Here is a 144179-nt window from a genome sequence, read left to right as displayed (position 1 = left end):
ATGCTGTGGCGTTCAGTGATGCTGTGGTAGCGCATAGTGATGTTGTGGTGCCCCTAAGTGATGCTGTGGTAACCCTGAGTGATGCTGTGGTGGTGCGATAGAGTGAGGGCGATAGATATATAAATAGAGTGAGGGCGATAGATAAATAGACGGCGATAGATAAATAGAGTGAGGGTGATAGATAAATAGACAAATAGACTGAGGGCGATTGATAGATAGATTGATGGCGATAGATAAATAGAGTGAGGGCGATAGATAGAGTGAGGGCGATAGATAGAGTGAGGGCGATAGATAGATAGATAGACTGAGGGTGATAGATAGAGTGAGGGCGATAGATGTGTTAGCCGTGCAACATTGTGTGGCCTGCAGCAGTGTGTGGCCTGCAGCATGCAGCAGTGAGTGGCGTGCAGCAGTGTGTGGCGTGCAGCAGTGTGTGGCATGCAGCTGTGTGTGGCGTGCAGCAGTGTGTGGCGTGCAGCAGCGTGTGGCATGCAGAAGTGTGTGGCATGCAGCAGTGTGCAGTGTGCAGCGGTGTGCGGGGTGCAGCGGTGTGCGGCGTGCAGCAGTGTGAGGTGTGCAGCAGTGTGTGGCATGCAGCAGCGAGCAGCAGTGTGAGGCGTGCAGCAGTGTGTGGGGTGCAGCAGTGTGTGGCGTGCAGCAGTGTGTGGCCTGCAGCGTGCAGCAGTGTGAGGGGTGCAGCTGTTGTGAGGCATGCAGCAGTGTGTGGCATGCAGCAGTGTGTGGTGTGCAGCAGTGTGTGGCATGCAGCAGTGTGTGGCATGCAGCAATGTGTGGCGTGCAGCAGTGTGTGGCATGCAGCGGTGTGAGGCGTGCAGCAGTGTGAGGCGTGCAGCAGTGTGTGGCATGCAGCAGTGTGAGGTGTGCAGCAGTGTGAGGTGTGTGGTGTGCAGCAGTGTGAGGCGTGCAGCAGTGTGAGGTGTGCAGCAGTGTGAGGCGTGCAGCAGTGTGAGGCGTGCAGCAGTGTGTGGCGTGCAGCAGTGTGTGGAATGCATGGATCCTAATACCCATGAACTTGAAAGAGAGGAGGTAAACAACCCAAATGCTAGAGCTCGACTATTGGCACCACTAACTTTAGAAAGAGTGAATGCCTTTCATACCGGAAATACATAGCTCATGTTTTATAGAGGGAGGGAAATTGGAGGATTGCTTGCCTGGCTGGTACAGAGCAGGGATAGTCCACCTATGCACATACGATATGGAACTGGCATCATCATACACACACACACAGCCGCGCATACATGAGGTATTCACACAAGACTATAGTGATCTGTGGTGGTGCTCAGTGAAGCTGGGGTTGCGCTGAGTGATGCTGGGGTGGTGCTGAGTGATGCTGTGGTGGTGCTAAGTGGTGCTGTGGTGGTGCTCAGTTATGCTGTGGTGGTGCTGAGTGATGCTGTGGTGGTGCTGAGTGGTGCTGAGTGATAATGTGGTGGTGCTGAGTGATAATGTGGTGGTGCTGAGTGGTGCTGTGGTGGTGCTGAGTTTTGCTGTGGTAACGCAGAGTGATGATGCGGTGATGCTGGGGTGGCGCTGAGTGGTGCTCTTGTGGTGCTGAATGATGCAGTAGTGGTGCTGAGTGGTGCTGTGGTGGCGCTGGGTTGTACTTTAACCTAATGAAAGGGCTACTGGAATTATGCAGCCGGTGAGGACAAAATTATGCAGCCGGTGAGGACAAAATTATCCAGCAAGGTTAGGCAAATTATGTTGGATAAGGCAGCTCTTTTTGTGTTGGTATTATTTCATTATTTTGCAACTTTTACTCATCGTAACACTGTATGGGAAAAGATTTCACCTCAATAGTACCTGCTTAGTAACCAAATGGAGCAATTAGCAACTGAGAAATTATCTGTTAACTTTTGCGAAGGAACACGCTGCAACGTTTTAAGTAACTTTTGATCTGTTTGAACTAGAAACGCTTTTTTTTGTTAAAACATGCCGATTATGCATCATTTGATGGATTATGTGGTAGATGCACCAAATCCACAGTTATGAGGAAAACGGTGCAGGCACAGAATTGCATAATTCTAATGGCCCGGACTAATTCATTCTGTCACACAGGCACTCCTTCTTCCGCACTCTCTTCGCTAATCATTTCATACTTTTAAAGGCATCGGTGTGAATAAAAACTTTAGCATGATGGAGGGGCAGAACGTGTATGCACATTGCTTTAATGGTTGATATTACCTGCCTTTCGAACATTTAGGGCCCGATGTAGGTAAAAGTCATTTACCGATTTTAAAATACCGATTTTTACCGAATCGGTATTCTGAAATCGGAAAATGAGATGTAGAGAAAACAAATCGGTAAAATACAGATTCGGTAAAAATCAGTATCGTGTTTCGATACTTACCGAATCGGTAATGGCAATACAACCCTATGGGCCAAAAGGCCCATAGGAATGCATTGGAAAAAATGAATCGGTATTTACCGATTCGGCAAATACCGATTAGGAAAATACCGAATCGGTAAATACCGAATCGGTAAATACGGAATCGGCAAGCAAGTTAAAGTGAAACCAATGAAAACAGCCAATGAGGTGGAACCACCCTCCCCCACCCTAGCAGGGAGTGGCTACCCAGGCAGGTGCAACTCATTAGAACTTTCTGGAAAGGCAGCCAGAGCTGAGCAGTGAGAGTGAGCAGCAGAGAGAGTGGTAGCTGAGCTTGGAACACAGTGGAAATGGCAAGCAGCTCAGAGAGCCAGAAGGCTGAGAGAATGCGCAAGGTGAAGTTTAGCAGCATTGAGCTGCAAGTACTGGTGAAGGAGGTGGTGAGGGTCCACAGGCAGCTCTTTGAGAGGCTGTCCCTCACAGTCCCTGAGTCTACCAAGAGGAAACTGTGGAGTGCCATCAGTGAGAGGGTCAATGCTGTTTGTGTGACCCCCAGGAACCAGGAGGACCTCAAGAAGAGGTTTTATGATATCCGGAGCCTCACCAAGAGGAAATTGTCAGAGCTCCACAAGCAGGCAGGTCTGACCGGTGGAGGCAGGAACCCCGTGCCCCCCCTGACTGACCTAGGAGGAACTGGTGGCCACAACGATCGAGACGGAGAGTGTGGTGGGAGTAGGGGACATGAACAGCTCAGCCAGAGCTATAGCAAAAGGTAAGAAGCATGCACAGCATGACATGCCCAACCAGACACCTCCCCTTTAGCCTCAATGTACAAGCAAACCCCAGTCCAGTACTGCTAGCACCATACATGAGCAATGCATTATGGGAAATGTAGTCAGCTAATGTAGGAACAAATGTCAGTGCACATTAATCTGCAATGCACTTTAAAAAATAATCAGAGTAATGAAAGTGACATGTGCAATGCTTTTATTGTAGTGACTGTAAGACATTTGCTCTCAGTTCACAAATGCTTCTTTATACCTAGGGGCGCCATCAGGCAGAGGAGTATCAGCTGCACAATCGACAGCTCCAGCAACAGCGGACAGTGTGGTGGCAGGGCCAAGCACCGTGGATGCCTCGCAGAAGGAGAAGGACAGCAGTGCCATGGCCAATGAGGACGACCCAGGACATGCCCTCTTATTTCCCCACTCCCCCCAACTGTCACAATCCCCCCCATTGCAGTTCTCACCAGATAACTCACCCACACGGTCCCAGCCAGTACCTGCCACATCTCCAGCCAGGAGGAGTATTGTGGCCCCAATTAACATCATGGAGGGAGCTGCGGGTCAGGCACCAGCACCCAAACCTGCGACACCTGTGGCACAGCAGTCCACCCAGCAGGCCAGCACCAATCGCCGCCGCCCACGCACTCCCAGCAGTGCATGTCCATCACGAGAGGGCACCGTCTTCCAAGGGCTTGAGGGGAGCATGGTGCGAATCCAGCGGATGCAGGCCAAATCCATCCTGGCTTTCCACCGCCAATTGCGTGAACATAACCTGCAGATGGTGGAAAGGGCAAAGGGATTTGGTGAGTTTGTGGCAAGTAACAAGGAGGAGGCACAAACAAACAGGGAAATTGCCACAGGACTGGGTTGCATGACAACTGCCATTACACAGCTGTGTGCCAAGATGGAACATAATGAGCACACAAGGCGCATGGATGCCCATGTACAAAACCGGGCAATTAACCAGCTTGCCGCTGCGACGTCCCTGCTAAGCCGCCGAGGGGCAAATATGGAAGAGTGCCTCACTCAAAACACTGCGGAGGTGACCAGGGGCATGGCCCGGATCACCAGTGCCATGGAGGCCCTCATCATTTCCAACACAGTGGTGAATCCTGCCCTGGACGTGGCCGAGGCTGGTGACAGCAGCAGCCACAGCAGCCCGGCCAGCGCTGTGTCAGAGCCGCGCTGGAGCACAAGGCGCTCCGCAGAGGCAGCCGGCCATGCAGAAGGGGGGAGCAGCATCCTAGTGGTTCTGCTAAGCGCAGCAGGAAATGACTCTGCCAGTGTGGGTGAGGCAACCCGGCCCATTTCCAGCCCCCACCTTTAATTTCATTATTTCATTTGTTGCGCATCAGTGCTGTAACGTTGTGCCAACATTATTAAAAAAAATGTCACATCCATAACCTGTCTGTGCATCTATACTCACTCAGAAATAGTTTTCTGTTATCTCCTCACGTCTGTATCTGCCATCACTTGGTGTAGACACCCCAGCAGGTTGTGTTTGTGGCACAGCAACGTCGTCGTCATGGTCCTCGTAGTCTGACAACTCCACCTCAGTGCCCTTCTTCACCGCAAGGTTGTGCAACATTGCACAGACAGCTATTATCTTACAGCAGGTGATGAGGGTATACTGCCTTGCACCTCCGCTCTTGTGCAAGCATCTGAACCTGCTTTTCCAGATGCCAAAGGTCCGTTCTACTACATTCCTTGTGCTTTTGTGGGCCCGGTTATACCTCCTTTGGCTGGGTGTAGAGGGGTTGAGGTAGGGGGTGAGTATGAATGAGCGGAGGACATATGCGCTGTCGCCTAGAAGGAAAAGGGAATACATCACTCACATGCATACATGTACTTCACAGTGCTATTTTTGTAATGGGGGTCTGATGATGTGTCTCACCTAGGAGGTATCCTTCACCAAATTCCCCTGCCGTCAGCCGTGCATAGATGCCGCTGTTTTGGAAAAGGTAGGAGTCGTGGGTACTCCCTGGGAATTTTGCAACCAGGTCTGTGGTGGGGCACTTAGCATTGCAAATCACCTGCACATTGATGGTGTGCGTAGACTTCCTATTGCGGTATATGTATTCTGTGTTAGCAGGGGGGCAAATCGGAATGTGCGTGCCATCAATGCAGCCAATGATGTGGGGAAATCGTGCCATCTGGTAAAAGTCTGCTTTTGTTTGTACCAGTTCCACATGGGTTGCAGGGAAAGAAATGTATTGGTCCATCCTCTGTATCATGGCGTCAAGGAATTTGTGGAAAAACCTTGACAGGCTGCTCTGGGTCACCCCTCCTACCGCAGCAACTGCACTTTGATAGCTGCCAGACGCAAGCAGGTGTAGGCTGCATAGCACCAGCACGTGCGCTGGGATGGCGTGTGCCCTTGGGGTGGGGTGGTCCAACAGTGGTTTTAGGTCCCTGATGAGCTCCAGAATGGTGTCTGAGTCCAGCCTGTACCTCTGTAGGATCTCTGACTCTGTGAGCATGAACAGGGTGATCCTCTGTCTGTAGACCTGCTCCTCTCTTTGCCATTCCCTCTCTCCTTCCTGCTGTAGCCGTAGCCGCCTTGCAATGACATAAAATGCCGCCATCCTGCAAGTCGCATTGTATTTTGGGTCTCATTTTATAGGTTGCAGTTGGTTACCACCTGATTCCAATCCATGGTAAATACCGATTTTGAAATACCGATTTTGAGCCAAAATCGGTATTTTTGTGCTTCCCTACATCTCTATCTGAGTTTTAGCCTGTCCGATTCGATAATTTACCAATTCGGTAACTCTACCGATTCGGTAGATGGTCCGATTCAGAATATTTACCGAATCGGTAACTCTACCGAATCGGTAAATGGTCCGATTCGGTATATTTACCGATTCGGTATGTTAGCGATTCGTTAATTTACCGATTCGGTATCTATACTGATTCGGTAAAAATACTGATTCGGCCGGATTTCTGGCTCCTACATCCCGATGGCGCAATACCTCTCGGTAAGGGCCGAAAATTGGTATTTTCGGCCTTTACCGATTGGTATTGGGCCACCTACATCGAGCCCTTAGTACCTAATATAACTAAGTGCCAGGAAAGGGCTCCATATACTGGCACTATGTGGTAGCCGTCGCAGAGTGGCTACCTCAAGCACTATACGAACACTTCTGTACCTGCTGTTACACTGTTGTGATATTTGTGAGAGCTCTGAAACAGACTTCAACTACGTGGAGAAATAAATAAAATTACTTAGTAAAGCAGTACATTTGGTTACCAATACTGCTTTATTCCTGGAGCATAGTTGCTGATTAGTGAAAATCCTTCCTGTTCTGAATGAGGCAACGACTCGGAGGGCATTGTACCAGGGTTGCATTATATTTTCAGTCCAGTAAGTAAGACATGAAATGTAGCGGAGTTTTAGTTTCCAGATGGGTGAAAATAACTCAAGGCTTATACAATGGATTTGACTCCTAAAAGGACGAATATAAGAATTACGTACATGATGGCATACCTTTCACAAGATCCTTAAAGTCCTCCACAGACAGCACTACTATGCTAGATGATTTATGCTCCTTTTAACTACCCTATGGCACGAACAGCGTTGGTAGGATGTATTGTATTGTAATGTATTGTATTTTAAATTTATAGTGCACGCAGCTACCCGCATGGGGTCTCCCGGCGCAAGACTGAAGGCAGTGGTCATGAGGTGAGAGGGTTATCACTGAGGGAAGAGCAGGGTTTTAAGCTTTTTTCGGAATTTGGTCAGGGAAGGCGCAAGTTTTAGTGGAGCTGGAAGAGCATTCCATAGCTTAGGGGCAAGGCAGGCGAAAGATCGTCCGGCAATTCTTGCCAATTTGAAGCGAGGGGTTTGGAAATTACCTTGAGAAGAGGATCTAAGAGGGCGGGAGGGAGTGTAAGGTTGGACAATGGACTGGAGATAAGCAGGGGCAAGCCCCTGCTTGATCTTATGCATAAAGCAGAGGGCTTTGAATTTGATTCTGTTTTCAATGCGGAGCCAATGTAGGTCTTTGAGGTAGGGGGAGATGGAAGATCTCCAGGGAACTTTGCAGAGTAGGCGGGCAGCAGAGTTTTGAACCAGCTGGAGTTTCCTCTGTGTCTCCGCGGTGACTCTGAGATAAAGTACAATGCCGTAGTCCAGGCGCGCGATGACTAAAGCCTGGACTACCGTACGCCTTGTTGAGTCAGGGAGCATCCAAAGGATTTTGCAGAGCCACCCAAGAATGGAAAAACAGGTGGCTGCCACCTTGACAACATGGTGTTGCATGGTTAGTGAGTCATCTAGGACAAAGCCAAGGTTACGAACCTGTGTAACAGGCAGGGGTAGAGGCCCCATTTCTGGAGGCCAATGTTGGGGGCCCCAGAGGTGTTTCTGTTTGCCTAGGATGACTACCTCCGTCTTGTCCCCGTTTAATTTCAGTAGATTGGCTCTCATCCATTCAGCAACTCTGCTGAGCCCTAGTTTGAGAGCAGATGGGGCGGACGTTTTGGCAGAGGAAAGAGAAAAAATGATTTGGGTATCGTCTGCGTATGAGTAAAGGAAAGGCCAGAGTCTTCCACGATGGTGGCCAGGGGTCTCACGTAGATGTTAAATAGCATTGGGCTAAGTGAAGACCCCTGGGGCACCCCATGCGCAGAAGAATGCACAGAAGAAGCAGAGTTAGAAGAAAAAACTTGGAAAGAGCGATCACTACGTTAGGAGGAGAGCCAGGCCAGTGCTGGTCCGGTGACTCCGGCCGCCTCCAATGCCTTCAGTAGGACAGGGTGCGAAACTGTGTCGAATGCGGCGCTTAAGTCTAAAAGAATAAGCGCCGAGGTTTCACCCTGATTGAGGCGGAGAAGTAAGTTCTCTGTGACTCCTAGAAGAGTGGTTTCTGTAGAAAAATGGGTCGGGAACCCAGATTGGGATGAGTGTAGGAAACCTATTGCCTCGATATGGGAGGTAAGTTGGGTGTTGGCATGTCTTTCCAACATTTTTGAAAATATAGGCAGCAGGGAAATGGGACGGCAGTTAGACTAAGTTTCAGGGTCGGCGCCAGGTTTTTTTAAAAGAGGAATCATCATAGCTCTTTTCCATTCCTCCGGGACTATGGATTCTCGTAAAGAAGAGTTAAGGAGTTCTTGAATAACTAGAAGTAGGTCAGGGGAGAGCTGACGGAGAGTGTGGATGGGAATTGGGTCGAGGGGAGAGCCTGAGTTGACCTTGGCCATACAATCACGGAGCGAGTTTTGCTGAAGCTGGGGTCATTCTGAAATTTGTGGCATTAGAGGAGGGGAATCAGGTGTGTCCAGAATGGTTAGGTCAGGGGATAAGTTGCAAAGGGCTGTAGAGCGTGAATTGTAGATCTTGTCTACTTTGGAAATAAAGAGTTCTGCGATGTCATTGCATTGGGTCTCTCCCAGTACCGGAGGAGTAGGGGAAGTGTTTGAGCCTGCTAGCTTTTTCACCGTGGAGAATAGAACTTTCGGCCGATTGGAGGCGTTGTTTATAGACTCCAGAACATAGGAGGCTTTCGTCTTTCTGCAGGCTAGATGGTATTGCCTAAGAGCAGAACGATAGGTTTGTTTATCGTTTAAGGAATATGTCTTTCTCCAAGATCTTTCAAGTTGTTTGCATTTCGATTTCATGGTTTTCAGGTCATTTGTGAACCAGGGCGCTGGGGGAAGATGAGCAATGGGACGTTTGGAGCTTAGCGGCAAATGCCGGTTGATGTTGGAGGTCAGCCAAAGGTGGACTTCCTGATTTAGTGAAGTGCAGGTTTGTTTGGAAGAGGGGCGGCTAGCTAGTAGCGTGGCATTAAGTGCATGAATATTTAATTTAGACCAGGCTCTATATCTGCTTGTAGTGGCAGGGAGGTGCATATTGTAGGTGCTCTCTGCAGTCAAGCTAAAAAAGATGGCAAAATGGTCTGACCAGTCGAGGGGAAGGGCAGGGGTACTACAGTCAAGCGGTAAGTTGGAAATAATTGGGTCAAGTAAATGGCCAGCTTGATGAGTTGGGCCCTGATTCCTAAGTATCAAGTTAATGGCCTCACAGTCCGATAAAAAAGTGCTGCCGAGGCTGTTGTAAGTATCTTCTAGATGGAGGTTTAAGTCCCCCAGGATTGTGAAATTCGCTGATTTTAATACAAGCGGGGCTATTAGTTCAGCGAAAGATGTGAGCCACCGGGTGGATTTATCAGGGGGTCGGTAGATAAGTATTCCCGATATTGTAAGTTGAGGGGAGACTGAGATTTTGAATGAAGCAGCTTCGCAGTCAGGGAAAGGAAAAGTTTCTAACGGGCAGGCGTGGGTGGACTTAAAGATAATCGCCATCCCTCCGCCTTTCCCAGTGACTCTGTCCTGTCTGACTATAACGTAGCCTGGGGGAAGAGCACTGGCCACATTGGGGCCGGAGCTGGCATGAAGCCAGGTTTCAGTCAGGAACCGCGCATCTGGTTGGGACGAAGCGAGGAGGTCTAAGATGTGATTTTTGTTTTTTGGAAGGGATCGACAGTTTATATTCCAAAACTTGTAAGATGAGATCCAAGAGGTTGCAGGCAGAGTGTCCTGGTTAAAGGAGAAATTGCATTGAGGGCAATTGATTAAGTTGTTGGCTGAAGGGTCAAGGGGAAGACAAGTAGAGGAGTGACTATTTAGCCGGTGTAGCTCCTCAGATGAGTAGGCGACCTTATATGAGGGATTGGCACCGTTTGGGCAGGGATTGTGGCCGCTGGACGCTCCCGGGCGTGGACGGGTGCAGACGGGCTTGCCTTTGGCAAGTCTTCGGCACGCCGCCGGCGCGCCCGCTGCGCTAGTCTGCTGCGCCTCCGAGAGGGGGATTCCATTTTATGCAGTGCAGGGTGGGAGGGACGAGCAAGTAATCTGCTCGCCCTCTGACTGACCCAAGATGGCGCCGCCAAGGAGTTACTCGGGCTGATGCAGCACCTGATCGGCTGCTGTTGGCTGAGAGTAGGGGTGCGCGAGGGTCGCTATGTCAAAGGGTGAGTGCCCAGATAATTGTGCTTTTAAAATATAGTCCAAGGTTTTTTTAAAAATATAGTGCAAAATAGCAATTCTTAAAATAGCATCCGAACACACACCGTTCCCGGCTTCCGCCTCAGGAACCACAGACACCCTTCCTTCAAGCAGCGGCGCTTGAAAAATAATGAGCTTTTATGCAGTGCAGGGTGGGAAGGACGAGCAAGTAATCTGCTCGCCCTCTGACTGACCCAAGATGGCGCCGCCAAGGAGTTACTCAGGCCGATGCAGCACCTGATCGGCTGCTGTTGGCTGAGAGTAAGGGTGCGCGAGGGTCGCTATGTCAAAGGGTGAGTGCCCAGATAATTGTGCTTTTAAAATATAGTCCAAGGTTTTTTAAAAAATATAGTGCAAAATAGCAATTCTTAAAATAGCATCCGAACACACACCGTTCCCGGCTTCCGCCTCAGGAACCACAGACACACTTCCTTCAAGCAGCGGCGCTTGAAAAATGATGAGCTTTTATGCAGTGCAGGGTGGGAGGGACGAGCAAGTAATCTGCTCGCCCTCTGACTGACCCAAGATGGCGCCGCCAAGGAGTTACTCGGGCCGATGCAGCACCTGATCGGCTGCTGTTGCCTGAGAGTAGGGGTGCGCGAGGGTCGCTATGTCAAAGGGTGAGTGCCCAGATTATTGTGCTTTTAAAATATAGTCCAAGGGTTTTTTTTTAAACATAGTGCAAAATAGCAATTCTTAATATAGCATCCAAACACACACCATTCCCGGCTTCCGCCTCAGGAACCACAGACACACTTCCTTCAAGCTGGCCAATGTGATTATTCTAGTATTAAAGTCTGTGACACCAAGGCTACACAGACTTCACCTTTAAGATGTACAGCTATAGCCAAAACATATGAAAGTGACTAAAGAAACCAACTAGAGAAAACGCTTTGCTCACTTATATACATCTACCTGCAAATCATCCAGATTTAGCATAAAACCTGCATGATCAGTTGCCTCTTTACATAAAATGGCATTCATAAAAAAAAAAAAAATTGAATGTTAAATGATAAAGGGCTCTCTGTACGTCTAAATCTAATCAAATGTACCTGTCCTAAATAAAAAACTAGGACAGACCATCTTGGACCATCTTGGAATGAATATTTAATAAGTTAGTATCTCTTCGAACATCTTGAACTTGAATTAAGATAGGTGGCATGTTAACTGGAGAACAAACAACTAAGCAGTGGGAAGGATCATGTGCGTTTTTTAATGAAATGCCAACTGGTCTTCTCGACGCATAGAACCCTACAGATTTAAAGATGCCGCAGGCTACCTCTCGTTCCAGGAATATGTACGCTTCAGGCAAGTGTCATGGACACTAAAGCCTGTTTTGAGCACACGTTTTTCCACTGAACTGCTATGTTTACTAACAGGGGAAAGGATATATTGCCCAGACTGCAGTGAACACGAGCTAAAAGAAAAGTGACTGCTAAACACTAACCTAGTGGATAATTTATGCTCCTGACATTTTAGCTCCTGTTTGTTTAAACGAGGGTTATTTATAAGCATGTTCTAGCAACAGTACTTCTCGACACATGCATCAACATTGTTTCAGCAGCCCCCCCTTCACCAACGTGCTTAATCTACCGTATAATACGTATGAAAGTGAATCACACACGTTACACGTCAATTAATGTTATTAACAGAAATAAGGGAACCCGTCGGAAGAATACAAAACTGGGCTTTTTTTTTTTAACAAACTCACTCAGTTTCTTCCGAAAAGCTATGCGGACATCATTATATAACTGTGTGAGGCACTTTCTATTTTTTTTGTTTTGCCATTAAAGCATTGCTGTTAGCATTTCTGAATGGCTCGATGCATGCACACATGGGAAGAACAGGGACGGTATAGTTAAGAAAGGGTCCTTTCAACTGCAATTGCAGTGTCACGCACGCTGTAAAAAACAAGGCATGTGGCATAGAAGGATGCTGGTAAAAACAACTAGCCCTCAGCATTGCGCGCTGGGGAAAATTCACGCTTGAATGCCTTTAGTCGGAAGGGTGGGGGGGAACCTTTGAAGTGCTCTCTCGCCATTGCTGTGGCGGGTCTGAAGCGCGTGCACAGGCACATGAACTGCATGTATTCCGAATCTGCGCTTGGTTTGGTTCAGCTACAATAGATTGACATCTGCAATGCGCAAGCGCATTGGCAGAGGTCGACCTAAAAATGGAAACCTCAGGCATACGTTCGAGATTCTGTTAGTGGAAACCGTAATATTATTCTGCCTCACTCTTGCCTTCCGGTGGATAAATAGTGTTGTCCAGGACATATATCCAAAGATTAAAGAATCATTTCATGAAATGAACCGTCCATTAAATAACAGGAAGAAAAGAGTTTACATTTTAAGCTCTTTAGGAGTAGTAGGAGGCAATATAACAGAACTGCAAGAGTCACATATTTCAAGACTGAAAGCTTTTTTTTACTGTAAATCAGGTTGGCCTCCCTGGTCCTTGTGTCAGCGGAACAAACCACTGTTAGGAGAACAGCAATATAAATCAGGAATTCGTGGAAGATATTGAAACTGGACACAGACAATACTACATACTGAGCAGCAAAATAAGTTCCCAATAACCAGTATATATGTCCCTAATTTGATGACCCTCATAGTTTGTTTAATACTGAAATTAGCCTGGCCAATTTACCAGTCCCCTTGTATTTTTAGGGGTAGGGTGGGGTCGGAATCTCTTGCTCTGCAAGATAGATCTACTGAAACAGCAGCCTCACACAAACAAAAATATCTTGCATACATTTGTGATATTATGAAAAATGTACGTCCAACAGATGTGGGCAAATCAGACATAAAGATGATCTGGGACTTGGGCTATTCTCAGGGTGCATTCACTCTTCTCGTCTTGCTTTGATTATTTTCTAACTTCATGCTCTATCCACAATATGAACAAGGAAGTAATAAAAGAGATTAAGCATTATTCGATCAATCAATGTTAATGCTCATGGATGGAGAATTTTAAGATGATATTCGTAACTGTCTATGTTGGCCCTTTGATCATTCACCTCTGTCAGGACTAGGCTTTATTCAATATATCCAGATTCACAGACACATATTTTCACAATAATCTAGATTGGGCCAATATCTTCAGTGTATGGGATGCTTATATAGTGGTGTCACTGAGTTTATTCATGGGGCCTCATTTATGAGGCCTTGCGTCAGTTTTGCGCTGCGGATGCGTCACTTTTTGTGACGCATCTGCGGCGTAAAACATGCGCCTTGTTGCGCCATATTTAAAAAGTGACGCATCTAGGTAGATGCGTCACTTTTTAAACCTCTGCGCCACATTATACCTGCGTCAGGTATAATGTATGCAGAGGGGGCATTCCCCCGCAAAAAGCCTCGTAATAGTGACGCAGTGAAATCTATGAGATTTCACTGCGTCACTTTTAGGATGCGGTTGCGTCAAAATCTTGCGCCTGCCTCACAGCAGGCGTAAGACTGACGCAAGCCCTTTCACATGAGGCTCTCCCCATGTGAAAGGACGCATTGCTGGAGATGCGTCACTTTTGTGACACACTCCAGCAATGCGTCACTTTTGCGCTTACAGATGCATCAGAAATACTGACGTATCTGTAAGTCCTTGCGACATGATGCGTCATACATTAAATATGACGCATCATTGGTGTCGCAAGGAGTGCGCACTGAAAAGTGACGCATCGCTGTTTTCACGCAGCGATGCGTCACTTTTCATAAATGAGGCCCATGGAGTATAAATCTTATTTATCAAGAGGAAAAACAAGATCTGCTTAAGCTTCTTCAAGGACAGGAAAATTATATGGGTAGATGCCAAGGCTTTAAGTTAAGTTGAAAAATCTTGTTAGACATTAAAGAAAAAACCGTTAAATATCATGAGTTGCTACAAATAAAACCAATTAACAAGTTAGTAGGTTGAGCGAAAGAGTTATCCACATTCTCAGAGCAGTGCAGTCAAATCCTTGCCTGGCAGGTGGGGAATTGTGACAACAGCAATCATATTACAGACTTTATGTATAACAGTAGGATGTCCTGGATGAGACTTGTATGAACAAGGATTTTGTCAATTATGTGGTTAGAAGTATCTATAGAACACAAAAAAGATGACTGCAAAATATCTTAACACTGGAAATAGCTTGGGGAAGCACTGTAACTTATCGTTATTTTGCTCACCATGCCACCTCAGTTTGGACCTAGCCATATGCAAATCAAGTAGACCGTGCTCTTCATGGGAACGATCCAGCCCTAACTGCCAAGCCAGGTCATCACTGAACCAGAACACAAGGACGTTTTGGCCTAGTTATGGGCTCATCAGCCAGGGCCACAGCTGAGTTTCGGTGACACAGTGAGCATGGGACCCACGTCTGGACATACCCACGCCACTTAGGGCAGCGCATGAAACACACAAAATGTAATGGCTTGCTGCTTGCAAGAAGTCTAACCACTGGCAATAGCTCGGGTAGCACTCCGACCCATCATTCTTTTGCTCACTATGGCAACTCAGTTTGGACCTAGCCTTATGCAAGTCAGTCTTGAACGTGTTCCTCATGGAAACTATCCAGCCCGAACTGACAAGCCAGGTCCTCCCTGAAACAAACTCTAGCAACCCAGGACTGGTTTTGATTTAGTTATGGGCTCATCAGCCAGGTAATAGGTAATAGTGTTATTATTAGTTGAAAACGAAATATTAATTCATTGAAATTAATTAACTTCTCACCCTTTAACACTATAAACCCCACAACCCACACCGAAAATTAAACTTAAAAAAATGTATTACACAATTAAAATAAGTAATCGTATTTAAAAACAAATTAATAATTAATTTAAATTAATTGATTCCTACCCATTAACCCTATATACTCCACAACTCCACAACCTGCAACAAAAAAAAAAGTATTCCACAATTGACATAATTAATTATTAATAATACATATTAATTAACAACTAATTATTAATTAATCAAAAAAAATTACTTCCCACCCTTTACCCCATAACGCTCACAACCTGCAGATAAAGGGGTCGATTTCGATTTGTTAAAATCAACTACAAATCGCCGTACGGAGCATTTTTCCTCTACGAAACGTACACCTTCTACTTCCCCTTACATACCATGAAGATCTCCGTACGAATCATACCAAACACCGTACAACAAAAAAATACGTGCAAATTGTATCCGGAGCACGCATTACGCGACGTCCGTACTTAAACAAGCAGCAGTTTCCTGCCAGCAAGTAGGATTCGTCTCTGCGACACTCCGTACGACCCTTTTTCTACGGGAGTTCAAAACATCCGTAAAAGCAAAGTCCGACTCGAACCGCATCCCCGGTACACGACATACACGCCATGAACCCCATCGTCTGTGTCATCCCAGTCCTGTACGCCTATGAGAACAAAGTACCGCAACAACGGAAGTGTAATTGTACGGTGCATCTTATACGCTTGCGTATAGCACCATTGCAATAGTAGTATGAGCCACACACACGCCATGAACGTTGGGGTACGGTGCGTTTCACGCGCTCGCGCATGGCACCATTGCAATAGTGATACGATGCGCACACACGCCATGAATGTTGGGGTAAGGTGCGTTTCACACGCTCGCGTACGGCACCCTCACAATAGTTATACGAGGCACACACACGCCATCAACCCCAAGTGGCCAACAGTATGAGGGTGGGTGGATATGACTCCTAGCAGAGGCCAACAGTATGGGGTGGGTGCATAGGACTCCCAGCAGAGGCCTGCCATATGAGGGGTGGGTGCATAGGACTCCCAGCAGAGGCCAACAGTATGGGGGTGGGTGCATAGGACTCCCAGCAGAGGCCTGCCATATGAGGGGTGGGTGCATAGGACTCCCAGCAGAGGCCAACAGTATGGGGGTGGGTGCAGAGGACTCCCAGCAGAGGCCAGACATATGAGGGGTACATCATCATCAGCATACCACAACTACATGGGGGGATGTGTACATCCCTAACTTGTTACTATAATGATAGTGCCATAGCAACACATCACTTACAGCAGTGTCCCACTCCCTGGAGGATGGATTACTTTCACACACTGCGTGACACACCACATGTGGGAGTGAAGTCAAATTCCACATGCATACCCACCCATGGAGGTTGCTGGCGAAATACACACCCTACCATCATGACACAATAGTGTATAGTGATGTAACAGCCTACCAAAAAGAGAGAGCGAAAGGGAACTCACACTGTCACGCACATCCCAGGACTGATATGAATGTCCAGGTGGTGGTCAGACCACCAAGATGTAGTCTATCATAGAAGGAAAAGAGTTGAAACGCCTTAGATACAATGCACAAAATTTAGAGGCATGTGCCAAAATACCCTGCATAACATTCCCCAACATCGGGGTAGGCTGTGATTATACACATGCATAGTGGTGAAAAGGTTGAATGTGTCCATGAAGGCATTTGTACATACTCAAAACACAAGTACAGTGATTGGCAAGGATGGCACAGATGAATGAGCAGTAGACATCTGTGAGCAGGCATGGCCATTGTTGAAGGGAACCGTCACCAAAAAATTAAATGTGCACACATGTCAGCAGTGAAGATGTCAGGTGCCACAAGGGAAGGAACACTCGTTGGGACAATGTATCTAGACAAACTAAACACACACAACCAATGATTAATTGCAGAGACATTGTGATTACATGGTCCACCTCATGACCATCAACAAAAAACATCTTTCAGAACCCCAAAACATTACCATGACACCAACTCCAGGTCCCTCATCACCAACATCAAGTATCTGAAATGCAATAGTGTTGAAAGTAAAATAAAAGGCTTTATTCAACACAAACAAAAAAGATGTCCAAAAATGAGTCTATGCTCAAATAAGGCCAAAGGCCAATGGCCAGTCCAGAAATTAGTCCTTGTAGGGGGATGCTGGGTAGGCCGTCTACCCCAACATGCCTGCACATGGTGTACTCAATGTGATGTGGACCCTTGGGGGACATCATCGGGGGCAGGACTAGGCACTGCAGGGACAGGAGTGGTAAGGGTAGGTGTGGTGGGTGCAGGGGTGGACGTATCCTCCTCAGTGCAGTGTACAGCGCCGAAGGTGGACTCATACTCAGCTCTGCACACTGCAGCCAGTTCGGCCAGCCCAACCCCTACACCCGAGGACACAATTGGAGTGGAGGGAGAGGGCTGTGAGGGTTGCGCACTGTGACTCTGGCTGCGTGTATGCGGTCTGAGCCCAGTCCCTGTGGGTGTGCCTGCAGCCCCCTGAGTGTGCGTGCCAGGAGGCGTGCGCTTCGCCACATGTGGGGGTGTGCTGCCTGTGTCTTTTGGGTTACATGATGGTGTCTTCCTGCGTGTGTGTTGGACAGGTATGGGAGAGGGGAGTGTGGATGGGTCTAACTCGGAAGTAGGGGGGACGGACCGCTGCAGGAGGGAAACTGCTGCCGCCAGTGATGAGTCCATGGACTGCATAATCCGATGTTGGTCAGACATCTTTGCTGACATGCCCGCCATGAAAGAAAGACAACAACTGGGTCAGTATTTGAGTGTGGCCATGTAGGACACTCAGCATTGGTGTCTGACCAACATGCAACTGGTGGAGTAAGTCCACAGACTCCGCATTGAGGGCAGCAGGGGTGACAGAAGCAGGGGTGACAGGGGCAGGGGCTGCGGTGCCGGGGCTGAAGGAGACATGGGGGGGCTGCATGGACAGAAGGGACGGGAGAAACTGGGAGGCTGGAGATGGTGCTGGAGGGGGCGGGTACAGACTCTGTGAAGCTGCCCGCTGTTGCTGCATATTCCCCCTCCTCCAGGGAGCCTGAAATAGATCCGTTGGCGTGGTCAGATGTTTCGCCTTCCAACAGGTCTGCAGACTGACTCCCACACCCTCCATGCCACTGGCTCCCTCTGACTCCTCCACGCTGGTGGCACTTTGTCTGGGTCCCTCCTCTTGGTCCCTGCAGCTGTCTCCTCCTATTTCTGGTGATGATGCTGTGGGCAAGGACAAGAAACAGAAATGCATCAGTCACCTTTACACGCAAATCATGCCATGCATCATGAGTAACAGCCAGATAACTCTGCACATATTTGAGCCTTGTACTGCCCAGTTGGTATAGACACAATGCTACTTGGACACAATGACCTAAAGAACACACCAGGCCCCAACTTGAATGAAAAATACACAGAGAAGCTAGTGTTTGTTTACAGGAGAGCGGATCAATACAATGAAGTGATGCCACCTGAAGTTCACAAAGAAATAAACAGTAGTGGTGCCCCTCAGGGCAAACTAACCCACCTCACTCCCCAAGGTGACACCACACTCAGAGCCCTGTAAGTACATTGGACAAAAAAGAAATGATAAAAAAAATGTTGGTATCGTGGGACTCACCATACTTTACACAATCGACATGTATTGAATGTGGTAATTTGCCATCTTGTGAAGAGAACACGTATGTGCCTACATGAAAGATGTCTCACAATGAAATGCTCAATAAAAAACATTTACACATTCATTGAAAAAGCTGGCCCCTTTAACAGAAAACACTGTTAGAAACAAATGGCGTTGCAGATTGTCCATATACATAGTCCAAAGGAGGTCTTGATGACTTGACACTCACTATTTTGTAAAATTGACAACAAAGGAGTTTCAAGACCTCAAGACCACTGTGGGGACATGTATATGGAGATCAAGGCACACCATTAATCGCTAACACTGGCCTCTTTGAATAGGTACCAACTTCTGTCAAGAAAGTGGAAATGTCGTTTTGCGTGCACTACCTTGTGAGACATCTATCATGCAGGCACATAAGTGTCATTTACACAATTCGACATATTATCACATTCTAAACATGAACAACTTTTAACAAGTGTTGTGAGTGCCAAGGTACAATCATTCATGTGACACAACTTGAAATATATTAGTCCTCACATGGGCATCCAATCCCTGATGACCCAGTTGCTTGCACATAAAACCTACTGACTATCATGTGGAGTGGCACACATGTCCAAACTCTGGACAATGCTTAAGCTATTGGGCCAGCAATTGTGATGAACAAAATCATTGCTGCATTGTGGACACACCGTTATCCCCAGGCAAAATGTCAACACAAAAATGTGTACACCAAGACAAAACAGCGTTGCATCTGAACTACATACATGTGGAAACAATGTATGAGCCTGAATCATGTCAGGAACAAAATGACATAGGCTGCCAAGCCCCAACTGCAATCATTGGCCACCATCACATGGGCAGTGCATGGTGAATCATTGTTCAGCCAATTCTCACCCACAGGTCAGACCCGGCAAGGCTAAATCAGGCAGGCACATCTAGACCTCTCCTGCACAGCACCCCCATCCCTCAGTCAATGTGATTGATACAGCTCAAGAAGTGAGACCTCCGAATCAGGGTAATAAATACTGTGCAGTAACAATTCCAAAAGTAACCCAAGCTCACCCGTGGGGCTGGCAATACATATTTGTGACAAACAACCATCAACAGATTGTTGGGAATAGGCACACAGGCACTGCCCAGTGTGAGTACGCACAAGTCAAATGTTGTATCCCTGTCCAGTAGACACATGTAGCAGACACAGGAAAAATACAAACTATGCCAGGGACCAATGCCACAGAGGCAGACCCATGCTGAACCCACATAGAATGGGCACAGTGTTGGATGACACACATGATTAGGAGGCCAGAGTGTCTCAGGGGACTGTAGTTGGCATACTGATCCATGGGTCTGGAATGAGCTGACCGTACCATGAGTAACGGTCATGGCACTATGCATATCTCCCACTGATGTACATCATGTCTGAGGACACAACATAGGTAATGCATGCTGCAAGGGTGTGCAGTTGAAACCTCATACTCCTATGTTGAGACTCATCATTAGTGCAAACAAATATGAAGGCCAAACCCAGTGCACAGGTCATGGCACATGCAAGGTCCCAACACATGTCACAGACTACCCTCCCACATGATGCAGAAATCAATGTTCAGTGTTATTTTCTTGCACCCTAGATGAACATGTGCAAATGTGATTACACACAGACCAGGGGACACATGTTAAGGAGAGGAAGGGATGAAAATGAGCACCATGTGACTATGGGGAACCGAAAAGACACTGCACATATAACCTGTCTGAGCAGACACCCCAACTGTGGGAGTGTAGCTAGGCTTTAGAGCACTTCAAAAAGCAGGTGACACACAACACAACAAACAGCGATGTACCTACCCCCTCCTTGCTGCTGTCTCTCCTGCAACTGCCCATCGAGGTCTGGGAACACCACCGCCAGAACAAGGAGCATGTGGGTGGGTCAGATGACGGCGTCCACCATGCCGGTGTGGAGGTGATAGCTTCTGCTGGACCAGGGCGATACGCCGGGTCCAGCATCAGATGTACTGCCACCTCTTCTACACGTTGCGCAGCTGCCGGCGAGGGCCCCCCGCAGACCTGACAGCCCTGATGATGTCCCGCCAGATTTCCCCCTTCTTGTAGGCAGTTACCTGTCAGGAAGACACAGTGAAACAACAAAACTACACCTGATCCATGTCCCAGGGACCCACACTTGCACACCTTTGATAATGTGAACAGGGCATAGGATGCTGACAGGACTTGCATCATTGCCATGTGAATTTGGCCTGTGTGCAAGCCATAATGCACTACATGGCATTGAAAGCCAACAGATGGCGTAACGGGTGCAACACACTCACTGATCATGGCACACACTGGGCAGCACATGCAACTGCACGTTGTGGGACAGCACGTGCCAAGCAGTCACATATCCCACTCCACTGAAGAACCCTGAGCAGACCAGACAGACACCCTGGCACAGATCACTCACCTGTCACTGACAACAGCGGATACAACCCTCACTTTGCACATGTGACACTTGCCACTGGAGTGTCACAGGTGTCTTGCTAGCCTTGCAAGTCAGGCACACAGCACTGCTTACTTGTCACATCAGATGGTTAGAGCTGCTGCATACGCCATGCAGCAGTGGTGCAACACATCACATACACACAAGACAAGGCACATTCACACACATCAATGTCCATGAGGTTATACACATCATTTGGACAATCTCATCACAGGTCCCCTCAAGTCGTAAACATCGGTGAGTACAGTCACCTGTCACTCCAGGGCGACCACTTTTCCACCTCAGTACATTTGAAAATAAATCCACCAAGGTCTGGCACGACTGCATGTGTCATTCACTATGCAGTCACTGTCAGAGTAAGCACAATGCAAGTGAGGAGTGAACACACATGAACTATATCAAGCTCTGCATGAGAGACACTACCATGTACATCCCCTAGGACTCACTCCAAAACACATTGCATGTCTGTCCCACCAATACACAATGCCTGTTGTGATACTCACACAACAGGTGCACAGTCAAAGGTAGTGGAGTCAGCACTCACCTGCTCCTCTGATCACCCATACAGCTTGCTGTACTGTGGTAGGAGGCTGTCCAGGAGGGCCTGGTTCTCCTCCTCAGTGAAGGCAGGGGCCCTCTCCATGGGCCATGTACGAGGCATGAATTGCCAGAGGATGCAGAGACAGCAGCAGTGTGGTCCACTCCAATGTTGTGCAGGCAACTGCCCTCTCAGTGGTTCATGCTGCCTTAAATCAGTGCTGCTGAGGGGCTTTCAGTTCGAAGAGTACAGAGTGATAGGTCAGATTCATTCGCATCGTACGTTTCCTCCAATCCCTTTAAACATACAGCTCTGACAGCATTCGCATCGTTTAAAATTTGTGCTTCAGCTCAACAATCAATTTGCAACATTATATTTTTTTGGCCAACTGACTTTTGCAGGACACCTGTTGGACACATAGCTACTCTAAACTCAGTATCCATGACACCCAGGATGCATACAGGGCCTACTACTCATCCCCTGTGTGTCCCCTAAGTAATTTTGAGATCTACACACGTGTACGGTGCGTTTCACGCGCTCGCGTATGGCACCATTGCAATAGTGATACGATGCCCACACATGCCATGAATGTTGGAGTACAGTGCGTTTCACATGCTCGCGTATGGCACCATTGCAATAGAGATACGAGCCGCACTCACACGCCATGAATGTTGGGGTATGGTGCATTTCTCGTGCTCACGTATGGCACCATGGCAATAGTGATACAAGCCGCAGACACACGCCATGAATGTTGGGATACGGTGTGTTTAACATGCTGATGCCAATGCAGGGGTACGGTGCCTTCCACACAGTGCTTTTCACACGCAGGGGTATGATGCGTTTAACATGCTGATGCCAATGCAGGGGTATGGTGCCTTCCACACAGTGCTTTTCACACGCAGGGGTATGGTGCGTTTCACATGGTGCATTTCAGAGGCAGGGATAGGGTGCGTTTCACATGGTGCTTTTCACATGCAAGGGGTACAGTGCATTTCACATGGTGCGTTTCAGACGCAGGGGTGCGGTGCGTTTCACATGGTGCGTTTCACATGCAGGGGTACGGTGCATTTCACATGGTGATGCGAATGCAGGGGTACGGTGCGTTTCACATAGTGATGCGAATGCAGGGGTACGGTGCGCTTAACACGCTGATGCCAATGCAGGGGTACGGTGCGATTAACACGCTGATGCGAATGCAGGTGTACGGTGCGGTTCACACACTCTCGTATGGCACCATTACAATAGTGATACGAGGAACACACACGGCAGGGATGTAGGGGTACGGTTCGCACAAGGATGTCTATCAAGTACTTGTCATTGTATACTTTCATGTGCAGGCCCTAGGTGTGGCAGCCAGTGATATAGCACAGGGCATCTTATCTTGTTGCTCAATTGATGTGTGATTACCTGTGGACACATGTCATGTGTGATGAGGCACTATGTGGCACACAACACCTTGACACTTGCCCCATGTGTATCATTAGGCAGATTTTGTAATTTACAGCAACACTGGGATGGCACAGTCTTCACTATCGGCACCTGTCTCCTGATGCCAGGGACTGGGGAACTTTGTCAACTGACATGTCATGCTCAGCATGACCCTATGTGACCATGTCAGGTGTGTGTCATGTGTGACTATGAGCTTGCTGTTTGTGTTCCGTAAACTGCATCTGCTGTTGGTGCATCTAACATGGGTCTGTGTTGAGATGGGAATGGTTTCACATCTACACACACCATGCCACATATGCATTCCCACGGCTGTTGGGTCTGATGGCATCAGACATCATATTTCCCCAGGCATACATGTCTGCATCGTGACATTGGCTGTGTTGTTTTGTTGTCACTTGTACACCTTAATCGCAATGTGTTTGATATGTACATTTGACATTCCATGTGACCTGTGCATGTGCCTTGCAGTCATCTGTCTGGATGGGATGACAACCTTCCACTGCAGATATGTTGACGTGTGTCACTCCAGTGATATCTCGGGCTGTTCAACCAGACCAGCCCAGCAGCTCATTTCAGGGCATGTCATGTTTATTTGTCAATCAACAGGTGTATCTGGCTCTTTTGTAGGAGTGCCAGCAAGCTGGCATATGTGTCCTGGATGTATTGCACACGCCAGACTCCATAGTGACATGATGTCTAGTAGCAGTTTTGCATGTGCTATGTACATTGCCATTGATGTTGGCTGACTGTTAATCTCCATTCTTCCCAAATATGTCCTGCAAGGCACCGCCTCTACCAAGGCCATTCTCAGACTTGGCTACCATGAGAGAACGTGCCTGCATCCGATGTTATAGATTCACTCAACAGTTGATTCAGGAGTTGATGAACAAGATGGCACAACATCTCCAACCGCAAAACAGGTATCCTACTGTGCTGACCCCCAAGATAAAGAAGATGGCAGCAGTCCATTTTTTTGCTACAGATACGTTTCAATTAACCATAGCTGATGTTGGTGGAATGTCACAGACAATGTTCAGCCGTGTCCTGTGTGATGTTTCCGCAGCCATGTTGGAGCACATTGATGAATTCATCAAATGTCCTACTCCTGAAGAGTTGAGAGATGTCAAGGGTGATTTCTATGCCCTGGGAGGGATGCCACATGTCATTCGATCCATTGATGGGACACATGTGGCTTTGGTGCCACCACAGGCAGAGGAGCAGGCTTCCCGCAACCGTAAACATTATCATTCAATAAATGCCCTTGTGGTGTGTCTTGCTAACATGCTGATTTCCCACGTTTGTGCACGTTTTCCAGGATAGGGACACAATGCATACATCATGAGGCATAGCAGGGTGCCACAAATGATGCTACAGCTGTGCAACGAGCGGGCATGTCTTGTTGGTGGGTAAACTCTGTTTGTCCTGTGTGTTTCAGTATCTTTTGCTCTGACGCCATCTCCTGACACACTTATTTACATGATGTATCTATGTAGGGGACTCGGGATATCCCAACATGCCATGGCTAATGACTACTCTCATCAACCCAAGAACAGCTGCAGATCAACGGTACAATAATGCACACGAGCAGACCAGGCGAGTGATTGAGAGGATGTTTGACCTCCTGAAGAGCCAATTCCGGTGCCTTGATAAGACCGGCAGATCCCTCCCATATGCACTGGACAAGGTCTGTAAGATCTTCATTGCTGCACAACATGGCAGTTGAGAAGGCAATGCCACTCATCCTGATCCTGAGGAGCAGGAACATCCACCCTTGCTTGGTCACAATGCAAGTGATGAGGAGGAGGAGGATGATATCTGGAGTCAGCTCATACGCAACTTCTTCTCATAATTGTGAGTCACTGGGAATGAGTAATCGTAAATCGTAAATCATACGTTCTTATATAGCGCCTTTCACAGTAAGGTCTCAAGGCGCTTGCTTTGGGAACCCGTCCTGGCTTTTCCCTGCGAGATAACCCCTACTGGGCATCTCCAAGGTGAAAGCCAGGCATCCCTTCGTGGTGGGGCTGTAGTGGAGATTAAGAGAGCTATTGCCCAGAGTTGGAACCTATGATTCGAGTAGGCACCGAAGCGAGAATTATCGAGTCCGTGGACAATTTGAGCTCAAAACCCTGCCACGTCGGGGATCGAACCCTGGTCCCGGGTCTGACCTCTGCATCTGGGTCTGCCTCCTCTACCCAGTGAGCCACACTTCTCCACTGAGTGAGCAAGCTTGTAGCATTGAGTGGCATGTGTTGCTATGTGTGTGTCCAGCTGACTGTAAGCAAAGTGACTTTGATGTGTGTTCTGATGTGTCACGCAAGTGCTGATGTCATGCCACACAGTAATGCGCAATGACTTTCATTGAAATTTGCATGTGTCCTACAAAGTTCCTGTTTCGTAACTGCCCATGTCTTTTGCAAAGATTTTTACTGGTGAACTCTTGTGTGTCTGTCATTCCCATGTTGCTGTGCCTGTTGTCTGTTCGTGTCATCTATGTCCTCCTGTTATTCCTCATGATGATTGCAATGTGGGCTGAATCAGCGTTCCATGCACAGAAATGTGTAAATGTCAGTTTGGGTAAGAGATCCAATTAGGCTTTTTTGTGTTGGTATAGTTTGGGAACGTGTGGGAACTATTTCTGTGCATGTTGTAGTACCATGCATACATGTCTCATCACCATGGACCAAATTACATGTTGCACCACTCCCATGACATGACAGTCACCCTTCTTGACAGTCATCTGTAGTGGAGTGTGGACTCTGGTGAAGGCATCAATGTGTGTAAACCTTGTCCCTGACACATTGCGGATACCACGTGTTGAGGTTGCGTGGGACATCATAATAACAGGCCCTATGGGGAATTGCAGTCTCGCTGTGCAGCAGAATGTGTTTGGCTCATCCACTTGATCGTGTGTGCCAGTACATTTCGATTTCCTACAAACATGTTGTGAAGGTGTGGGCCAGCGTATGTCCCACATGTTCTGTCAACTGTCCTGTGAGTCTGTTCGTATGGATGCATTGCCCTTTGTGCCATTATGTCATGTCACTGTCACGTCGCTTCCTCAGGGCCGGTGGAGAATGCTGCTTTGCAAGCCTTCTCAGTAAATTGATAAGAAATTTCTATTCCCATGAAGCCAAGAACATTGCGCTGATGAAGTCACAACGTTGCGCTGTAGCAAATGTAAACGCTTCCGTGGCACCAGTCAGGTGCCGTAAATTCCAGGATTCTCATGTGGTGTGCTGCATATCCTGGTGACTGTAGGGGTGCTTTTGTGCCATTGTTCCTCATTACTCTCTCTGTTGCGTTCCCCCCCAGCAGCTTGTTCTGTTAGGCATTTGAAAGCCCAGTTGGACGAGCCGATGACTGGCTCTTGCAGGGCTTCCTTGAGTTTACGTAATTCCCTCCCTTGTTGGACGAGCTTCTTAAGGCTCTTGCGGGGGATGCGTTATTTCCATTCTTGACCCGCACTGATTCCCTGGGGTAACTATTGGACCTTATTCATACACTGTGATTTTCAGGATTACCACATGGCTTAACTTGCCTTGAAGCAGCCTGCAGAGCGTCATACCCCCTTCATATCGCTGCAATATTCTGCTACCTTTTATGTGTCCACTGTGAGCCCTGTGCTACTTGCAAAATCCTTGGAACAGGATCATAATATTGGCCAGTTCGTACAACATGATCTTTGGTGTGTTATGGTGTTTCGTCACCTTTCCATGTGCTATGAATTCATGTGCATTGTTCATCTCTGTTTTCACAGCAGGGGCTTGTAGAGCTCGTCCAGAAGTAAGCTCAAATTTTGCAGTTACGTGGCTGTTAAGACTTTTTTGGGTATGTTGATAACTGCTGGATATATACATGTAAACGTATGGAACATCCTTCTTGGTAAGTGTGTAGTAATGTCCTTGTTTGATCCTCAGATCTAGTAGCACTTTCATTACTGTGATCCCACCAAGGATACAGTTGCTGTTGTTTTCCTTTACAGGTGTCACGGTTACAGTATATGTCCTGAGGTATTCTGTGATTCAGTGATAAGAACTGTTGAATCCTTATGCTTGTTTACCTTTGTTTCAGATCTCCCTCCCTGCTGTTTCCTTCCTTTCCTTCCCTCGCCTGATCACCCTTTTGAGTCTGTCATTTCTACTCAGACCAAGGGGCTATCAGGAGATGGACCACTTTGAGCAACGCACGTTTCAGAGGATTCAAAGCCCTGGCAGTCACAGGCAGTCCTGTGCACATTGGTTCACCAGCAGTACAGTTAAACTCATTACATGACTGTTAATTTATTCAGAGCAATGGCACTAGCCATGAGCATTGGCTCATGCAGCATGGCCTCAACACATACTTGATCCATTTGTGTAGTAAATGTGTTCAACACAGTAAGATGTGCCTCATCACTGACACAGCAGATCTCTTGCCACTTTGCATGCGTCATCTATGGAATAATTGACAAAGATTGTGCATATGGTAGTATGTGTATTTTGCCAACATGCATGCAGTTCTTCATGGCTAATGATCCCTATTGTGCATGAAGTACTTGGTTGTGTATGTATTTGTACAGGTTGCTACCCACAACAGGAAGGCAACACCTGCTAATGCCCTGTGTCCTGGGCGCAGTTTGGCCTTTTGGTGCCTGATCCTGTGCCCGTCATTTTTGGTGATTGTTCATCCATTTTCTTTGAGTGACCCATGAGTAACCAGACTCTCCTTCCTTTCCATACACCTGTTACACTGTGCCTTTCTAACCTCCTTGTCTTTTTGTGCTACTTTTTGCCTAGTGTCTCACCCCTTCCGCCGTCAGGTGTTCACTCATTCATGCTGCTGCCTCCCCTGCGGCACCGCACCACCGAGTGCCCTGAATCTGCAACCCACATGCCTCCCATATGCTCCTCCTTCCACCCATTCTTAATGCAGGCAGCAGTTTGTCTGTGCCACTGTTGTACCACCTTCATGCCAAAGGCAGGACCGTCAGAGCCCGTCAGTGCCTGCAACGTGCACAGTGCAAGACCCTCTGGTCTTTGCATGACCCACGTAACACAACAGACTCATGCTCCAGCCACCCTCCAAACAATGAACACCAGACAATCAATCACCTGCTATCAGGCAACCCCTAAGCACACACACAACAGCTTTATATGCTGTGTGTGCAACTCCTACTGCCTACACCGTGCTGCCCCCCCTCACAGACCATGTCCGTACAACCAGGTCATGTGCCTCCTACTGCACACCCGCTCCATCTACCAGCACGCCATCGGACTCTGTTACCTTCTCAACACAACAGCCCCACACATCGCCTTCATTACAGTATCCTAGTTGAAAGCATCCTCAGCACACAACTTCAACATTGCCATCACAGACTGATACAAGTTCCCCTGCAGGGACCGCGCCAACAATCCAGGAGGATGAATTGCAATTCATTCTAAAGTACACCCTCAGAGTAACATACAACAACAGGGACACACTGAGCATTGTGAAGCACCTGCACTTCAGGTTTCACACCAACCCCCTGCCCACCCACCGTCTAACACTCATCTACAGATCTCCAGGCCTACACCCAAAATTCCGCTAAGCCATCAACAACTACATCAGCACGCAGGCCCTCACCTACACGGACTACAAGTGGCAGGGGGACAGCAACTTCTGGCTGGAGGACAACCACACCACCATCCTTCATTGGTACATAAAGATTTGCATCCAGTTCTCCGACAAGCAACACACTGCCCCACACTCCGCTACAGATGCGCCAGAGATGCTTGACCTAAGTCACCACAGACAAGCTGTGTGGCACCCTCGCCCCGGACAATCCAACCAACGCCACTGCCACACCCTGCAACCTCACACACTGGATCAGCAACTGATCCAACACTCTTGCCACATTGGGGGACTTTTCTGTTAAGTACAACAACAGTTAAGACACCTGGGACAAGGCAGACCTACTGGACTCCTACAGGTCTAGCCGGACTCTCGTGCTAACCTTGCGAAACAAACAACCATCAGTTACTTTTCAGCCCTGAAACCCGCCACACATATACATCACCATATCATCAGCACGGACCAGAGGACATCCTTCAGGTAGGGCATAGGCACCAACACACACAACATCAAGGAGTTCATAAGCATTGTGTGTGAACTATCTAACCCCAGCTCTCCATCCAAAAGATATCCCACCATTGCACGGCCAAGGGGATCCCTCGCAACATTCTACCACTGCAAGCTCATGGACGTACACAACAGCCTCGCCACACAGAGGCAGACAGAACTATTATCCAAAGGACATACCCACCTCCGTTCCTGGACTCCCGTCAGCAGCAAAAACACCACCCGGCTCATGTACACAATCCACTCCAGCTCTTCTTCAGGACCCTTCCCACACAACATCTCAATCAAAGCGTACCCCATCCTTGGAGCCCAACTCCGGCACGTCATGAATATCTCCTTTGAGTACCCCACATTCCATGGGAGCTGCAGGCATGCAGAGACCCAGGCCCTTCTTTAACAATGGACGGCAGTACCTCAGGATCGCCAGGCACATCACCCTGCATCCCTACCCGGCAAATGTAATGAATAAGTCAACAAGCAACTGACCATCTCCCTCCAAGCAAACACCTCCAGGCAACCCGCCCCAGTCTATCTTCCACAGTCATCACCCCACTGCAACAGCCCTCATTGCCACCACCAATGACATCTTGGACCCTGCTCAACAATGGTGAGACCACCACCCTCCCCCCCTCGACCTCTCAACGGCATGCTACACCATGTGCTACTACACTGTCAGATCACACATCTCCAACACTGGGATCCAGAGGAGGGCCCAGGATGAAATCGCCAAGTACCTCACCAGCAAGGCCCAGGGAGTCCGCCTCCCACTTCAGCACGTAGTACACTGGGGTCATCGGGTCTATGCCCCAGGGCTCATCTCTCAGCGTCATAATCTTCAATGTCTCCATAACCCCCCTCTCCACCATCACATGCGCGCACGACCTCATCATCATATCCTATGCCATTTACACCCAGCTGCTCCTCACCCTCACCAGAGACCCAGCCACTCCCAGATCCAACCTTCAAGAGGGCATGAGGTGCGTTGACGAATGTACGAACATCAGCCACCTGGGGCTGGACTTGAACAAGACTGAGGTCATCATCTGAGGATTGTCCCCTTACAGCTGGGACAACTCCTTGTGTCACACCGGCCTGGGCAGCACACCAGCACACAGAGCCCACGCACGCAAGCAGGTATTTATCTTACACTCCTCTCTCACAATAATTATGCAACTCAACACAATCAGTACCTCATGCTTCAACTCCCCCAGCATGCAGCAAATGATCTTCGGATAGATCCACTCCTAGGCAAGACAGACATTCACCCAGGTCCACGACACCAGCCGACTCAACTACGGCAACGCCCTCTACGCAGGAACAACAGACAGACTCCAGGAGGACTTGTGCACATCTAGGGTGCATCAGCACACCTCATCCTCAAAATCCCCTGCCACAGCCACATGACCGTCCACCTGAGATACCTACAATAGGCTCACTGTCAACTGCAGGATCACCTTCAGACTCCTCAGCCACACTCAGGAGGCACTCCACAACCCCAGCCCCAAAGACAACCATGGACGTCTCCCATCCAACACCCTATTGCCCCAACTCCGTCCAGCCAACCTTGCCCTGGGCATCATTCATCACATACACAGTACAACTGCATGCGGGAGATAGTTCTCCCACCTCACCAAACAGACCTGGTACTCCCTCCCTGGGCACCTCCACATGACCCATGACCTCTACACCTTCATAAAACTCTTCCAAAACTGTCTGTCCGAGTAGTATGGCAAGCCCACCCCCCTCAGCAGCTTGAAACCATCACGGGTGAGTATTGTGCTCCATGGATGTATTTGATGACACATTGTGACCTATGTGTGTCCTCGACCAGACTCAAATCCCAGTGTAGGGATGGCTTGAGTTTGTTCCACACTCTGGCATACTTTGACATATCCCCACACCTATGTTGTTGACTCATGCTAAATGACTGCAACACCAATTTTACTTGTGATTGTGTTGTTTATTTTTCTGTCTTGTGCGTGAAACATGACTAAGTGATAGGTGTTGGCCAAAAATCCAGGGAATCCAAAGTTCACAGAGGGAGATGTGATGCCTTGCAGTTTGAGTCAACTGAGTCCAAACCACAGTGCTTGGCATCATTGTTAAGACTGCAACCAGCAAGTCCATGTGGGCGAGTAGGACAGCCAATGAGGTGATGATGTTGCACACAACACAACGTCAAGGTGCCAGACCAGGTGACCTGGGAGATGCGAATGACCCACTGCCTCTCACTTTCTTTTCCGTGGACGACCCACCTTCCTTGGGGAACCCTCATATGCAGGCCTTGATGATGCATGGGACGCTCCGTCGGGTGATTCCTCCTCCTCCTCCCTCCCTGTGCCTGGTGGCCGTCTTCACCTAGATGTTTCTTGCATGATGACACAGGGAGGGAGCTCCATGTTGCCTGCGATCCGACAGAGTGAATGGCTTATGTCCCTTTGCACCGCCAGGAGCTCAGCCAGTCTTGCCTCCATCCGTCCTTGGTGTTCTTGTTGACTGGTGTGTTGCTCGGCCTGCAGATTTTTGATCTCTGTGAGGGTCCCCACTACCTGGCTGAACTCCCTGGTGTCCCGCCGGTATGCCTCCATGATGTTGCGTAGTTGAGACATACCGGGCCCTACAGCTGGCTGGTCAGGTTCTCGCCTCCGCCTGCCGCCACTCCCACAACCCCTGCCCACACGAGCCTGGCCTGCCGTTGTGGGCACATCGGGTCGATGAGACCCCTGAGGGATGGCAGTGGTGGGGTTGTCTGCCACCTCCTGGGTGCCCGGAGAACCTTGTCCCTCATTGTCAGACTGGCTCAGTTGTTGACTGTGGGCAGGGCTCCGAAATGTCTGCTGGGATGTGGTAGGAATGATGGTGGTGGTTGGCGCAGATGTTCCTGATCCAGGTACTGCACGGGTTTGGGCACCAGAGGTGCCAGGTTGGTCGGGGTCATCCGTGGAGTGGTGAGAGGCATCGCTGTCAGTGGGATGAGGGTCCTGCGGAGCCTGGGACTGTGATTAATCTCCCCCATTGTTGAGGGTAGATTCCGCACGTTGCCCTGTGGGTCTGAGAGACAAACAATGTTAATGTCATTTAATACAACATCCATTTTTCATACACATTGTAGTTGGCACTGTTCCACCTGGTAGTTGTCTATGCTTTGGATTGTCCTCAATGTTCACTTGTGGATGGGTATGTTGTGGGGGCCGATTGATCTGTGCTTAGGAGTCTTTGACATGTGGGGGCATATTTACAATAACTGGCACTGCCCTGCATACCAGCAGGGATTGGCCAGTCATTGTGCACCACAGCTATGCCAGCATGGATGCAACACATTTACAATGCGGAGCAACATGGGGGAAAAACGGCACAGCTGCGTCCTGCATCTGTGCCGTAGAAGTGGCGCATTGCTGGAGTTGTGTCACCAGCCCAACCCAGATCCAGCAATGCTCTGTGGGGCCCTACATGCACAAAGCTGCATCAATCCTTACGCCTGCTTCAAGCATGCACTGGGTTTTGATGCAGCATGTGCTTAAAATTGGCTGTGTGAAATCTTGTAGGTTTCACTCAGCTACTTTTGTGAGGCGTTGCTGCACAGGAATGCCCACACACCCCCCGCGCCAGAACACTTACTTCTGGCGCAGGGCTTTAGAACGTGACACACCTCCCAGATGCTTCACCTTGTAAATACACAGCACCATGGTGCCACTTTTGTGCGGCCTCTGCGTCACAAAGGTGACGCTAGGGCGGCATGGAAGAAGCGCAAGGGGCTTGTGAATCTGCACCTTGCATTTTTTGCTTGGATGCTTCTGCAAATCTGTATTGATTTTGATTTTGTTGTGTTACATGACCATTGTGACAGTGGGTAATTCCATTGCCTGTCCTAGGAGGGTATGTTTATGTAAGGGGTGTGTGACAGGCCGTGCTGGTAGTTGCAGTCTTATTTGGAACTGGGCCTCCCTCGTGGTGTGGCTGTCCCCCCATGGAGCATGCTGCCATGACAGTGGTTGTGAGTTCCTATCAAAGATATCTGACCTTGTTGTCCTGGTGTTTGTGTTTGCACTGGTCTCAGGGGGCCCTGTGCTGCCTACACCAGTGCCCAGTGTCAGCTATCTTGTCAGTGCTTTCCCACTCTCTGTGCATTGAGCATGGTGCATGGGTGTGTACCTGGGCCACATGGGATTAGGGTAATTTGGCATGGGCATCCACAGAAATGTTTCTAGGGGTGGGCAATTTTTTAACTTCATCTTCATCCCCCTTGCACCCTTCTCACCACTGCCTTGCACCCTTCTCCCCCTCCCCCTTGAACCCTTATCCCCCTCCCCCTCTCCCTTGCACCCTTCTACCCCTCCCCCTTGTACCCTGCTCCACCTCCGTCTTGCACCCTTTTCTACCTTGCACCATTCTCCCCTCTGCCTTGCACACTTCTCCCTCCCCTTGCACCCTTCTCACCGTCTGCCTTGCACCCATCTCGGACATCCTTCCCACCCACTGAAGGAGGCTGCCACCTGGAACAATATCACCATTTCAAAAGCATGATAGACTATGTCCGGCCCTGACTGGGCCCACACCAGATGCACTGGCGATCCGGGGGGGGCAAGAGCCCCCCTTGCCCCCCTGCAGACGCCCATGCAATTGGGTCTGCTTTGGAGTCCCACAATGCATTTTGTGACACCCACCTTCCCAGCACACCGGACGTCCATTTTTGGGTCCGTCTGTGCTTCCTGTAGCATGGGACATGGCATGGCCTTGCTTTCTCAATGAGGCATACACATGTTAGTGGCATTAGCGTTGTTTTTGGATGTAGTTGTTAGTCGGTGGGCGCTTGGGGGTTGGTGCAGGAATTTTTTGTACTTGGGGTGTGGATGCCATTACCCCCATGTTACATGAGTTGTTTGTGTACTCACCCGGCTCTATGACTCCTTCAATTTAATGTACTCCCACCAGCGGTAGCAGGGCCATCGGCTTTTCCTCCCAGGGCTGGTACTGTACTGGTCTGCGGGGACCACCACCTCCATTGTGCTGATTCTGTTGGTACTCCTCGCCCATCTTCCGCTTGATCATCCTCCGCAGATCGTATCACCTGGCCTGGCAATCCTTATTTGTGCGTCTGATGGGTGCAACAGCATTCTTCCTATTGACTATCCTCTCCCACAGCTGTGTTTTCTCCGCTATGCTGGTCCATCTAACCAATGCGCCAAACAGCTGGGCTCGACTCTGATGACTTCATCTACAAGGATCTCCATCTCCTCCTTTGCGAACTTTGGATTCTTCTGTGCGGACATGGTGTAGGGTGACGGTGTGTGTGGATGTGGGTGTGTGGGTCTGAATGTGAAGGGGGTGTGTGTTTCAGAATGTGATTGGGGGCGTATGTACCAAGGTGGATGTATGCAGTTTGTGGTGTGTTGTCAGTGTGTCTTGTTAATTGTGTCTGTTGCAAAGGATCATGGTTTGTGGTTGTGGGCCCTTTTTATTGGTCCATTTGTGGATGGGGCTTAGTTTGAATTTTTGGTGGGTGTGTTATAAAGGGTGTTTCTGAGTTAGCCCCTCTGTTTGCCTGTTTGGATCTGGCCAGGACATTCATTTCCATGGTTTGTACACTGGAAACGTGTTTTGTGGTGTGCGAATCATTTTCACCCTCCTTGTGCTGTTTTACAGTGTCCGCTTGGTTCAGTACGGCTTGTTTACTTGTATTTGCTTCTGTTTATTTGTTGTCGCGGTACAAGTCGTTTTCTACATCCTTGTGCTGTGTTTAGAGGTTTGCGTGCGCTTTTTTCTGGGGGGTTTGTATCGTATTGAATTTTGTGGGTCGCTCATACGCAATGTTTTTACAGGGTTCGCGTGTGCTTCATTCAGGGGGGTTTGTAACATATTGGATTTTGTAGGTCGCTCAAATGCGATGTTTTTACGGGGTTCGCATGAGCTTCGTTCAGGGGGGTTTGTCTCATATTTGATTTTGTTGCTCGCTCATACACGAAGTTTTCCGTACGAATAGCAGCTCATACGCGACGTTTTCTGTACAAAACGCATTCTTATTACCGGGTCTGGATCGTACTTGTCGGGTCGTACAGCATGTTTATAATTCGTACGGTTCACTTTCAGGGTCCGTTTCGTACGGTTTTCCCCTTGTTTTTTGTATGGTTCGCAAAGATTCGGACGTATTTTTTACCTACGGATCGTACTACGCAATTCGGACGGATTCGTACGATTCGTACGGAAACGGCTACAAATTCGAATCGTCGTACGGATTTGTTTCCCAAATCGGAATCGACCCCAAAATGTACATAAAAAAATATTAGCACAATAAACATAACTAAATATCAATTAAATAAATAATATTAAATAAAAAATAATTCATTACTGTCTTATATTTAAATCACTTCCCACCTTATACCCCTATGAACTCATAACCCACTAGACTGATTTGCATATGGCTGGGTCCAAACTGGGTTGGCGTACTGGGCGAGAGAATGATGGATTTAACTCAGATCTTTTGATTGGGGGAGAATGTTTGCATTGTCAGCATTCCGTCCATCATTTGTTTGCTGCAACACTTTTTGCCCTAAGTAGGATGGGTATGGCCAGACGTGGGTCCCTTGCTCATTGTGTCACTGGATTCAAGCTAGCATGGCTGACATACCCTGAAACCGGTGCCAGGATGCTTGTTTCCGGTCCAAGGAGGACCTGGCCTGGCAGTTCGGTCTGGAATGTTCCAATGAGGCACAGGATCAAGACTGATTTGCATATGGATGAGTCCAAACTGGGGTGGCGTAGTAGGCAAAAAAACAATGGATTTAACCAAGATCTTTTTACTGGGGGAGAATGTTTGCATTGTCAGCATTCCGTCCATCATTTCTTTGCTGTAACCCATACCCACTATGGCACTAAAAATCACAAAAAATAATGAAATTTAAATCAATAACTACAAAAAATGTAACAAATGTATTAAAAAACATAAACAATGATTTTGCAAAAAGTACATCATATACATTTAAAATATAGACTAAAATACATAGCAATAATTAAAAAATGATATATTAAACAGCTATATTTTTGTAAACGATATTGATGACTTTTATTTTTTAATAATCAATATTACTTACCTTAAAATCGATATTCTAGACAATGATATTCTTGCTGATGATAAACATTTTTGAGCCAATTTTTCGGTATGGCAAGATTTTTTAAAAATATTTTGTCTGAATACATTCTCACTTGTCGAAATGTTAACTTCCTTGGTGTTCGACAATCTTTTTGATGCCTTAATAATCAAAATGAAATAAATCTTGAGTACAATGACATGCTACCGCTGTCCAATCTTCTCTAAAAGTAGAATCTTCCAGAAAACTTTGTGAAGCATTGGTTACTAACAGGTCTCATGGTGCTGCATTGACTCTCGAATACTCAAGAAAGGTCTAAATGTTTCAGCTATCCACAGATCTCTATATATGAGGAAATGCCTCATATGGTTTTGTATGAATTGTATGCTTTTCTAGCTGATTAGTGCATGTGGGAATCTTGCCTATCAAAAAGTTTTATGCACTTTTTGTATTTGTCCTGATGAAAGCCGTTTGACCATGCTTAGGCACTAGAATGTGGCTGAAACATGTAGGCATTTCTAGATGTTGGTATCTACTAATTACTTCTCAAGCATCAGCAGTTCTGTTTTTAATCTTACCACAAAATATCATAATGAATACAGTTTTGAATTCTCTTGGAGGCAGTTTTATCTCACTAACCTATCTTACCCTCCCTATCATAAAAGATCACCCTTGGGGTTCAAGGTTGATCCCAATTGATACAGTAAGTATCTGGTTGAGGACTCGAGATGAAGCATGCCACTCTAATTTACAGTAGGTAAGAGTCCTTTTTAAAAAAAAGAAAAAGCAACTGGGGAATTGTGTAAATTAAGAGAATTATTCCAGGAAAAAATTGAAAAAAGAGTGGTCAGATGGTACATATTCAAGCAAATTGGAAAAAGCAAGAATGTTAATAAAGCAATTGTTGTTGGGACATCATTAGGGCACAAAAGAATTTACGACTGTAACACGTGAAACTGGCTGAAACTACTTTGCATGTTATGGAGCCTCTGGTGGTCTTTTAATAAAAACAAAACACCTCTGTAGTCCGAGAGCTTCCACTGTCCTTTCGTACAGCAAATTACAAAACAAATGTTATTGTAGGTATTACAGGACGGCAATAACTTTATAACAGTTAAAATGCTCTTCCTGATGTCCGAACATCAGCTCACTGAGCCACCATTTTAGTCACCACCCTACTGTATATTTTCACTTTATACTTAGGTAACAATGTATTTAGACGCGGCACAAGTCGAAATCCAGAAACAAAATATGACAACATTAAAAAAAATCAAATATTAAAGCTGCAAGATGAATCTTGAGTTTCACTGTGCAGCAAGTACTGCAAGTGTAGCAGCCTGTGCTAACATGCTAATTTCACATCAAAAATCATGCATGTGGGGGTACAGGTGTGTAGCCACCTCTTGGCAAAAGAGGGTCCCCACTCCCACTGAGGCAGCTCCCAGGTGCCTACAGGTACTAGTTTCCGGGATGCGCTTTTCAGTTTGAGTTTTGACTCATGCTACTGTACCACTTATCCGGTGGTGTAGCCAGGTCTTAGGCCGCTCGGGGTAGCCCCTGCGTTTGCCGCCCTCGGTGGCCTAATCGAAGAGCAGGGGCTGTTGCGAATTCTTGCGGCCACGACAGCCGCAGTTTAGAGAGGCGGGACCAGCCGCAACTCCCTAAACTCGTGCTGCCTGGGGCGGTCCGCCCCTACCCCAGCTACGCCACTGCACTTATCAAGTCATTTGCGCCAACATATACTAGGCTGTGCCTCTTCCCAAAACATATTTGTTAGTATATTTTTTGTGTGCAGTGCCAACGCTGCCCTTAGGCTATCTCAAAGCACACAGAACACAACTTGTCTTCACTACATGAGTGGCTTTGCCTAATTCACAAGTGTGGCTACATGGAGCGCAGAATGATAGGAGTCGGTTAAAAAATTAGGTCCAAACCAGAAAAGGGTTCGAGCAAGCTACAAATTCACAAAAAGTAGTGAAGCGAATGGGAAGGAGGTTCCTGGTGCTCACAATGGTGGTGGATTAGAATGATGCTCTCCGTGTACTCCACCTCGCGGGTGCATATGGGTGTGGGGGGAGTTTGAGCAACACATTCAGTTGCAAGGCAAAATTCATGTTTTATGGTTGGTGCGCAGTCACCTTTATGCTCTGATACTGTCACATGATTTGCTGCACATTTCATCTCACCAGGCTTCAAACTGAAACTACCTCTGTTTTGGCCTTAACCCACAGAGTTATCTTGCATTTTATCAGTTCCATTTGCAGTGGTGACTGGTAGACAAATATTTGGTGGGCAACCAAACATGCGGACGCAGTACTGTAAATCCTGCTTAATGGAGAGGCCGCCGCTTGAGTGATCTATTGAATTCTGCCCTGAATTCAGAAGCATTCATTTGTGGTACCTCTAATGGTAGGTAATGACTGCGAATGAAACCCATGGTTGACATAGAATGGAGAGGACCGAAATGTATCATGAGCTACATTATTTATGTGAATTCTGCAAGCTGAAGAGCATCACTTAAGAAGAAATGTCAATAATTTTTTTTAAACTTTTGTTCACCATTTCAGTTTTTGCATCACTTTGTGGCTAGACATTTGTGGATTAAACTATTTTGACGCTAAAGACTTAACACCAAGCTTTCCAAACCTGTGACATGAATTGCATACCTCTACTTAACATAATGTTGTGATGTAACCCATGTAGGATCTGTTATAAGACTAGATGAGCTAATTCTGAAACTGTAAGAAGACCCTTAAATAAGAAATAAGCAGTCTTTGAAAGGCAGCCTACTCCCAAAAAAATTTATGAAACCCCTGTTGCATGGAATTCTGAAAAGGCCTCTTTTTGCATGATCACCCCTATTTTTGTGGACTGATGCTATTGTTTTTTTGGCTCTTTGCACTGGCACTTTACTAAACAGGTCTCAGGGTATGTGCTCTAAACCCTAAAACATAATGCAATTGGCTATACTTCTAATCAGCAAACAACTTACCTGTAAGTCCCTAGTGTATGGTACAAAGTTTACCCAAGGCCTGTAAGTTAAATGTCACTAGTCGACTGCAGCACCCATTGAGCCACCCACTACAGCGACAGTGCAAACATGACTGCAGACATACCATTGCAGACTGGGTGTGCAGCATGAAAACTGCACATTCGACCTGTTAAATAACACCTTTTGACAGGCCTAAACTATTCTTTTAAATATTAATAAGTCACCCCCTAAGTCGGCCTTAGTTTTTAGAAGAAGAACATGTAAATGTTTATGTTAAACATGCCCATTCAGTGAAAAGGTCCCAAAACTCCTTTCACTGTAGCAGGGATGGCTGTTCCATAAGAAAGCAGCTGGATACAATATTATATTTAATAATGTTATCTCTGACTAGGAAGTAGCTACAGATTTAATTGCTGGTCTTTGTGAAGTAATTATTTTAAGCACAATTCATGGGCAAAGTCAGATTTGTTATAAATATTCTGGAAAATGTACTTTTAAAAAGTTGCCTTTTCCCTGCATAAAGCCTCTTGAGGCTAATTTACATACACTCCAACTATCACTTGACAGGAGAGCACTTCCCTTGAAGAGGTGTGAAAACTGCTCAAAGAGCAGGACAAATGCTTGGGTGCAGGGTTTTTTGTTCTGCTCCTCTGGCATGATGACCATCTGGGCTGTGCCCAAAACGCGATTAACTTCAAAGATGCCTCCCTGTCACAGGCAAATGCTAGCTGTCACCTCCCCAGGGCCCTTCTTTCTTCCCCCAGTCAGGCAGGCACCAACTCCAATGGGAGAGGAGCTGCCCCTAGAACTAGCTTGAAGTGAATACAGAGGAGGGGTTTTTAGAAACGAGGTTTATTGTTTGCTAGGGTATGCACCTAAGCCAGAGAGAACCCATCCCTCTAATCAGGGTAAGTCAGATACACACCTAACTCAAATTGTGCTCACCCTCTGGTACCTAGATGCACAGCAGACAGGCCTATTAAAAGAGGCAATGTGTAAAACATTTGTTCAAAACACACACACACACACACACAGTAACACAATACATACCCCACAAAAAGACTCCACACAGGGTTATATAAAGAAATAGCTTTCCATATTTTACACATATTAGGACCAAAATGATAACAATGATAGTGCTTGTTATCCTGATCACAACAAGACCAAAAGGATACACATGAAAAAAGACTATGCAAGTAATGCAGGTTGTTAGTATGAATCATAATTGATTGCATTCAGAAAGCATAGGAACACCAGCTCGCCTACCAGACTGTACACAGTAATTTCTGTGGCACAGGCAACAAAAGAACATTCTCTCTGCTGGAAAATACAGATCGAACTTCCTATGTATGGCCTCTGGGGACTAGAACAGCAGGCGATAACTCATGATCTTCAGCATTGATTAACCGTGGTAAAGTGCCAAAAATCCTACAGCCAACACAAAAAAGGTCAGAAATATAGGTGGTGGAAGGCAATATTTTTGTGGATAACCCTGCAGAAAGTACCAGGTCCAACAAGGGGGTTGCATTTTTCCCTTTCACACATCTGGGGTGGGCACATGGGGCTGCACAAGGAGTGAAGGCTGTCACCATTGTGGATTTCTGCAGAGAGGGGAACTGTGTGATTGGTTGCCATAGGGAACACCAGATATACTGCAAAAGTGGGCAGAGTTACATGTGCAAACTTCTTTTCTAATGATTATATATGAGCCAGGGGTCACCCCAACCCACAAATTAGTGCTACTCATGTTTGTGGCACCCTTAGGCACCCTTTTTCGAATACTACGGAACCTATGAAAGACAGAAAGACTGCACCTGCTGTTGAGAACTGTGAAGACAGCTGAAGGCCTGGTTATGCTCCTGACTATACCCAGGACAAAGAAGTTGATTCCAAGGGCCATATGGCTAAACTCCTATTAAGCTACAGGGTACAAAAAGCTGCAAGATGCCCAATTATCTAAATAACTCATGTGACCAGTCCCAACTGGATGTCCCCTCGACCCTGATTGTCGTTTCTAATGCAGTGAGTCTTGGGCCCCAATTGTTCCTGAGGTCCTGTGATCCTTAGCTGTGTTAAAGTGTACTATTTCTAATGTCCTGAAAACCTGGGACTTAAAAGCTTTTTGGCTTCAGAGACCTAGGGAACTGGAACAAGGCCTTTAAGTTGTTCTGATGATGGTGAGTTACCGCTGGGCCAAAGATTTAGGTTGCTCCCACACAGAGCTTATCCACAGCAGCAAATCCACTCCAGTCGAATGCTGTGGAGATGGCATGTGGCCATGTGGAGCCCTGTTTGACTAGAGCTTGCAGTTTTGCCGCACTGCACGAATCCAAGCTTAAAAAAAAAACGAACATAGAAATCATCACCAGGTGAAGGCATTAAAATATGCAGCCAATGAGGGACTCCAACCAAAGAGGAACTTTCAGGTGCCACTTAGTGGATTTTTGTTGTTTCGGTGTCATTTTGTTAATTAAATTATTCTCTATATGTGTGAAATTTTTATTGTGTTGTGGTTTTGACTTTTTAACTTTCTTGGTACTTCGAAATGCCGCTCCAGAGAATGAATGAGAAGAGCTTCCTTGTTGAAGTGTTTGCAGCCAATCAGATCTCTGCACAAGATCGTTAATATTAGCAGAGTCTTCATGCCTCTAGATATACACATTTGTTTTTCCTTTAATATCTCAAAAACGACTGAACAGATTTGCACCAAATCACAAAAAGTATCTTTCTGGACCAAGAGCCCTCTTTACCAAATTTGCTTTGATTCCGTTCTGTGGTTCATGCTGTAGTCGTTTTTCAAATCTCTGAGGGAATTAAAATGGGAAAAGAATTTATTCTGACCATCCCTTTTTCTCGGCCCCCCACTTGACATATCATCCTAATACTTTACATGCACAATGAGACAAATGAGCACACTATTTTGGAAAGGTTTGTGAAGATTCATCACATAGCAAAAAAGTTATAGGCAAGTCCAAAAATGCTTTTCCTATGGAAGCTACGTCCTAACTATAACTACCTACTGGCAACTGCCAGAAAAACACAAAGGTTACAGAGATGTTATAGATAGGCTCAGGTTTCACTCAAGCAAAACCAGAGAAATTCAGCAGTTATAGTTAGCTAAGCTAGTTATAACTCTCGCCCTGGCAATGCACTACTTATGACCTCATATATTACATCACTCATGACATGGTCAGTGACATCACTCAGGACATCTCAAATGACATCACTGATGACATCATCCAGGGACTGAGTGTTTTTCAAAAGTTTATGAGTGTTAAATATATAAACCAAAGTGTATTGATGAATTAGTTGTTGCATGAGTGCCTGTATGGGTGATTCAGTGGGTGCGTACTGACTGTATAAGTGAGTGATTAGGTGTCATAGTGAATGTATGGGTGTGTGACTAGGTTGTGTAAATGTCTGTATCAGTCTGTCTGTTGGTGTCTAAGTGGCTATAAGGGTTGTTGAGTGGGTACATGAGGGGCTGTATAGGTGATTGTTTGGTTGTCTGAGTACCTGTATGGATGTATGAGTGTCTGTGCCGGTGGGTGCAGGGGTGTGTGACTGCCTGCTTTGATGAGTGAGCGGGTGAGTTAGTGGGTGTATGGGTTAGTGAGTGCATATGTGAGAGGCTGTATGGGTGACTGAGTATGTATATGGCTGTTTTGGTGATTAGATGTGTCCTTGGTATATGGGTGAGTAACCGCATATATAAAAGTCAGTATAGATGAGTGTTGGAGTATATGAGTGACTGTATGTGTGAATGAGTCATTGTGAGAGTAGGTGGATGGATGAGTTTGTGCTTAGGTCAGTGATTGTATAAGTGAGTGAGTATGTATTAGTATCTGTAAGAATACGTGAGTGTATTTGTGTCACTGTATAGGTGAGTAAGTGGCTCTGTGATTCACCCTATGGGTGTAGTGAGTAGGTGTATGAGTAGCTCTATTGGTGACTGACAGTGTGTGAGTGGCTGCACAGTGTATAAATGGATAAATCCATGGCTGTATTGGTGAGTGGGGTGGTGTATGAGTGACTGTATGGGTGATTGAGTGGATGTGTTTGTAGACCTATGAATCAGTGAGTGTGTGTGCAAGTACTCGTATGGGTCTGTCAATGGTTTTTGGGAATAGTAGTATGGAAGTTGGAATGGGTGTATGAAAGGTTATATTGGGGTTTGAGTCAGTGCATCAAAGATTCTGTGGATGATGTCATTAGTGATGTCATTTGAGATATCATCAGTGATGTCACTGACCTTGTTATGAGTGATGTCATATGTGAGGTCATAAGCAGTGCATTATGGGGGTGCAAGTTATATTTAGCCCAGAAAACTACAACTGCTGAATTTCCCTTGTTTTGCACAAGTGAAACCTGAGCCTAACTATAATGTCTCTGTAACCATTGTTTTTTTCAGTGAATTCTAAGCTTTTTAAATTCCATTCCCTAACTATAATATCCCTGTAACCTTTGTTTTTAGTGCATTTCTAATGATTTTTAAATGCTAATTCCTAAGTATAATGTTCCTGTTACCTTATTTTTTTTGTGAATTCCTATGTTGTTTTAACTGGTAGTCGTGTTTGCAGAGTTGTGGAGAAAGGAGACTGGGCCTCTGATCAGCTCTCCGGAATCCCTCCGTGTAGGACTTACAGAAGGTATCAGGAGGGCTTCTAGGCCCCCAAGGTCCCTTAGGAATAATGTGGACGTCATCCCCCAATGAGTAGTGCACCACGAGCCTTGTTTTTGGAGTGGTGGAGAAAGGGGGTTTGGCCTCCGAAGATAACTTAGCAATCTCTCTGCGGGGGACCTATTGGAGATAACAGAAGGGTAGTTGGCCCCAAGGATGTCCTTGGGGCCAACTAATCCTCCTATTACATTCACTAAGTCCCACACAGCAGGATTTCTGAGACCTGATAAGAGGCCACGCTCCCTTTCTCCACCACTCTGCAAACACGCTTTCTGGTGCCTACTAGTAGGAAAATGAAGTTCCCTTGGCTATTGAGGGTCCCTGGGGTCAACTACCCCTCCTGTTACCTCCAGTAAGCATGGGCGGAAAATCCGTTCCGCTCGCGGATTTTGCGGATTTTCGGTAAATACGCAATCCGCGAACGCTCGCGAATTTACCAAAAATCCGCAAATTCGCACGCAGCGGATTTTTTTTCTTGGTGATACAATTTTGCGGCGTGCAGTGTAAGTTCGCAATTGCGAACATGTAGGTGCGGCGGGCAGCAACAATCTCGCACTCGCGAAATTACAAAAATTGAAATTCCGCACAAGAAATCGACTAGCAAGCAGCATAGACCTTCTGAAAATGAGGATTTTTATGAGAATAACTCCTCAGGTTGACATTTGCCTGCACTTTTTTGGATTTGAGGCCTTTTGACTTTCTTTGGATCACTTTTGGATTAGAAATCAACTTTCACAAGTAAGCTTGTTTGGGGCATTACAGTTGCTGTAATGCTGTTCTGCAGAAAAACGAGTTTTGCTAAACTGAAAGCACTCAGCAGCAGGTGCAAAAGTTCAAATTCATCATTAGTAACCATTCCCTGTAGTGCTTCCTGACTGGGGCCCCTCCAGAGTTCAGTTGCTAGTTGCAACAATTGTATGACCCTGCTCTGACCCTCACAGCCGGATCATAGAATAGCTACAAGTAGGCCACAAAGGTTCTGGAAAAAAAAATTGCACTGCAACAGAAAGCAAATTACAGATAAGGAAGCAGGTGCAGACTGGAATTTTAAAACAGTGACACATTAATAAATCAACCCCAAATTAATTCATGTCAGTTGAAGCAGGGCAGGTGTGCTTGCTTTTTCCCCTCATAATCTACAGTCATGATGAACCAGAGGGTGGCATTGCTTTACCAGAGGCTGGCATGGGTGAACCAGAGGGTGGCAGGGGTGAAACAGAGTGTGCTGGGAACCTGTGATGATGAACCAGACGTAGAAACAACATAATCGCGACTCTTGCGAGCCGACATGTAAGTTCGCAATTGCGAACTGGTACAAAACCCTCGCAAACTGGCAGAAATCCTTGCGAACACACAAAAAAAAAATCCTCAAATTCGCGAGAATTCGCGGATTTTGCGGATTGCGAGTTCGCAAATTCGCAAAATTCGTGAACGCCAGATTCGCAAAATTCGCCCATGCTTAACCTCCAGCAAGTCCCACTCTGTGGGTTTGCCTAGAGGATCTTGGTAGCCAAACCCCTTTCTCCACCACTCTGCAAACACACCTCCTGGCACACTACTAGTTGGGGGATGAAGTCCACTTTTGACAAGAGGACCTCAGGAGGCAAGGGGACCTCATCCCGTCACTAGCAATGCGCTGAGGGACACGTTTGCAGAGTGGTGGAAAAAAGGGTCATGGTGTCCGACCACCTCTCAGCAATCCCACTTTGTGGGGATCACCGGAGGTAACAGGAAGTCTTATTGGCCCCTAAGGACCCTCAGCAGCGAAGGGGGCTTAATCCCCCAATCAGGAGTGTGCCAGGAGGTGCGTTTGCAGAGTAGCGGTGAAAGGGGGCGTGGCCTCCAAAGACCACTTAGCAATCACTCAGAGTGGGATTTATTGAAAATAACAAGAGGGTGCAGAGAAAGAATATTGAGGTAAAATATCGAATTGCACGAATATCATGGTAAAAATATCTCGGGTCAGGAATATCAACAGGAAAAATCCTTGTGGTCAGGAATATCGATTTTAGGTAAGTAATATTGATTTAAAAAATAGTGAAGTGTTTAATATAATTTGAAAAAAATATAGTTGTTAATAATATCGATTTTTTTATTAATGTTATGTTTATAGTATATATTTTATATGTGTGTGAGGTTTGTTTTTTTGTACAAGAATTGTTTGTATTTTTATTATATGTGTTAAAAGTTTAGTAGTTAATAAAAACAACTGTATTGAATTTTAGTTCTGTAGTGGGTTGTGGGTTTATAGGGTAATAGGGTGGGAAGTAATTTAGTTATATACATTTTATTGATTATTTATTGCTGTTATTAAACTATTTTTAATTGAATTTAGCATTTCTAGTTCCGTAGCGGGTTGTGGATTTGTAGGGGAATAGGGTGTGAAGTGATTTAATCATATAAAATGTATTGAAAAAGGTTTATTTATTAATATTTGTTTAATTGTGATGTTTGGGTGTTAAATGTGTAAAATAATTTATTAACAAGTGTTTAATAATTAGTTATTAATTAATTTAAATTAATTATTAGTAATTAATTATGGTAATTGTGTAATTAATTTTAGGTGTATTTTGTGGTGTTTATAGGTGTAAATGGTGTGAAGGAAGGGAAGTAATTTATTTTTTATTGATGACATTAATTTGTTGTTAATTAATTTAAATGAGTTCATTAGTAATTAATTATGGTAATTTTGTAATCAATTTTAGATGTATGTTGTGGTATTTATAGGTGTACATGGGAAGTAATTTATTTTTTATTGATGAATTAATAATTATTTGTTAATTAATTTAAATGAATTCATTAATAATTAGTAAGTGTAACTGTGTTATTAATTTTAGGTATGTATTGTGGATATTATAAAATTGAAGAATGTGCACTTAAGGAATTTTTATTTTATTTTTTTATTTAAATTCTTTATTAATTATGTTAATTATCGAAATAAATTTCAATAAAAATGTTGGTCTTTTTTTTATTGATGTGGTGTTTTAGGGAAGCTTGTTTCTGAATATTTGTTCCTTTTAAATAAATATTGTTTGTAATATATTTTTATATCATATTTGTAGGTTTTTATCATATGTAATTAACATTATAATATATGTTCTTTTTATATGTTTAATATATTTAATTGTATATTTTTCAAATATTGTTTTTAAGATTATTTACTTATTTTTTAACTGTTATTAGTAATTTTTGTTTTTCTGCTATCCAATACTTTCTCTGCTGTTGCAGTCACTGGAGTGGGAATAGTAATTTTTACCCCTCCGCTATCCAATACTTTCTCTACTATTGCATTCACTGGAATGGGAATAGTAATGTTTAACCCTTTGCTATCCAATACTTTCCCTACTGTTGCACTCACTGGAGTGGGAATAGTAATTTTTACCCCTCCGCTATCCAATACTTTCTCTACTATTGCATTCACTGGAGTGGGAATAGTAATGTTTACCCCTTTGCTATCCAATACTTTCCCTACTGTTGCACTCACTGGAGCGGGAATAGTAATTGGTACCCCTCTGCTATCCAATACTTTCCTACTGTTGCACTCACTGGAGTAGGAATAGTAATTTGTACCCCTCAGTTTTCCAGTACTTTCCCTACTGTTGCAGTAACTGGAGTGGGAATAGTAATGTTTACCCCTCCGCTATCCAGTACTTTCCCTACTGTTGCAATCACTGGAGTGGGAATAGTAATTTGTATCTGCTATCCAATACTTTCCCTACTGTTGCACTCACTGGAGTGAGAATAGTAAATTTTACCCCTTCGCTATCCAGCACTTTCCCTACTGTTGCAGTCACTGAAGTGGGAATAGTAATGCTTACCCCTCCACCATCCAACATTTCCCCTACTGTTTCAATCACTGGAGTTGGAATAGTAAAATTAATTCTTCTACTATCCAACATTTAACCTACTTTTGCAGTCAATGGAGTGGGAATAGTAAATGTAACCCGTCGCTATCCACTACGCTCCCTGCTGTTGCACTCTTTGGAGTGGGAATAGTAATTTTTTACCCCTCCGCTATCCAAGACTTTCCCTACTGTTACACTTATTGCAGTTGGAAAAGTAAATTAAATTGTTTCCCTATTCAACATTTTCCCTACTGTTGTATTTATTTTGTGGCGAAATGTACTTTTTAATTTTGTTTTAATAGTTCAATGTTTTAATTAATTATAGTATGTTTTTTAACATTTTAAATTATTGATAAATGTATATATTTTATATCATTTAAAAGTTTAAAAAATAAATAAAGATAATAGATAATAAATGCTGTAAAAGTAAATACATGTATATTCATTAATTATTATGTTGGTGTGTTTATTTTTTTAATGAAGTTTAATTTGTATATTTAGTTAAATTGTATATTAAATGTAATTTAAAGTGCATTAAAAGATAACATTCAGATTTTATATTTTTAATATATATTATTGTATATTATCTATATATTTAAAACAGTATTTCTTAAATCTATATTTTTAACTTCGATATTTTTGATTCAATAGTTTTGTACTGTTTAAGTATAGGGAGTCGATATTTTTTTTATTTATATTTTTTTGATATTTTTACCATCGATGTTTATACCATCAATATTCTATTAGTGGAGTAACAAGAGAATAGTTGGCCTCCAAGGACATCCTTAGGGGCAACTACCCCTCCTATTACCTCCCGTAAGCTCCACACAACAGGATTGCTGAGACCTGATAGGAGGCCACACGCCAATCATGGCGCACTATTGGTAGGGGGATGAAGTACCCTTAGCTATTTTGGGTACTTGAGGGCCAACTACCTCTCTCTTTGCCTCCAGTCAGTCTCACACAGTGGGTTTGCTGAGAGGTTTTTGGTGGCCGTTTCTCCACCACTCTGCAAACGCACCTCTGGCCACTCTACTAGTTGCGGGATGAAGTGCCTTTGGCTCTTGAGGGCCCTTGGGGGCCAACTAGTCCTCCTGTTACCTTCAGTAAGACGCACACTGGTAGACTGCTTAGAGGCCACACCCCCTTTCTCCAACACTCTGCAGACATTCCTCCATGGGACTCACGTCTGTGCACCCCGAGTGGGATGGGTATGCTCAGAAGTGAGTCCCATGCTCTCCACACCACTGGATTCAAGCAAGCCGGGCTGAAGACGGCTGGAATGCCAGAAACCGGTCCTCGGAAGCTTGTTTCCGGTCCAGGGAAGGCATGGCTTGGCAGTTCGGGCTGGACTGTTCCCATGAGGCACAGGGTCAGACTGATTTGCATATGGCCATGTCTGAACTGGGGTGGTATGGAGTGCAAAAAAACGATGGATTTAGGCCCAGGTCTCTGTACTGGGGTGAACGTATGACATTGTTCTGCATTCTGTCCATCATCTGAGGTTTTTGCTAATAGTGAATTACAGCCATTTTCATTTTTCACTATTGCAAGGCTACCTGTTCTCCATAGGCCAGAATGGGCTATAGAATTATTACATTTTATAATCCTAACTGGAACATGGTAGAAATTCGAGTTTAGTATGCCTGAACTCAGAATGATAAAATACATCTTTTAGTGAAGTTGGTTTTAACATTTAGTGTTTGCAAATACCACTTTTAGAAAGCAGGTATTTGCTTGCCTAACCTTTCAAGCCTGCCTCTGCTAGGTTGTGTATTTCTTTGTCTGGTTTTGTGAGTGACAGGGCTGGGGGATCCCAAGAGACAGGATGAGTCAACCCAGTGGTGAATCCAGAGATCTGCATCTAGATGGGAGGGAGGAGTTGCACCTGAACCTTGAATAGGGCTGCGCTTGCCTTCCACCATGCTTGCTCCACCTCCTGTGGAGCGGCTGATGTCTCTGCCCTGCACACTGAAAGAAGAGAAGGAGTCCTGTAAACAAAGTGCTCCAGGACTATTCTTGCCTTCCACAATGCTGGCTCCACCTCCTGTGGGGCGTCTGATGTTTCTGCCCTGCACTGTGAAAGGAAAGGAGAAGTCTGGTAAACAGATTGCTTCAGAACTGGTTTGGACTGGGCAAAGGCCCATCTCCCCTCAGAGTGACACAACGACGAGGAAGCGTCTCGCTGCTGCTGCCGTCGCACTTCTGAACAAGGGTGTCGCTGCTGGAGTTGTCACACTGCACCGCATCGAGAGAAGCGTCTCGAAATGAAGAGGAAGCTTGTCGCCATCGTTGTGCCTGCCATCACAACTCCGAAGGGGGGTGTCGCCGTTGGAACTGTCGCACTGCACCGCATCGAGAGAAGCGTGTCGCTGCTGCTGCCGTCACAACTCCGAAGTAGGGTGTCGCCTCTGGAACTGTTGCACTGCACTGCATCGAAGAAAAGCGCCCCGCATCCCCGAGAAGCGCGCCGCCATCAGAGCTGCTTCTGTTGCATCGTGGATGTCGCCACTGTAGTTGTCGCATCGTGCAGAAGCTTCACACATCATGGGGGAAGAGTGTCGCAGGTGGAGCTGCTGCTGTCGCATCGCAGAACAAGGGTGTCGCAGCTGCAGTTCATGCATCAGATCGAGAACTTCTCGCAGCCCCAGAGAAGCGTGCCACATCTGGAAGATGTTCACGTCTTTATTTCTTTGTACTTGAACTTTGCCGCATTTCCCTCACTGCAACATTGCTTGTCGTGGAAGCACAACGCAACCTAAGGTACATTGACTCAAAGGGTTGCATCTTAGGAACTGAACTTAACTAAGCTAAATCTACCATCTTAAAGTAACAGTATTGTGTATTTTTGTTGTTTATGGTCTTGTGGTAACTCTATTTAAAGTATATTTATTTGTTATATTAAAACCTTGTGTGGTGTCCATCTGTAGTTTTGTCACTGGGTTACTGTATGTGGTCACAAATGCTTTACACACTGCCTCTGATATAAGCCTGTCTGCTCGTGCCAAGCTACCAAGGGGTGAGCAGGGGTTATTTAGGAGTGTAATCCCCTTATTCTGACTAAAGGCAAGGGTCCCTATTTGTCACAAGTACCTACTTGTGCCAACTAGAGACCCCCAAATCTAACAGGAACTCCCAGCAAAAGTCCTTGAATATGATTCTTTGGGTACAAAATGGAAGCTTCACTCACAATATAGACTCCCTAACATTTCTTCATCTTTCATTTTTTATGTATTTCACTTGGTGCTCCGCTGGACAAGAGGAGAGATGTTTTGTAGCAGGGAGGGGAAATGGGCAGGAGCAAGATGAGCAGATCACCGGAAACGTTATCCATATTAAAATTAATGGTGTCTCACATGAAAATGAGGCATAACTACTTCACAGAATTATTTACATTTGAAAGCAACATAGCAAATGTATTTCATGTGTATCATCAAGTGCATGCATCATTAGAGCCATTCATTTAAAAAAAATAATTGTCACCCAATATTTACACATTTGCACAATTTTAAAAAGCTACTAAATAAGTGTGGGATTAAACACATCGGAATAGTAGTATTCCATTCTCAGTCAAACAGTCATGTAAAGAGAGTTGTAAAACATTTATTCTACTTGAGAATAAAAGTAGGAATTAGAAGAAAACATTGTGAGCCATATTGCTCTCTAATAGGACAACTTCTAATGTGGTGCCAATGGTCTCTTCATTTGAACTTTTGAGAGGATGTAGACAGAGGTTTAAGTTGATACCAGGGTGGCTAAAAAACAAGATTAAGGAGGATACTGAGATTGAATATCAGAAAATTAGGAAAGCAACTGATGCAAACACATGCAATATCAAGAAGCGAGAGATTCTGAGAATAAAACTGTCATTTGAGTCATGAAGGGGTCTTCAATTTGGTCAGACAAGATAGGAGTAAAGAAAGTGTATAAAATACAGTGAGAAATTAAGAAGGAATAGCATGGAATCTGGATGAGTTTTCAGTATATAAAGGTTGAGTAGAAGGTCCAGATGTGGGGAAAGGAACGAGAATCTGTTTCTAGATTTGTCAGAATATGAAGTTGAAGCGGGTGGTAATGAAAGACTAAGGGCCTGATTCTGATGCGGTTTGGAAAGCTTACTGACTGCATGGGTTTGGGAATGGTTTCTGACCGAATTGGATCGGAAGAGTCCAACCGACCCAGTACGATACATCCGGATGCTTCCAGGTACAATTTGGTTGGACTCCCATTGACTTCAATGGGAGCCTTTGACCTGACTAAATGCATAGGCTCCCATTGAAGAAATGGGTGGCTATGGAAAATCTGGCACCCTGTAGTGGGCCCGCCCTGGTGTCTGCCACACTGCGCATGGCTGGTAGGGGGGGACCCATAGGCACCCCCATGGACCCAATTGGGAAGGCTATGGTTGCAGGGGGGGCCCACTACAGGCCCTCAAAGTCTGATTCCGACTGCTGATTCGAGTCGGACGGCATGATTCGGAAAGGCTGTCCGAATCCAGCATTGTTCTCGTCATTGGGAAACGTGACCCGTAGAGACGTACGATTCTGCTCCGTACGGCTCGGTCATACCAAATGTCGTCAGGTTCAGATTGGGATATTCTTAAAGCCTAACTCACATTGTACTTAGTCTATCGATAACCTTTCTGAGTCAGATCTAATTTGGACGGAGTAAATGCCATTAGGAGGCCTTCCTAAGCACATCAGAATCAAGCCCTAAATCATGAGAAGAATATGACACTATGGTGAGTTCCCATCTTTGATTAGTGTGTGAGCTCATCACTATTCTGGTTAAAAGATTAGGCAAATGATGTAGAACATTTCCTATTTAGGTTAATGACTATGTTTTGGAATAGTTTTGTTACACAGCCACTGTTTTTAGGGTGTCTTTTTCTTTTGTGTGTTTGTGTGTTTGATTTTACATGCTACCATTTAGAGACTCCTTTGACATTGTGTTTAAGACTATCTTTCTTTTCTCACTCTAGTAGGTAGACTTTTAATGTGTTTTTTAACAAGTATGTGCTATTTGGCTTTAGTTGCTCCATTTTGTTGACTCACCCATGGCTTCTGCTTAAACTAGTTCTCCATCTCCCACGCAAATGGCCAGATAATTCATCCAAGAAACCTAGTGAGATTTGACTCTCATTTTCAGAGAGATTGCCAGGTTGTTTAGATTATTCTGGTAACCTCCTTCATCTCGACTATTAACTTTGCAGCGGGAACTATATATGTTTTCGATTCCATGAAAACACTTCTGCCATATATTGTGAGAACCACCTTAGAAAGACTTCCTCTTCCTTGACTAGAATTTTTAACACAACCCTGAGGCACCCTCTGTACTCTACATGTGTTGTAGCTTGTTCCATTCAAAATGCCCAGGTCCTGAATGGCCAGCAGAGTACCATATTTTTGTAAGACCGGCTTCAGCAGCTCATTGGGTAGAGATTTTCCATTGAGCCTTCCTGCTGTGATCAAAGTCTTTTACTTTGCATTGACTGTAGCTGCTCTTCAAAGTACTGTCTTCTTGGCATTTTAATTATTGACTCAGCAGCCCTTTTCTCAAGTCTGGCCATTGCTACTCAGATACTGCAGACTGCCTCTGTTGTAACTCAGCAGGCAGTCTCAGACCTTTGGGTGCAAATAACCACCCCAGCCGTGCACACTGTGCAGAGCACCTGTTGGTCTGATTTCTCCTGCCCATGAGTCATAGCTAAACTTGGTGTCACTGCATGCATGGATCACTATTGACTGGCAGAGCCCTGTGTTCTCCACTTCCCAATTCTGGCACTTTTTCATTCTTCTTTGTTTTCTTCAGCAAACATTGTTAGTATCCAGCACATATGTAGTCCATGTCTTCAATATGTCTCTTAGCTCTTGTAATGTGCTATCCTCTCTGGTCACCCTAGTGAGAAGTCATCTATATCTTAAATGTGGCATCCGAATTCTGTCTTTCAGCTGTTTTGTGGACAGACAAATCCCAGGTCTCATTGACAGTGCAAACATGATGAACCGAGGGTAAATCATTGAACCTTTGCTTTTTTATTTACTTCGGCACAACCACCACAGTCGTGCATCTCCCCGTAGATGTCTTTGTGGGAGGGAAAATGTGAGGAGAAATCGGTCTCTCACCTCATTGCACTAGGAGAATCTCTTAAAACCTATCTGCAAAGAAATGTGTCCAAACATTATTTCACAGCTTTTTTAGCAACTTTTTATTTACTGTCCTCTCCCAATGTTAGCTATAATTCTGAAAAGAATTGAATTGAATTGGCTATTTTTTAGGACTAAAAACTCAATTGATAGTGACTAAGAACTAACATAAGGTAATGCCAAGGTTTAAAAAACAGGAACCTGTTAAAGTCTGTTCCAGAACAGAATTATGGCTTGATTACAAGTTTTTCGGTCTTCCCGTTGGACTGCTGACGTGGTGGTCTTAGGAAGACTGAGAGGTCCGCATTCTCTCGCCTGCTGGATTACGAGTGTAATCTTGGGCTGTTGGTGAGGCGGCGGAGGTGTCCCGGCAGCAATATCTTTGGCCCATAGGAGAGCCGTACAAGCATACTGCCACCATGACAGCACCTCCAGGTCCTCTGTGCATGGTGTGGCATGCACCATGTTGTGCATGCCACACAGTGCATGCACAAACGTGTACTTTTGGGGAGGCACAGCATATGCCCCCCACGCACCCACTTGGGAAGATTTGGTCAGGTGTCCTGTTGGGAGGCCCTTTACATGCATTTCTGCCAAGCATTGTCGTGGTGTTACCGCCATGAAATGCTTGGAGGAGATGCAGGTCATAATCTGCATGGCGGGATCAGCAACTCCACAGAAGACTGCTGCCTTCCCAACCGCCGCACTGTCGAATACAGGATCCTGGGGGAGGTCTTCTGTCGGTCCCACCTCCCCCATTGCAATATGGCGGTCAGACTGTCGGGGTGGTCTCTGTCGTTCTGCCACGACAAGTACAGCGGTCCCAGGACTGCTGTACTCGTAATTAGGCCCTTAAATGTTGAATGTTTCTAATTTCCTCGGGTAACGTTTTTAGATGGCATACAAAGTGCACTTGTCTCCCACCACCATTCACCCTCTCATACAAACACCTGAGTCAGTTTTGGTCTTCCCAGTGTAAATGTTTATTAACTTACAGATCCGGCCGATTACTCCATTGGCCTCTCTTTACTTATTTGTGACCATCCTTTAATATAGCGATACAAAAGGGGATGATGGACGGAGCGTTTGTCCAAATCAAACACTCACCCGAAGCCATGTCTTCCCTGGACCGGAAACAAGCATCCTGGGACCGGTTTCGGAATCATAATCCTCATCAGCCAAGCTATCTTGAATCCAGTGGCCAAGTGAGCAAGGGACTCACGTCTGAGCATACACTGCCAATTTAGGGCGAACAAAGCGATACAAAAGGGGATGATGGACGGAGCGTTTGAGCAAATCAAACACTCACCCCCAGTCAACTGATCTGGGTTTAATCCATCACCATTCTTTAGCTCACTCAGCCACCCCAGTTCAGACATGGCCATATGCAAATCAGTCTGACCCTGTGCCTCATGGGAACAGTCCAGCCCGAACTGCCAAGCCATGTCTTCCCTGGACCGGAAACAAGCATCCTGGGACCGGTTTCGGATTCATAATCCTCATCAGCCAGGCTATCTTGAATCCAGTGGCCAAGTGAGCAATGGTGCTGCGGTGTTCACTGATGCGTTGTTTTAGCTTACGTAAGGTAAAACAATGCATCAGTGAACACCGCAGCACCATACGCTGCAAAATGAATGCAACTAAACTAACAGAACATTTCCTGGCAGTTCACCATACTCCCAACGACATGAGATGGACAATAATTGAGCAGGTCCAAGCGGGACCCAATCTGCAGAACCGTCTCTATGAAAAAGAGCAACGCTGGATCTACAGATTATCCACCCATAAAATTGGATTAAATGACAATATACCTTGGGCCTCAGTATTAAAATGACCTCCCTTTTTCATAGAACTTTTTCCTAAGTATGCAAATAATGTGCTATTGATTCGGTGGACCCCCCGCTCTTTCGAGGTTCACCCTGCACTTACTGGCTTCAGTTTTGCCACCAGCAATCTCTGGTCTTCCAGCCTCAGGCACCTACCCTAACCTAGTCAAGTCGAATTTCCTGAATCATGCAGAGACAATTTTCACTTGCATGATCCCCTAAATGCAGTGGAGCAGAATGAGTTAATCCCCGTGCTCCCATTGCCACCTTACTTTTAGGTGGTGATTCGTGCACGTAGCGCTGTAGCGCAGCAGAGTGACACAATCCCTGTGCGCTATTAGGCGCTCCCTCCCTAGTGGCCTTTTAAGCACTTCAGGACACCGTGTTCCCGTTCCCCCCCATTTAACTTCAAATGGTGAACTGTGCACTAAGTGCCGTTACACGTTCTCACCATAGGGGCCACTCTTCATAATCAGTCCACTGCTAAACTGAGATATGTATTTATCCCACTTTGAACTTCATTAATAACAATTCCAGACAGTCTCCTTGATAGCACTGTAGGATAAGATGCTCGCTCTTTCAACTCAGACTCTGAACTTTATTTACAACGCTTGCAGGCAATCCCATTCAGGCGCTCCCTCCCTAGTGGCCTTTTGAGCACTTCGGAACACTGTAGCCCATTCAGACAGCGATCACCATGACAACTGTCATGTGATCACTACCTAGCCACGCCCACCCCGGAAACCAACTCTGGTCTTAACAGACGCGGTAAACACGGGCCATTGTAGCGGGGCAGCTAGCACGGCTTATAGGTAAATCGCCGTCCTAAGCACAGCGGAACTGTAAGTACTTCCAACCCCCCTTTGTTTACAGCTCCGACGCCCTCCGGCAATATGGAGCGCAGATCCAGCGACGCCACTGCTCCACGCGGTCCAAAAAAGCGCTAAACTCCCTGTTTTACCTTTGTCATTACCCACAGACTATGCTCTAGCTGAGGACAATTCCCCCTCTGCCCTCCGATGCCTTACGACATCCAATAGGAGTTAGACAGGCCGAATTAATCTCTACATGTTACTTGTTTGTTGGTCTTTCTGTGAGTTGGTCTGTGTGTCTTTGAAACACTGGTATATTTGCACATCTTTAACCCCGTCCTCACGCATAGTCATGAGAGGATGGATTACCACGCCACTACAGTTTGGATGCGCGTGCGACTGTAAGATTTCCAATATCCGCCACCTTGCACGCACATATTGATCAGTGTGTAAGTTGTTGGCCACCCCCCCCCTACTTGGGGTTCCCTAGCACTCGAATAGCTGCACCTAGAGCTGGATATAAGAACAAGCTAGCCCCCGGGAGTTACGGGGGCTAGCACTGGAACATAATGGGATTGGCATGTTGCATGTGAGCACGAGAGAACCATCACAACGTTACAGGCACGTAATTTAAAATATTTACGTCCGTCTTTCTGTTTTTCCTTCCACAGGTCTCTCTTTTTTTTTTCTTTAGCCCGCCCATTTTGGCAGGTGCTCACGCCACAAGCAGAAACCTTTTTTGCTTCTTTTCACACAAGATTCTAGGATTGGGTACGCCTTTTAGGGGGTGTAGACCGTCCATTTTCTTGCTTTTTGGTCCTGAAGAAAACCTTGTCATTTCCACTATAAGGTTGAAAAATGTAGACCAGACCACCTACAGAGATACTCTTGGTCATAACTACCCTCAAAGTATCTCCACATCTCTTTTAACATTGTCCAGTTACTTACCAATAACATTTATTTTTTTAGTCTAACCAGGACAATGTTTAACATTCTTTTTGCACTCAAACATTCACAAACCAGCTCCACTGTAATTCAGGTGTTGCAGCACACCCTGATGGCATTTGGTCATCAGGGTGGACCCCAATGATGAAGCACAACCAAGATAGCCTGCTCTCCTAAGGCTGACCGCCCCCGGTCAACAGAGCCACAGGTAAATCATCTGCCACCACTTGTGACAACCACTGGCTTCCTGGGTAGAGCCAGAGAGTCCAGAGCCACCAGCAGGTCAGCCCCCTCTATCGCCAGCCCGGAGCCCTGAGAGACTTCAAGACCTGTTCTGGGGCCAAAGCGCCACCGACAAATGGAGTCCCTGTCATTTCTCTTGCCCAGGATTCCGCCGACCCCGCCTAACCAAAACTCTGCCTTCAGGGATGGGTGGGTGGGTAACTCCGATGCGACCTCCGACCCTCGCGCAGGCAAGTGGACAAAGAGGGCGCAACTACCGCCCCTCTGCCTTTTAAACCCCCCTCCAATAGTTGATTGCTTCTGGGTCATTCTATTCTGTGACGCGCGTCCAGTCTGCTTGGTTGTGCCCTCCTCCGGGTCTCCCGACCTGGAAGGGATTCCTACACTGCTCGGGCCCTTTGCTGCCACTAAAGGCACCACGCCCCTTAGGTGGGGTGGCGCCCCTCAGTTACCTCATTGGTCATTAGCTGACTTAGTTGAATTTTAAAGCTAAATGGGTATATTAAGCTGTTGTGCAAGCCACACAGTGCACGCACAACCGTGTACTTTTGGGGAGGCACATCATGTGCCCCCCACGCACCCACATGGGTAGATTTGGTCAGGTGTCCTGTTGGGGGCCCCTTTACACGCATTTCTGCTAAGCATTGTGGTGGGGTTACCGCTATGAAATGCTTGGAGGAAATGCAGGTCATAATCTGCACTGCCGGATCGGCACCGCCGCAGCAGACTTCTGCCTTCCCAACCGCCGCCCTGTCGGGATACAGGATCCTGGGGGAGGTCTTCTGTCAGTCCCACCACCCCCATTGTAATACGGCAGCCGGACTGTCGGGGTGGTGGCGGTAGTAATGCCCCCACAAGTGCGGCGGTCCCAGGACTGTCGTACTCATAATTAGGCCCTCAATTGTTGAATGTTTCTAATTCCCTCAGGTAATGTTTTGTTACCTCATTGGTCATTAGCTGACTGAGTTGAATTTTAAGGGTATATGGGTATAGTACGCTGTTTAACACCTCAAAATCATACTAAATGTTTCAAAACATAAGTATACCATACAATAACATTTCCATTCAGTGGGAGGAGCATGCCAAAAGTACCGCATATAAGTTAATTAAGCCTTGCCCTTCTCTTTTGGGAATCCCCATTTAATGAAAACATATAGATACGTTTTTTTAGTGGCAAGCGTGTGTTCATATTTGGAGTAAGACTGCCGAAGTCATGGACAAAAACGTAAACAAAATTGTTTGAAAATGCTTGGATGAATATGACCCATGGAGAAATACCTTCCGTAGTCCTACATTTCGATATTTCAATTCTTAGTGTCATCCATTCACAATCTGTTATGGCTTCCTACATGCAATCACTTCAGTCATTTAATCGTTTAAAGTCCCAAGCCTTTTTGATTGCGTGGCGGCAGAGGCATTATTATTAGGTCAAGGTTTGGGGAAGTAGTTTAGAGATAAAGGTGATTTCAGTACATTAGCCCCCCAGAAGCCGGCTGCTTACGCATATTTATGTAGTTATTTGTATTTCTGTTTCAGATTCCAGGCCCTAGAAACGTTCACTTCAATCTCGTATTCGTCACCTACATGCAGCTCAGACGCTGTTAAGATGCAGAAATGCAGCATTTGAGCTACCGCTGTCAGTGCGGCTCTGTAACTGGAGATTGAATATTCCGGCCAGAATCCTTAATGGCCCGTCTGCGCTACAGCCAAGAGTTAGTTCGTGAGAGCAGGCCTCCTTCGGGATATTTGCTTTGACGTCTGCCATGATGTCTTTACACTCAGCCAACAATTGTTTTTATTAAGATTTTGCCTGAAGCATACTAAATACGAGACAATTACTGCAGAGAATTAATTCCGCCATATTACAAATGTGCAGTGTATATTCTAAATTTACGACCAGAACGTGCTAAATCACGCCTAAATATGTATACTTTCGTTTTCATTACTTGAATGCACCACGGATTTGCTAATGGGTCTTGCAAAACTTGCTTTTGTGAAACACTGTCGAAGGATGAGTCTTCATTTGTGTTGCACGTTTGTTAATTCCCTCTTTAAATAAGACATTAACAAACACACATATCATACGAAAGTGAGACAACCACCCCGCTTCATGGCCCGCGATTGCCTTTTGTGGCGTTATGGGACCAGGGAAGGGAAAAAAGATAAAAGCCGTTCTTTCCTCCTGTCGCTAAAATGTGGCAGAAAGAGAAATTGCCTTGCCAGGAGCTTGCTGGCCCTACCAGGAGTGCACTGATGATCTCCCCAGCGTCCTATCTGTGCCAAGCCTCGTCTACTGGACTGCAGTATGAGGCAGAAAAGCGTGTAGAACAACAGCCTTTCTTTGTACAGTGTTTAGAGCGTCTGTAACTATACCTTGGTGTGTGTGGTTATCTACACTAATATTAGAGAGAGCACAAACTTTGAGCCGGGTAATCTCAGGAACCACAGCACCAATCACAACACCCAATACAGCATTGGAAAGGACAGTTGCAGCAGATGGACATAGGCTATACAGCTGCCCACCATATACATTAGAAACGTAAAAGAACCTTACCGACAAAGTAGTCCCTAGTGGGCGTGGGCGGGGCACAGCATGACGACAAAAAAAGCGTTCCTTAAACGTGTGCGTTGTGCTGGGGGCGTGTGCTGGGGGCGTGAACAAGGCCAATGGGCGCGGCAATTGCACAGCACCAAGGGGTGTGGCCAATGTGCGTGACAAATAGCAACAATCGCGCGGCACATCCCCCCAAAAAAAACATGCCTTGAGGGTGTGTGGAAAACAAACGTGGGCGTTGGGCCGGGGGCGTGGCCAAGTCCAATGGGTGCGGGAAATGGCGTGGGAGAAGGGGGCATGGCCAATGGGCACGGCAATTACTGGGGCTTAGGCGGGGGCAGACGCGACTGATCGTGCCTGCGGGGACAATAACTACACAGTATCCTGCACGCTGTCACACAGTCAACTCTCTGCATAAAGGACCGTGCATGCAGGGACACTAACTGCAGCGTCTCCTGCGCGCTATCACACACTGAACTCTCTGCATAAACGAATTGACACCAGGCGCACAACATCAACCAGGGCTGGAGCCGGGCTCAGGCGGCGGATGACGCCACTAAGCGCGCCTGCTGGGACACTAACCTTTGAACTGACTGCACTTTCCCACACACGCAGCGTCTCCAGCGCCCGCTGTCACCCACTCAACTCTCTGCATCAACGACTTACACCACAAGCACAACATCAAACAAAACTGGACCCGGGCCTCAAGTGGGAGATGACGCGATTCAGCGTCCCTGCGGGGACACAACATTTACAACTCAATGCACTTTCACACACGCTTACCTACGGAAGTGGAGTACATACACACTAGAGACATCTGCTAATACTTTTTACTCCGAGGTACACACAGTATCTGCACACACATGCCTAACTATTGTGACACTTCATGCTAAAAATGTTGTCTACCGCGAGATTTCAAAATAAATTTCACTTGCCTATTACACACATTGACCAATACAAAAGGGGCCCTTTCTGTTGAAACTCACTGGCTACCTTTGAGGGCTCGGTACGAGAGGAGAGCCCTATCCGCATTATTTGACATTAGAACGCTGAGTATCTGCAGCCACCCGCGGAAATCCCAGCTGACTTCCCCGACCGAGTACCTGGAATTTTGTTAACACACCGTTTTCTGTTTTAACGGCAAGCACGTTTCTTGCCGTCCAGCGTAGGGAGTTGCTGCACTCCCGACACAAATAAGATATCCATTGTAAAAGAATATTGCAGCGGAAACATATACGAACTGGATGAGTGCGTGCTACTGCTCCACTTCGATTGGGCCCCTGACTACGATCCCTGAGGAATCTGTGTTTAACTCCGACACATAGACCCGGGACATAGATTGGCTACGGGTGTGTTTAAATTGTGCTGTGTTTTCCCCACTCCCTCGGCGTGAGAGCCCTGATGAAGGTGCGGCCGTAGATCAGGCCTAGCACCGAAACGCGCGTTGGCGTTACTTTTTGGGGTCCTGCCACATCGATCTGGACTCTCTGGCATTTTACTGAGAAGACTCCGCAGGATCCTATTCATGTGTCATTCTGGGGATTACGTTGAGGAATGTGTATAAAGTGTCTTATGCTGAAGTGGATGCTTGTGTGTGATTGGATGAGGGTATGAGTTTGTATGATGAGAGGTTGATGTGGGGTTTTTTAAAATGTATTTATTGACTTATGTATCACTTAAATGAACTGATGAACCTATGGATCACTTTATCAATCACTTTGGATAAAATGTGTGCGAAGAAACTATAAAAAAGAAAATAAAGATTTTGTACACTTATTACTTGAAGTTGAATCTATCCTGTGGCCTGCTCGTCGCTTGTTGGTGAGCTCAATGTTGCGTATCTAAATCCGTGGACTCTTTGTGGGCCATTTTCCTATATGGGTAGGGTGGACCTGTTCTTATGTAGTACTATTACACACATTGCACACATTCTATTTCATACCCAGACAACGTCGGGACGGGCTGCTAGTGCCTGGATAAATGCAGACTTGTATCTGCGTGTGAGAAGGTAACTAGGCATATGAGGCTGCAATTGGGTGAATGAGGTTCTGATTCAACATACAATCATGTCAAGGGCAGATGGCTTTGATGTCTGTCAGTGCTTGTACTCGGGAATTTGCATAGGAGGCTAGTCATCTAATTTTAGACTATCTCTGGCCATGGTAGCCTTTCAGGGTCGGACTGGGGCAAAAAATCGACCCAGGCACCAAAACAAAAACGGCCCACATTTGTAAATTGAACAACTCTCAACTTTTTAATACATCCTGCCTGTATGGTGTATGTGCGGTGGACAAATATGTGTTTGAGTTTCCTACGGGCAGTACCAGGGCGGGACTGGGATCCCAATCCAGCCCAGGCAAATATATCTGACTGGCCCGAGGGGTTGCGGGGGTGGGTCGCACGTAATTGCTAGGGCTGCTGCACTGCTGCTCAACTGCTGCTGCGCTTTTGTTACTAGGGGCCGATTTTGCAGCACTGCTGCAAAACCAGCCCCCAGCAACAAAAACACCCCCCACGGGTACAAAACTCCCCCTCTTTTGGCCCACGGGGGAAATTCCCGGTGTCCCCTATGTCCATTTCGGCCCTGGGCAGTGTCTGTGTTGATATTCAAGAAAAGCTAAGGTGAAATTCGCCATGTTCTGTATCAAAAACCTGAAAACAGATGGGGTGTGACACTTACGCTGCAGTTGCCTGCGGGATCTTTCTTTGGCATGCCTGGACCTTGGCAGGGGGGAGAGACTACATCTCCAAAGCTGCCCCTGCTGTGGCTGCATCAGCCGTAGGCGCCGGAGTGCCTTAAAACAAACAGAGGCAGCCTACTACACGGGAGACACGCTGAACGCGCCAGATGAGGCTGGGCTGGGCCACCCCTTCTGGCTCCTGTATTGAACAAAGAAAACGCTCGTTCTGCAAGATTGAGTCCCACTACTTCATCTTCTGAGAGATTTGCCGAATCCGTACTATAGGAAAACATAAATGTGCTTGTAGGGATACTGCTGCCAAGCCACCTGCCAAGGTAACTACTATTGATAAAATGCGCCAGAGGGCCATAGGAGCTATAGCCACTGAAACAGAGCTTCAGGAGGGGAGCCTCTCTCTTAGTGGTGGTGTAGAATCTCTACCTAGTACATCAAGTACAGTACCTCCTTTACCTACCCCGCAAGAGGTCCTTGCAGGACGAGTAGCTGCCACCTTATCTATGAATCCCAGTATCCAAGACCTCATGCCAACTAGGTCCCCCTTACCGCCTCTACAGTAAAGGGGAAGAAACAAAATAAGCCTCTCCCCCAGGAGTCTAAGGCTCAATGAGCTGGTTCCAACAATCACCCTTTGGCAAGTGACCCAATACCTGCTTTGCCCGTCAAACCCAAAGCCAAATCCTGCAGAACCTTTCAACACAATGGATGTGGAAATCCTGACATAACCAAACCGGAATATATAGACATCTGTGAGGATGTTGTGATGGACCAACTCAAGGGAATGATCAATTCGGAACTTACTTCTCGCCTGGACAAATTGACTGTTTTCAAATCCACTGTACTTCCATTGTCAAAAGTTGACCCACAGCTTGAACACCATCAGCCAGAAGTTTCTTTCCCTCACTTAGAAATGACTGTAGGTGCTGGCCCCCACAGACTCTTAAAACCCTTGTTCAAAGGAAGCTATGCAGGCATGCCCTAGGATCTGAAGAGTGCAGGGGATGCTGGATCAAAGAACATCAACCATATGGATGTATGACGTTACAACGCATACTTTTACCACGCATACCATTACAACGCGGTATTTACAACGCATACCGTTACAACGCATAGCGCTTAGAGGTGCTGGATAGTGGTAAGTATAATTTTATATTCCAACTCCAGTCCCCGTGGACACTAGGGAAGGTGTTGGATATAAAATTATACTTATTCCCTATCCTAGAGCGCCCCCCAGCGCAATGCGTTGTAATGGTATGCGTGGTAATGCCTGCGTTGTAATGGTAGTGCGTGGTAAAAACTTCGTTGTAACAGTTGTATACCCAACCATATGTCCAATAACACCCTTCAAAATCATAGAGGTACTCTGGAAAGCAAGAGAGTGTAGACACACATTCTTGTGAAACCAAGGATCTTGCCACTATTGATCTTGTTCCAGAAGCATGTCTCTATGTGGTTGTGATTTCTGGGGGCCCTGGACTTTTGGATGGGCTAGGAGAAATCTATACACAATTAAGAAATAAGTGCCTTAACTGGCTGGGGAAACATCAAGATGGCCAATGATATTCTGTACACACAGAGTGTGGGCTGGCTTGGGATAGTCCCTAAAGACTGTATTGACGATTGTGTGGTTATCAATTTTAGAGATCCTTCCATTGTCCATAGGTTGCTATGAAAGGGTGGTTTCGGACTTATGAGGGTCAAGGTGTGAGTTTATTTCCCCAGGGTTACCTCAATAGACCCCTCTTACAACCCTTTCTAGGTTGCCCGAAGCCAGCACTAATTCTCCACTTTTGTGCCTTATGTAATTGAAATTCAACCAGCCACAGTTAGGGGAATTACATAATATCCCAGTCCACAATAGGTATGGCCTTCTGGACCTTGTTGATTGGCTCGATGAAGAAAACAGACCTATTCATGTCTAGAGTGTTAAACCATCTATTAGGGCAACTCATGGGAAGAAGATGTATGCTTGTTTTCATGACACTCAAAGAGGGGAAATCTGGGGCGATATTGGTCCAGGACATGAGCCCCAAGATATGAACTGTAAATAGTGAGGTGTGCTCCTACTAAAAGAAGACAAGGGTGGAATAGGTCCTGTAAGAAGCACATGCCGTCACACACCGTGAAGAGTGTCATGCTTCATCATAGGGCAGCTTCTCGTTGGGCCGGCCCTGTACTGCCCAATGGGCCCTGCAGGGGGGCTCTTTGCCAGAGATCTTTTTACCTGTATTCCTGGCCCTGGATGAAGTGGGTGTGTGTAGGGTATGTGGTGTATATACAAGTCTGAGTAGTGTGTGGGAGGCATGAGAGTTTAAAAATAACTATGGGAACCAGCTGGACTAACTTTAATTAGCAGGTTCCATTGGTAGTGCACTTTACAAATCCATACCAACTAAAACTTAATGAAATCACAGTTTTAAAATATTCAGTTACCCCAATGCATTCAGGGCATGGGAGGGATAAAGATGACTTTCCCTTGCTAAATTGTGAGGAGGTAAAAGTGGTTATTAGAAAGATAGCACCACATAAAGCCCCTGATATTGACAAGATCCTCAGTCACTTATTGTCATCAGAAATAGATATTTGGATACTCTTTATTACTGTGGTTTAATGCTATTTTAAATGTGGCCTGCATTCTCAAAACATGGGTGAAGGCTGAGTTGCTCCCCCTTTATAAGAAAGGTTGCCCCATGGATCCTGCCAATGATAGGCCAATTAGCCTTTTAGACACAACACAAAAACTTTTTAGTAGGGTGATATTAGGCAGGCATCAGCATTGGCTTGAGGAGAGTATTACACAATGTTCCCTCCAAGCTGGCTTTCGAGCAAATAACTCCATGGTTGATCAGGTCTTTAGATTGCAGTTGATTTATTTGAAGGTTGTAAGCTTTGAGAAAGGGAGGTTCTATGCAGTCTTCGTTCACCTTAGATCTAACCCTGGGCGTAGTTTGCATAGGAGCGCTACGCATAGCTACGCGAAGTGCACTTCGCACTACATGAGCTGCGTGTAGCTACTTGAACTGCGTCGTGCAATGTGCATAATGCTTTTCACACTGATTGCACAGTACCGGATGCTTGTACGCACAGTGCAATCAGTGCAAACCACATCGAGAGGCAGCTTTCCCAACGCGGACTGGTAGTTTCTCATCGCGAGCAGTCGTGAGCATATGCGACCACTCGCAATTAGAAACCTGACCTCCCCGCATTGAGAATCTCGCCAGGAAGTTTATTTTCCACACTTGCGATCGGAAACTTGATGTTGCTGATCGCGAATGAAGAAAAAGTCTCACCGGGATGTCATTTTGCTCGCTCCCGGTCGCCAACTTGACATTGAGGACCTCGAGCAAGCAAATGATGACCGCTAAACCACGCTTGTTTGCACTGAGCTACGTGCAATTTGCATATTGCGAAGTAGTGCAAACTTCGCAAACTACGCGAGCGTAGCGTAGTGCTTCACCCAGGGTTACTTAGATCTGCATTTGACCTGGTCCTCAGAAGTCAGCTGTGGAAATGCCTTGCTGAATTGGGCATCCCAGCTTACCTGCACAATATAATAGAGATTGCACCAGAACAATTTCATGCAAATTAGATGTGGAAGCTTGGCGAAGTTACCGAGCCCATTCCTGTTTTGTGTGGTGTTAGACAGAGTTATGTTCTGGCACCCATATTTTTTACTTTGTTTTTAAAGAGTCTAGTGTTTTTTTTAAATAGAAGTGATAATGGTGCCCCACATCTAGCTGGCATGGGGGTTTTGGCCCTCATGTTTGCTGACGATACACATTTACTGTCCAAAACACGCATGGGGCTGCAGAAATTGCTTGATGGTTTTAGCTGATTCTGTGAGATGAGGGGTTTTGAAATGATTATCAGTAAAAACAAATTCATGTTTTTTAACACTTGTTCCTCCACATGCTCTGGCCCCAACTTCGAAGTCTTTTCCTTGGAGCAGGTGCACCCATTTGACTATCTGCAGATAACATTACATGAGAAGTTATATTGGCCATCGAAAGTTGCTAAAAGACTAAAATGGGAGCAGCTAACTATACAAGGGGTCCCTTTGTAAGTTTGTATTACCTGCTATTTACCTGTACACGCATCAGGCCCTTGCGGTAGCCCTTTACGGGACAAAGATTTGGGGACACAAACTTCAAAAACCCTTTAAAATGGCAGAAAATAGATTTATAAGGCAGATTTTTTGTCTACCAATCAGCGCTCCCCTATTACTATTCTGGCTTGATTTGGGACTTAGGCCAATTACTCAGAAGACAGAACTCCACCCACTTATTTATTGGTGTCACATCTGGGTTCCCCTGAACTCTCGTTATATCAAAATGGATTGGAGGAAATTCTCAGCCACCCGAACACAACCAAATTCTCTTGAAAGAAAGTTTCAAAGACTCCCGTAAGGAGATTGTCTTGTCTAATCTCTGGCATGATCCAGTGGGTTGCTGCCTAATAATTACTGTGAATGAGTTAAGAAATCAATTTAAATATTGCAAATGCAGCATCCTTCTAATGCATACACAATGCACTTTATTTACCTAATTTCTAGTGTTCAAAGATAATTTTCATTTGGTAAACTTCTGCTCTGACATAGAGTCAAATTTAGTTTAAACACTTTATGTGCAATTAAGACATGAAAATATACCCCTCAACAGTTTTTAGTCAAAATGACTAGGAGTACTGAATACTATAGACTAGGAGTGCAGAATATGTGGTAATAAGATGATGGGTCCCACCCATCTACTATTCTTTTACCAGCCTATAAAAGACCACATGTAAAATAGTTGATATCTATTTGCAGAGAATTAGGCACCGTAAGGTATGAGCAACCTTTTAGGATCCTTCATGCCGACACACAACACCCCATCTGGTATTTGCGCTGGCTAGGTTTCTGCTTCATGCGTGAAACAGGAAAAATACTGTCTTGATTTAAATTGGCACCTTTATGGTATTGTATAATCTATGATTTCATTATTTATCCCACATTACATTTTTATCTTGGACCTATGATTTTGTGTACCTGCGAGCCCTTGCATGAATTTTATGTATATCTCTATGATTTTGTGCTTTGTTCTATCTTTTTTTAACTGGTGATGTTCTTGTATTTTTAATGTGTATCTCTTTTATGGTATAATGCTGAAATAATGATTATTGGATTGGATAAAAACAGTGACACCTCACCACTCTTCTACCTCTCAAAGTGGGATTGGTCTAATCACATGGCATGCAATGAGATAGCAGCATCCGGAGCCTGCCAGGGTCAGACTGGCCTACAGTGCAATCAGGCAGTACCCAAAGAGCTACTCTCACAGGTCAGTGTGTGGGACATTTTTGTCTGTTTGTGGGCCTGTTTTGTGGTGGACTGGGCCTGCGTTTACTGTTGAGTTATGTGATAATAAAACAAATATTGCCTGCAGCAAGCTCAAATCCATGCAGTGTTATATACTTTGGAAAAAGCTTCTACCGCATGTTCTAAAAAGCTCAAAACTACCCTTATTTGCAAACATGGCCCTTTTCTTTAGCTAGCTTACCCAATAATAGGGCAACTTTTACTTTTATGCCAGGGTCTACTTTCTGTTACAGTCTGACCGTGCTGCATAGTGTTGTTTGCTACTGCTGAATTGTCCTTATTTAGAGATGTTTTCAACACTTGCCCCCACACAGTTAAAAACCATCCCACCACACCACAAAACTGGCCCACCCACAGCCACAAAACCAAGCAGTTTCCTGACCTGTCAGTTAGACTCATCAAGCACTGCCAGATTGCCCTACAGGCCAGTCTGACCCAGTAAGCTTTACATTTGTATTAGTGGTGAGCAAATCATTATCAGTTTTCAGTTTTTAACGTCTTTATTTCGAATATTCTTCATAATAGACAAACTATTTACATACATATGAATAATAACAATATTACATAATCAATGACATTATATGAAAATTAATCGTAAAGAACAATAGAAGAAAAAGAATTAAGAATTGATTGAAACCTCAATTAAATATGTGCATAAAGACGACAAGAGAAGATTATTATTGAACAAATGCATATAAAAAGACACAACATCAATACTGGTCGGAGACACAATCTAGTAAAGTAACTAGTAAAGATTTTTGCACTATATATTTTAAGAGCGGGCAATACCCTTTTGGTCAGAGAACTCCGCTGCTCCTTCACCAGACAACCGGACAGACGCGTAAATTTCAAGCTAAGCGCCGCTATTTGCTCTTTCCAGCGTAATCTATAGTCCATTGTCACACCAAGATAGGTCATAACTTCAACCTGTTCCAGACTAGACCCGTTCATCGTAACATTGCCCCTCTGTGGTTTTTTCTTTGTGAAGACCATAAATTTGGTTTTGTTGATGTTAATTTCTAAATCGTTCTCATTGCAGAAATCCACAAATTTGTCTATAGCTACCTGCAGATCCTTCTGTGTTTTAGCCAATATGAGCGTGTCATCAGCAAAAATTAAAAGGGGGAATTTAGTCCCACCCAGTGATGGGGCATCGGTAGGGGTTTCTGAGAGAAACTTAACCACTTGATTAATAAAAAGTATGAAAAGGGTAGGGGCCAGGACGCAGCCCTGTCTCACTCCACGAGTCACAGGGAAGGGTTCTGTGACCTGGCCCTGGCGGCCCCACCTAACTCTAGCAAAATTTCCCTCGTGCATCCTGATGGTAAATTCTTGGAGCGCAGAAGGAACTCCCATCTTTCTTAATGCAGCCCACATCTTTCCTCTGGGGACCAAATCAAACGCTGATTTGAGGTCCACAAATGCAGCGTATATCGTGCCACCTCTCAAAAACACAGTTTTCCAGTAGATCATAACAAATCTTAAGATCTGATATACAGTACTAATGTGAGCCCTAAAGCCAGCTTGTAATGGAGAGAGAATGTCAGCTTCGGTCATCCAGGTGTCGATTTTTCCTAAAAGCATTCTAGCCACTACCTTTTGTAGGGCATCAATAAGACTGATGGGTCGGTAGTTTCCTGCATCAGTTTTGTCCCCTTTTTTATACACGGGCAGGATCTCTGCCCCTTTCCATGAATTTGGGATCCTGGTCCCTCTAGCTATCGCATTTGCTAGGGTAGTTATGTACGGAACCCAATGCACCTGGTCATACTTAAAAAGGTCCGCTGGGACACAGTCCATACCGGGGGCCTTACCGTTCTGGACTTGTTTAAGAGCAACTACAGTTTCTGTTTCTGTGAAGACAATGTGGTCAAGTATGGGCACCGCAGTCTGTACACTGGCATCTTCCCAAGTGTGAGAGATCCGTTCCGTGTTACTAAACTGCGTCGCGTAGTGCTTGACCCATTGTTCTGCAGGCACATGGTTAAAAGGGACTTTCGAGTCCCCAGTCCCTCCCCACCTCACAACCTCCCAGAATTTTTGTTGGTTAGATGAGGTGCTTGCTTGGTATAAATCTAACCAGCGCTGTTCGTCCCAGTTGGTTTTTGCCTCTTTAAGTACTTTCTTGTAATTAACCCTAGCTAGCCTAATATCATTGGCTGACTTGGATTTAATAGCAGCTATTAGGGTGCTATGGGCAAGACGACAAGATTTATCATACCATTTGGTCCTAGTTGGTACTGAACCATTATTCCTTCCTTTTGTGGGTTCATTAAAAAAAGTTTTAATCTTATTAAACAGAGACTCATGGATCGACCCTATTTCTTCCAGGGAAGTGCCTTCATTAACTATGGGTACCATCGAATTGGTGGCTGCTGAGACCTCCACCGCAACCCTTTCTAATACGGTAGGGTTGTCTATAAGCCTAGTCCAGCGTACCCTTCTAAAGTCATTCGTGAGAACAGCCTCGGCTGTAACGGTAGTGGATGCAGAATCCAATCTGAGACCCTCATTCAGTAGTAATTTAATTGCCAGGGGATTATGGTCACTTTCAGGTCTTTGGACTACTTCCATATCCTCTAGGATTTTCCAAAACTCTATCTTTATTAAGAAGTAGTCAATACGGCTCGAATGCTGGGAATTGTCAAAAGTGACCTTTCCCATCGAATCTGATTTAGTTCTACCGTTAGCTGCGCCCAGATCCCATTCAAGGCAGAGGCCTAACCACTGCATTGCGGCCTCAGTAACTTTTTTAATTGGAGGGATGGATAATGGTGGAATATTCCAAATTTGATCGATTTCCCCATATCCTTCTTTGTCAAGACTAGGAAAAGGTTCAAAAGAACAATTAAAATCACCTGCCACCATTATACATTTGTCGCTAGTAATATTGTTTAATAGGGAATCTAAATCGCTAGCTGCTCTCGCAGGCTTCCCACCAGGTTGCCCTCTTGCATATATGTTAATCAGAAAAAAGTCCTCGTTATTTTTACCAGACAATTTCAAGGCAAGAATATCACTACTTAAGGTAGGAATGTCTATAATTTTAAAGGCTAGGGATTGTCTGATCCAAATAACCAGACCACCTGAAGGACGACCTTTAGGTCCTTTACAGGCTGGTTTATAGTAGTTAAGATAGCCAACCCGAAAGATGGCATCAGTTGACCAGCTTTCCTGTAAAATGATAACATCAAAAGAGTCCACATAAGAGCCCCAGTCATCCTCAGACATTTTCCCTTTTAATCCCGCTATATTCCAAGACAAGACTGTGAGGGTATTACTTGTTTCTTTCAGCAAGTTGTTAAATGGATTCACAGTCTCCTCAGGGACCAGGGGTCTATATGTGGGATTTGGAAGTTTTACCCTTTCTACCTCCCCTTGGGAATTACCACTCAGCCCTGTTACAATCTCAGCCCTGGGAGATGGAGTAGGGTTAGGGGAACTCAGTACAACTTCACTCGGCCCAGGAATCGGTAGTAGATTGTCAAGTCAATCCACACCTTCCAAGCCGGATAGCGGAGCAAACCGGTTTGTGAGGTGCGGGTGAAACAAAGGGTAGACTGGGGTATCAAAGTGAAATCTCCCTCTTGGCCTGTCTCTTCTAGAATGTTGAAATGGGGTGTGGGGTCTACTTGTATATAAAGCAGGATAGAAATAATTCAACAATAATGTTTGCACATCCCCAACTCTTCCGAATCTAGGTTCCCTGCTGATAAAATCAGCCACCCATGGCTCTCTGAAACTTATCACCACACAGTCCCCCTCAAGATCTTTCTTACCATAACCTATCCAATCCACCCTTCTTACATTAAGAATTTCAGGATTCATGTTGGGTGGGAGCGGGCGATTTTTATTAAGCCAGAATGTTACTTTATTGTAGAGGTCCTTGTGTGTTTCTCTTTTACCATCTACTAAAGGAGCCACGCCAGTTAAGATGATGGTGTAAGGCTGTGACTCTGGGGGGAGATTAACACATTGTTTCCTCGGGATAGGTTTGATATAGGGCCGGATGTTTTGGTCGTGACTACTAAGAGTTTTCTTGGCCTGGGGTTGCTTTGCGGCCTTCTGTCTAGGTGCGCCCTCAGAGCTAACTGTTTTCTTGGGGGCCGATACAGTTGTTGGCTGCGGGGCTTTTAACGTAGTGGGTCCCGCTTTTGAACTTGAGGCCCCTGCTTTGTTATTCACCAGAGTAGACTTCGATGATGACAGGGCAGTGGGGGGCAAGCCTTTGGGGGCTAAACTGGCAAGAGTTCTGTTTGTAGATGCTATATTATCTTTAACCAACCTATCCAAGGAATCCATTTTTGTATTCAATAGTCTTGTCCTTTCGAATAGTGGTAAGAGCAGGGATTTCATTAGTAACTCTATCTTAGCCAGAAGTATGCCTTCTGCAATACTAACTGTGGTGTTATGGTCTTCAAGTTGAACCACCACATTAGTATTAGGCAACTGTATAGGTGAGTCAATAGTACTTCCCGCCCCCTCAATATGTTCATCTAAGTCGGGAGAGTCTAACCTTTTACGTTTCCCAGGGTTCTGTGAGGGTAGAAGTGGTGAAAGGGGAGGGGAATTCACTTGCTCCTTACTGATATTAAGATTAGGTGAGTCCGAGAGACCTGATTTCTCTCCAGGCTGGTCTAAAAAAATAGTAGTCCCTCCATTTAGCATATTATCATGTGCAGTGGCATATGAGCTATCTTGACCCGTCCCCGCTAACTCCACAGTTTGGGTCTCAGGAACAGTTACAAGCACTAAATCTGTATTAACATCATTGCTATCAGTGTCTAAAAGGGAAAGCGGAATGGGGGAGACTGCCTCATTAATTTTCCCAAGAGAGGATCGCTTGCCTGTAATTATATCTAGTGAAAGACGTTTTTCAACTAGAGCAATTTCTTTCTCCAGTATGGCAGTAGAGCGTTTAAAAAACTGGTCAATTGTACCCGTAAAAGTGCCATTAGAGGTGGAGACCTGGACTTGCCTCTCTTTGCCAGATCTTAGGGTCATCTTTAGATATACAAGTAACCAAATTAACACCAACCTCAGACCTCAAATTATGTACAATAATGGGCAAAGTTAGGTCAAAGCGGTTATACTAACAATGAGGACACAAGCCTGGTTATGGTCAGATGCAATGTTTACAAAATAAACATTTAAAACGTCTGTTAGGTGATACCATGAGATGTTATAAATATTGAGTGGTAAATGTTAGGAAGGTGGCCCGGCCCGGCCTCACTCGGCCTCTGACGGCCACAGACGGTCCCGTCCTTGTCCCGGGCTTCTCCCGGCGTGCTCCCGCGCGCTCCCGCGCAGCGGTATTCACACGTTAATATATGGCTCTTACGGTGATCACCCGGTCGTTGGGGGCGGGGCGGGGAGGGAGAGCAGCCCAGGTGGAACGGGCGGGGTTACTGGGACTCCTGGGAAATGTAGTCCCAGCCCTCTTGCTCGCAGCCCTCAGCCCCTGTCTTACCCCAGCAGCAGCTAACAGCCCACGAAGGAGAGCGCCCCTCTGCGAAGCGGGACCCATGCAGCGGGTTCCGCGAGGCGTTGGTGGAGAATCAAGGAATCCACGGGAAATCCAAACAGCAAGGCAGGTTTGTCAAGGTGTCCCACGAAGTGCAGGGCAAGCCGGTATTTGATCACCCGGTCGTTGGGGGTGGGGCGGGGAGGGAGAGCAGCCCAGGTGGAACGGGCGGGGTTACTGGGACTCCTGGGAAATGTAGTCCCAGCCCTCTTGCTCGCAGCCCTCAGCCCCTGTCTTACCCCAGCAGCAGCTAACAGCCCACGAAGGAGAGCGCCCCTCTGCGAAGCGGGACCCGCGCAGCGGGTTCCGCGAGGCCTTGGTGGAGATGCAAGGAATCCACAGGCAATCCAAACAGCAAGGCAGGTTTGTCAAGGTGTCCCAAGAAGTGCAGGGCAAGCCGGTATTTGATCACCCGGTCGTTGGGGGCGGGGCGGGAAGGGAGAGCAGCCCAGGTGGAACGGGCGGGGTTACTGGGACTCCTGGGAAATGTAGTCCCAGCCCTCTTGCTCGCAGCCCTCAGCCCCTGTCTTACCCCAGCAGCAGCTAACAGCCCACGAAGGAGAGCGCCCCTCTGCGAAGCGGGACCCGCGCAGCGGGTTCCGCGAGGCGTTGGTGGAGATGCAAGGAATCCACGGGCAATCCAAACAGCAAGGCAGGTTTGTCAAGGTGTCCCACGAAGTGCAGGGCAAGCCGGTATTTGATCACCCGGTCGTTGGGGGCGGGGCGGGGAGGGAGAGCAGCCCAGGTGGAACGGGCGGGGTTACTGGGACTCCTGGGAAATGTAGTCCCAGCCCTCTTGCTCGCAGCCCTCAGCCCCTGTCTTACCCCAGCAGCAGCTAACAGCCCACGAAGGAGAGCGCCCCTCTGCGAAGCGGGACCCGCGCAGCGGGTTACGCGAGGCGTTGGTGGAGATGCAAGGAATCCACGGGCAATCCAAACAGCAAGGCAGGTTTGTCAAGGTGTCCCCTTATGCCAGGGTCTACTTTCTGTTACAGTCTGACCGTGCTGCACAGTGTTGTTTGCTACTGCTGAATTGTCCTTATTTAGAGATGTTTTCAACACTTGCCCCCACACAGTTAAAAACCATCCCACCACACCACAAAACTGGCCCACCCACAGCCACAAAACCAAGCAGTTTCCTGACCTGTCAGTTAGACTCATCAAGCACTGCCAGATTGCCCTACAGGCCAGTCTGACCCAGTAAGCTTTACATTTGTATTAGTGGTGAGCAAATCATTATTAAACCTGCAATATTTTGTATAGGTTCAGTTTATTAGTCTCTCTGAAGCTCATAGAGCGTTATTCTTTTCCAAAGTTCACATTCTCACATACTTTTTCCATGCTAACTAACAATATTTCATCATGAATTGTAGTTATCGCTGAAAATGGATGAGGATTTTTATTGCAAGTCAATGTTAAACCTTTTTACATAACACTTTGATGCAGGATGGGTTTTGGAGATTTTTAGGTCTTGCCTAAACAGAGCTTGTGCTGTGAGATGCATTGTTAACAAACCAGTGAGATTACAATCCACCCACAGAATACCATTATTTGTTTTCATTGTAATTTCCATCTGCAATCTTTTGATTGCTTAGATCCTAGAGTCGTCCCTTCCTCTGTTGTGTTACCATCTCCCTGGAGCATGGACCAAGTCCTTATTTTTGCTCGTCCTTTTTTTCCCCTAATCTTTATGCAATGCACAATTTGTTTAATTTGATAAGCGGTTCAGTACTATTTCTGGATGTGCATCGGGCTTTCCTACTTTTAACACAGGCATATGGCTTCTTATTTATGTTGTTTTTACACAATCTGCCATTTCTATTGGTGATTTAGTTACTTACACCCAAAAATGTGCCCCTCTGTCGCACTCTGTTACTCCACTCTACACCACTGCACTCTACTCTACACCACTCTACCCTATGCCACTCTACGCCACTTCATGCCTCTACTTTACACCACTCTACTCTAAGCCACCCCCTCTGCCACTCCCTGCCACTCCACTCTACTCTATAACATTTCATTCCACTCTACACCATGCCACTACACTCCATGCCACTCTACTCCTCTCAACCCAACACCACTCCACTCTACCCTAGTCTTTCTACTGTATGTCACTCTGCTTTACTCCACACCACTCCACTCCACACAATGCCACTCTACATCACACCACTCTGCTGCACTACTCTAATCTATAAAAAAAGACAGGGAGGGACCGCTTAAGACCAAAGGAATGGGGTTCAAATCAACAATTGAAAGACAAGTCATCCTTTGGATTATTACATTGCATATATTACTTGCAAACAAACATCCACTGATACTCACTTCAGCACACACTGGGGAGTCTAGTTGCAGACCCATGCCAAACCACAAGGAAATAGAAAACAAATCTATTTATTATTGTTAAAAGCATATATGAGAAGAATAGGGCAACATATTTAACAGTATGTGCCATAAGCCCTTCGATAACAGATTTTAAATTATAAATTTTTGTGCACAGGAGCGTGGCAGCCTTCATAGCACCCCTTGAATATCAGCCACAAGCAAGGCATCAAGTGGCACAACCCATAGGACAGGTCTTTTATTACACTATTTATGATCAAGACCCACAATGTATGCCCCTTTACACCACTCCACTCTATGCTGCTCCATTCAACATCACTGTACTCTAGGCCACTGAACTCCAGCCAATGCCACTTCACTCTCTGCCACTCCACTCTATTATGTGCCACTTCCCTCCTCTCAATGCCAGTCCACAGCCCTCTATACTACTCTCTTCTACGCCACTCTATACCACTCCAATATAATCCATGCCTTTCTACTCTATGCCACTACATTCCACTCTATCCCATTCTACTCTACTCTGCAACTATCTATGCCACTCTAGTCCAATCTATATCGCTCTACTCTAGGCAACTCCACTCCACGTAGCGCCTCTATACGGCACTCTATGCCACTGTACTCTATGTCACTCGACTCTATGCCACTCTACGCTATTCTTCTCCACACCACTCTCTGCCACTCTACTCTGTACCACTTTATGCCACTCAACTCTACTTCATTCTTTCCCTTGAGGTTCTGTGACGATCGTAAGTGGTGTTTTCGACTCACACGAATATGGTCAAGTCTAGTATCTATGAACCGCAAATGACGAGTTTAGTGGGTGTACGCAGTTTCGCTGTACTAGCCTAAACCGTTCGTCTGTTTCGTGGGTTTATCTATCTGTACCCACGAGTTCCATCTTAGATACAGCATCCATTTTGTTTCTTGCCCTCAAGTAGCCAGCGAACGGACGCTGTCCGCTTCGCGACCCTGGGATTCCCAAGACTCTTGCGGAAGACACGTTTCCTTTGAAAGTATCTTTATGATGAGGGGGAAGATACTGTAAGGCAGATGGCCTCGCTCGAGGCTCATCTTGCGTGCCGGTCTATTGTCTTAGCCGTGCATCTCATTAGGCGCGTCCCTTTGATGCCTGCAGCTCGTGTTTCCCGATACCACCCTTTTTACACCCTTTCCGATCTCCCCACTGTTTCTGCCTTCCTCTGCACCGGTCTCTGTTCCTTCTTCGATCTGTTTATTGTTGTTTGGAATGTACTAATGGTGGGAAGATGGTTTTTTTACAGTTGGGAACCACCAAACGTTTCCGTACTTATGTTCCGGGCCTTGAATACATGAAAGTAACCCCTTGTGGTTTTTACAATGGGAACCGAGTTGCAATCTTTTGTGTGCCATGTTAACCTATGAGAGAAAACTGTATAAAAGGAGCGACCCACAGTAGCAATTCGAATCAGGCTCCGTGAACCTACGTTATGTACTTCTCGTGACTTCTGTGTTCCCTGCAGAAAATAAACCTCGAATCTTTGACGCCGAAGGAAGTGTCCCGTGTCTCTGTCATTTGTACGCCGGAACAGGTTACCCACGAAGGTTTCAGGTGTTGTCCCCTGGCACCGCTGGGTCTTAGAAAACCCCAGTCCTTCAGTTGGCGCCCAACGTGGGGCTGCATCAGTGGTACCGGTCCAAGCCCGACGATCGTGAGGAACTTCGTGTGAAATCTCCGAGGGAAGGTGCACCCCGCTTCATCGATCCTGTTGTCGAAACAAGTGGCCCGACGACTTTTCCCGCGAAGATTCCCGCCTCCTGACGGCTGCGACGGACTGCTGCCCTGACTGTAGACCTGTTTTGGCGCCTGGCGTAGACCTTGGTACAGCGAGACGATTGACGGGCCTTCCTGGTGACGCCATCGATCTTTGAGTTAAGTATTTGTGGGTCGCTCCCATAGTCCTTAGTTGTGGGTGCTTAGTTGTTGCATGGTTCCATTGCATTTGTGGTTCTTAGTACTTGGTTCTTTGTTGTGATATTTGACGTCTGCAGTCGCCAAAAACCGAGGGTTTTTTCTCATTGCTGGGATATAGTGTAAACCCGTAACCCTTGAAGTTTGTGAAACTCGGTTAGTGTGCACGATGCCTGGCCGTAGTACCTTGTTTAGTTGCTTCAGAAATTGTGGTGCGGATTCCCGACTGGAGGATTCGTGTCCGATACCTCCGGTTGGAACTCCAACTTATGAGCTCTATAGTAAGCATGGGTTAGGTCCGATTGCCTTTAATGAATATTGGATTCGCTATACCAAAAAGGATGGTGTCCTTAGTTGGCCACCTCATGGTAGTTTCGAGACCCCGATTTTAGATAACCTTGAGGCTAAATTGTTTAAGAAAAAATCAAGTCCGGCCATGTTTGATGCCTTTCGGTTATGGCGCAAAGAAGCCAAACAGAAAGAAATCAGACAGACAAAACGTAATCAGAGAGATGGAGTTGCTACTATAGTAAAGAAAGCAGAACAGTTTCAGCGAGATAAGGAGGAAAAGGAAAAGGAAGTTTTCGATAGGCTTCAGCGTATGTCTATAGATAAATGTTACCCCGCTTTGCCTACGGAGTCGGATAAGAAGGAGGAATCAGTTGAGGACCCTTTACTGTCCTATCTTCTGAAGTCACCACCTCCGTACGCACAGGGTACCACAGTTCCTGTGGTTCCCCCTGTACCTGCTCCTGTACCTGTTCCCCAACCTGTTCCTCAACCTGTACCCGTTCTTCCGACTGTTCCTGCTCCTTTGCCTACTTCTGTTCCTACTGCTCCTCCGCTTGTACTTCCTCATACTCCTGCTCCCGCTGCTGCTCCTGTTCTACTTACTCCTGCTGTTTCTTCTGTTCCCGATTCTTCTCTTGTTAATCCCCTATGTTATACTTCTCCATCTGTTTGACGTCGTACCCCCTCTGTTGCTGCTAACTTCTTTAATTCTCTTGGACCTATTCTTGAGTCTGCTGGTTCGGACGGTCCTCAAAGACGTAGTCAGCTTCCCGGTAATCGGGAACGTGCCGCGTTGTATAATATGGCGATGGGTTGGATGAAACACCCCCTTAGAAATCCTCCACGTGCGGTGCTTGATATGTTTTGTCAATTCAATATACCGACACAAAGATGCGTTTTTGAAGAAATGTGTAAGGTTTTACGTGATCAAATATCGGCCGATGCATCTGACGATGTATTGACTGCTTTGACTAATCTGCAGCTTCAGTTTTCGAGCGGAATGATAGTGGATTCTAATGTTCGACGCGCTGTTGAGCGGTTGTTATCTCTTCGTCCCTCTATAATGCCTCGAGCATTGTTTTTGGAAGACATTGAGGGACCACTAGAAGCGCCTGGTCAGTATCCCATGCGCGAAGTTCCACCAGTGTGGATGCCAGGTGATGCTAATGCCGTTCCTATCGTCCTGCCGCATTTTCAAAGAGTGTGGATACATCTTCCTTGGAAACGATCGGAAGTTTTGCAGGTGAAGCAATCTTTGCCTGACCCTTGCAAAAATCCTGCAGGGTACTATAAGGAATTGTCGCAGCTTGTAGATGCTACGATAATGAATCTTGCTGATATCGATATGCTGTTTGGCAATGTCGTACCGCAACCGGTTTGGGCGAAAATTCGTCAAGGAAACCATGCGGCAGAATTAGGTGGTGATTGGGCTGCTCTTATTGCGGCAGATACACGACAAATTGGTGGGGCTAAACCTGAACAGCTCATTACGGCTCTGCCTCAGAGAATTATTACTCTAATGAAAACGCTTATGCCAGCTATGAAGGTAAATTGGGACAAGTTGTCCGCTTGCAAACAGAAGAAGGACGAAAGTGTCTCTGATTTCTTTACGAGATTTGAGGAGGCATTCATCGACCATAGTGGTCCGGATATGGGTACCGAGGGTGGTCAGAGGTTGTTTGTGGACAAATTTGTTTCTAACTTATTACCTGACTTGAGCAACAAATTAAGAAATTCTGAGAGTGTGTGGGCTGTTTCTACGTCTGCTCAAATATTGGCTACGGCACAGTATTATGAGAATAGGGAAAAAGAGGAAAATGATCGTGCTGACAAGAAAACGAAAGAACTCAAAACTAAAGTGTTGTTGCAGCAGGCGTATCCTCCGCGTTCGAATCAGAATGATTCGCAACAATGTAATCGATCGCAGCCGCAGTCTAATAGGTCGCAATCTCGCAATGACTCCTCTTAGCAGAGATCTTCGTTAGGGTACAATCAGTGTGCCTATTGTAGGAACGAGGGACATTTAAAATTCGATTGTCCAGTTCTCAACGAGCGTAATAGTGGTAATTCGTCTAGAGGAGGTCGTGGTGGTTCTCAACAGACGCCACGTGGTAGAGGACGTGGTGCTCAAAACGATCGTTCCACTAACACTTCTGACTCAAATAATTGTTTTGATCAGCGTGGATCGTCGCAAGGGCGATCTGCTCAGTACAATGTGGATGATTATTACGTCGATCAGGATGCTGACGACGGTAATTACTAGGACAGCCATAGACAAGGAGAGGGAGTAGTATCAGTTCCGGTTGATCAGAGAGGGCCTTACGTCGCAGTTGCCACCTCGGGCGTCGTTGAGCCTTTTCTGTTGGACACTGGTGCAGCAAAAAGTTCCATCATGCATTCGAAACTCCCTGGCGCACCTTTGTCTGGCTTAACAAATGTTTCCGTTGGATTCTCTGGCGCCCCTGTTAGCAATCCGGTTTCGTGCCCTTTGCCTCTTACCATTGGGCCTCGTGAGTTGAAAGCTCCGCTGATTTTGACCACCGGGTGTGGTGAAAATCTCTTGGGCCTGGATTTGCTAAAACGTCTGTATGCGACTTTGTATTCTTCTCCTGCGGGAGTAAAGCTTACTTTGGGTGAGAGAGTTATCTCTCCAATGTACTTGTCTCTCGATAAGCTTCCACCGGAATTGAGTTCTCTTCCTGCATCTTTGTGGGCAACAGGTCCCAATGACGTGGGCCTGCTTGACATCTCCCCTTATGTTGTTCACTTAAAATCTAATGTGCGATTGCCACGTATTCCCCAGTATCGTATCTCCCTTGATGGCGAACGAGCATTATTAGCGATCATCTATGACCTGATCGAGAAAGATGTTATTGAGGAGACTCGGGGAAACGTGTGCAACAGTCCTGTACTGCCCATCTTGAAACGCACAGATCCATCCAAACCACCTGTTTATCGTTTCGTTATCGATTTACGGGAGGTAAATAAAATTGTGATTCCTCAGTTCCCTGTGGTGCCTGACATTACGGCTCTACTGACTCTGATTCCAGCTTCTGCATCTTGGTTTTCAGTGATCGATCTGAAGAATGCGTTCTTCAGCATCCCAATTGCTGAAGAGAGTAGAGACCTTTTCGGTTTCTCTCTTGGTGGCCGCAGCTTCCGGTTTAAACGTGCTCCTCAGGGCTACTGTGAGAGTCCATCGATATACAGTCAAGCCTTGAAGGGCCAACTTGATGCGTTTGTGTTGCCGGCTGGTGCAGCCTTAATCCAATACGTCGACGACTTATTGGTGGCTGCAGATACTCAGGACATTTGCAAAATGGCTACAGTGTCGTTGTTGCAACATCTCTGTGACTTACATCATAAGGTGTCTCCTTCTAAACTTCAATATTGTTGTCAAGAAGTAACCTATCTAGGTCACTTATTGTCAAAGGAGGGAAGAAGGTTGACCCCAGAGAGAATTGCAGCGATTGCACGAATGACTGTGCCAACGACTCAGAGAGATGTGTGCGCCTTTCTAGGTATCACGTCATACTGCAGGCAGTGGATTCCAAATTTTTCATTGCTAGCGAAACCATTGGTGGCTCTTACGTGCAAGGACGTCCCAACTCCTTTACCATGGACGGAAGAATGTCAGAAAAGTTTTTCTGAACTGCGTGACGCATTGTGTTCGGCTCCTGTGTTAGGCACTCCTGACTACAGCAAGCCGTTTACACTATACGTTCACGAGAGAGAAGGTTGTGCGTTGAGTGTTTTGACGCAACCTTTTGGTGGTAAGCAGCGTCCATGTGCATATTTTTCCTCGACCTTGGACCCGGTAGCTAGAGCATTGCCGAGTTGTTTGAGAGCAACAGCGGCAGCTGCGGTGTCCATCTGACAATCTGCAGGATTGGTCATGGATAATATGCTTATGGTGATGGTTCCGCACGCAGTTGGCACTCTTTTGAATCGTACGAAAACTCAGCACTTGACGAGTGCGAGGTTGTCTGGGTACGAGTTGACGCTGTTGGCAAGTCATATTCAGATAAAACGTTGTAATATCCTGAACCCGGCGACTTTACTGCCAATTAGTATGGAATCAGATGAAGTAACACCTCACGACTGTTACTTACCGACTGAGGAGGAAACAAAAGGTCGCGTGGACCTTAAAAACACTCCTTTGGAAGATCCCGATGGGACCTTGTATGTGGATGGTTCATGTTTTAAATTGCCGAATGGTGATGTGACGACTGCGTATGCTGTGGTAACTTTGAATACTGTTGTGGAAGCTGCGAGATTGAATCAGAACTCTGCCCAAGCTGCAGACCTGATCGCTTTGACTAGAGCGTGCGTGTTGTCAAAAGGGAAACGTGTGAATGTGTTTACCGACAGCCAATATGCTTTTGGCGTCACCCATAGCTTTGGACGATTGTGGAGAGAGAGAGGTTTTATGACATCGCATGGTACTAAGATTCAGCATGGACAGCTTGTGAATGATCTTTTGGATGCACTTACATTGCCTAAGCAGGTGGCGATTGTTAAATGTAGTGCGCATCGTAAGGTGACGGATGATGTTGGTCGTGGTAATGCGTTTGCGGATGAGACTGCTAAGGAGACTGCCAGGAACCTTTGCACTAGAATGTATGTGACGAGTTCGGTTAGGTGGCCTACAGAGACTAGTATGTGCGAGGATACTATCGAGAGTGTGAAAACGATACAGAACGAGGCCACCAAGACTGAAAAAACGAAGTGGAAAGAGAGTACGGGAAAGTTGGATGCGAATGGTTGTTGGATTGATTTGTCGGAGCATAAGAGATGGATGTTGCCGGATGCGTATGTACTAGCTGTTGTGACGATGGCACACGGGTTAGCACATATTAGTGCAAAAGGTATCTGCAAGTTGTTGTCCCCTGTGTGGAAGAATGATGGTATTACTAAGTGTGCTGAGAGATTGGTGAAGAATTGCATGATATGTATGATGTACAATCCTGGTAAAGGAACCCCTACACCTCCTGGCCATTTTGCTCCACCTTCATGTCCCTTTGAAGTGATCCAGCTAGACTTCATCCATATGGAGCGATGCAATAACCTTAAATGCATTTTAGTGGTGGTTTGCGCATTCTCCCGATGGATCGAAGCCTACCCTCTCAAAGACAATACGGCTCTGTCCACTGCGAAAATCCTACTGAAGGAATACTTTCCTCGGTATGGAATGCCACGGATTGTATGGTCTGATAACGGAAGTGAGTTTGTGGGGAGTGTGATGAAGAGTGTGTGTAAGGGCCTTGGAATTACTCAGAAATTCCACAGCGCCAACCATCCCCAGTCAGCAGGTTTGGTTGAAGGGTACAATGGCACCCTTAAACTCAAACTAGCGAAGATTCAGGCTACGACTGGTCTTTCGTGGCCTGGCGCTTTGCCTCTAGCTCTGTTGTCAACTAGGGCGACTGTACACTCCCGAGTAGGGCTCAGTCCCTATGAAATAGTGTTCGGCCGTCCTGCGAATGTTTGGGGGGTCCCTAGACCGAGTGTGTTTTCTGATCTTGAGTACCCAATGTTGATTGATTATCTTCATTATCTGACTGCTAAACTGAGGTTAATTCACCAACAGGTCTTTGAAGCACTGCCGACGCAGACGGAGGGTCCAGGCCACCAGCTCCAGCCCGGAGACTGGGTGGTGACGAGGAACTTTGGAAGAAAACGTAACCTCGCTTTACTGGACCCTACCTAGTCCTCCTTACCACAAGAACTGCTGTCCGTCTGGAGGGCCGGAAGAACTGGGTGCATGCCACCCACACCAAAAAGGTACCTATACCTTTAGCAGCGGACTCATGGGTGAGGAAAGGCATTGCTTCGTCTGAAACTGAAAGTTTGCAGACCTTCGTACCTTTTAGCGACGCCCAACCTGTCGGAGAATCCTCAGTGCAGCAGAACGACATGGTTGAACATTTGACACCACAAAGCTCAAGATCTGAACAATTGACTGATCAACAGAACTCTGTTCCCTCATCGGATCCATTGTTTGACGAACAGACACGTCCTGGAAAGAGCCGATACTTTTTGCGATCTAATACTAAGGACAAATAAAATTTGCTTTTGTTCCTCGACATTTACGTTACCCCATTGCCACGATCAGTCAAAACACTTACATAACTGTGATTTTGTAAATATTGAGTTTTTTCCACATCTCTGTTTTTGCTTCCACAGCTGAGAGACTTTGTACATATTTGTGAATTAAGATACCTTGCATCCAGGTGTACCGTAGGGCCGCGCGTGTACTTCCTTCTGGTTAGTAGGTCTTGACACTAGGTCGAAGGCCGTCGGTTCCTGGGAACTCCTGGGGATTGACTACTGCTACACAGAACGAAGTGCGTCAAGAAACGTTGCGGACGGTTTTAGAGGATGGCGTTTTCAAAGCTTGTGGATTTGGAAAAAGCTCAGGCGCAAAGATTCAAACTCCAACAAATTACTCGTACAAAATGCTTTATGTTTCAGGTGCTCCTTCTGTTTCTAATTGTTTCCTCGTTATTGGCGGGTGGGGTGTATTATATGATACAGTACTTCCTACCTTCTGCCATACCTACTCCTACTTCTGAACCTAAAACAACCTCCACTGTTTCTCCTCATTCCTTCCACATCTTACCTCAACACGAGCAAGCTAGACGTGCGGAATTCAGAAATAATTCCTTCATTCAGCTCCTTCATCAGCATCAGTTAGTGGTTAACACTACCAATTGTTGGGTGTGTGGGTTAATAAAAGAACCTCTGGTGGAAAACTCCACTAGTTTACCAAGCGCACTCCAAAGTATTAAAGTATAACAATCATAAGCAATTGAAACCTTGGTATTTCAATTAATCACACAAAAAGTAAAAAAGATTTTTTCCAAAAACATATATTTTTATAGTCATTTGCATGTAAATCTCATTTGTTTCAACAAGTCAGTCATAGATTCGATTAATGCAAAATTTTTTAAATAACAACTTAACCACTCCAGAATGCAGTGTTGTTACAATAAATGTTCTGCAAAGAAATACTCTGGTACAATAGAAATCAAAGTTGAGAAGTAGGCCCAATGCATTTCGGGAGGATTCCCTTCTTCAGGGGCACTGCGAAAATAAAACAATGTATAAGTAATTCACATTTGCATTCCTATAAATTTGTGTTTAAAGCTCTAAATAATTAAGCATCTGGTTAAATGCGAGGGCAGTTCATGAAGACCAACTAATAATGCGTATGTTAATCCAAACATGTAAGTTACAACATCTTTTTGTGTAACATGTGCACTATGGACATCTTATCCAGGTCAAAAAGCGAAGACACAAGAATGAAGGGTTCAATTGAAAAACTCTTGCAAACTGAAAATGTGGCAATAATGATGATATACAAATATGGGGAGACTGTTCAGTGTATATGTCATGTTAAATAAATATTCCATCATACTGTGAGAGATTGCTCATGTACTCATATCTCAACTACTCAAAGTCACATAGTGGTGGGTAGATGCTTCAACCGTGTGGAAATCTCAAATGCGATTCTTTAAGCTGAGGACGCAATCAACAAAATGTGTGTATATCAGCCAATTGTAATCAATGTGCTCAATGACCAGACTGCCATTCTACTCAAAAGAACCACAACTTACTTGATACTATTTAAAAACTCTGGCCGATAAATCACTTGGCTCAACACGGGTCACTGCTGCAACACAATTCTTAGTACTCTATTGTCTGTAATGCAATAAATAGAGAATTGTGAGAAACATCCCTTCAATTCTCTATTTATTGCATTACAGACAATAGAGTACTAAGAATTGCGTTGCAGCAGTGATTCCCCGTTTGAGCAAAGATGGATTTAGCGCTTATATATGCCTGATCACATTTTGCATATACTACCCGTGTTGAGCCAAGTGATTTATCGGCCAGAGTTTTTAAATAGTATCAAGTAAGTTGTGGTTCTTTTGAGTAGAATGGCAGTCTGGTCATTGAGCACATTGATTACAATTGGCTGATATACACACATTTTGTTGATTGCGTCCTCAGCTTAAAGAATCGCATTTGAGATTTCCACACGGTTGAAGCATCTACCCACCACTATGTGACTTTGAGTAGTTGAGATTTGAGTACATGAGCAATCTCTCACAGTATGATGGAATATTTATTTAACATGACGTATACACTGAACAGTCTCCCCATATTTGTATATCATCATTATTGCCACATTTTCAGTTTGCAAGAGTTTTTCAATTGAACCCTTCATTCTTGTGTCTTCGCTTTTTGACCTGGATAAGATGTCCATAGTGCACATGTTACACAAAAAGATGTTGTAACTTACATGTTTGGATTAACATACGCATTATTAGTTGGTCTTCATGAACTGCCCTCGCATTTAACCAGATGCTTAATTATTTAGAGCTTTAAACACAAATTTATAGGAATGCAAATGTGAATTACTTATACATTGTTTTATTTTCGCAGTGCCCCTGAAGAAGGGAATCCTCCCGAAATGCATTGGGCCTACTTCTCAACTTTGATTTCTATTGTACCAGAGTATTTCTTTGCAGAACATTTATTGTAACAACACTGCATTCTGGAGTGATTAAGTTGTTATTGAAAATTTTTTGCATTAATCGAATCTATGACTGACTCGTTGAAACAAATGAGATTTACATGCTAATGACTATAAAAATATATGTTTTTTGAAACAATCTTTTTTACTTTTTGTGTGATTAATTGAAATACCAAGGTTTCAATTGCTTATGATTGTTATACTTTAATACTTTGGAGTGCGCTTGGTAAACTAGTGGAGTTTTCCACCAGAGGTTCTTTTGTTACTTTTGGGCTGGCTGCCTTACAACCAAGCTGCACACTAACATTGTGCTAACATTGTACGATTTTTGGTAAATTTGTACTAAATAAGGGAGTGCGCAGATAAGATAACATTTTTCTTAACGTGTGTGGGTTAATGCCACATACCACGGACAAGGGAATTCCATATCTGGTCCTTCCTTATAGTTCCCAGGGTTCAGCTCGAGCATTTCAGACAATGTTTCGAAGTGCACTAGATTCCTGCCCCAATCGAGAGCCACGTCCTTCCCACTTTGGTCCTGGTCCGTATCACAAGCCTTTGGCTATAGCGATCGCTGATTTAGATAGGGATATCTATGAACCGTCGCTCATCCCAGAGGAAGAGGTGCGAGCCTATAGGGACCTGAGTGAGGCTGAGTATAGTGCGCTCGTGGGTAAAAGACAGCTTAGAAGCTCGTCTCCGATATGGATCGTACCCCACCTTGGTAATTTCTGTCTAAAAGGTCGTGGCCGAAGACCGAGAGCTCATCTTGGAGAGAGTGCTTGCTCCGAGACGTATGTCTTACCGATGCTCTCGTCCCATGTGTTTCTGACTGCCAAGGGTACGTACTTCGTCTGTCATGATCGTGCGTATACGTGGTTGCCCTCCGACTTTGCGGGCACATGTTATATTGCAAATCTGTTGCCTCCGACGTTTACCGTTGATGCAGATTACCACAAGACTAGAGTTGTGAGGGGCGTGATTAGCGAAGAGGACACTGCCGGTCAAGAAGCAGGAGACTTTTTCAAGGGTTTCTTTCCGTTTTGGGGACCTATGGTCAATAGTAGGAACCTAAGACAGTTGACCCGAGTAGTGGAATCGACAGCTAATATCACTGCCAGTGCCCTTGGTAATATCACCGCAGAACTTCAGGCGGATAGGCTCATGACGTTACAAAACCGTATGGTTTTAGACGTTTTAGCAGATCGAGGTGGAGTATGTAAGGTGATCCATTCGAGCTGCTGTATTTTCATTCCAGATAACGCTCCGACTGTCTATCAAGCCATCTCAAAGTTGCATAAGATCTCTGAGTCCATACACGTGGACGTAGGGGATTGGACGCTACTTGGGTGGTTTTGGGGCATAATGTCAACTTGGGGTTGGAAGATTCTGATGATCATCGGAGTCGTTGTAGCATTTCTATTCACGTGTTGCCTTTGTGTGCAGTGTTGTCCTGCCTTATGTGGCCTCTGTGCTACGACGTGTATAAGACAGCCGCCTGTTACCAAAGGAGCTCAGATGGATAGAGTTATGTTGCAGCAACATCTAGATGGTCTGATGAATATCGAATATGATTCTGACGAGTGCTTGCCTACATGAGGGCAAAAGGAGGTGTCTGAGGTTCCGTGACGATTGTAAGTGGTGTTTTCGACTCACACGAATATGGTCAAGTCTAGTATCTTTGAACCGCAAATGACGAGTTTAGTGGGTGTACGCAGTTTCGCTGTACTAGCCTAAACCGTTTGTCTGTTTCGTGGGTTTATCTATCTGTACCCACGGGTTCCATCTTAGATACGGCATCCATTTTGTTTCTTGCCCTCAAGTAGCCAGCGAACGGACGCTGTCCGCTTCGCGACCCTGGGATTCCCAAGACTCTTGCGGAAGACACGTTTCCTTTGAAAGTGTCTTTATGATGAGGGGGAAGATACTGTAAGGCAGATGGCCTCGCTCGAGGCTCATCTTGCCGTGCCGGTCTATTGTCTTAGCCATGCATCTCATTAGGCACGTCCCTTTGATGCCTGCAGCTCGTGTTTCCCGATACCACCCCTTTTACACCCTTTCCGATCTCCCCACTGTTTCTGCCTTCCTCTGCACCTGTCTCTGTTCCTTCTTCGATCTGTTTATTGTTGATTGGAATGTACTAATGGTGGGAAGATGGTTTTTTTACAGTTGGGAACCACCAAACGTTTCCGTACTTATGTTCCGGGCCTTGAATACATGAAAGTAACCCCTTGTGGTTTTTACAATGGGAACCGAGTTATAATCTTTTGTGTACCATGTTAACCTATGAGAGAAAACTGTATAAAAGGAGCGACCCACAGTAGCAATTCGAATCAGGCTCCGTGAACCTACGTTATGTACTTCTCGTGACTTCTGTGTTCCCTGCAGAAAATAAACCTCGAATCTTTGACGCCGAAGGAAGTGTCCTGTGTCTCTGTCATTTGTACGCCGGAACAGGTTACCCACGAAGGTTTCAGGTGTTGTCCCCTGGCACCGCTGGGTTTTAGAAAAGCCCAGTCCTTCACCCTGCCACTCCACCCCACTCTATTCCCCTCTACTCTATGCAACTCTGTGTCACTCAAATCTTAACCACTCTATTCTATGCCATTCCACTCTACTCCACTGTGCATCACTTTATGTTACTCCACTCTATTCCACTCCACTCTTTGTCACTACACTATTTGCCACTCCACTCTGTCACCACTATACTGTAAGCCACTTGACTCTATGCCACTCCACACCAATCCAGTCTACGCAACTTCACTCCACACAATGCCACTTTATAGCACATTACACCACTCTGCTTGCTGCCTCTCTGCTATACACAACTCTACTCTATGCCACTCCACTCTTGTCTATGCCACTCTACTCCACTCCACACGCCACTCCATTCTTCCCCACTCAACTCTTTGCCACTTTACTCGACACCACTTGACTCTATGCCACTTTACATCACTACACTTCACACCACCACTACACTGTACTCTAAACCACTCTCCCCTATGCTACTCTATGCCACTTCATGCCTCTACTTCATGCCACTCTACTCTACTCCACTCAACACTATGCCACTCCACTCTACCCTAGTCTTTCTACTGTATGCCACTCTGCTCTGCTCCACACCACTCCACACAATGCCACTCTATATCACACCACTCTGCTCCACTCTAATCTATGTCATACTATTCTATGCCAGTTTATGCCACTCTACCCACTCCTACCCATTCTATGCCACTCTACTCCACATGACTCTACTCCACGCCATTCTACTCCACGCTACCCCACTCTATGCCATTAAATTCTATAAAACTCTTAAGCAACTACACTCTATTCTACACCACTTTGCTCTATTCTACTCTACCTTATTATGTGCCACTCCTCACCTCCTAATGTTAGTCAATGGACTCTACACCACTCTAGTCTATGCCACTCTATGCCACTCCAATCTAACCTATGTCACTCTACTCTGTTTCACTCCATACCACTCTTCTCGGCACCATTCCACATTACTCTATGACAATCTACTCCATGCCACCCCACTCTACACCACTCCACTCTGTGCCATTCTACTCTATGCCACTCCAATCTAACCTATGTCACTCTACTCTGTTTCACTCCATACCACTCTTCTCGGCACCATTCCACATTACTCTATGACAATCTACTCCATGCCACCCCACTCTACACCACTCCACTCAGTGCCACTCTACTCTCCGCTACTCCATTCCTCTATACCCCATCTACTCTACACTATGTCACTCTATGTCACTCTATGCCACTCTAGTCTACTCTACATCACTCTATGCTACTCCACTCTACTCTAGGCAACTCCAGTCCACATAGTGCCACTATAAGGTACTCAATGCCACTCTGATCTATGCTACTCCACACCACTCTCTACCACTCTATTCTACACCACTTGATTTCACTCCACTCTAACCATGCCACTCAACTCCACCCCACTCTATGCCCCTCTACTCTATGACTCTCTGCGCCACTCTACTCAACCACTCTATTCAACGCCATTCCACTCTACACCATGCTACATCACTCTACATTACTTCACTCTATGCCACTCCACTCTATGCCACTCCACTCTTTGCCACTCCACTCTTCGCCACTAGACTCTAAGCCACTTGACTATCTACCACTGCACTTTACACCACTCCACTCTACTTTATATCACTCCACTCTATGACATGCACTCTACTCTATGCCACTCCACTGTATTCCTGGACAGTCTACTCCACAGCATCTATGCCGCCTCACTTTAGGCCACTCTGCCATTCTACTTTATGCCACTCTACTCTACACCACTCAACTCTACACCACACCACTCCAAACTATACTGATCTACTGTATGCCACTCTGCTTTACTCTATGCCACACGTTGCCACTCCACACCAGTCTACACCCCTCCAGTCTATGCCCCTTTACACCACTACACTCTTTTCTGCTCCATTCAACACCACTCTACTCCATGCAACTGAACTCCACTCTATGCCACTTTGCTCTGTGCCACTCCACTCTATTGTGTGCCACTCCTCCCAATGTCAGGCCACAGCCCTCTACACCACTCTATGCCACTCCAATATAATCTACATAAAATCTACTCTATGCCACTACATTCCAATTCATCCCATTCTACTGTACTCTACACCACTCTAGGCCACTCTAGTCCCCTTTACACCACTCTACTCTGGGCAACTCCACTCCACATAGTGCCACTATAAGGCACTCTATGCCTTTTCACTCTAGGTCACTCTACTCTATGCCACTCTGTTCTATGCCACTCTACTCTACACCACTCCACACCACTCTCTGCCATTTGATGCTACACCACTCTATGCCACTCCACTGTACTCCACTCTATCCATGCCACTCCACCCCAAACTATTCCCCTCTACTCATGCAACTCTGTGTCACTCGAATCTTAACCACTCTATTCTACGCCATTCCGCTCTACTTCACTCTACATAACTCTATGGCACTTCACTCTACCGCACTCTACCACACTCTACTCTATGCCACTCCACTCTTTTCCACTCCACTCTTTGCCTCTCCATCTGTCAGCACTACACGGTGAGTCACCTGACTCTATGCCACTTCATTCCACACAATGCCACTCTATAGCATGCTATACCACTCTACTCTATGCCACTCTACCTGCTGCCTCTCTACTTTACGCAGCTCTACTCTATGCCACTCCACTCTATGCCACTCCATTCTTCCCCACTCAACTCTTTGCCACTTTACTCCACACCTCTTGATTCTATGCTACTTTACTCTATGCAACTCTCTACTACTCCACTTCATACAGTGCCACTGTACGGCATTCTATACCACTCTACTCTACACCTCTCTAATCTTAGCCACCTTACTCTATGCCACTCTACAACACTCCACTCTACTCTATGCCACTATACCCTACTCCATGAGACTCCATGCTACTCTACATCACTCCACTCTGTGTTAACGCACTTTGTTCTATGCTACTCTATTCTACACCACTCTACTCTACGCTACTCCACTCTACTCTACTCTGTGCCACTCTGCTCTACTGCAGCACAGTCTTCTCCACAGCACTCTATGCCACCCCACTATATGCAACTCTACTCTATGTGACTACATGCCATTCTACTCTGTGCCACTCTACTCAATGTCACTCGACTCCACACTAAACTAATCTACTGTATGCCACTCTTACTCTACTCTATGCCCATCTTTGCCTCTCCACTCCAGTCTACACCATTCTATGTCCCTCCAGACTATGGCACTTTACACCACTCCACTCAATGCTGCTCCACTTATCACCACTCCATTCTACGCCACTGAACTCCACTCTGCCAATTACTGTGTGCCACTTCACTGCACACAATTCCTTGATACAGCAACCAATGAGGGGCCTAAATGGATTAATTGTAAAGCTAAAGCTCTTGAGAATCGGGCTTGGCAATTTCCAATTCCGTAGCAATCTACTAGTTTGGAAAAAATCGAGCAGCGCAATGTCATGTCACATCTGCATTTGCAACAGAGTAGACATTTGTCATATAGTCTGCAGTTGCCTAGCTTTAACGTTTGAATGTAAAAGCCTGTTAAGGTAGGATTTCCACCAATATGCCATTCACACATGCCCTCAAGCAGTAATAGCTTGCTTGCAGGGGTAATATTTACCATTTACTGTATTTGTTTTTCAAATACATTGATATAACAGAGGGTAAATTAGCTAAATGCGAACAGTAAAGGGGTTTCGTTTTCTACTATTTCATTCATTCGGGATGAAACTATCAGGAATGAGAGATAACTATAGTGAGGTCATGGTGGCACATAACTATATGAACACCTCGATTAATGTGTAAAATCAACCGCTTCAAAACTATAAAGTCTTGAGATGTTTTTACACAAAGGCACTCAGCACAATAAAACATTAACGTAAGTAATGCCTTTTTCATCTAGCGCAAGGGAACAATAAAAAGCTCTTTAGATGCCCTGTAGGACATACCAAACCCCATTGTTTGTGTTCCTCTGCTGTGCGGGACCACCCATAGCACGTAGTATGATTTAACAACCAATAGTGGCAATAGGGTACCCTAGGCACAACAGAATTAGTAAGTGTAACAATACCCCTGTAAATGCTGCTTGGCAGAATGTTCTTTGGTCTTTTTATGCTATGAATGAATCCTTTTAAACATGAAAATAATAGTTTTTAATTCGCATTTTATGTAGCTGCTACTACATGGTATTGTTTGAATTGTGCAATTGTTTTTATATTTTAAGTTTTTATTAACTGAAAAATACATTCTTAGTCAATTCCGCAGTCTGTGTCATGGTGCTCTTTGCCAAGCTACTCTATGCCACTCTACTCCACACTACTATACTCCATAATTCCATGTAGGAAGGTGGATATCTGACTATATGGTTACCCCAACTTACTGCCTAGTGTTTAGCTGGTTTTCGACTTAGTTGGCCTGGGATACTGCTATTCAGGGCTCCAGGCTATCTGCTCTCTCTGAAAAATGGACTCCATGTACTTTAGGTACATATCCAATTGGGATTGGGTCACCTTTGTGAGCCCCTGTATAGTGTACCATAGGTACCCAGGGCATAGGTGCATCCAAGGCCTACCAGGGTCTGCAGCATGAATTATGCCACCCCTGGCTGACCATCCAAACTGACACCACAGGCTGATCACTCAGCTTGGGCAAAGTGGTGTAATCACCTTTGCTTAAGATATAGTATACATATATCTTACCTTATATATAGACACATATATACCTATAAGTCACTCCTATAGCAGGCCTTGACAATCCTGAAGGCAGAGTGCTTGGTTTTATGTGAGATGGTGGCTAGCATGAGCTGAGCCCGTCTGCAGCTTTCGGAACCATGTCCTTATAGCTGTTCTATGATATTGCCGTACCATATACTCTTAAGTGCATTATAATCTTTGTGGTTAGTGCTAACTTGGGTTTGGCTTTATCAAAACATGTCGTGTAAGATGTCAAACACTTTGGAATACTACTCCCCAGCCAGTCCTGGCGGCGGGGGTAGCATTCCACCCTTCTAGAGGGAGAAGACATGTAGTTACAACTTTACCCTGTTAAAGTTAAAGAGAGCCTCGGCATCACAAAATGGATGCTGCTGCCACAGACCCGAGTCTGACATCCTGCAGCTGGAAGAAACTCCGTCAAGGGAGGCCTGGACAATAAGTTTCCTGTCGAGGGAGGTGTTAGCACCTCCCCAGACAGCCTGTAGTGTATTGGGGCAGGGTGGGTTCAATGGAAAGATGCTTTTCCAGACACTGCCTGGGGCACACAATGTGCTCCATGCATAGCCCAGTTTAAACCAGTTGCTGGGGCACTCCAGCCCTAGCTCTGGCGCGAAACTGGACAAAGAGAAAGGGGTGTAACCACCCCCTTCTCAGGTTCCACCCACAGGAGGGACGGAGCAGGTAATCCAGGCCCTTAGATTAGTATAAAGATAGGAGCTGTGTCTAGAGACATTAGATTATCCTGGAAAGAAACTCTGAAATGAAACACTTGGACCTTCGACGTTCTATATCGACTGAAAGACTGAAGACATCTCCCTTGTGGTCAAGGAGTGACCACCCTGTGCAAACAGGCATCACCAGTAACTTGCCAGTTTACTTTGTCGATGGTCCTGCCGGAACCCGAAGACTCAGGGCCTCAGGAACTGGACTTCCAGACTTTTCTGACTCCGATCCACATCCACAGCAAAGCTGAGACGCGTGGCGGACACAAGAGATGTGGGACTGGACAACCTGGACTACTTGCTTTTTGCTAACAGTGCAGCTTCAGAGCTATCCTTGAAGTTGTGCATTGGGGTTTAAGAAGCCACAGACCGTGCAGCTTTTGTCCAGAAGCTCAACCCTCCACACTCCACGAGTGTCGCCTAGTGCCCGCTCCAACATTTCAGCTTGACGCGTCTTCCCGGTTGCTAGCCCGTTAGCTAGTGAGCCCTATGAAGACGGATCTTCAAATCTACAATGCTTGTCTGGTTGCTCCAGTCTTGCTCCAGCTTCCCTGTGAAGGAGAAGCGCCCCAGACCTTGCTGGTCTGAATAGAAGCCATCTTCTTTTCCTGCGTGGTGTGCGGTTACCAAGGCTTGTTGGGTCCAATCCGGATACCGATACCGCAGTCACCTAGATCCTTTGTGGGACAGCTGGTATCCAGCGCTTGGTTGTTGTCTACACCTCCTGGTCCACGTGGCTGCAGAGACAAGCTTCACCTCTTCAACCTGATTGCATCTCGACATCGCCAGGTTCCTTCCTGGTCACTGGCTAGTGACCCAGACTCTCTCCCCTCTGCTTTCAGGTTCTTCTCGACTCTGATCCACCCTTGGATCCATCCGGACACTTTCCTCCTGGTCGCCTGCAGCACTTTCTTGCAGCTCTCTATAGGATTCAGCGACGAAAGCCGACACGAAAGAAAACCTATGCACCCGGCTTCCCTGGGTGAGGTAACTCGAGTACTCCGGTGCTCCCGTGGGTATTAACTATCCAAGTGTCCCAGTTTAACAGGGTTTTCCCGTGGTCCATCCGAAGTGTCCGAAATCTACTACTTTGTAACTTTTACGTTCCCATTATAACTCTATGGTAACTCGCGTGTGTGTTTAGACACTGCACACGCATCCTGTGGGACTCCTACTTCCTAACCTTTGGTTGTCCAGTGTAGCCCCAGTGATTCTCTAGGCCTTAGGCATATTCACTACTCCTGAAGCCGTTCTTATACCACTTACTTAGTATATGGTTCGTGCGGCCCCTAGGGCAGAAATGTATTTGTGCAACTTATAATATTCTTGATGAGTAACTTGTAACGTATCTCGAACTCTGAACTCATAAAGAGTGCATAGGGGTTGTGTTAGTAATAAATACATATATATTTGATATATACCTTGTGTGGTGTCCTTTCATTTGATATTCAAGGGATTATTATTGGTAAAACTGCTGGCTTCACATGCTCTCTAACGTTTTAGCCTAAGACTGCTTTGTCCATGCTACCACTAGGATAGCTGGTCTATAAGGTTGACTTTACAACCATCACCATAATGGTTGTTTGGACTGATACAAGGGTGCCCACTAAAATAGTGGACATCATATACCAGGCCCACTTCTCACATTGGTGTGCAGCGGTTGGGATAAGAGCTTGCTGTTTGTTTTACGATATAATCTTATGATATCATTTGAAAGATCACATTTAGGTACCTAGAGGTACATATAAATCAAGTCTTAAATACGTAAGATCTACTGAACTTAGTTGTTGTAGAGCAAAGGGCCTAGCACACCCTGACTACAACTCCTAGAGAGGTTTAGTAGATAACACTTAGTGTAGGTAGGTGCACACACCACACCTCACTAGAACATGTCTCTGAGAGGAGAACCTAATGGATCCCTATCAGCAGAAGTTGACCCTCCCAGGGCACCTTCTAGATATGACACTTTTATCTTTCATGAGCTGAGAAGATTATGTACAACTAGAAAGTTGGGACAAGGGTCATACCCTACCCCCAAGCACCTGATAGAGATCCTAGAGGAGTATGATGCTAAGAAAGCAGCTAACCCAGGTCCTTCAAGGGAGGGTCATCCATCAACAGAAGATGTCCTTGATGAAAATGTAGGGGATGATGATGATGATGACACTGATCAGGTCCAAGTAGCAGAACTTCAATTCAAGTCAATTCAAACCACTTTATTCGATTCATTAAAATCATAAAAGTATACTATACACCATACAAAACATTATAAAAAAGTATTATACAATAAAAAATACAATTAAAAAACATTTAAAAGGACCACTTCTTTGTTAAAGACCAATAATCATGTACATAGACGTATAATATATGATTAGACATTTCCAGTAGAGCTGCCTGTCTGACCCTCCTACTTCTGACAGACGCAACTAGAAAGCTGGCAACTCTAAACATGATTTCAGGGGAATCCATCAATTGTAGGAACAATAATGCAGGTTTACATTGTATAAAGTCCATCTTTTTCAATAGAGGAAAAATAAACCTTTTTCTGGCTACTTGAAAAAAAGGGCAAAAGAACATAAAATGCATGGTGTCTTGGGCGGAGAAATCATCGCATTTACACGGGGTCGCATCTTCTAGCCTGAACCAACCCTGCAGATCCCACAATACCAGGTGAATTTGGTTGAAACTGAATTTAGTCAAAAGCCATCTGTGAAAAGGGTTAGAAACGATAGACAGATATGATGGCATTGCTAGTGACGAAATTACCAAGAAGTGGGTCCTGACAGATGATTTGCATAACTCCACTGCTTCTCGGTCTGCTTCGCTTTGCCTAACAACATTTTTCTTAACCCACTCTAAGTCAGCTTTACATAAGGATTCAGGATGAAGGTAAATCTCAGGACGCCCCAGTTTCTCTGATGACATTTTTACATACGACAGCCACTGGATATCCTTCATTCTATCTAGTTTAATACAATCCTTTAGAATCCTATGATTTAGGGTAAGATTCGGATTCAACCAGATTCTAATCCATAACAAGATTGGGGCTATTAAGTAGCAGAACTTAACCAGGTCAACCTAAGCCTACATGGGGCTGGAGGAGGCTTAGCCCCATCCAGGCCCTCAAGCAGGCTTAACATTGAGCACAGACGGAGGAGATCCCTTTCCAGGGAATCCCACCACCCTTGGTTACTCAATGGGGTCAAATGCCTCTGCTCTCAGGAGAATGCCTTCCCCTCAGAGAAGAGAGCATGAAGCTAGGATGAAAGAAGTCAATCTTAGGATGCAGAGGCAAGAACTTGCCCTGGCTAAAGAGACCCTGGCATTCGCAAGAGAGCAACAGCTAAGTGGGGTAGAACCCACTGGTGGCAGCAATGTCCCTAGGCCTAGGGAAGGGTCATATGACCATAGAAACCTAAGTAAGAGTGTCCCTCCCTACAAGCGTGGGGATGACATCCACAAGTGGATAACTGCTTTGGAGAGGGCCTGTAAAGTACAACAGGTACCCCAGAGTCAGTGGGCAGCTATACTATGGCTCTCCTTTTCAGACAAAGGCAGAGATAAGCTCCTTACAGTTAGTGATAGGGATGCTGATAACTACAAAGTCCTGAAGAGTTCTCTGATAGATGGGTTTGGCTTAACCACAGAGCAATATAAGTTGTTGTTCAGAGACACCCAGAAGACACAGACTCAGGACTGGACTGATTTTGTAGATTGTGCTACTACGGCTCTGGAGGGCTGGGTTTTGGGCAGCAAAACACATGACTAATCAGGATTGTATAATTTGATTATGAGGGAGCAAATCCTTAGTATTTGTCAAAACCAGCTTCTACACCAGCACCTGGTAGACTCTGATCTGATCTCTCCCCAAGAATTGGGTAAGAAGGCGGACTAATGGGTCAGAACCAGGATTAGGCCTAGAAATCAGGGAGGTGACCAGAAGAAAGATTCTACCAAGCTTCAAGAGAAGGGTGGGGATAAATCAAAAGACAAACCCACAACAGGGCCCCAAAATTCTCTGAGGGGGGTGGGTCCCAAACTTCTCCCCCTACTGTTAAGAAACCTTATTGCCATGTCTTCAAGCAGCCTGGCCATTGGAAAACTGACAGCAGTTGCCCCAAGGCCAACAATAAGGAAAATATTCCACCAAGTAATACTCCAACATCTCCTGTTACTACTAGTAGTAGACCCCCAGGTGGTGGGAGTGCCCCCAACAAATTGGCTGGGTATACTTGGGGAACTCAGGTGGACTCCTGCCTAACCAGGTCCCCTAATACAGAAACTCTAGTCTGTGAAAATGGCATGGGGTTTGCCAACTTCACTGCTTGTCCCAATGCATTGGGCAAGTTCAGACGGGAGCCCCTCATCTATGGTCAGAAATTTGAAGCCTATAGAGAGACAGGGGCTAGCATCACTATGGTGACTGAGAGACTAATCCCCTCAGGACAATTCTTACCTGGGTTCACATACCAGGTGATCAATGTTGATGGAGTGCAGAAAGATCATCCCATGGCAGTAGTAAATCTCAGCTGGGGAGGTGTCACTGGCCCAAAGAGAGTGGCAGTGTCTACAAAGTTGCCTGTAGATTGTTTACTGGGAAATGATCTAGAGATCTCAGCCTGGGCTGAGACAGAGAAAGAAATCCATTCCAAAATGGCAGGCCTTCCTGAAAAGGGTAGTAGGGCTGTGATGGTCGCAGCCCCAGCTCAAGCAGATTTCCTTCCTGAAAAGGTTGGTAGGGCTGTGATGGTCACAGCCCAAGCTCAAGCAAACTTCTTCCCTGAAAAGGTTGTCAGGGCTGTGATGATCACAGCCCAAACTCAAACAGAGTTCCTTCCTGAAAAGGTTGGCAGGGCTGTGATGGTCACAGCCCAAACTCAAACAGATTTTTGTGTTGTGAAGCCTGAAATTATGGATCACTCCACTCAGACAGGGAGTATTGAGGAGGAAGAAAAGTCTCTCTCCCACCAGACAATAGTGAGGGTCAGCCTGTTCAGGGAACTGACCCTACCCCTTGTGAAGGAACTGCCCCAGAGGTAGTCAGGCCTAGCCTGACAGAGCCCCTGATGTCAGTGGGCCCTTCCAAGATAGAACCCAGTCTGGAGCAGGTAACCTGCCCCTCTCTAACCTGCCTCAGTCAGTCCAGGGCTGTAGAGGTCAGGGAGGCCAGTGGACCCCAAAGTCCAAAGGAACCCCACATCAGCAGATTAGGGGCACCAAAGCTAGCAGCCCTAGCCAGGTAAAAAATCAAAAAACTTCTGAGGGATCTCCCTTCCCCTTAGGTAGGAACCTCCCCCAGATGGAATCTGTTGGGCACAGCCAAATCTGGGACCTAGAGGCCCCAAACTTGACCTGTCCCTACAGTGGGCCAACAAAAGGGACCCAGCCTCCAGCTGTAGGCAGCCAGAGGTTGACCCTGAGAGCACAGTGCAACTCAGTCATGGAAAGAAAGGCATACATGGTGGAAAGTGATTTGAGGAAGCTGAGCCCTACAGTAGTGGAGCATCACTTCAGTACTCCACCTCAACACCCGCATTTTACGTTGCCAAAACACACCACAGGTAGAGATTCCCTACGGCAGATGCCCTCTGATAACCCTAGGGTGAGGGATTGCTTAGTGGACCATGAGACAGCGGGTAATCATGCTAGTGCGGGTACTTCCTTATATGGCCACTCAGGCAATATAGGCTTACCTGGTCAAGCATAGCCTTATCTATTTTCGTTTGGTGGGGAGGGGTGTGTGTAGGAAGGTGGATATCTGACTATATGGTTACCTGAACTTTTTGCCTAGTGTTTAGCTGGTTTTCGACTTAGTTGGCCTGGGATACTGCTATTCAGGGCTCCAGGCTATCTGCTCTCTCTGAAAAATGGACTCCATGTACTTTAGGTACATATCCAATTGGGATTGGGTCACCTTTGTGAGCCCCTGTATTGTGTATCATAGGTTCCCAGGGCATAGGTGCATCCAAGGCCTACCAGGGTCTGCAGCATGAATTATGCCACCCCTGGCTGACCATCCAAACTGACACCACAGGCCGATCACTCAGCTTGGGCAAGGTGGTGTAATCACCTTTGCTTAAGATATAGTATACCCATATCTTACCTTATATATAGACACATATATACCTATAAGTCACTCCTATAGCAGGCCTTGACAATCCTGAAGGCAGAGTGCTTGGTTTTATGTGAGATGGTGGCTAGCATGAGCTGAGCCCGTCTGCAGCTTTCGGAACCATGTCCTTATAGCTGTTCTATGATATAGCCATATCATATACTATTAAGTGCATTATAATCTTCGCGGTTAATGCTAACTTGGGTTTGGCTTCATCAAAAGATGTTGTGTAAAAGTCAAACACTTTGGAATACTACTCCCCAGCCAGTCCTGGCGGCGGGGGTAACATTCCACCCTTCTAGAGAGAGAAGAAATGTAGGGGCATATTATCAAGGGGGTTTATCTCCACTTTTTTGGCTTTAAAAGCCAAGAAAGCGGAGATAAAATTATCTCCCTATTACCTAGCTGTCGCTAACACCAGTTAGCGACAGCTAGTAGGAGATAGCGACCATCTTGGGCCCCACTTTGCATGTCAGTGATATTTATCACTAATGACATGCAAAGTGGGCGTGCCAAGATGTTAGCAACTGAAAACAGTTGCCAACATCGCTATCTCCTATTACCAACTTTTGGAGATATTCGCGCTAAGCGCGAATATCTCCAAAAGCTAACACCTGCCCTGAGCAGTTCTTAGCCATGTTATCCAATGGGAGGTGGATAACATGGCTAAGAGCATTAGCTCGGTAATGCATGAATATCGCTGACTTTTCAGCGATATTCATGCATTGCGGCGATTTTTATCGCATTTGCGATAAACCTTGGTAATACCAAGGTTTATTTGCGGTAAAAATCGCCGCAGCTCAGCGGTAAATTTTTGTCTCTAACCAAGCAATAGCGATAATTATCGCTATTGCTTGGTAATATGCCCCGTAGTTACTACTTTACCCGGTTAAAGTTAAACAGAGCCTCAGCATCACAAAATGGATGCTGCTGCCACAGACACGAGTCTGACCTCCTGCAGCTGGAAGAAACTCCGGCAAGGGAGGCCTGTCGAGGGAGGTGCTAGCACCTCCCCAGACAGCCTGTAGCGTATTGGGGCAGGGTGGGTTCAATGGAAAGATGCTTTTCCAGACACTGCCTCCATGCATAGCCCGGTTCAAACCAGTTGCTGGGGCACTCCAGCCCCAGCTCTGGCGCGAAACTGGACAAAGAGAACAGGGTGTAACCACCCCCTTCTCAGGTTCCACCCACAGGAGGGACCGAGCAGGTTATCCAGCCCCTTAGTTTAGTATAAAGATTGGAGCTGTGTCTAGAGACATTAGATTATCCTGGAAAGAAACTCTGAAATTAATCTCTTGGACCTTCGATGTTCCATATCGACTGGAAGACTGAAGACATCTCCCTTGTGGTCAAGGAGTGACCACCCTGTGCAAACAGGCACCACCAGTAACTTGCCTGTTCGCTTTGTCGACGCTTCTGCCGGAACCTGCTGATTCAGCAACTGAGGAACTGGACTTCCAGACTTTTCCGACTCCGATCCACATCCACAGCAAAGCTGAGACCCATGGCGGACACGAGAGACGTGGGACCTGACATCCTGGACTACTCGCTATTTGCTAATCGTGCAGCTTTAGAGGTACCCTCGAAGTTGTGCATTTGGGTTTCAGAAGCCCCAGACCCGAGCAGCATTTGTCCCGAAGCTCAGCCCTCCACTTTCCACGAGTGTCGCGTGGGGCCCGCTCCAACATTTCAGCTTGACGCGTCTTCCCGGTTGCTAGCCCGTTAGCTAGTGAGCCCTAAGAAGACGAATTTTAAAATCTACAATGCTTGCCTGGTTGCTCCAGTCTTGCTCCAGCTTCCCTGTGAAGGAGAAACGCCCCAGACCTTGCTGTTCTGAACAGAAGCCCATCTTCTTTTCCTGCGTGGGTTGCAGTTACCACGGCTTGTTGGGTCCAATCAGGATACCGACACAACAGTCACCTAGATCCTTAATTGGCCAGCTGGTATCCAGTGCCTGGTTGTCGTCGACGCCTCCTGGTCTACATGGCTGCAGAGACAAGCTTCACCTCTTCACCTGATTGCATCTCGACATCGCCTGGTTCCTTCCTGGTCACTGGCTAGTGACCCAGACTCTGTCCCCTCTGCTTTCAGGTTCTTCTTGACTCTGATCCACCCTTGGATCCACCCGGACACTTTCCTCCTGGTCGCCTGCAGCACTTTCTTGCAGCTCTCCATAGGATTCAGCTACGAAACCCGACACGAAAGAAGACCTATGCACCCGGCTTCCCTGGGTGAGGTAACTCAAGTACTCCGGTGCTCCCGTGGATATTAACTATCCAAGTGTCCTAGTTTAACAGGGTTTTCCCGTGGTCCATCCGGAAGTGTCTGAAATCTACTACTTTGTAACTTTTATGTTCCCATTATAACTCTATGGTAACTCGCATGTGTGTTTAGACACTGCACACGCATCCTGTGGGACTCCTACTTCCTAACCTTTGATTTTCCACTGTAGCCCCAGCGATTCTCTAGGCCCTAGGCCTATTCACTACTCCTGAAGTGGTTCTTATACCACTTACTTAGTACATGGTTCATGAGGCCCCTAGGGCAGAATTGTATTTGTGCAACTTATAGTATGCTTAATGAGTAACTTGTAACGTATCTCAAACTCTGACCTCATAAAGAGTGCAGAGGGGTTGTGTTAGTAATAAATACATATATGTTTGATATATACCTTGTGTGGTGTTCTTTCATTTGATATTCAAGGGATTGTTATAGGTAAAACAGCTGGCTTCACATGCTCTCTGGAGCTTTAGCCTAAGACTGCTTTGTCCATGCTACCACTAGGATAGCTGGTCTATAAGGTTGACTTTACAACCATCACCATAAGGGTTGTTTGGACTGATACAGGGTGCCCACTAGATAAGTGGACATCATATACCAGGCCGACTTTTCACACTCCACTCCACTCTATGTTACTCTACGCCACTTTACTCCATACCACTGTTTGCCACTCCAGTCCAGTCCCCGCCATGCCACTCTACTCTTTGCCATGGCATCAACTTTTCGCCTTGCTGAACAGCAGCCAACAGCTCTCACATAGGCGAGCCATATTTTTTTTTCCAATCCTTTTTTCCTTGCAACTACCTATAACAGGTGCAGAGTCCCTATTTTAATTGAAAGTGAAAACCCACATGTGGAGAACTTCGTGCAACAGTTGCAAGTGTAGTATTTGTGAAGATTATGGGAGTTCAAATAAATATTTTTGGAGCTTTGCATACCCGTACATGGCATATGGTGGCTGCATCTGAACACACAAGTCTGCGCCCTGCAATGTGATTGTAAGCATAGTAGTGTCAACATGGTCACATAATGCTCTTCCTCATCCCCTTTCCTTCACATTTGTGTACTGTGGCAAATTAACCTGCAACTAGGATTATGAGTCTTTAACCAGGTATGTTGGTTCTACCAGGGCATTTGATGCTGTGACTGAATAAATTCATGTGGGCTTGAGCATAAAAGGCGACACTTGCAGGTACAAAGGTTCTACCTTTCTGTAATTCCGTACTTGTAACAAATTAAGCTGCCTTTTTCATATATTGGCCGGTAATGGGTCTATGGTGCTGTCATTAGCATATGATGACCGTAGTCCTGTCTTGTCATGGCTTCAGCCTAAATATATTATAGCATTATAGCCGCCAATCAAGTTTCAGTCAATTAGTTGTTTTGTATAGTGATACAATCAAAAACAGCTTCAAATGGCAGTGGTTGACTCACATACCTTCACTTTTGTGGAGTTTTCTCAGCTTTCGTCGATGGAAGTAGTTTATCAGTGTTTCTGAAAATCCTCCGGAAGAGAATTCCAGAAGGAAAAGAGCATCGCATGAAAGGCTTTGCTACCTGCCTTCTTTCTCACATTCTTTGGGGGAATTGGGAATCATTTTTTATCACAGTGCTCTTTTTGTAAGATAGGAAGATAAAAGTAATGCGATTTTGATGTTTTGCCACTAACTGCTTTTGGGCGATGTACATACTTGTTAGACCTGACATCATTGGCTTGAGTCTCTCCTCCATTTTTTCTGTTTGCCTCTACTGTTTTACGATGTTTTGCTGGTATATGCTTTGGGCGCCGTGTCACTGCTGATCAGTGCCATAGCGCAAGTGCTCCCTATGTTAAAATGATGTATCTATTGTATCCATGTTTGGTTTACTGTCAGTCCCTAGTCTAGTGCACCAGGAGTGCCGGGGCTTGTAAATACAAATGCCGCTCGTGGGCTTGCAGCACGTGTTGTGCCACCCACAGGAGCGGCCTTGTAAAAGAATGTCTACGGGTCGGTCATTGCGAGACCCACGTGCAGTCCTGTACTGTCACGCCGGCTGCGCAGGTATCCCTACTTGCCAGCCCCTCCAACCTTCCCTTAACTTCATGTTAGTCACCCCTATGGTGGGCCCATGGGCAGGGTGCATTGTAAGTGTAAGGTAGGACACGCCTGACCAAGTTGGCATGTCCTGATAGTGAAGTGCCGCCATCTTCGTGCTTCACTATTGCGAGGTAGCCTGCTCTCCGTTGGATAGAATGGGCCGCCGGGATTGTTAACGCCATAATCCTAGCTGGCTCGGGGAGCACGGTGCAATGTCGAGTTTGGTATCCCTGAACTCGGGGTTTAATTATGCATCCGTTGGTGTGGATGGTTTTTGGACACTGGGTTCGAAAATAGCACTTTTAGAAAGTGTCTATTTTCTTGCCTAACCATATCTGGTTTCTGCTGGTCTTGCGTGTGTGTGACAGGAGCTGGGTGGCTCCACAGGTCTGGATGAGTCAGTGTGGGATGAGTGGGACATTTACGTTGAGAGTAGGGGGAGAGTAGTTGTTGATAGCCTGCCTTGCCTGATACAATGCTGGCTCCACCTCCCGCTAAGCGACTGATGGCTCTGTGCCTGCCATGGACGATCCTAGCCCCACCTCCTGCCAGGAGGGCGATAGCTCTGCTCCTGCCAGTATCAATGCTGGCTCCACCTCCTGCGGGGCGTCTGAGGACTCAGCCCGGCTCAATGAATAGGCCAGGTGCTACTGCCTAGCTCCACCCACCACAGACCCAGGATGTTGGGAAAATCCCCGGCATAGACAAAGGGATCAAAGACGAAAAGGGGTATAAGAGAAGGACCCCTGAAATAGGAAATCAGATCACTTCTGACAAGGAACCCTGTAACCAAGGACAAGAAGCCTGCTGATCTAAAGGACTGCCTACCCCTTCTGCCAGTGTGCTGTTGTTGGGGGAATCCTGCAGGGCTTCTTTATTTTTGCCAAGGAACCAGGAGAGAGGAACTGGGTGTGTACTCTCACACTTGCTAAGAAAATCTCCAAGGACTGGAAGAGTGCCAGTCTCCTGCTGAAGTCACAGGGCTAAAGGACTTCACCTGCTAAAAGTGCTATTTGCTGGAAGTGTGAATCCAGCACCTCTGAAAGGACCAGCAATTCCGACGATCGGACGCTGGGCCCGACCGACGCCAGCAGCAACGCCAGTGATTGGGAGTACGGCTCTAACTCCAGAGGACCTCGTGTCTGCCCCGCTGCTGACCGCATCAACCGTGTGCCCTTCGACGCCGTGAGCGCTGCTCACTCTGTGCAACTGCATCATCGACAACGCCTGCTGAGGCCAGATCGACACCGAAGACGCGACGCCGGATTGCTCGACGCCGCTGATCATCGTGTGCTTCATTTTCCTAAGGTACTGTGTTGTTGGGGGTCCGTGTGACTCCAGGCCCGACGTAGCGCTCCTCGCGGTCGACGCCGAACCTGTGGATTATCTTTGCCCCGGCGTTGTGTAGCTCCCGTGTGAGTTACCCTGTTGCTAAGAACTGTGTTTCCAAGAAGAAGATTTGCTTGATACTAAAAGACTTTTTTGTGCTACAGAAGAAACTACCTTTGAACTATCCTTTTTCCTTCCCAAACGTATTTATTCCGATTGTGTACAGTTTTGCCGTTATTTTGGTCTTGTGCTAAGCCTTATATAAAAATACTTATTTTTATAATACTACGGTGTCGTGTCCATTTGTAGCGTATTTACCGTGTTACTGTATGTGGTCATAATTGCTTAACGCACAGCCTCTGAGATAAGCCTGTTCTGCTCTGCCAAGCTACCGAGGGGGTGAGCAGGGGTTATCGAAGGGTGTGATCCCCTTGCCCTGATTAGAAAAGGAGTGTCCCTATTTGTCAGAAGTGTATACCTCTGCCAACTAGAGACAGCCTGTTCTAACATTGGTGGGTCAGCGGTGGGATTTGGACCTTGCATTTATGACCCATGTACAGTGATTAGTGTGCGCTACGTAGTGAAAGCAGACCATAGCGCAGTCACAATCTGATTCGGAAGGATCCTATTTTTGTTCTCCGCTTTTCTGAAACTTGATTTTCTGAACACTGCCAGTTTTAACCATGAGTGACAACGGAGTCACTGCCCCTGCTATCGTTGTTGTGGAAGAGTTCGAGAGGAGTAAGCTAAAGAAATACAAGAAAGATGAGCTGAAACACTTTTGCAACCAGTTTGAAGTTCCTACCACCGGCCTCTCGAGAAAAGATGATTTTTATAAAGCATTGCAGGCCTGGTGGGAGTCCAGAAATCCCTCTGATGTGGTGGTGGTACCCACAGAGGAAGGGGATGAGGAGGTGCCAGTGAATGGACCTGTGCCCTCTCCCGGAAGCAGTGTTTCCTCCAAAGGTCTTTCCCCTGAAGAAAGAGAAGAAAGGGCGAAAGAGCGAGCTTACAACATGGAGATGGCAAGGCTAAAAATAAATGGGCAGTTGGAGTTAGAAAATGCAAGAGGTAGAAGGGAAGCTGATTTAGAGATCAAAAAGTTGGAGTTTGAACGAGAGAAGTTAGCTTCGGAGCGTGAAGCCAGGTTGAGGGAACTGGATATCCAAGCTAAAAAGTTAGAGTTGAATCCCTCTGGTGGCAGCATTCCATCCGAGCCTGCAGAAAGTAAGTTTTACTTCCCGAAAGATGTGATCAAAGATTACAATAAGAAGGAAGATATTGGTCAATGGTTTAAAGCATTTGAGTTAGCATTGTTGGCCCACCAGGTCCCTGAGAAGAATTGGGGAGCGGGGTTGTGGGGTCGCTTTGTGAATGAGGGAAGAGATACCCTGTTAGACATGCCTGTTGCGGATAGGATGTCGTATGCTCATATGAAAGATGCTTTAATGTTGCGATATGGTCTAACCCCCGAGCAGTACAGACAAGCTTTTAGAGAATGTAAGAAGTTGCCTGGTACGACGTGGGTTGAATATGTGTCTTATTTTTGCAGAGCCATGGATGGTTGGGTAAAGGGCAGCAAAGTGGAAAGTTATGAAGCTCTTTATGATTTGTTTGCGTGGGAGCACTTGTCTAATAACTGTTTTCCAGAGCTGCGCCAGCACCTGATTGATAGCAAGATATCTAACCCTAGAAAACTTGCTGAGGAGGCGGACCGCTGGGTCAGTACCAGGGTCCACAAGGGTCCAGTGGGAGACCCAGCCAAAGGTGGGCAGGGTCCCCAGCAGAAGAGTGGGGGGGACAAGGGTAAACAGAAGGAGTCTCAGAAAGGGCCCCAAAGTAATCCCCAAGGGAACCAAGGTAAAGGTTCCCAGCCTCCCCCTGAGAAGAAGCCAGGGGCCCCGACGGGTAAACCTGTTCATAGGGGCCCCCTAACCTGCTACGGTTGTGGGCAGGTGGGACACCGGTTTTATGACCCCCAGTGTCCCAAAAAGGATTCGAATGCACCGCCGTGTGCACCCCCTCGTCAGTTGGCAAGTGTAGCCTTGGGAGGGGAGGAGATGGTTGTCCATGGTGGGAGGGGTCCTGCAGAAATGTCCCTGGTCTCTCTAGGAGACATGCAAATGGTCCCTCCACCCCCTCTGCCTAGTAACACTAGTAACTATAGGCAGTGGGTGACCATTAATGGCCATAGAGTGGAAGCTCTCAGAGACACCGGAGCGAGTGTGACAGCTGTCAAGTGTCACTTGGTGTCCAGAGAGCAGGTGGTTCCCCACGCATTCTACCCCGTGATAGCTGCCGATAACTCCCAGAAAGAGTGTGAGGTGGCTCAGGTTTCCTTTGAATGGGGGGAGTTTCAGGTACTCTTCAGGTTGCTGTGAGGCCCGCCATGCCTGTCGATTGTCTCCTGGGCAATGATTTGGAAGACTCCCCTTGGGCTAAGGTGGAGCGAGCGGCGCACTTGAAAATGTTGGGTGTGCCAGAGTGGGTGCGATCCATGACAGCGAGTAAGGGTGTTGATGGGGTCCCGGAGCCTGAAAGTACGGCCCAGGACCCAGCTGTGAAGAGAAGAGGCAGGAGGCGCGGGAAACCGGCCCCCGTTGTTCCCGTGGTCCAGGAGGAGGTAGACCCTGAGGGGGATGCCCTGGAGCCCACAGGGGAACAAATTGCCGAACTGGGAGATCTGCCCGAGCTGACCCACTGGCAGCAGGATGGTGGTCCCTCCAGGGAGGAATTCTGTGCGGAACAGAAGGTGTGCCCTTCTCTTGTGGGCATGAGGCAGCAGGCCTCAGCCCAATCCTCAGGTGATCAGTCAGGGTCACATTTTGTGTACTGGGAGAACGACCTCCTGTATAGCGAGCCTAAGGCTGCTGAGCCTGGGTCAGCCCGTGTGCTGGTGGTACCCCAGCGCTTCAGAGCCTTCCTACTGGGTTTGGCTCATGACGTACCGTTAGCTGGACATCTGGGGCAGGACAAGACCTATGACAGGCTTGTCACCCATTTTTATTGGCCTCAGATACGTAGGGATGTAGACATCCATTGCAAGACTTGTCGCACTTGCCAGGCAAGTGGGAAAAGCGGGAGGAAGCAGAAGGCTCCCCTCCAACCTTTTCCGGTGGTCAGCACCCTCTTTGACCGGGTGGGTATTGACATTGTTGGGCCCCTGGACCCCAAGACAGCCCTGGGCAACAGGTTCATCCTGGTCTTGGTGGACCATGCCACGAGGTACCCGGAGGCCATCCCTCTCCGAACGGTGACGGCCCCCGTGGTGGGACGAGCACTGATGGGTGTTTTCTCCCGGATGGGGTTCCCCAGAGAGGTGGTGTCCGACCGAGGCACCAACTTCATTTCGAACTATATGAAGTCTCTGTGGAAGGAGTGTGGGGTAACCTACAAGTTCACCACTCCTTACCACCCTCAAGGAAATGGGCTGGTTGAGAGATTCAACCGGACCCTGAAAGGCATGATTATGGGTCTTGAAGAACCAATGAGGCGGAAATGGGACGTCCTCTTGCCATGCCTGTTGTTTGCTTACCGTGAGGTGCCGCAGAAGGCTCTAGGGTTCAGCCCCTTTGAGCTCTTATACGGTCACCCGGTAAGAGGACCTTTGAGTCTGGTCAAGGAAGGCTGGGAGCAATCTCCCAGGAAACCTCCCCAGGATGTATACAGCTACATGCTGGCCTTTCGGAACCAGACTCGGCGCTTCAGAGAACTTGCTCAGGCAAATCTGGAGGCCAGCCAGGAGGAGATGAAGCGATGGTACGACCGGAATGCCACTCTGGTAGAGCTTCAGCCTGGTCAGGAAGTGTGGGTCATGTCCCCTGTGGAACCTTGTGCGCTCAAGGACAGGTGGACTGGACCGTTTAAGGTTGTGGAGAAGAAGAGCGATGTCACCTACTTGGTGGACTTGAAATCTCCCAGGAACCCCTTGCGGGTCCTGCATGTCAACCGTTTGAAGCCCCACTTAGAAAGGTCCGAAGTGGGCATGCTCCTAGCTACAGATGATGGGATGGAGGAGGAGAGTGAGCCTCTTCCTGACCTCCTGTATGCTAAAGAGCAAGACGGGTCAGTGGATGGTGTGGTCCTCTCTGACACACTGACCCTTGAGCAGAGACAGGATTGTCACCAACTGTTGGGGCAATTCCCGGATCTGTTTTCCTTGGTTCCGGGTGTCACGCATTGGTGTGTCCATGACGTTGACACCGGAGACAGCCCTCCTGTGAAGCACAAGGCTTACAGGGTGACTGACAAGGTCCGAGCGTACATTAAGGAGGAGGTCTCCAAAATGTTCGCGTTAGGGGTGATTGAGTCCTCTAGCAGTCCTTGGGCCAGCCCAGTGGTCTTGGTCCCGAAGGCTGCAGAGCCTGGTGCTTCACCGGAACTCCGGTTCTGCGTGGACTACCGAGGGCTCAATTCAGTCACGAAGACTGACGCGCACCCCATCCCCAGAGCTGATGAGCTCATCGATCGGTTGGGGGCTGCCCGGTACCTTAGTATGTTCGATTTAACGTCTGGGTACTGGCAGATCGCCTTGACTGATGGGGCAAAAGAGAGGTCAGCATTCTCCACACCAGATGGGCTATACCAGTTCCGGGTGATGCCCTTTGGGATGAAGAATGCCCCTGCCACCTTCCAGAGGTTGGTCAACCAGGTCTTGGCTGGACTGGAGGAATTCAGTGCCGCCTACCTGGACGACATCGCAGTGTTCAGCGCCAGCTGGGAGGAACACTTGCGCCACCTCCAGGAAGTGTTGTTGGCCCTGCGCGGAGCAGGCCTCACAATCAAAGCCAGTAAGTGCCAGATTGGGCAGGGTTCTGTGGTGTACTTGGGGCACCAAGTAGGGAGCGGTAAGGTGGCCCCCCTGCAACCCAAGATTGATACCATCCTGGCTTGGGCACCGCCCAAAACCCAAACGCAGGTGAGAGCCTTCTTAGGACTCACGGGTTATTACAGGAGGTTTGTCAAGGATTACGGCAACATTGTGCACCCCTTGACTTCGCTGACTTCCAGGAAGCAGCCACGAAACGTGATCTGGACTGATGCCTGTCAAACGGCCTTTGACACCCTGAAAACTGCAATGTGCACAGCACCTATACTCCAAGCACCCGATTTTTCGAAAGAATTCATTGTTCAGACGGACGCTTCAGAGCATGGCGTGGGGGCTGTTCTAGCTCAGGTGAATGAAGAGGGCCGAGACTTGCCGTTAGCCTTCATCAGTAGGAGGTTACTTCCCAGAGAAACGAGGTGGAGTGCGATAGAGACAGAAGCATTCGCTGTGGTCTGGGCGCTGAAGAAGCTAAGACCCTACCTGTTTGGGACTCACTTCCGGGTTCAGACAGACCACAGGCCCCTCAGATGGTTGATGCAGATGAGGGGTGAGAATCCAAAACTGTTGAGGTGGTCCATTGCTCTACAGGGGATGGACTTTACGGTGGAACACCGCCCTGGTACAGATCACGCCAATGCTGATGGTCTGTCCAGATTTTTCCGCCTTAGTGATGAGGACTCCCTAGGTTAAGGGTAGTTCTCCCCACATTTCAGCTGGAGGGGACACGTGTTAGACCTGACATCATTGGCTTGAGTCTCTCCTCCATTTTTTCTGTTTGCCTCTACTGTTTTACGATGTTTTGCTGGTATATGCTTTGGGCGCCGTGTCACTGCTGATCAGTGCCATAGCGCAAGTGCTCCCTATGTTAAAATGATGTATCTATTGTATCCATGTTTGGCTTATTTGGTTTACTGTCAGTCCCTAGTCTAGTGCACCAGGAGTGCCGGGGCTTGTAAATACAAATGCCGCTCGTGGGCTTGCAGCACGTGTTGTGCCACCCACAGGAGCGGCCTTGTAAAAGAATGTCTACGGGTCGGTCATTGCGAGACCCACGTGCAGTCCTGTACTGTCACGCCGGCTGCGCAGGTATCCCTACTTGCCAGCCCCTCCAACCTTCCCTTAACTTCATGTTAGTCACCCCTATGGTGGGCCCATGGGCAGGGTGCATTGTAAGTGTAAGGTAGGACACGCCTGACCAAGTTGGCATGTCCTGATAGTGAAGTGCCGCCATCTTCGTGCTTCACTATTGCGAGGTAGCCTGCTCTCCGTTGGATAGAATGGGCCGCCGGGATTGTTAACGCCATAATCCTAGCTGGCTCGGGGAGCACGGTGCAATGTCGAGTTTGGTATCCCTGAACTCGGGGTTCAATTACGCATTCGTTGGTGTGGATGGTTTTTGGACACTGGGTTCGAAAATAGCACTTTTAGAAAGTGTCTATTTTCTTGCCTAACCATATCTGGTTTCTGCTGGTCTTGCGTGTGTGTGACAGGAGCTGGGTGGCTCCACAGGTCTGGATGAGTCAGTGTGGGATGAGTGGGACATTTACGTTGAGAGTAGGGGGAGAGTAGTTGTTGATAGCCTGCCTTGCCTGATACAATGCTGGCTCCACCTCCCGCTAAGCGACTGATGGCTCTGTGCCTGCCATGGACGATCCTAGCCCCACCTCCTGCCAGGAGGGTGATAGCTCTGCTCCTGCCAGTATCAATGCTGGCTCCACCTCCTGCGGGGCGTCTGAGGACTCAGCCCGGCTCAATGAATAGGCCAGGTGCTACTGCCTAGCTCCACCCACCACAGACCCAGGATGTTGGGAAAATCCCCGGCATAGACAAAGGGATCAAAGACGAAAAGGGGTATAAGAGAAGGACCCCTGAAATAGGAAATCAGATCACTTCTGACAAGGAACCCTGTAACCAAGGACAAGAAGCCTGCTGATCTAAAGGACTGCCTACCCCTTCTGCCAGTGTGCTGTTGTTGGGGGAATCCTGCAGGGCTTCTTTATTTTTGCCAAGGAACCAGGAGAGAGGAACTGGGTGTGTACTCTCACGCTTGCTAAGAAAATCTCCAAGGACTGGAAGAGTGCCAGTCTCCTGCTGAAGTCACAGGGCTAAAGGACTTCACCTGCTAAAAGTGCTATTTGCTGGAAGTGTGAATCCAGCACCTCTGAAAGGACCAGCAATCCCGACGATCGGACGCTGGGCCCGACCGACGCCAGCAGCAACGCCAGTGAGTGGGAGTACGGCTCTAACTCCAGAGGACCTCGTGTCTGCCCCGCTGCTGACCGCATCAACCGTGTGCCCTTCGACGCCGTGAGCGCTGCTCACTCTGTGCAACTGCATCATCGACAACGCCTGCTGAGGCCGGATCGACACCGAAGACGCGACGCCGGATTGCTCGACGTCGCTGATCATCGTGTGCTTCATTTTCCTAAGGTACTGTGTTGTTGGGGGTCCGTGTGACTCCAGGCCCGACGTAGCGCTCCTCGCGGTCGACGCCGAACCTGTGGATTATCTTTGCCCCGGCGTTGTGTAGCTCCTGTGTGAGTTACCCTGTTGCTAAGAACTGTGTTTCCAAGAAGAAGATTTGCTTGATACTAAAAGACTTTTTTGTGCTACAGAAGAAACTACCTTTGAACTATCCTTTTTCCTTCCCAAACGTATTTATTCCGATTGTGTACAGTTTTGCCGTTATTTTGGTCTTGTGATAAGCCTTATATAAAAATACTTATTTTTATAATACTACGGTGTCGTGTCCATTTGTAGCGTATTCACGGTGTTACTGTATGTGGTCATAATTGCTTAACGCACAGCCTCTGAGATAAGCCTGTTCTGCTCTGCCAAGCTACCGAGGGGGTGAGCAGGGGTTATCGAAGGGTGTGATCCCCTTGCCCTGACTAGAAAAGGAGTGTCCCTATTTGTCAGAAGTGTATACCTCTGCCAACTAGAGACAGCCGGTTCTAACAATACTTATAAATGAAAATATGTGATGCATCTGGGAGTCACTGCAATTGGCACAATGCTTGTGAAAATGTTTGGGGGGGGATGTTAAACCCCGCTTTAGCTGAAGAATGTTGCTGCATGTTTCCATAGTGATGTTCAAAATCAATGATTGCCCTGGATCAAGTTGCTATATCCTCCACTGACAAATGGAACGTTGTCTTTCTCATCATCTTCAGATAGAAATGTGAAAAGGAAATTACATTGTTGGTGTGATTGAATATTAACATTCATGAGCTGAAAATTACTCCTAGGGTTTTTAAACTTATAGCTATCTGTACCTTTAAGCACAGATTCTGTCTCGGGTCATTAAGAATCAGACAATTTCTGTCCACCCAGATCCATGTTTATTCAAACATATGGACAAACTTACACCTGATGACCATCATTCATTTCTTGGCCACATCTCAGTTAGACTATGTTAATATTCTGCATTTAGGAGCAGCCAAAGGCAGACTTACCAAACTTCACCGCATTCAGAATGCAGCTGCGCATTTATTGGAAGATTTTACAAATCCCACTGCAGCGCAGTCTCCGCGAGGCTGCGCTGTGTTGCGCGACAGGGAGGGAGCAGGAGAGCGCCATATCTTCAAAGTTATGTCTCTCTCCTCCCCTTTCCCTTGCACCGGCGCTGATTACAGCTGCTGTGCGCCACGCACACACCTTAGTGCCATAGCGCTAGGGTGTGTGTGTGTGTGTGTGAAACTAGCATAGATTTTGTACAGGAAGGGTACACTGCCTGTACAAAATACTATGCTAGACACAAGGAAAAACGTTTCCCACTTTGTATGCGTGCTGCACAGTGCAGCACACATGTAAAGTCGGAAAAGGAAGGATAAATGAAAGCATTTCTCCTACTATGCACCTGGTTGTTTTCAGTAAATTAGGTTTAGCGTGAGAAACCTTGGGTGGTTGCATGAGAATGCCCATGCTCCACCCTTGGTACGGCCCCATGTGCCGAAAGTATGGCAAAGCAGCGCAATGCGCCGCTTCGCATTACTTTTACGTTATTTCCAGCGCTAACCAAGTTTAACGCTGGAAAGTTTTCAGGTAAAAAAGATTTTTGAACCGATTCATGTCACTTTTGTAACGCAATCATGGTGCAAAATCTTATTATATCCCCCCTCAAGTTCTCAATCTCCCTAAAGATCTTCTTCCTCTAAGGCTCTGACCAGGGGCAGATTGGCAAGGCGGGCATTCGGGCATGGGCCGAAGGGCCGGTGCCTCAGTGCCCTCTGTGGGCCGTTTTTGTTCTCCCCTGTCCCAGTCCACAGAGAGTGGACTAGGAAAGGGGAGAAAAAAAAACAGCCCACAGAGTTCACAGAGACAGAGAAAATGAAAGCAGCCTCGCAGTGCGGCCAGACAGCGATTGTCAGCTGTGGCCTCTCCTTCACCCCTACCCTCCCAAGCAATCAAGCTGAGGCTGGGCTGGGGTGGGGTGATTGTTTGCAATAATCAGCCTCCCTGAGGGCCAGGTGTTTCTCAGGCCTTTGAGCCATTTGCACCTCGGCCCCCTGGCGCCCATGCAACCCAGAAACGGTGTTAGTCTTAACACCTCGCCCACATTCAGGGCATAGTGGGCGAGGAAGAATGGGTCTTGCTGTGGGGGCCTGGTGATGTTTGGAATTTTTTTGTTTTATTTATTTATTTATGCGATTTTATATAGTGCGGACTTTACCCGAAGGTGTCAGAGGGCTTCACACTAGGAACAGCAATAATACATGAGTAGAAAATTATAAGTGGACAAATTACAAAAGCAAACGTTAAGTTACATGAATCAAAAGTGACAAAAGTCAGCAACCAAAATACAAGAGGAGCAAACAATACATTACAGGAGGAAAAAGTGATATGTGTGCAGGTTACAAAAGCGTACAAAATACAAGTAGAGGTATAATACTGCAATTAATGGCAGACACTCCAGCACAAGAACAAACATTACGTAGGCAATGGTGGCACTTGTGCAAGTATCTAAAGCAAACAAAAGTGAAAGGTAGCAAACAGTGTGTTACGAGAGAAAAGTGACGTGTGCAAGTTACAAAAGGGTACCATACATAGGTACAAGGGTAATACTACAGTAAATGGTAAATACTCAAACTGCCAGAACACACTGGAAAGGCACTTCCCATGCACCAGCTTCACCTCAGCCTCCCCCCTGGCTACCTGGCTATCTTGGATGACCCAGAAGGCTGTGTTTTGTGCTCCCCTGCCAGGACATTTTCCCAAGGGCTGGAGGGTTGATTAATTTACTAATTATAGGGGCCTTACCTCTGTTCATGTGCTCCTAACCTGAAGGTCTGGGAAGGGCTAAGTAGGTTAGTAATAAATTCTTTCTTTATTCGGCTTTAGACATTGCAAAACCATAAAAGCAACAACATAGGTTAAACAATTACATGATTGAAAATATCAGTCTGTCATAAAAATGTTTTAACAGGAATCTAAAATGTTAAAAAGATGGGTTCCATTGAAATACAGTGATTGGCAAGTTCCGGCATTTAAAAAAATGTAATACATGGTAGCAAGTGCATTCAGAATCTAACATTTGTAAGCATAACATGGCGGGACGGCATTGTCTAAAACCCCAGCGTTTTAACAGGGGAAATAGCCAGATTTTTCTTTGGGTATGATAATATTTGCAGAACAATATTGTATGTATACAGGACTGTGGCGACATATCATCACAAGGACAGTGAGCCAAAGTTGGTTCCAATGTATTCTTTACCGGAAAGGCTACGAGCCTATGGAAAAGATTAAGTCTGAACCTTGTCAGAAGCATCTTATCGTAGGTACTGATCTCTAATGTCAGATAAGGCTGGATTTGCAGGGTAAGCTGTATCATGTTTGCATGTAGAACAGATTGTTTGGTTGAGACCAGAGTAAGCCTAAGAGTCTCTAGATGGTTCAGGGCTATTTGCTTCAACTCTTTCTTTGTTATCTCAGTTCGCTTATCAGGTGTAAGATAGTACTTTTTTAGACCCAGGTCTGAGAAGAAATGCCTGACATAACTGAGCCATGCTATTTTGTGCGCATGGTCCAGCGCCATGGAATCCTCTAAGATTTGTTTGGTCAGCGCATTTTTGTCCGAAACCCAAATGCGCCTCCAAAGTAACAATGGTTGGACCTTTATCAGGTCTTCTATATAGGGGATTCCTAATTCCACATGGCAGGCATAGATAGAGGAGCATTTTGGCACAGATAGGAGAAATCTCATAAAAGAGTTCTCTGCTATCTGGAGAGAACCAACGTCTGCATGCCCCCATACCCCGGCCCCATACAGCGCAATTGCTTGGCATTTCGCGGCATAGATTCTTAGCAGCTCAACCTGTGGTCTCCTTCCCAGTCGTTGGGAGAAGTTCATCAGTGCTACAATTGCTCTCTTAAAGAGATGCCTCCTAGCCTCTATGGCTGCCTTCCAGTTTAGTCTTTCATCAATCATTATACCCAAATAGGGATACTGGGGGGTCCTCTCAAGTTTTTATTCGTTTAAGTAAGTATTCTTTATTCGGTTTTTTCCTCCACCAGCCACCATGACAAATGTTTTTTTGACGTTTACATGTAGATCTAAAGCACTAATAAAATCAGCATACTTAGTCAGGGACTTCTGTAGTTCGGTTGGTGTGCGGGCCAGGATGACAAGGTAGGTTAGTAATAGCAGGGGCTTTGCTGCTTTTCAGGTGCTCCTGTGCTGGAGGGCTGGAATAATTTTGTGACAAAAAGGGGCCTTGCTATTTTTTTTAGTTGCTCAGCATGTAGGCCACTGTCACCTTGGCCCTGTGTCCTGTGCAAGAACAGTATCCTCCTACTTTCATTCCTTGTCTGTGCAAATGGTGTTTCATGAAAGGGCGCACCCCTTGAATGTGGGCCACGCCCCTTAAATATGGGCCACACCTCTTGAATGTGGGCCACTTTTTTTGTCAGTGCCGGGGCCGAATTGTGATCCCAATCCGACCCTGGCTCTGACCTCCCTTCATTGGCTGCCTGTAGAGTAGAGAATTGACTATAAGGCTATGTGCGATTGCCACAAAATTTGGTGGAACAAGAGCCCTAGCTATCTCAGATTCTTGCTCACTCCTAACACTCTCTCTCGCAATCTCAGATCAAGAGGAACCCTCCTGGCCCAGGTTCCTAAAATTCAAAGAGGCAGAACGGAGGCTCATTTAGCTATCTTGCAGCAGAAATATGGAACACCCTGCCTATAATGCTTGGATCTGAAACTGTGGAACACACCTTTCGTAAATAACTGAAATCCTGGCTACTTGAGTTTTAATCTCGGCTGCAATTTTCCTACTTAGATTCCTCATCCATCTGCTCTAACTGCTTCTCCTTTCTCTGAGGCTACGATCCTAAGGGGGTGGGGGCACCATTGGTGTAACCTGTCCCTTTATGAATGATATTTGATTTGTTTCAGAAACGACGAAACATATCATCATCAGCACTGTTTTTTAAAGTCATTGTGGAAGGCATTCTTTTATTAGCCCTGGTTGCATCTTACTGCTCAAATTCACTCTGGAATAGTATAATAAAAAAGGACTACCTCTACAAAGACGCTCACGTTTCGATACTGAAGTAGGAGACGTTTTTATACAGATTTGTTTCAGTTTAATAACAGTCTGTTGATATTTTTGAAACTTGGGTCATCTGTGGCCTGCGATATGCACGACCAGTGAGCAACTTTGCTAGAATACATGTTTGGATAGTTTGCAATTTTAATTATTTCGAAGGATTCAGAGTCAGCACCACCTAAGGTGAAGACCATCCGAAGAGCTTTATTCAAAGTGAAAGTTCTTGACATCACGAGATTACGTGAGGGGAAATTAAACTGTACTGTTTAAACGAAAGGAGTAACTCAATAAAAAGAAGTATTGTATTGTTAAATGAAAACTATATATAAAAATGAAAGGATTACATCGTTCACAATGCTATTCGGCATTAGTGAAAGCACACACTTGAAATATTTCTGAACTACTGTGTTTGCTTCCACAATCCGTGTTGATATTTATTTGTGACTTTTAGTGTGTTCATAATCAACTTTCATCGTAGTATTTCACACATACAAATTTAGTATTATAGAAATCCCTTTGATTTTAACGACCTTATAAAAACTCACAATTTAAGACTGTGGGGCATATTACCAACAAGTAACGATATTTATCGCTAAATAGGCTCAGCGATGATTTTTTTATCGCTGCCTATCGCTGGATATGTTAGCGGAGAAAACATGCTATTACCAACGTTTTTCTCCATTGTGCTAAAATATCCAGCGATAGCGGCGAAATGCGTGAATATCGCTGAGAATACAGCAATATTCACGCATTAGCGACGAAGTGCTCTTAACCATGTTATCCACCTCCCATTGGATAACATGGTTAAGAACTGGTCTGGGGAGTGGTTAGTATTTGGAGATATTCGCACTTAGTGCTAATATTTTCAACGCTACGCCTGCCTTGGTAATAGGCGATAGCGACGTTAGCGACTGCTTTCAGTCGCTAACTGGTTGGGAAAGCCCACTTTGCATGTCGTTAGCGATAAACATCGCTGACATGCAAAGCGGGCTTCAAACCGCTCGCTATCGCCTAAAAGCTGTCGCTAACATCAGTTAGAGACAACTTGCTAATAGGGCAATAGAATTATAGCCGCTTAGCGGCCGAAAACGGCCGCTAAATCGGCGATAATTGCCTATCGCCCCCCTTGGTAATATGCCCCTGTGTCCCTTAGAAGAGGCACATATATCCACAGTAACTTGCTTGCTACATTCAATTAATGCACAATACACCATATGTTATCCCTGAAACAATCAATTATAACTGACAAGCATCAGCGCTATATCAACCAATTTGTGAAGATGATGGCATATGTAATCATACAGGTTAAATTCTATTTCTTTAGCTAGTTATTGGCCACTTTTGTAACTGTTACTGCAATCTGCTTCACCAGCGCATGACAAAAAACTGTCACACAAAAAATCAAAATCTGACAAAAGCTCAAACAGAATTTAATTGAAGTGCATCAGTTCCACCTGATTTGAACCAGAAAAGTCATCACTATTTAAAAATGTAGGCATCCTGAAGAGAATGTAAGCCTGTGACAGGCAGGACGTTTCTGAGATGCATATGTGGCATGCCATCAAGGATCAGAATGACCATGGACAACCGCACCAGATATTTAATACCAACAATTTACATGTTAAATTATACAGTTTCTAATGGATCTGCCAGTCTACTGTAACAGTAATCTGAGCGGTGCCTGAACTTAATGGAAATGTTATTATTTGCAGTGCTTTTTTTCTAAATTAGAAAACCTCAGTAAACATATTCTAAACATTAAGCAGTCATTCAAATGCTATATTCGTGCTTTGATAAACGAATATTTATTTTAGAAAGATGATGTTTCCTTAAACCATTGAGAACATGATTTCAGCAAAAGAGAATTGATACTTAGCTCGGTTTCAAGGTGTTTATTTAGAAAAAGTGTGAAATATTGTATATATTTTTAGGCATCATTTCTATTCGCGGTAAAATTTGTTTCAAAACAGCTCCTAATATCTGCGTCAAAAAAGTGTTTCTCAAAACGAGTTTTTTGACCTCCTGAGGACTGGGACAATGTGCTGAGGATTCTACAAGGAGGATGGGCCTATGATGAGAAATATTTCTAATTTCGTCCCACTTTGCACCTTTTGCCACAAAGATAAAAGGCTTCAGCATCACCTGTCACCGATGATATCTGGCTACCTGATGTCATTTCATTTCATAAAGCTTTATTCGGTACATATCAAAAATGACCATAAAAGCACAAAATAACATACATATATAGACAACTGTGCAGGGAAGATCAGTAAAACAATCATATATTAAAACATCATACTTTTCCTAGCATGGATTGATTTGTTTAAAAAGATAGCAGTAAAAAAGCAGATATCCAAATTACAGAGTGTACTCCATATTTTATAAATTCCGGTTTTAAGTAGACAGTACGGAAATTCTTATAAAGATTACATAGCAGAAGAAAGTGCAATGTGCTTGGTTTGGATTGACCGTCGCACGGGCAAGGGCCAACGGGTTCTTTTTAGGATGTGGAAAAGCAACCAAGTCATGTACAAGCCCGAGCCTCAACCTAGTAAGGACAAATCTGCGCGAAGGTCTTGTCACCTGACTTAGGTATAATTGGAACCCTTCTCTTTCTACAAATTTATTATAAAACACACAAGTAAACAGTAAACCATTGCTGCTCGCCTGCCTCTTAGCTCTGTAGGTCATAAACGTGACCTTCATCCCGGGTTTTGAAATTACTACAGCAGCATACGGGTCAGCCAAGATATCAGTATCAAAGATTTAGTTAAAACTGTATACTATATATTTCAACCAAGGGATCCTAAGATGATTATCCAAAGTGAGACAATCATTGATTACGAGTCTGTTAAGGGCTGTTTCATCCTTTTGCCAGATAGAGCGCCAAATCATTAGCGGTCTAAGGGATATCAAATCTGACAGGTAATTAATCCCTAGTTCTCTGTGGATTAAATCAATTGGGGCTGAGGTTGGTAAACACAATAGTTGTTTTGAGGAAAATATTTTCCTCAGTTTGCAAACAACCATTGGAACAGTTTCCCCACACCCAGGCCCCATATAAGGCGATAGACACACATCTCAATTGATAAATCTGCATCATATCCATAATGCGTCTGTCGCCTATCTTTGCCGCAAATCTGAAAAAACCATGGGCACTTTTGGCCATCTTTGCACGCACATTGGTAATTTTGTGCGCCCAAGTTCGATCTCTGGCGAAGGTGATTCCTAAATAGCAAAATTTATCAACTTGGAGCACTCTTTCTCATCAATAAAAAAGGTGTGGGACCTCTTAGGGCCAAGCCCACAGATCATAGTGTGGGTTTTAGTTTTATAGATAAGCAATTTCCTATTCTTAATAAAAGCAGAGAACCAATCTATTAAACGTTGAAGACAGTAACACGCCATCGTCCGCATATAACAATACCGGCACGTCAAGCCCATTTTCCTGGGGGCATCGGCACTTATAGTTTTTAAAACCGCATCTACCTCGTTTATAAGAAGGGTAAAAAGCAGGGGAGCAAGGACACAGCCTTGTCTTATACCACTCCTAACCTTAAATTTAGGGGTACACTCCCCATTTACCCCGTAACGAACGCTGGTTTTGAAGGTTTCATAGAATCGTGCTAAAAAGAAAATGATACCTTCCAGGGCCCCAAGTTCTAGTAGCTTCGTCCAAAGGGTGGAATGATCCACCAGGTCGAAGGCACTACTTAGATATGAGAAGGAGAGATAAAGAGAGTCTTTTTTAGCCTGGGTATATTTCCAGATGAGCAGATCTAAGTTCAAACACTGATCTAGCATTCCGCGCCCTTTCCTGAAGCCATACTGGGTGCTGGCCAAGATCCCGTTGTCCTCTGCCCATTCTTCCAGCCTTACCATTAATACCCTGCTCATGATTTTGATGGAGGAATCTAATGAGTAAATAGGGCGGTAATTTTTGATGTCCGCCCTGTCTCCCTTCTTATGGATCGGGATTATAATTAGAGCTCCCAGTTTTATGGTATTTATTTTTTTGCCATTTCCGTCTGTATTTATCCATATTTATTTTTGAGGCATTTTTTCTGTATTTATCCGCATTTATTTTTGCCACAAGCAAAAGACCACGCTACAGCTAGTATTTTTCCACATTTATTTCAGTCCCCAAAAACACATGTGCAACTGCTTGTACACGGACACAAGAGCCGAGGGAACAACAAACTAAATGGCAACAAATTCTTAATTGGCTTTAATTGGCTTTAAAGTAGTTCCTTGGTTTGTGTGGTGTGCTGAGCTATAATTCTGGGTTTTTTTTGCTGTCCTTCCCTTTAGCGCGAAGAAACGCTCTGGCTGAGTTGCCCTTCTCAATAAAAGAAATAGAACATAGCGTGCTGTAACATAACGGTACTTATCTCATGTGAATCAGTGTGAGGAGGCCTGGTCTCTATAGTAAAAAGACAGGTCTGTTTAATAGAAAGGATAACTGAAATCAGTAGAATTGATAATTATTCAAATGTAGTATCAGTCACCCTCATACCGGGCCACCAATAATAACTTTGTCAGGGTCCTCTTAAAATTAATAAATGAAACACATCAAAATTCTTAATACTAAAATCTGGTTGGTTTGTTCTTTGGTCACTGTTCTTCCTTCTGGAGTTCGTACTATGTTGCAATTACCAAATAACCCAGCAGGCCCTCGACATCCCGGAGAAGATGTGCCAAGTCACCATCTACAGTATAAACGGAAAATAACACCCATATTATTTACAAGCCCCACTGTTCAGTGGCGGTCGAGTCCCTGGCAGTATCGCATAACATTGGTATAAATAATGCCTGATTTCGTTTCCTAGGCTTCGGGAACAGGCTGCAATGTTTTTCGAGAGGCTTGGTTCCCTAGGTTTCCATATATGCCTGATTCTCCCTTAAGCGTTTTTTTCTGAAAACAAAATGTGTCACGTCAGCAGATCTTCAAGCATTATTTGCTGCAGGCCTGTAATGGGCCTCACACTGCCATTCACTGTTATACAGCCTGTGATCGGATAGAAATAAAATTATAGGCATCTTAACAGCTCATTTATGTCGAACCTCAGAATGGTTAGGCGTGCTGCAGCACCCCTACTTCCAGCTCCTATGGGTTGGCCCTATTGTTAGAGTGGGCACTAATAAAGGAGACATGGGCCTAGGAATGAAAGGGACGCCATAGTGAGCTGTGGTTCTGTGTGGGTTACATGACTGCCTTGCAGCCCCGCCCCTAGTTTATTTATACAAGTCCCAAGACCCATTCATAGCCCGCATGTACGTGTGTGTCTTTCCTCAGCCACCCCACAGACTTGGGAGAGAGTGATGGTAGAAAAAGGGAGGGCCGGCATTTTTCAATTCCCCATTACACTCAGCACACCTTCTACAGAAAGTTTCCGAGGCGGGGGAGGGGGGTGCTGGGCATTAATCTATGGGATACTTGGGAGTCGCCACTCCCTCATCAGATTTCGAGGGGGCGGCGTCATTTTCCGTTACGCCACGGACACCGCTCACCCACCCCAACCTGGAGCATTCATTGGGAGTTTGGATTGCCACCGTGTGCACCGCTGGGCTCGATCAAATGTAGGCAGGTGCCTTAGACAGGAGGTCAATAGGATGATAGTGAAGAATGTCTTCCGAGTGTCAGGGAGGAGGGGGTGGGCATTGGACTGGATGATCAAATCACCATAATCAACACCCTTTACTGAACTACTGTTTCGAACGCAGTCTATTAAAACACCCGCAAGCCAACCATTAACATACGTGTGATAAATGCGAGAAAACAGCTGTCATTTAATGTGGGGCAAGAATACCGCTTAATTCTGATTTCAGTTTGACGAGGGGTGGGGTTTCTTTTTGAATGTGTGGAAACCAACTGTGTCGGCTGGTTTTAGGATATGCAGGGAGCTGCGGCCCTGAGCTAGTATGGTGCTATTTCGTAGCAGGCTTGCACGTGCGCAGGTGCTATTTCGTAGCAGGCTTGCACGTGCTCACGTATTGTGGAATCTGTCAAGTGAAGTTTCATAGAACCTAAATATCTATAATGTTGTGCTGTTTTAAGCACTGTAATGACCCTGTTATTCGTAATACGTTTCTCTTTATAGGATTTAAGACGGTGATGTCCCTACCGGAATTCGAACCTGTGTATAATATTAAATATTAAAAGAGAATTTCTCTCCCTTCCCTGAGCACCCCCCCCCCCAATAAAATATAGATGATGCTGCAGTGTCTCGGGTGGATCGCATCCTGGTCAAATTCCGTAGTCGTGTGTCCTTATTGCTGCGACCTGTCCATTAACTCACTTCTTCCGTCACTGACCTACAGGGTTGTCCTGTGGCTGTAACTCCCCCACCCCAAGCCCTGACATACATTGGCCATTGTTCAGCCCTAGAGACCCCGTCTCCGAGCCCCGCCCCTCCCCTCTTCACACCAGTGATGAATGCCAGAATTCCCGGGCTCTGAGTGGCTGCAGGGTTGTGCTTGGTAGCCTTCGGAATTTAGTTCATCTCCTTCACCAGTCAACTCCATCAAAAATATTGATATTCAGATAGATAATACTTTTAAGGCACACATCTAGCAAGTCGCCTCCTCCTGCTTCATCCTATAAAGAGCTCTAACAAAAACCATCCATTTGTTTACTCACTCTTGTTTAAGAGCCCTTGACTAAGTGCTCATTGCCACAAAGGAGGACTACATCAATTCACTATTCTTGGAATTTCCTCAGTTTTTTATTAATCTTTCGTTTCTAGTTAGTCCAAAATTCAACTCCCCACCTCATCTTTGGCTTGCCTCTGAGATAGTCTTCCTGCATATTTGCCCTCCCTTCACGGACTATCAATCAAGAAAATAATTATTTTTACTGCTCTATGCATGGTTCATAAATCTCACTATAATTGTGGTCCTTTATTCATCTGCAAAAAAGTGTTTTTTTTACTTTCCAGCATATGGTCCTCAAATACCAGTTTGCTTCACATCCTGTTAATCTACCTTTCCCAGGTTAGAGGTCACTCATTTTTTAGGCTTCGGCTAGCGTTGCAGCACACACGATAGTGGGGAAGCTTTGTGGATCATAGCCCCCCTGCCAAGCGCTGTCTGTTTATCCGGGGCTGGCATTCTCAGCGGCAAATGTAATGTAATGTAATGTAATGTAAGGAGTTATTTATACCGCGCAGCTATCGCTCCAAGGAGCATCTTGGCGCCCACTTGTATGGCTGATCAGATGGAATTCTTACACTAGGGATCTGGCAGTAGTGTCAGGTAGGGTAAAGATCCAGGTTTTTAGTTGTTTCCTGAATTCAGTTTCTCTATCCAGAGCTCTTATTTGAGGTGGGAGGGTGTTCCATGCTTTTGCACCTAATACCGCGAGGGACTTACCTCCTCGGGTCTTAAGCCTGAATGATTGGACTGCCAGAAGATTGGCGTTAGTCGAGCGGAGAGTTCGGGTTGGATGATATCTGATGAATTTTTTCCGCAGATACAGTGGTCCACGTTTATGAAATGCTCTGAAAGTGATGAGCAATATTTTAAATAGAATTCTTTTAATGATAGGTAGCCAATGTAGAGTCTTAAGGGCTTCTGTCGCTGATGATCTTCTGGGCCACTTTAATATGAGTTTGGCCGCCGAATTCTGTACCATTTGGAGCCTATGGGTGACCTCCTTATTGGTGCCTGCATATAGTCCATTACAGTAATCAAGGTGAGATGTAACCAGTGCGACCACTACTGTTTTCCTGGCCTCCAAAGGAAGGAGATCGAAGAACTTTCTCAGACTCTTTATAACACCAAAGCACGTACCTGCCACTTTCAGTGCCTGCTGTTTAAAGGACAAATTCCTATCAAAGGTCACTCCCAGATTGCGGGCTTTGATAGCAGTATTAGGTGGAATTTCTGCTTTCTCAGGCCACCACAGTCTGGGTATAAATTCATTGTTTGGGCCCATCGGTATTATCTCCGTCTTCCCGGTGTTACATTTCAAATGATTAGTTTGCATCCATTCAAAGGTCGCCGTAAGGCAGCCCTTGAGTTTCTCTTCCCAGTCCTGGTTGTCTTTGTCCATGGTCAGGATCAGTTGCGTGTCGTCGGCATAGGCTATAGCTTCTATGCCAAACGAAGCAATCAAGCTGATTAGGGGTGCGGTGTAGACATTAAACAATGTCGGGCTAAGACTAGAGCCCTGAGGTACTCCTGTCGTGAGTCTTTTCTCCCCAGATTGAAATTCTCCTAGCGTCACTACCTGTCTTCTTCCACTCAGGAAGTTCTTGAGCCATTCAAGTACCACGCCAGTGATGCCAAAGGATTTCAGACGGTCTATCAGAATGATATGTGAGACCGTATCGAAGGCCGCCGATAGGTCTAATAGAATCAGGACGGCCTTCTTCCCTTGGTCTAGGGCTGTACGGATGGTATCTGCAGTATGGAGGAGAGCAGACTCCGTTGAGTGCTGTGCTCTAAAACCTGCCTGGTTGGGGTGCCATGCTTCACTCTCTTCTAAGAACCTGGTCAGTTGTTGATTGACCATAGATTCTGTGATTTTGCATAGAGCAGGAAGTAAAGAAATGGGACGCAGATTAGATAATGTGGTGGGATCAGGGAGCTGTTTTTTTTTAAGGGGTCTCACTGCTGCAATTTTCCACTCTGCGGGGACATTGGCATTAGTGCCACCCCGAATAACGTGAAATAACCAGAGCAATGGGGACTTGAATCACTGTTTTCCTCAATAATTCCTCATTACTAAGGGGGTCTTCAGGGTCCCATTTGTATTCGTGTTTACTCAAGGCTCTCAAGTGCTAGAGTCAATATCTCTGGGGAGGCCAAATTATTTTGTTCCCCTATCTCCCCCATCCCACAGTCCGTCCTTCTCGGCCCCTCAAAGCCACACTCCAGTTCGTGCATTACTTCACGTGCGCATAGCCTCCCTGCCAAGCGCTGTCTCTTTATCCAGGGCTGGCATTCCCAGCGGCAAATACCCAGCATTAGTGCCACCCCGAATAAAGTGGAATAACCAGAGCAATGGGGACCTTAATCACTGTTTTCCTCAATAATTCCTCGTTACTAAGTGGGTCTTCAGGGTCCTACTTTTATTCACGCTGAATCAGGCTTCTCAAGCGCTAGAGTCAATATCTCTGGGAGCCAAAATTATTTTGTTCCCCTACCCCCCCCCCGCAGTCCGTCCTTCTCAGCCCCTCCCTTTGCACTCCCATTCGTGCACTTCCTTCTTTGGGGCTCCATCACACAACCCGGACAGCCTCCGAGCCCCCTTCCCCCCCCCCTTTCTACAGAAAATTTCCGAGGCAGGGGAGGGGGGTGCTGGGCTGAGGCTGATTCTCCGAGCAATATGCAGAGCGGAGCTGCAGGGACACTTTAGAAGGGGTGAAAACACACAACAAAGCCTCGTTAAGAAATAAATGGTCTTTTACAGACCTGTGAAGTACTCGGGTGCTGCGCTGTCTCTGCCGGGCTGACACACACGAGGGGGGCCAGGGGTGTCTGAAGCTCTTTGATCCCATGGGCGTTGCGCACCATTAATCTCTCCCCTGAGGCCACAGAAATACATGCCGAATGCAAAACAAGGGCCGGGGCAGCAATAAAAGGACCAGGTGCGTGGAAACTCTGGGCTGAAGCACGGCCGCCTGGCAAAATTTACTAGTATTTTGCCGTTTTTTACATATAAATACAGACAAAGAAAAAATTGTTTTCCGTCTGTATTTATATGTAAAAATCCGTTTAAACGGAAAACCGGGAGCCCTAATTATAATAGATTCCCCCCAGGTCGATGGAACACCATTGCTCACAGCTGCATTAAATACAATGGTTAACACGGGGTTCCACAGTATCGGGGCAGCTTTATAGACATCAATTGGAACCCCGTCTGGCCCCTGGGCCTTTCCTCCCTTGCTGGCACTAATACCTTGTTCAACCTCAGCTATTGTAAAATCTAGAGGCACTATTGGCCAAGATCTATGATTAGCACCGTAGGGATTATCAGATTTAAATATGATAGAAAAATATGTTACCCAGGCCTCACTGGTAACATTGGAAGTAAGCTCTGGAGTCGTATCATCTTTTAGGAAAGGGGAATTAACTGTTGCCCAAAATAGTGCACAATTTGACATTACCGCTGCTTGTGTCAGCTTTTCCCAGGCCTCCTGTTGTAGCTCTACCTTCCTGTGTTTGAGAGCTATCTTATAATCAGATCGCAGTTGGACTACTACTTTCATGTCCCTTGGCCTGGCTGCTAAGGCCTGCTTTATTTCGCTAAGGAATGCAGTGCAGGTATGATCAAATCACCCCTTATTGTGAGCGGTTTTTCCCTTGCCAAATTTGGTAAACATTGTATCTATAGCATTATTAATACATATAAAAATCCTTAAAATACGTTCTGAGACATTATCGGTATTCAGGATGTCATTAATTTCCTCAATGCACCCTTTAACTATGGAGTTTAAGACCGCCTCAGATTTCTCGCCCTTCCATCCTAATCTCACCCCATTGGGTCTGTAGGGTTCAATATTCTCCACAATTCGCGTAATGGGTATAGACCTACCACCCCAAATTATAGTTTCTAAAATAATACAATTGTGGTCACTCAGCGAGGTTTCTTCAATCCTTGGGGCCATACAAAGTGAACTAATATTAGATGATACAACTACATGATCAATAACAGAGTTTGCATTTCTGCCCGTTTATGTAGGGATAGTGTGACCATGTTCATCCTTAACATAAGCCAAAATTTCCAAGTCATGAACCGCCATTATTGTGTTTAGTGGCTCACCATAAAAATTAAGTGGGAAATGCAAATCATCTTCTTCTGAAATTACTTTTAACCCCACATACCCCTAGGGTAGACATAGAACGAATAGACGTGTTAAAATCACCCACCCAAATAAGATAAAAAATGACATTTTCCCCTGCAATCAATTTTCCTACAGCGGCCTCTAAATCCTTCGCAACTTGGTGCCGCGTGTTGTCAAATACATTGTTATAATAATTGATTAAAAGGACATTACGAGCTTGCTTCTCATGCAACCATGAAATCTGTGAATGGACCCCAACGTTCAAATACCTTTTTACAGTGATTGAAAGGTTAATGGAGACTAATATCAAGAGGCCACCTTTTGCTCTACCCGACATCGAACCCTGCACTGGTAGGTTATAAGAGACAAATCCATCATAACTAACCATGTCCTTACACCAAGTTTCTTGAAAACAAATAATGTCATGTGATTTAATAAAATCTAACCAACCCAAAGTATCCCCTTTTGAGGCTAACCCTGCAATATTCAAACTAACAATGGAACAATGGGAGAGATGTTTCCCTTTATTATGAGAAATGACGGTCTGTTCCTGAATAGGATCTCCAGACCAGTCATCCCCCGCTCTTTGCTCGGATATTTTGCCAACCCTTGGTTGTATAGCATTACTAGGTTTATCCACATATATTACCCCCAGATCCACCAAATTTTCCCCCTCTTTTTCATCGCATCTGGGGGAAATTGCCAATTTCAATAACGGGCGAACCTGGTTATCTCAATCGTGTACATCTAGAGTGCTTAGGGATTGAAACCGGTTGGATACTGGTACCTCATACATTCGGGGTACTTCAGGGGAAGGAAAACAAGGTCTATCAACTCCATCATTAGTTTGGTGAATTAAATGGGTATAAAAATAGCCAAGAGGACGTAGTATAATTCCTTGTTCATTAAATGGCAGCGATGTTGCTCTTATCAAGGACGTTGTGGCAAAATGTGGATTTTTAAAATGCATAATAATACAATCTCCCTTGATACTTTTAATAGACTTGCCAATCCAATTAACCCTTCTCACAGTAAGGATCTGGTCGATTGGGCCACCGGAAACCCAAATTGGCGAGTAAGCCAGGATACCGTTTTGTTTTTAAGGGATTCATGGGTCTCCAACTGATTTTGAGTCAGATTTTCATTCAGGGGTGGGACATTCGTTAAAATGGCCATGTACGGGGCACATCAGGGGGGTAAATTTATGGTATCACTACGCTTAACATTATAAGTTGTCTTTTCCCCCATAAGTTCTGATGCTGTATCGCTACTGGAGGTTTGTCTATTCGGCTCCACTGTAGATGCCTTAACCCTTCCACTACTGCATTGGACCTTGGGTTTAGATGTTTCCTCAGTGACCATAGTAGCCCCACAATTTTCCATAGCTTTCATTTGGGTTTTTAATAGTTTGTTTTGGAGAGATATCTCGCCACCTATCATTTTGACCTCGAGAGTCAAACTATCCAATTTATCGGATAGGGGTTTAAAAGACCCTACAATTTTAGCAACAAAAGTTTTTAATAATTGTTCAACCTGCACATCATTTAAAAGTACAGTGCTAGTGTTACTCAAATGATCATCTTTACTGGATATATTTACGCAGGTCCGTCCGCCATCCTAATGAGGCCCTATGTTTTGGTTTTCCTGCATCCCCTTCTTGCTCTGGAGGCAGGTGACCTTTGGATTGATAAAGGAGTAGCAACCAGTTCTGTTGGTGAATGGACTAGACCAATAAGTGATGTAACATCTGGACTATTAATCTCCCTGCTGTCGACAAGAGGTACTGGCGGGTCAGTTAGAGGCGATGCTGTTGTGCTGCCTAGATCGAGCGAAAGTCGCCACACCGCTCTAACTATTTGGTCATTAATTACACTCACAGCTCTAAAAGGGGGTGGGGTCGCACACCACTCACTCACCAGCGGGATCGCCCCTAAGGACTGTGGTCTGTGTAGTTAAGTATTCTGCGATGTATCCATCTTCGCCATCCCTGGACACGTGTTTCGGGGTATTTACCCCTCATCAGCAGGGAATAGGCCATCTTCTTATCTTCTGGGGTTGCCGGTGGCTGCCAAATATTGCCAGGTCTAGTACCACACGGGCGCGCGGGTGCGGGGTCCCAGGCTCGTCAGCCCGCTTAAATATTTCAAAAAGGGGGTGGGGTCGCACACCACTCACTCACCAGCGGGATCGCCCCTAAGGACTGTGGTCTGTGTAGTTAAGTATTCTGCGATGTATCCATCTTCGCCATCCCTGGACACGTGTTTCGGGGTATTTACCCCTCATCAGCAGGGAATAGGCCATCTTCTTATCTTCTGGGGTTGCCGGTGGCTGCCAAATATTGCCAGGTCTAGTACCACACAGGCGCGCAGGTGCGGGGTCCCAGGCTCGTCAGCCCGCTTAAATATTTCAAAAAGGGGGTGGGGTCGCACACCACTCACTCACCAGCGGGATCGCCCCTAAGGACTGTGGTCTGTGTAGTTAAGTATTCTGCGATGTATCCATCTTCGCCATCCCTGGACACGTGTTTCGGGGTATTTACCCCTCATCAGCAGGGAATAGGCCATCTTCTTATCTTCTGGGGTTGCCGGTGGCTGCCAAATATTGCCAGGTCTAGTACCACACGGGCGCGCGGGTGCGGGGTCCCAGGCTCGTCAGCCCGCTTAAATATTTCAAAAAGGGGGTGGGGTCGCACACCACTCACTCACCAGCGGGATCGCCCCTAAGGACTGTGGTCTGTGTAGTTAAGTATTCTGCGATGTATCCATCTTCGCCATCCCTGGACACGTGTTTCGGGGTATTTACCCCTCATCAGCAGGGAATAGGCCATCTTCTTATCTTCTGGGGTTGCCGGTGGCTGCCAAATATTGCCAGGTCTAGTACCACACGGGCGCGCGGGTGCGGGGTCCCAGGCTCGTCAGCCCGCTTAAATATTTCAAAAAGGGGGTGGGGTCGCACACCACTCACTCACCAGCGGGATCGCCCCTAAGGACTGTGGTCTGTGTAGTTAAGTATTCTGCGATGTATCCATCTTCGCCATCCCTGGACACGTGTTTCGGGGTATTTACCCCTCATCAGCAGGGAATAGGCCATCTTCTTATCTTCTGGGGTTGCCGGTGGCTGCCAAATATTGCCAGGTCTAGTACCACACGGGCGCGCGGGTGCGGGGTCCCAGGCTCGTCAGCCCGCTTAAATATTTCAAAAAGGGGGTGGGGTCGCACACCACTCACTCACCAGCGGGATCGCCCCTAAGGACTGTGGTCTGTGTAGTTAAGTATTCTGCGATGTATCCATCTTCGCCATCCCTGGACACGTGTTTCGGGGTATTTACCCCTCATCAGCAGGGAATAGGCCATCTTCTTATCTTCTGGGGTTGCCGGTGGCTGCCAAATATTGCCAGGTCTAGTACCACACGGGCGCGCGGGTGCGGGGTCCCAGGCTCGTCAGCCCGCTTAAATATTTCAAAAAGGGGGTGGGGTCGCACACCACTCACTCACCAGCGGGATCGCCCCTAAGGACTGTGGTCTGTGTAGTTAAGTATTCTGCGATGTATCCATCTTCGCCATCCCTGGACACGTGTTTCGGGGTATTTACCCCTCATCAGCAGGGAATAGGCCATCTTCTTATCTTCTGGGGTTGCCGGTGGCTGCCAAATATTGCCAGGTCTAGTACCACACGGGCGCGCGGGTGCGGGGTCCCAGGCTCGTCAGCCCGCTTAAATATTTCAAAAAGGGGGTGGGGTCGCACACCACTCACTCACCAGCGGGATCGCCCCTAAGGACTGTGGTCTGTGTAGTTAAGTATTCTGCGATGTATCCATCTTCGCCATCCCTGGACACGTGTTTCGGGGTATTTACCCCTCATCAGCAGGGAATAGGCCATCTTCTTATCTTCTGGGGTTGCCGGTGGCTGCCAAATATTGCCAGGTCTAGTACCACACGGGCGCGCGGGTGCGGGGTCCCAGGCTCGTCAGCCCGCTTAAATATTTCAAAAAGGGGGTGGGGTCGCACACCACTCACTCACCAGCGGGATCGCCCCTAAGGACTGTGGTCTGTGTAGTTAAGTATTCTGCGATGTATCCATCTTCGCCATCCCTGGACACGTGTTTCGGGGTGTTTACCCCTCATCAGCAGGGAATAGGCCATCTTCTTATCTTCTGGGGTTGCCGGTGGCTGCCAAATATTGCCAGGTCTAGTACCACACGGGCGCGCGGGTGCGGGGTCCCAGGCTCGTCAGCCCGCTTAAATATTTCAAAAAGGGGGGTGGGGTCGCACACCACTCACTCACCAGCTGGATCGCCCCTAAGGACTGTGGTCTGTGTAGTTAAGTATTCTGCGATGTATCCATCTTCGCCATCCCTGGACACGTGTTTCGGGGTATTTACCCCTCATCAGCAGGGAATAGGCCATCTTCTTATCTTCTGGGGTTGCCGGTGGCTGCCAAATATTGCCAGGTCTAGTACCACACGGGCGCGCGGGTGCGGGGTCCCAGGCTCGTCAGCCCGCTTAAATATTTCAAAAAGGGGGTGGGGTCGCACACCACTCACTCACCAGCGGGATCGCCCCTAAGGACTGTGGTCTGTGTAGTTAAGTATTCTGCGATGTATCCATCTTCGCCATCCCTGGACACGTGTTTCGGGGTATTTACCCCTCATCAGCAGGGAATAGGCCATCTTCTTATCTTCTGGGGTTGCCGGTGGCTGCCAAATATTGCCAGGTCTAGTACCACACGGGCGCGCGGGTGCGGGGTCCCAGGCTCGTCAGCCCGCTTAAATATTTCAAAAAGGGGGTGGGGTCGCACACCACTCACTCACCAGCGGGATCGCCCCTAAGGACTGTGGTCTGTGTAGTTAAGTATTCTGCGATGTATCCATCTTCGCCATCCCTGGACACGTGTTTCGGGGTATTTACCCCTCATCAGCAGGGAATAGGCCATCTTCTTATCTTCTGGGGTTGCCGGTGGCTGCCAAATATTGCCAGGTCTAGTACCACACGGGCGCGCGGGTGCGGGGTCCCAGGCTCGTCAGCCCGCTTAAATATTTCAAAAAGGGGGTGGGGTCGCACACCACTCACTCACCAGCGGGATCGCCCCTAAGGACTGTGGTCTGTGTAGTTAAGTATTCTGCGATGTATCCATCTTCGCCATCCCTGGACACGTGTTTCGGGGTATTTACCCCTCATCAGCAGGGAATAGGCCATCTTCTTATCTTCTGGGGTTGCCGGTGGCTGCCAAATATTGCCAGGTCTAGTACCACACGGGCGCGCGGGTGCGGGGTCCCAGGCTCGTCAGCCCGCTTAAATATTTCAAAAAGGGGGTGGGGTCGCACACCACTCACTCACCAGCGGGATCGCCCCTAAAGACTGTGGTCTGTGTAGTTAAGTATTCTGCGATGTATCCATCTTCGCCATCCCTGGACACGTGTTTCGGGGTATTTACCCCTCATCAGCAGGGAATAGGCCATCTTCTTATCTTCTGGGGTTGCCGGTGGCTGCCAAATATTGCCAGGTCTAGTACCACACGGGCGCGCGGGTGCGGGGTCCCAGGCTCGTCAGCCCGCTTAAATATTTCAAAAAGGGGGGTGGGGTCGCACACCACTCACTCACCAGCGGGATCGCCCCTAAGGACTGTGGTCTGTGTAGTTAAGTATTCTGCGATGTATCCATCTTCGCCATCCCTGGACACGTGTTTCGGGGTATTTACCCCTCATCAGCAGGGAATAGGCCATCTTCTTATCTTCTGGGGTTGCCGGTGGCTGCCAAATATTGCCAGGTCTAGTACCACACGGGCGCGCGGGTGCGGGGTCCCAGGCTCGTCAGCCCGCTTAAATATTTCAAAAAGGGGGTGGGGTCGCACACCACTCACTCACCAGCGGGATCGCCCCTAAGGACTGTGGTCTGTGTAGTTAAGTATTCTGCGATGTATCCATCTTCGCCATCCCTGGACACGTGTTTCGGGGTATTTACCCCTCATCAGCAGGGAATAGGCCATCTTCTTATCTTCTGGGGTTGCCGGTGGCTGCCAAATATTGCCAGGTCTAGTACCACACGGGCGCGCGGGTGCGGGGTCCCAGGCTCGTCAGCCCGCTTAAATATTTCAAAAAGGGGGTGGGGTCGCACACCACTCACTCACCAGCGGGATCGCCCCTAAGGACTGTGGTCTGTGTAGTTAAGTATTCTGCGATGTATCCATCTTCGCCATCCCTGGACACGTGTTTCGGGGTATTTACCCCTCATCAGCAGGGAATAGGCCATCTTCTTATCTTCTGGGGTTGCCGGTGGCTGCCAAATATTGCCAGGTCTAGTACCACACGGGCGCGCGGGTGCGGGGTCCCAGGCTCGTCAGCCCGCTTAAATATTTCAAAAAGGGGGTGGGGTCGCACACCACTCACTCACCAGCGGGATCGCCCCTAAGGACTGTGGTCTGTGTAGTTAAGTATTCTGCGATGTATCCATCTTCGCCATCCCTGGACACGTGTTTCGGGGTATTTACCCCTCATCAGCAGGGAATAGGCCATCTTCTTATCTTCTGGGGTTGCCGGTGGCTGCCAAATATTGCCAGGTCTAGTACCACACGGGCGCGCGGGTGCGGGGTCCCAGGCTCGTCAGCCCGCTTAAATATTTCAAAAAGGGGGTGGGGTCGCACACCACTCACTCACCAGCGGGATCGCCCCTAAGGACTGTGGTCTGTGTAGTTAAGTATTCTGCGATGTATCCATCTTCGCCATCCCTGGACACGTGTTTCGGGGTATTTACCCCTCATCAGCAGGGAATAGGCCATCTTCTTATCTTCTGGGGTTGCCGGTGGCTGCCAAATATTGCCAGGTCTAGTACCACACGGGCGCGCGGGTGCGGGGTCCCAGGCTCGTCAGCCCGCTTAAATATTTCAAAAAGGGGGTGGGGTCGCACACCACTCACTCACCAGCGGGATCGCCCCTAAGGACTGTGGTCTGTGTAGTTAAGTATTCTGCGATGTATCCATCTTCGCCATCCCTGGACACGTGTTTCGGGGTATTTACCCCTCATCAGCAGGGAATAGGCCATCTTCTTATCTTCTGGGGTTGCCGGTGGCTGCCAAATATTGCCAGGTCTAGTACCACACGGGCGCGCGGGTGCGGGGTCCCAGGCTCGTCAGCCCGCTTAAATATTTCAAAAAGGGGGTGGGGTCGCACACCACTCACTCACCAGCGGGATCGCCCCTAAGGACTGTGGTCTGTGTAGTTAAGTATTCTGCGATGTATCCATCTTCGCCATCCCTGGACACGTGTTTCGGGGTATTTACCCCTCATCAGCAGGGAATAGGCCATCTTCTTATCTTCTGGGGTTGCCGGTGGCTGCCAAATATTGCCAGGTCTAGTACCACACGGGCGCGCGGGTGCGGGGTCCCAGGCTCGTCAGCCCGCTTAAATATTTCAAAAAGGGGGTGGGGTCGCACACCACTCACTCACCAGCGGGATCGCCCCTAAGGACTGTGGTCTGTGTAGTTAAGTATTCTGCGATGTATCCATCTTCGCCATCCCTGGACACGTGTTTCGGGGTATTTACCCCTCATCAGCAGGGAATAGGCCATCTTCTTATCTTCTGGGGTTGCCGGTGGCTGCCAAATATTGCCAGGTCTAGTACCACACGGGCGCGCGGGTGCGGGGTCCCAGGCTCGTCAGCCCGCTTAAATATTTCAAAAAGGGGGTGGGGTCGCACACCACTCACTCACCAGCGGGATCGCCCCTAAGGACTGTGGTCTGTGTAGTTAAGTATTCTGCGATGTATCCATCTTCGCCATCCCTGGACACGTGTTTCGGGGTATTTACCCCTCATCAGCAGGGAATAGGCCATCTTCTTATCTTCTGGGGTTGCCGGTGGCTGCCAAATATTGCCAGGTCTAGTACCACACGGGCGCGCGGGTGCGGGGTCCCAGGCTCGTCAGCCCGCTTAAATATTTCAAAAAGGGGGTGGGGTCGCACACCACTCACTCACCAGCGGGATCGCCCCTAAGGACTGTGGTCTGTGTAGTTAAGTATTCTGCGATGTATCCATCTTCGCCATCCCTGGACACGTGTTTCGGGGTATTTACCCCTCATCAGCAGGGAATAGGCCATCTTCTTATCTTCTGGGGTTGCCGGTGGCTGCCAAATATTGCCAGGTCTAGTACCACACGGGCGCGCGGGTGCGGGGTCCCAGGCTCGTCAGCCCGCTTAAATATTTCAAAAAGGGGGTGGGGTCGCACACCACTCACTCACCAGCGGGATCGCCCCTAAGGACTGTGGTCTGTGTAGTTAAGTATTCTGCGATGTATCCATCTTCGCCATCCCTGGACACGTGTTTCGGGGTATTTACCCCTCATCAGCAGGGAATAGGCCATCTTCTTATCTTCTGGGGTTGCCGGTGGCTGCCAAATATTGCCAGGTCTAGTACCACACGGGCGCGCGGGTGCGGGGTCCCAGGCTCGTCAGCCCGCTTAAATATTTCAAAAAGGGGGTGGGGTCGCACACCACTCACTCACCAGCGGGATCGCCCCTAAGGACTGTGGTCTGTGTAGTTAAGTATTCTGCGATGTATCCATCTTCGCCATCCCTGGACACGTGTTTCGGGGTATTTACCCCTCATCAGCAGGGAATAGGCCATCTTCTTATCTTCTGGGGTTGCCGGTGGCTGCCAAATATTGCCAGGTCTAGTACCACACGGGCGCGCGGGTGCGGGGTCCCAGGCTCGTCAGCCCGCTTAAATATTTCAAAAAGGGGGTGGGGTCGCACACCACTCACTCACCAGCGGGATCGCCCCTAAGGACTGTGGTCTGTGTAGTTAAGTATTCTGCGATGTATCCATCTTCGCCATCCCTGGACACGTGTTTCGGGGTATTTACCCCTCATCAGCAGGGAATAGGCCATCTTCTTATCTTCTGGGGTTGCCGGTGGCTGCCAAATATTGCCAGGTCTAGTACCACACGGGCGCGCGGGTGCGGGGTCCCAGGCTCGTCAGCCCGCCTAAATATTTCAAAAAGGGGGTGGGGTCGCACACCACTCACTCACCAGCGGGATCGCCCCTAAGGACTGTGGTCTGTGTAGTTAAGTATTCTGCGATGTATCCATCTTCGCCATCCCTGGACACGTGTTTCGGGGTATTTACCCCTCATCAGCAGGGAATAGGCCATCTTCTTATCTTCTGGGGTTGCCGGTGGCTGCCAAATATTGCCAGGTCTAGTACCACACGGGCGCGCGGGTGCGGGGTCCCAGGCTCGTCAGCCCGCTTAAATATTTCAAAAAGGGGGTGGGGTCGCACACCACTCACTCACCAGCGGGATCGCCCCTAAGGACTGTGGTCTGTGTAGTTAAGTATTCTGCGATGTATCCATCTTCGCCATCCCTGGACACGTGTTTCGGGGTATTTACCCCTCATCAGCAGGGAATAGGCCATCTTCTTATCTTCTGGGGTTGCCGGTGGCTGCCAAATATTGCCAGGTCTAGTACCACACGGGCGCGCGGGTGCGGGGTCCCAGGCTCGTCAGCCCGCTTAAATATTTCAAAAAGGGGGTGGGGTCGCACACCACTCACTCACCAGCGGGATCGCCCCTAAGGACTGTGGTCTGTGTAGTTAAGTATTCTGCGATGTATCCATCTTCGCCATCCCTGGACACGTGTTTCGGGGTATTTACCCCTCATCAGCAGGGAATAGGCCATCTTCTTATCTTCTGGGGTTGCCGGTGGCTGCCAAATATTGCCAGGTCTAGTACCACACGGGCGCGCGGGTGCGGGGTCCCAGGCTCGTCAGCCCGCTTAAATATTTCAAAAAGGGGGTGGGGTCGCACACCACTCACTCACCAGCGGGATCGCCCCTAAGGACTGTGGTCTGTGTAGTTAAGTATTCTGCGATGTATCCATCTTCGCCATCCCTGGAAACGTGTTTCGGGGTATTTACCCCTCATCAGCAGGGAATAGGCCATCTTCTTATCTTCTGGGGTTGCCGGTGGCTGCCAAATATTGCCAGGTCTAGTACCACACGGGCGCGCGGGTGCGGGGTCCCAGGCTCGTCAGCCCGCTTAAATATTTCAAAAAGGGGGTGGGGTCGCACACCACTCACTCACCAGCGGGATCGCTCCTAAGGACTGTGGTCTGTGTAGTTAAGTATTCTGCGATGTATCCATCTTCGCCATCCCTGGACACGTGTTTCGGGGTATTTACCCCTCATCAGCAGGGAATAGGCCATCTTCTTATCTTCTGGGGTTGCCGGTGGCTGCCAAATATTGCCAGGTCTAGTACCACACGGGCGCGCGGGTGCGGGGTCCCAGGCTCGTATTTTGTTCCTGGCTGACGAGCATGGGACTCTGCACCCGCGCGCCTTTTGGTATTTTACCTGGTGATATGCGGCAGCCATCGGCAACCCCTGAAACTAACCTGCTCCCTGCTGACGAGTGGCAAATACCACGAAACACGTGTCCAGGGATGGCGAAGATATGATATTTAAATATAATAAGAAGATACGACGTTCTGAACAAAGGTAACTACAATTACCGTGATCCTGTGGGGCGATCCCGCTGATGAGTGAGCGGTGTGCGAGCCCAACCTTTGTGATATTTTGTTCCTGGCTGACGAGCATGGGACTCTGCACCCGCGCGCCTTTTGGTATTTTACCTGGTGATATGCGGCAGCCATCGGCAACCCCTGAAACTAACCTGCTCCCTGCTGACGAGTGGCAAATACCACGAAACACGTGTCCAGGGATGGCGAAGATATGATATTTAAATATAATAAGAAGATACGACGTTCTGAACAAAGGTAACTACAATTACCGTGATCCTGTGGGGCGATCCCGCTGATGAGTGAGCGGTGTGCGAGCCCAACCTTTGTGATGTTTTGTTCCTGGCTGACGAGCATGGGACTCTGCACCCGCGCGCCTTTTGGTATTTTACCTGGTGATATGCGGCAGCCATCGGCAACCCCTGAAACTAACCTGCTCCCTGCTGACGAGTGGCAAATACCACGAAACACGTGTCCAGGGATGGCGAAGATATGATATTTAAATATAATAAGAAGATACGACGTTCTGAACAAAGGTAACTACAATTACCGTGATCCTGTGGGGCGATCCCGCTGATGAGTGAGCGGTGTGCGAGCCCAACCTTTGTGATATTTTGTTCCTGGCTGACGAGCATGGGACTCTGCACCCGCGCGCCTTTTGGTATTTTACCTGGTGATATGCGGCAGCCATCGGCAACCCCTGAAACTAACCTGCTCCCTGCTGACGAGTGGCAAATACCACGAAACACGTGTCCAGGGATGGCGAAGATATGATATTTAAATATAATAAGAAGATACGACGTTCTGAACAAAGGTAACTACAATTACCGTGATCCTGTGGGGCGATCCCGCTGATGAGTGAGCGGTGTGCGAGCCCAACCTTTGTGATATTTTGTTCCTGGCTGACGAGCATGGGACTCTGCACCCGCGCGCCTTTTGGTATTTTACCTGGTGATATGCGGCAGCCATCGGCAACCCCTGAAACTAACCTGCTCCCTGCTGACGAGTGGCAAATACCACGAAACACGTGTCCAGGGATGGCGAAGATATGATATTTAAATATAATAATAAGATACGACGTTCTGAACAAAGGTAACTACAATTACCGTGATCCTGTGGGGCGATCCCGCTGATGAGTGAGCGGTGTGCGAGCCCAACCTTTGTGATATTTTGTTCCTGGCTGACGAGCATGGGACTCTGCACCCGCGCGCCTTTTGGTATTTTACCTGGTGATATGCGGCAGCCATCGGCAACCCCTTAAACTAACCTGCTCCCTGCTGACGAGTGGCAAATACCACGAAACACGTGTCCAGGGATGGCGAAGATATGATATTTAAATATAATAAGAAGATACGACGTTCTGAACAAAGGTAACTACAATTACCGTGATCCTGTGGGGCGATCCCGCTGATGAGTGAGCGGTGTGCGAGCCCAACCTTTGTGATATTTTGTTCCTGGCTGACGAGCATGGGACTCTGCACCCGCGCGCCTTTTGGTATTTTACCTGGTGATATGCGGCAGCCATCGGCAACCCCTGAAACTAACCTGCTCCCTGCTGACGAGTGGCAAATACCACGAAACACGTGTCCAGGGATGGCGAAGATATGATATTTAAATATAATAAGAAGATACGACGTTCTGAACAAAGGTAACTACAATTACCGTGATCCTGTGGGGCGATCCCGCTGATGAGTGAGCGGTGTGCGAGCCCAACCTTTGTGATATTTTGTTCCTGGCTGACGAGCATGGGACTCTGCACCCGCGCGCCTTTTGGTATTTTACCTGGTGATATGCGGCAGCCATCGGCAACCCCTGAAACTAACCTGCTCCCTGCTGACGAGTGGCAAATACCACGAAACACGTGTCCAGGGATGGCGAAGATATGATATTTAAATATAATAAGAAGATACGACGTTCTGAACAAAGGTAACTACAATTACCGTGATCCTGTGGGGCGATCCCGCTGATGAGTGAGCGGTGTGCGAGCCCAACCTTTGTGATATTTTGTTCCTGGCTGACGAGCATGGGACTCTGCACCCGCGCGCCTTTTGGTATTTTACCTGGTGATATGCGGCAGCCATCGGCAACCCCTGAAACTAACCTGCTCCCTGCTGACGAGTGGCAAATACCACGAAACACGTGTCCAGGGATGGCGAAGATATGATATTTAAATATAATAAGAAGATACGACGTTCTGAACAAAGGTAACTACAATTACCGTGATGCTGTGGGGCGATCCCGCTGATGAGTGAGCGGTGTGCGAGCCCAACCTTTGTGATATTTTGTTCCTGGCTGACGAGCATGGGACTCTGCACCCGCGCGCCTTTTGGTATTTTACCTGGTGATATGCGGCAGCCATCGGCAACCCCTGAAACTAACCTGCTCCCTGCTGACGAGTGGCAAATACCACGAAACACGTGTCCAGGGATGGCGAAGATATGATATTTAAATATAATAAGAAGATACGACGTTCTGAACAAAGGTAACTACAATTACCGTGTTCCTGTGGGGCGATCCCGCTGATGAGTGAGCGGTGTGCGAGCCCAACCTTTGTGATATTTTGTTCCTGGCTGACGAGCATGGGACTCTGCACCCGCGCGCCTTTTGGTATTTTACCTGGTGATATGCGGTAGCCATCGGCAACCCCTGAAACTAACCTGCTCCCTGCTGACGAGTGGCAAATACCACGAAACACGTGTCCAGGGATGGCGAAGATATGATATTTAAATATAATAAGAAGATACGACGTTCTGAACAAAGGTAACTACAATTACCGTGATCCTGTGGGGCGATCCCGCTGATGAGTGAGCGGTGTGCGAGCCCAACCTTTGTGATATTTTGTTCCTGGCTGACGAGCATGGGACTCTGCACCCGCGCGCCTTTTGGTATTTTACCTGGTGATATGCGGCAGCCATCGGCAACCCCTGAAACTAACCTGCTCCCTGCTGACGAGTGGCAAATACCACGAAACACGTGTCCAGGGATGGCGAAGATATGATATTTAAATATAATAAGAAGATACGACGTTCTGAACAAAGGTAACTACAATTACCGTGATCCTGTGGGGCGATCCCGCTGATGAGTGAGCGGTGTGCGAGCCCAACCTTTGTGATATTTTGTTCCTGGCTGACGAGCATGGGACTCTGCACCCGCGCGCCTTTTGGTATTTTACCTGGTGATATGCGGCAGCCATCGGCAACCCCTGAAACTAACCTGCTCCCTGCTGACGAGTGGCAAATACCACGAAACACGTGTCCAGGGATGGCGAAGATATGATATTTAAATATAATAAGAAGATACGACGTTCTGAACAAAGGTAACTACAATTACCGTGATCCTGTGGGGCGATCCCGCTGATGAGTGAGCGGTGTGCGAGCCCAACCTTTGTGATATTTTGTTCCTGGCTGACGAGCATGGGACTCTGCACCCGCGGGCCTTTTGGTATTTTACCTGGTGATATGCGGCAGCCATCGGCAACCCCTGAAACTAACCTGCTCCCTGCTGACAAGTGGCAAATACCACGAAACACGTGTCCAGGGATGGCGAAGATATGATATTTAAATATAATAAGAAGATACGACGTTCTGAACAAAGGTAACTACAATTACCGTGATCCTGTGGGGCGATCCCGCTGATGAGTGAGCGGTGTGCGAGCCCAACCTTTGTGATATTTTGTTCCTGGCTGACGAGCATGGGACTCTGCACCCGCGCGCCTTTTGGTATTTTACCTGGTGATATGCGGCAGCCATCGGCAACCCCTGAAACTAACCTGCTCCCTGCTGACGAGTGGCAAATACCACGAAAC

Source organism: Lissotriton vulgaris, chromosome 9, assembly GCF_964263255.1.
Source record: "Lissotriton vulgaris chromosome 9, aLisVul1.2, whole genome shotgun sequence".
In the NCBI taxonomy this organism is placed as follows: Eukaryota; Metazoa; Chordata; class Amphibia; order Caudata; family Salamandridae; genus Lissotriton; species Lissotriton vulgaris.
Note: the sequence above shows the minus strand (reverse complement) of the source record.